Source organism: Anoplopoma fimbria, chromosome 12 (assembly GCF_027596085.1).
Source record: "Anoplopoma fimbria isolate UVic2021 breed Golden Eagle Sablefish chromosome 12, Afim_UVic_2022, whole genome shotgun sequence".
In the NCBI taxonomy this organism is placed as follows: Eukaryota; Metazoa; Chordata; class Actinopteri; order Perciformes; family Anoplopomatidae; genus Anoplopoma; species Anoplopoma fimbria.
The window spans coordinates 26,468,376-26,612,554 of NC_072460.1; the positions used below are offsets into that span (position 1 = coordinate 26,468,376).

The window sequence follows — 144,179 nt, forward strand, 5'->3', positions numbered from 1 at the left end:
ATGATATGATGCAGTACTATAATAAGATAAGATAAGATAAGATAAGATAATATAAGATAAGATAAGATGAGATAAGATGAGATAATATAAGATAAGATAAGATGAGAGATAAGAGATATAAGATGAGATAAGATAAGATAAGATGAGATGAGATAAGATGAGATGAGATAAGATGAGATAAGATAATATTAATAAATTATTATATAAATAAATAAATAATACTACTAATCTGTAGCATACAAAGCATCTAAAACTGACAAACTGTGACATTAAAATGATCTTAAATATAAAAACAATAATAATAATATATAATATTATCTTAACTGCACTTTTACTTTGAAAACCTTAAGTACATTCAGCTGATTATACTTCTATATTTAACTATTTAAATTCAATACAAACAGAGAATATTTATAAATATATTTAAATGAATATTGAAGAAGAAAACCTTCAGTTGAACTCACCCAGTCCTGCAGAAAATTAAATGTTTGCTTTATTTTATTCGGAGGATTATTTTTCTGTTTGGCCCTCCGACATCCGGTTGTGTTTACGTCGTCTCCATGGTAACGGCCTGACGTGATGACGTAGCAGCACGTAGCCGTCAAAACGATTTACAAACACTAGAAAACACCGTTTAACGTATATTAACCAACCAAAAAATGATTAAGCAAATGACTCAAACTCATTACTATGTGATTTAATTATCAGCTTTAATGATAGCATTACGTCACCGGGGATATTAATCAAATAAACATTGTTGAACGTTTCTCAACGGTGTGTTGTTGAACGCAGCTTGAACACTTGAAAATGGCCAAATATGCTAAAAATAAAAGGGATGTTAATGTTTAAAACGCAGAACAGTCGCTGGGGAACAACCCTCGTGTGCTGCGGGTTGTTTATGATCCTCTCCCGGCTCATTCTGTCTGTTCAGAGGGGCTTTAGCAGCATATCTACATCCACTAACGTTGCAGAACTGACTCCGCTGTGTTCTTGAACGCAGCTCGGGTCGCGTCCCTCGTCAGCGCAGCGGACCGCGCATGCGCAGACTGTTGACTTCCGGGCAGCAGCAGCAGCAGCTCACCTGTCCGCAGAGCTCCAGCGTCTCTTTGCTTCTCTGAGCTTCGTTGGGTTTCTGGACCTCGTGCTCACCTGAGGCTCGCTCCCGGACGAGCTCGTGCCTCTCCATGCGCACTCCCGTGATTGTGACGCTGTTTGTTTTGGTGCTGAGCGATGCGCGGGCACGTGAGTTCAGTGAGGAGGAGATGGATGCAGCCAGGTAACAAGAGCACACCTGAGAGAGAGAGAGAGAATATACTGTGATCTACAGGAACACACCTGTAGAACACACCTGTAGAGAGAGAGAGAGAGAGAGAATACTGTGATCTACAAGAACACACCTGTAGAGACACACCTGTAGAGAGAGAGAGAGAGAGAGAATACTGTGATCTAGGAACACACCTGGAACACACCTGTAGAGAGAATACTGTTACTGCAGGAACACACCTGTAGAGAGAATACTGTGATCTATAGGAACACACCTGTAGAGAGAGAGAGAGAGAATACTGTGATCTATAGGAACAGAGAGAGAATACTGTGATCTACAAGAACACACCTGTAGAGAGAGAGAGAGAATACTGTGATCTATAGGAACACACCTGTAGAGAATACTGTGATCTATAGGAACACACCTGTAGAGAGAATACTGTTACTGCAGGAACACACCTGTAGAGAGAATACTGTGATCTATAGGAACACACCTAGAGAGAGAGAGAGAACACAGAGAGAGACACCTGTAGAGAGAATACTGTGATCTATAGGAACACACCTGTAGAGAGAACACCTGTAGAGAGAGAGAGAGAGAGAGAATACTGTGATCTATAGGAACACACCTGTAGAGAGAATACTGTGATCTACAGGAACACACCTGTAGAACACACCTGTAGAGAGAGAGAGAGAATACTGTGATCTATAGGAACACACCTGTAGAGAGAATACTGTTACTACAGGAACACACCTGTAGAGAGAATACTGTGATCTATAGGAACACACCTGTAGAGAGAGAATACTGTGATCTATAGGAACACACCTGTAGAGAGAGAATACTGTGATCTATAGGAACACACCTGTAGAGAGAATACTGTGATCTACAGGAACACACCTGTAGAGTAGAGAGAATACTGTGATCTATAGGAACACACTGTGATCTATAGGAACACACCTGTAGAGAGAGAGAGAGAACACTGTGATACTGTAGAGAGAGAGAGAGAGAGAGAGAGAGAATACTGTGATCTATAGGAACACACCTGTAGAGAGAGAGAGAGAATACTGTGATCTATAGGAACACACCTGTAGAGAGAATACTGTTACTGCAGGAACACACCTGTAGAGAGAGAGAGAGAGAGAATACTGTGATCTATAGGAACACACCTGCAGAGAGAGAGAATACTGTGATCTATAGGAACACACCTGTAGAGAGAATACTGTGAAATTATAAATTCAAAAAATAAATAATTCAAAAATGTACCAAAAAAAAAAGGTAAACAGTTGTTAGCTAATAGTTAGCTTCAAGTTATCTAAAAGTAAAAGATAAACAGTTTAAATAGTTAGCTAAAAGTTAGCAGAAAGTAAACATTTGAAAGATCTCTTGATGTTTGTCTTGATACTAGTCTAACCTGAGGATCTAAACCTGTCTAAGGCCAGAACTAGTCTTAAACTAAGTTAATGCAATTGCCCCAAAACAACATTAAAAATAAATCTAGATGAAATAATAACTAAGTCTAAATAAAGGTGGAATAAACAGGACTGCAGGTTATTCTGTTGTTACATGTGACTTTACTTGGTATCTCTCTCTGAGACATGAACCTCAATGCAACCTGTTCATTTTTCAGGCAGCGCATCAAATCCATGTTCTACCACGCCTACAACAGTTACCTTGACAACGCCTTCCCCTACGACGAGCTCCGCCCACTCACCTGTGACGGACAGGACACCTGGGGCAGGTAATGTGACACCATCGTGTTTTGGTTACACAAATACCCTAAAACTAGTTCATTTAAAAAATACTGTTGATTTGATCATCACACATGAGTTTAGCTTCATGAATGAAAATACTATTTATTTAATTTAATTTGTTATTAATTTTGTTTACTACATCTCTCATTTTTCATATTCTTAATGGTTTTCCATTTTTTTCTGTCTTTCATTCATATATTTAATCATCTACTGTCTTTTCATTGTCTACCTTTATTCTCTGTTTCCCTTTATTTACATGTGTTCCAATTTATATTTAAATAAAAAACACTTTGAGAGACATTTCTTCTATTAAAAGCGCTCTAATAATAAGGTTTATTATTAATATCATTATGAATCTTTTACCTAAAATCACTTAATTTGTTAGTTTTTATAATTTAATACCTTTTCACTTAAAGCCGAATTAATTATCACAAACATTTCCATATTAGTGTATTGATACACAGAATTAACTCAAAAAGTTATATTCTTTTCTCAACCCCTTTATATATATATATATTTATTTTATGTGTTTTTGTTTTGATTGTGGCTTTTAAACTTACATTTCTCTCGATCGTTTGTTTGTTCTGTCAAGATCTTGTTTTATTTTGCACATGATATTAAATATTTTGTCCAATAAAAAGAGCCAATAATGAAATATTCCGTCTTTGCTCAACAGTTTCTCGCTCACTCTGATTGATGCTCTCGACACTCTGCTGGTAAGATCTGAGGAGGATTTATGTCAAAACATGAAACAAAATAAAGATTTCAGATTTATTTGACAGGATTTTAATACTGTAATCATCTTTGGTTACGTCTGATTCTTAGCAGAAAACAAACGTTTCTTTGAGTTTTATTATGTCAAAGAGTCAGGTGTCATTTTGAAACGTTTCTCTGAAGGTTTTGGGAAACAACACAGAGTTCCAGCGAGTGGCGTCGCTGCTCCAGGACACCGTGGACTTCGACATCGACGTCAACGCCTCCGTGTTCGAAACCAACATCAGAGGTAAAGAAGAAGAAGAAGAATGAAGCTACTGAGTCTGTGAATGTTCTCTTTCTGTTCAGTAGTCAAACTCCTGTGTGTGTGTGTGTGTGTGTGTGTGTGTGTGTTGTGTGTGTGTGTGTGTGTGTGTGTGTGTGTGTGTGTGTGTGTGTGTGTGTGTGTGTGTGTGTGTGTGTGTGTGTGTGTGTAGTGGTGGGCGGTCTGCTGTCGGCTCACCTGTTGTCAGGTCGGGGGGGGATGGAGCTGGAGCCCGGTTGGCCCTGTTCAGGTCCGCTGTTGAGGATGGCCGAGGACGCCGCCAGGAAACTGTTGCCTGGTAACAAAACACACACAGTACACAAATACACACAGAATACACACTAAGTTGCTGTTAACAAACCAAATGCTAATTCTATTCAAATGAAACTTTCATCAAAGCAGATGAAACTCCAGCAGTAAGTCAAGAGAGAAACACTTCTTTAAAAAGTGTTTAAGAATTAGAAATACTTTAAGAAGAAAGTAGGAGTGACGAATGGAAACTCAGAAAAACAAATTGTGTTTACGTGCAGTCTTTTATTGCACCAATAATCGTATTAACAACCAGCTAAATATGAACTGACAGAAAATTTTGTTCCATAAAAAATAAAAAAAATTCTAAAAAAAATAAAATTATTAAAATTATTTTTATAAAATTATGAAATTATATAATTACATTATAAAATTATAAAAATTTTTAAATTTAATAAATAAAAAATATATATTTTTAATTTCTTCTTAAAGATTAAAATTAAATATATTTTTTTATTTTTATTAAATTAAATTTGTAAAAATGTAGTAATTGTGGAATGAACCTGTTGCGTCACCATAAAGAACCATTTCATAGTAATGGAGCCTGTGCTGTAGCTGCTCCACCCGTAACTCGTCGTATGAATGATTCCAGCGTTCCAGACTCCCACCGGGATGCCGTACGGCACGGTGAACCTGCTGAAAGGCGTCAGTCCAACAGAAACGCCCGTCACCTGTACGGCCGGCGTGGGAACCTTCATCCTGGAGTTCGCCACGCTGAGCCGACTGACAGGAGACGAGACGTTTGAGAACGTTGCCCGCCAAGCCCTCAGGGCCCTGTGGAGGACCAGATCTGACATCGGGCTGGTAACTAGTCCACCTGTCTGTCTGCTTTGACTTCAGTAACCATGGAAACATCTAGATATAACTACAGAAACTACATCTTACATATAAAACAGCTTTTTTTAAGCTTTAGTTTACATTTTAATGGTATGGGAAATGCCATTAAAATCCCAAACCGCTGATTAACAGGCTAAAGTGGAGAATGTTAAAGGACAAGAGGACTGTTTTAGGTCACCTGTCTGTTAGGTCACCTGTCTGTCTCTCTGTCCAGGTGGGGAACCACATTGACATCCTGTCTAAGAAGTGGGTCGCTCAGGACGCCGGCATCGGAGCCGGAGTCGACTCCTACTTTGAGTATCTGGTGAAGGGAGCCATCCTGCTGCAGGACGAGGAGCTGCTGGACATGTTCAAGGGTAACTCCTGCCTCAGGGTGCCTTTGAGCAAGGCAGATACATGCTGTATAACACAATGCTGCGATAGTAAATGACTTCAAACTTCTACTTCTCAGAGTACGACCTAGCCATTCAGAACTACACCCGGTTTGACGACTGGTACCTTTGGGTCCAGATGCACAAAGGGACCGTCTCCATGCCGGTCTTCCAGTCTCTGGAGGCCTTCTGGCCCGGCCTGCAGGTACAAAACAGACTCTATCAAACGACACACACACACACACACACACAGTCCTGACTGGAGCCACAGACATACATTCTCCTTTCTGTGTGTCTCAGTCTCTCGTGGGGAACCTGGACAGCGCTGTGAGAACCTTCCAGAACTACTACTCGGTGTGGAGACAGTTTGGAGGTCTGCCGGAGTTTTACAGCATCCCTCAGGGTTACACTGTGGACAAGAGAGAGGGGTACCCACTGAGACCGGGTCAGTCCACAAAGACATGTTACAAAACAAACAAGCAGGCTTTTATTTTGAAAGTCATGAGGCCTTATCTCCAAAACACAAACTCATTGAGTGTTTCTGTTTGTTTTGTGCCAGAGTTGATAGAGAGCGCCATGTACCTGTTCAGGGCGACAGGTGACCACACCTACCTCCAGCTGGGCCTGGACGCTCTGGAGTCCATCGAGAAGATCACCAGGACGCCCTGCGGATACGCCAGCGTAAGACACGGAGAAACAGAGACACAGAGCTTCAGTCTGAAGCTTATTTATCCATAAATATAGCTCATAAAAACACGATGATTCTTATATTCAGGTTTTTATACACGAATGAAAACATAGTTATGAATATTATATATTAATATAACATTTCTGCCTATTTATTTCCCTAAATGTTACACACGGTTACTTTTTATGGCACAATGAGAAGGATTTGTCGGTTACGTCCACGAATTAAAGACAGTCTATGACCTTTATATTGTTTTCTAGGAAAATCTTACTTATTTTGCCTTTATTAATAACTTTAAAAGTCAGTGGATTGGGTTTAATCTACTAGGGCTGCAACATACAATTATTAATATACATTTACTTATTTATTCAAGGAGTTAACTGATCATTTAGTCTATAAAATGTTTTAAAAGTCCTTAAATTTGTTAAAGATATTAAAATTACAATATTTAAAACAGGAAATTTTCACATTGAAGAAGCTGCAACAAGATCATTTAAGCATTAATTGCTTAAATATATCCAATCATGACAAAACTAAAATAAATAAATAAACAAAAATAAAAAAATAAAATAAAATAAAATAAATAAAATAAATAAAATAAATAAATAAAATAAATAAAATAAATAAATAAAATAAATAAAATAAATAAAATAAATAAAATAAATGTATTGTGTTTCCTCGCTGCAGGTGAAAGACCTGCGGGATCACCAGCTGGACAACCGGATGGAGTCCTTCTTCTTGGCCGAGACCATCAAGTACCTCTACCTGCTCTTTGACCCCGCCCACTTCCTGCACGGCGGCGGTGCGGAGGGGGACGGGTCCTGGGAGGAGGGGGCGAGGGGGGCAGTGCGTTTTAGGGGCGGGGGGTTCATCTTCAACACGGAGGCTCACCCTCTGGACCCGGCGGCGCTCTACTGCTGCGGACGCCACGCCCAGGACCGCCAGGAGCTCCGGGACATCCTGCTCAACCTATCGCAGCCCGGCGAGAAGCCCCGCGGCCAATCACAGCCCAGAGAGCCAGAAGGCCCTCCCCTCGGCCAATCAGAGAGCATCGCTCTGAAACCGGGCGAGAAGAAGACGCCCACGCTGGCCTGCCCCGTTCAGCCGTTCAGCGCTCGACTCTCCATCCTGGGACAAGTTTTTACCGATGACACCTGAACGCATCACTCTGCTGCTGACTGGATCATAATCTGGAAAACAAAGACAAATGTTTGAAAGTGAAACAAGAACTCAAACTCGCTGCGTCGACTCTGTTGCTTTAATTTAAACTGAAGGTGAAATATATTTTTATTTATTAGAAATATTGTGGTTGTTTTGTGATTTTTTTTCACATTATCTATTACCGGTTTATCATATAAGATATGATAATTATTATTTTTTTATGCCAGAGTTTTATCAAAGATTACAAAAGACGAACAACAAAAATGAACAGAGGAAAAATATAAACATTTATTTATAATAGAGTCATAATTACTAAGTGTAATAAAACGTATTATCACAACAGTTAAAATATAGAATAGCAATAAGAGTAAAAAATTCAACCAAAATATTAAAAAAACTTAAAATATAGTGGAGAAGAAATCAATTTAAAAACATGATTCTATGGTAAAAATTTAAAAGATCCATATTTAAGTCATGTGATGAGCACCAGAAAAAACCCCAGATGGATTTCAGTTACTGACGAATTAATGTTGATGCTCAAATACTAGATGACAGTTTCTTTATTTTCTTTATCACACATCGAGGTGCAGATCTGTTTCCTAAACGTGTCTGCAGGAGTGTAACTGTTCAGAGCTGCCAGCAGGAGGCGGTATATGAACTCCTGCAGAGACCTCCACAGATCGGTTTAGGGGGACGCAGAGACCATATGCAAGATGAAAACATGTTTATTCATTCATTGCACAAAATAATTTCTTCATGTGTCCTCATACGTCCTCATGTGTCCTCATACATCCTCATGTGTCCTCATGTGTCCTCATGTGTCCTCATGTGTCCTCATACATCCTTATGTGTCCTCTTGAGTCCTCATGCGTCCTCATGTATCTTCCTGTTTCTTCATGTGTCCTAATGTGTCTTCATACATCCTTATGTGTCCTCATGTGTCCTCATGTGTCCTCATACATCCTCATGTGTCCTCATGTGTCCTAATGTGTCCTCATACATCCTCATGTGTCCTCATACGTCCTCGTGTCTTCATGTGTCCTCATGTATCTTCCTGTTTCTTCATGTTTCCTCATGTGTCCTAATGTGTCCTCATACATCCTCATGTGTCCTCATGTGTCTTCATACATCCTCATGTGTCCTCATACATCCTCATGTGTCCTCATGTGTCCTCATACATCCTCATGTGTCCTCATGTGTCTTCATACATCCACATGTGTCCTCATACGTCCTCATGTGTCCTACTGTGTCTTCATACATCCTTATGTGTCCTACTGTTTCCTCATACGTCCTCATGTTTCCTCATGTATCTTCCTGTGTCTTCATGTGTGTCCTCATCTGTCCTCATGTGTCCTCATGTTTCCTCATACGTCCTCATGTGTCCTCATCTGTCCTCATGTGTCCTCATGTTTCCTCATACGTCCTCATGTGTCCTCATCTGTCCTAATGTGTCCTCAGTTTGACTAAAAAAGTCCAGCAACACGTGTCAGATATCAGCTCGTTATATGAAAACAGTCTTTTCAAAATAAACTTTTGTCTTCACAGGAAACAGTTGAGTTGATGCAACACAAACACTTATTTAGGTTTTTGTCTTTTTACTTCCTGGTTCATGATTTCGAGGGTTTATCTAGAAATCACAGCACATTTATTCTTGTCTTTGTTGCTGTGAGAGTCTGAACTTCATGTGACTTTAAAATACTGTCAAAAACAAAACAGAAAATCATCTCAGGATTTCACTTCCTGTATCCTAGGAGACGAGGAACCAGCTCACATCCCACGTTTACTGATTCAGCGTTAATAATGTAAAACATAGTTCTGTTCTCTGACGGGTCTGGACTCAGCTCTGGCTCTGAATCTGTTTGTGGTTTAGCTTCAGCAGAAATCCCCTCCTCCATCATTCAGGGTGGGACTCCCTCCTCGTCTGTCTCCTCCTCTCCTTTCCTTCCTCCTCTCCTCCTCTCTCCTCTCTCTCTGGGTGCATGGGGTTCCCCTCTTTTATTTGACCTCTCCATCACTCCTCCTCCCTCTGTGTCTCCTTCCCTCAACTCTCTTTTGTCTTTTAAATGTTTATGGTCTGTCTCTCCTTTTGTCCTCCCTTCCTCATTCTTTCTCTTTTTGGTTTCTTTTTTTTTACTATTTCCCGTCCTTTTCTTGCTTCCTTCCTTGGCTCCTCCAGGTGTTTTCCTCCTTCCTTCCTTCCTTCCTTCCTTCCTTCCTTCCTTCCTTCCTTCCTTCCTTCCTTCCTTCCTTCCTTCCTTCACTCATGCAGGTCTATTTCCTTTCCTTCCATGCTTCTTCCCTTCTTTCCTTGGCCTTCCTGGTCTATTTCCCGTCCTTTTCTTTCGTTCTCTTTTCCTTCCTTTAGTCTCTTTCCTTGCCCCCCCCCCCCTCAGGGTGTGCCTCAGTATTAGTGACTCCATCATGACTAACTGCTGAGTGTTTCCTTGACTTTTATCCAAACTCTTAAAACATCTTTGATATTTAGTTATTCTGTCTCCACTCGGTTCAACGTGCTGCCTTTACACCATGTTAACCTCACTCTACTACTACTACTACTACTACTACTATACTACTAGTACTACTACTAGTACTACTACTACTACTACTAGTACTACTAGTACTACTACTACTACTAGTACTACTAGTACTACTACTACTAGTACTACTACTACTACTACTAGTACTACTAGTACTACTACTACTACTAGTACTACTACTAGTACTACTACTACTAGTACTACTACTACTACTACTAGTACTACTAGTACTAGTACTACTAGTACTACTACTACTAGTACTACTACTACTAGTACTAGTACTACTACTACTACTACTACTACTAGTACTAGTACTACTAGTACTAGTACTACTACTACTACTACTAGTACTACTAGTACTAGTACTACTACTACTACTACTAGTACTACTACTAGTACTACTACTACTAGTACTAGTACTACTAGTACTACTACTAGTACTACTAGTACTACTAGTACTAGTACTTCATATCTCCCTTATACTGCTGTTTGTTAGGAAACAGTATTAGAGTGAGGTTAAAAAATAACAATTTATTGAGAATTAAGTCTTAATTCTACAGAAAAAAACAACCAGTATTACAAGTAAACATTAGGAAAATGCCCCCTTCCCTCATTCGCTCCCTTCCTCCCTCCCTTCCTCCCTCCCTTCCTTCCTTCCTCCCTCCTTCCATGGCTCCTCCAGGTTTATTTCCTTCCTTCCTTCCTTCCTTCCTTCCTTCCTTCCTTTGCTACTCCAGGTCTATTTCCTTTCCTTTACTCCCTTCTTTCCTTCCTTGTCTCCTCACCACCTTTTAAGACACCTTATAGATCAGACTATGACACCTGCACTCTTCAGCATAAACAAACACACATCTATCGTTCTACTGTTTCACATTCATCCTTCTGTTCTGTCTATTTATTCTATTTTCACTGAGCATTTATTTTTTAAATGTTTTGTTAAAATAAACCCTTTAGTTCTGTCTGTTGCTTTCTCGTCTCTCAGCAGCAACAATAACAGAAGGAGGAACATGTGGTGATGCAATCAGCTCTGTTTCCAGAACAACTAGATTCTCCCTCTGAGTTTCTTAAACTTCTTTTTCCTGAGGCATGTTTTTGTGTTTCAGAAGGAGCCAGGCTAGCTGTTTCCATCTGCTTCCAGTCTTTATGCTAAGCTAGGCTAACGGCGTCCTGCGTTAACGAACAGACGCGAGACTGACATCCATCTGAACATCTCAATAAAAGTATTTAACAAAACGATGAACTGTTCCTTTAAGATGAAACATTGAATTTAGAAACAACATATTTAGTGAAGTAGCTCTTTCTTTTAAATGATGAAATCATGACGTCGTCACAGTCACATCATTTAACACTTTCCTCAGACAGGAGGAGCTTCCGTCTGTGTCTCTTTTAATTTACTGTGGTGTTGGACTTCAGTCCAGAGTCACAGTGGGATGCATCCATGTCTCCTCTCAGATGGTCATTTGAGTGATGTCATCCCAAGGATATTTAAAAAAATATATATAAAAAAAGAAAAGCTCCGAGGAGCTTATGTTATCACATTTAAGACTCCTGGTCTATTTCCAACCTTGGCTTCCTTCCTTCCTTTGCTCTTAAAGCTGCATTCTCTCTCCTGTCCACCAGGGGGCGACTCCTCTGGTTGTATAGAAGTCTATGAGAAAATGACTCTACTTCTCTCTTGATTTATTCCCTCAGTAAACATTGTAAACATGAGTTTATGGTCTCAATCTCTAGTTTCAAGTCTTCTTCAATACAGCATGATGTTCATTTAGTAAATGATGCTCCATTTAGAGTCAAACAGACCATAAAGCAGGGGATGCTTTAGGGCGGGGCTACACACTGATTGACAGGTCCACACCAGAGACGTATACGGCTGATAAACAAATCAGTCGTCTACTTCCTACATAGAGTCTATGGATGTGCCTGGTTAGCCGAGAGGTGAACGCACCAATGCAGGGACAAGGAGTCAGGATGAGGAGTCAGGACGAGGAGTCAGGACGAGGAGTCACGAGGGACAAGACAAGGAGTCAGGACGAGGAGTCAGGACGAGGAGTCAGGATGAGGAGTCAGGACGAGGAGACAAGACAAGGAGTCAGGACGAGGAGTCAGGATGAGGAGTCAGGACGAGGAGACAAGACAAGGAGTCAGGACGAGGACTCAGGACGAGGAGTCAGGACGAGGAGTCAGGATGAGGAGTCAGGACGAGGAGACAAGACAAGGAGTCAGGACGAGGAGTCAGGACGAGGAGTCAGGAACGAGGAGTCGGGAGAAGGAGTCAGGACGAGGAGTCGGGATGAGGAGTCAGGATGAGGAGTCGGGACGAGGAGTCAGGATGAGGAGTCAGGACGAGGAGTCGGGATGAGGAGTCGGGATGAGGAGTCAGGATGAGGAGTCAGGATGAGGAGTCAGGGATGAGGAGTCGGGTCCTGGCGCTGGGCGAGGTTCTTACAGACTGTTGAGGAGTCAGGATGAGGAGTCGGGTTCTGATTCGGTTGTGGGCGAGGTTCTTACAGAAGGTCTGATTCGGTTGTGAAGGTTTTGACATCGTCTCTAAGGAGTGGTCCACTTCCTGTACCTATGACATCATCACTGATCATGTGCAGCAGGTCCAGGAACAGATGATGGTGATAATGGGACTGACACACACACACACACACACACACACACACACACACACACACACACACACACACACACACACACACACACACACACACACACACACACACACACACACACACACACACACACACACACACTTTACGCTGGTCTGCACATGTTGCATAATGTTAGCATTTGGCTTGTGGTCTCCGAACTAATCATACTCTGAAGATGGTCCACACCCTACACACACACACACACACACACACACACACACACACACACACACACACACACACACACACACACACACACACACACACACACACACACTCATCTGTTAGCCATTAGCAGCCAGTCAATGACAACAGACTCACATGGGCTGGGCTCAGTGCTCTCACACACGATCACATACTATTCTGATGATGTATGGATCTGTGTGTGTGTGTGTGTGTGTGTGTGTGTGTGTGTGTGTGTGTGTGTGTGTGTGTGTGTGTGTGTGTGTGTGTGTGTGTGTGTGTGTGTGTGTGCAGCTGTAAGGTATTGAGTATTTACCGCTCAGTTTAACATTCTGTCCCAGTATGTGAAGGGGAATTCCAGTCAGAATCTCCTCCTTTTACTTCTTTATTCTTGTTTCTTTTGTTTTTGTGATTTACTCCTGATGTTTATTCTGAACACTTAAATTAAACCTCTCAAAAAATCATTGACTTTGATCAAACGTTTTCCACCAAACAGACTTTTACTCCAGGTGGGGATTACAATCCCCTCATACTGGTCTCCTCCCAGTCGGCTGGGTCCAGAACAGAATTCTGCAGCGATTCTGTGTTTTTGTAGTTCAACAATAAGTTAAAATCACTGTTTTCCTCCACAAACATCCAATGGGATCAGTCGTATTTTTGATTTTGCAGAAAATAATCTTTGTGTCAAACAAAAGTTTATGATAATTAAAGGTTTTGTTCATCAGATAATCTTCACAAATATTCAGGATGAGTACAGGAGGACTAGTGTTCTAGTGAGGACGTTTAGTTAAGACTCTTTTTTAAAAGCTTCTAGATTCACCAGATGTTTTTTTATTTTGCTTGTTTCAAACAACTCTCAGACTTCTGCCAGGACTTACAGAACTATACGGATCATATCGCAACTGTCATGCATCCTGCATGTTCTTCCTCCAGCATTAACTTGTTTTTCCAGATGGTGTTATGAGGTCAGAGTGCTTCAACACCAACATCTGCATCTCCTCATCATAATCATAAACATATATTGATAAAAAGCTGAGCCGTTTCACTTCCTGTTAATTCTCTGCTCAAAATTATATAATTATTATAATTATATGTCTCTACAAGACTTTGCTATTGTTACGGAAAACAAAAGGGATCAAAGTGTGACAATAAAAAGAGTCATTTTGGGTGTTTTTCACTCCCTCTGTAAAATGTAATCACTGCTTCACAGCTGCTTCTTTTCTGATTTTGCCGTCGCCATCTTGTTTTTTTGCAGGAAGTTTTTCCAATACAATTTACTATACTAATACCCAATTTGTACTAGTACTATCTATGTCCCGAGATGAGTCCCAATGAGCGTTGAAATAATGATCAAATGACAAATGAAATGTCCTTGCGGTATTTTATTTCTTTGCATGAAAGAGCCAGAAGTTTACAGAGTCACCGGGAGCCTGCAAAGTACTGAACTCCCGAGTCAGGCTGCTCACCTGTATATATGGGAGCCGGGGTGGCCAGGCTCAGTTCTGAGTAATGTGTCATGGAGGGGGTATGAAGAACAAAAGGGGTGATCAAAGAAAAGGAAGTAAAACAAAGGAGAGGAAGAAGATCAAAAGGTAGGTATGAGTCTCAGGTAGGGAGGAAGGTCAAAGGTGAAGGGACATAAGGAGCATCTCCACACAGTGTAACTTAACATACAGAGAGACGAGGTTCTCGACCTTTAGAGTACACATCATAGTACATTTCATTCAAAACCTTTACACTATATACTTCCAACATACACTGATATTATCTTCCATTACACCAGTGAACAGGAAGTGACCATATTTGGACTGAGGAGGAGTGACGTAGAGACGCCGTATACGTCTCTGGTGTCGACCTGTCAATCAGTGTGTAGCCCCGCCCTAAAGCATCCCCTGCTTTATGGTCTGTTTGACTCTAAATGGAGCATCATTTACTAAATGAACATCATGCTGTATTGAAGAAGACTTGAAACTAGAGATTGAGACCATAAACTCATGTTTACAATGTTTACTGAGGGAATAAATCAAGAGAGAAGTAGAGTCATTTTCTCATAGACTTCTATACAACCAGAGGAGTCGCCCCCTGGTGGACAGGAGAGAGAATGCAGCTTTAACACAGGAAGCTTTGTTTAACTCGGCAGAACCGGACGTTTCCGCCCGTTTCTATCCACAATTTCACCAAATATGACCCGAGATACCAAAACTCATGATCTCAAGATAAGAAAAATAAAGAAAAATGTTTGAATCATGTCGGGTTAGAACGTGTTAATGATATTTTGTATCTTCACATCATCCTTCTCGTTCTATACTCACCCACAGAGATGTGAGAAACTCAGATTCTTCAGTTGACATCTCGTCTCCTCTCCCTCGAGACCTCCTCCCGTCTCTCTGACCAGACTGAAACATCGGAGTGAACACCAGTGAACTTGTTCTTGGCTCGTCTCCACCTTCCAGCTGGAGCGAACCGCAGGACGAGAGGACGAACTGACACTGGAGGCTACGACTCCACCCTAAAAAAAGACGTGATCAGGACGTGATTCACTGATTCTGTCTCTCGTCTTTCGTTCTTTGATTCTTATCTTCTGTTTCTGTAAAACATCTTTCCATCATTGTGTTCTACGGCTGATAACAGCACGAACAATAGTTTTGTCTGGAACGTGTTGAAAATGAGAAGATGATTCAAAGCTTCCTGATAACTACAACATGTATCTGAAAAGTGACACGAAGAAAATATTGTTTTCAGGAATTTCAATTGTGAAGTGCCAAAAACCAAATTAGTTTCATAGAGTTCATTTGGTGAGTTTTGATTCAGATTTTTCATGGTTTGGTGCATTTTAATCACATTTAAATCATTTACAGTTTTAGTCTCATGAGTCAAGAAGAAGAAGAAGAAGAAGAAGAAGAAGAAGAAGAAGAAGAAGAAGAAGAAGAAGATAAGTTATTCTGATAAAAACATGGACGCCCCGCTGCCTGATATTAATTAAAACCACACTTAATGGTGTTATACGTCAATGCAAAGTGTTTTCACTTGTCTGATGTGTGTTGTGTGTGTGTGTGTGTGTGTGTGTGTGTGTGTGTGTGTGTGTGTGTGTGTGTGTGTGTGTGTGACACACACACACACACACACACACACACACATGTGCCGTGTCTCCCTGCAGACCGACAACATGAGGTTGGGGTTACGGAGCAAACGGTGACCCACAGGATTCAGTTTCATGTGTTCACCGCCTCAGCTTCCTCCAACACACACACACACACACACACACACACACACACACACACACACACACACACACACACACACACACACACACACACACACACACACACACACACACACACACACACACACACTCTCTGAGGAATGTGTTGTACAGTGAAATGTGAGCCTGTGGGTACAGCTGGGTGTGTTATGATGTGATGTACTTGGCGGAGAGAATGAAAACACAGCTTTGAGAGAGCGATCACACTGAGAGTCTCTAATTGCATCTGTGCCACACACACACACACACACACACACACACACACACACACACACACACACACACACACACACACACACACACACACACACACACACACACACAATGTATTTTCTGGCATGTATGTATCTGTACAGTTACACTAACGTCTACATATAGGACACATCTACTGCTACATGAACTGAACATCAGATATACGAGACGCTTCAGATTCCTTCACGTGACGAGGAGTCGATCTTCTTCACCATCGTGCACTGGAGCAGTTTAAATCAGGGATGCACCGATCCGACTATTTCAGTCCCGATAACTGGGCTCTGGATTCCTGATCCAATAACGTTGTTTAATCAATACTCCTCACTGTGAGGAAGAGACTGAGATCAATCTTTAATGTGTAAGGCTTGACTGAAACAATGCTTTAATAACTTATAATAATACATAGATATAAATGTTCTCAACTGTTATTCATTAAAACAATGGTATCGATAGATTTGATTCAGTATCAGACAGTTATTAGTATCGGTGTGTCTGTAGTTTATACTTTGACAGAAGAGGATAAATTAATTAACTACAGTCAACCTCTGGTTCTAAAAAGTGAAGTTAATGCAGAAGAAAAGTTTGCAAAATTCTTGAAATATCACAAAAAAGTTTACAAGCTTGTGGTGTAAAAGTTGGTGTAATGATTTTAAAGCAAAATAAAAACAGATTTATTGAATTAATCATGAATCATGTGACTTAAAATATGACCAGACCTTCATCACATTCACACATGAAACTAACAGAAAACAAGGCGTCGTGTTAAACCTTCTTCTTCTGCAATAATTTGTTTTCTGACTGTTTAACTGGATGAACCAACTCCTAATAATCACATAAACGTGTAGTGGGTGGAAACCAGCTTCACTCGCATTCTGTTTGGCTGAAATTCAAGAAATATTTTGGTCATAAATTGGTTGGAGAGAGAGAGAAATGTGGATGTAATTAAGGGAATGTCTTTGCAGCCACACACTGTGACATCACACAGAACCAGCCAATAGGAACACTGGAGATGCATCAGCTGTTAGGCATCAATCAAGACATTTTAAGAGATTTAGTCTTTCTTAGAAAACTACCTTCGAGTTTGATCAGATGTGTCCGATTTGTTGGCTCGTGTCTCTGACAGATGTGACAGATGTGACAGATGTGACAGATGTGACAGATGTGACTCCTCCCTCTCTGTGATGTGGTTCTCTCTCTTCATTGATCACAGATTTTCATACTTCATACTTCAGCGTTTCTTCTTCTTGCCTTCTGCTCTTTACAGGCTTCAACTAGAGAGCGATTTATTATGGAAATAGTTGTTAGACGAAATAAACATGAGGTCTCACCACACGTCCAAAAGCATGTTTGTGGTTCATTGAAAACAGAAAAACATTCTTCTTCATTGATTTTATGATTTTAAAACATCGTCCTCCAGCAGTGACAAATAAACAGACACCTATGTGTGCAAACATTACAGCAACAGAAGAAATGAGCAGACAAAGTGACGTATTTACTCATCAGGCTCTGATTGGATGAACACCTGGGTCAAATCCAGCTTCCCCATTGGTTCGTTGTGACCAGTGAGACTTTGTGCAGGTGGTACGAAGGAATAATCAGAAAGTCTTTCAGTAAACACACGAAAACATTTACATCGATTTAGTGTGTAGCAAAATGTTAACGCACGACGTGAGTCACAAACTGCATCAGAATCAGCTGATTCAGTGGGAGAGAGAGAGAGAGAGAGAGAGAGAGAGAGAGAGAGAGAGAGAGAGAGAGAGAGGGAGAGAGAGAGAGAGAGAGAGGGAGAGACAGAGAGAGAGAGGAGAGAAAGAGAGAGGGAGAGAGAGAGAGACAGAGAGAGAGAGAGAGAGAGAGACAGAGAAAGAGAGAGGAGAGAGAGAGAGAGAGAGAGAGAGAGAGAGAGAGAGAGAGAGAGACAGAGAGAGAGAGAGAGAGAGAGAGAGAGAGAGAGAGAGACAGAGAGAGAGAGAGAGAGAGAGAGAGAGAGAGAGAGAGAGAGAGAGAGAGAGAGAGAGAGAGAGAGAGAGAGAGAGAGAGAGAGAGAGAGAGAGAGAGAGAGAGAGAGAGGAGAGAGAGAGAGAGAGAGAGAGAGAGAGAGAGAGAGAGAGAGAGGGAGAGAGAGAGAGAGAGAGAGAGAGGGAGAGAGAGAGAGAGAGAGAGAGAGAGAGACAGAGAGAGAGAGGAGGAGAGAGAGAGAGAGAGAGAGAGAGAGAGAGAGAGAGAGAGAGAGAGAGAGAGAGAGAGAGAGGGAGAGAGAGAGAGAGAGAGAGAGAGAGAGAGAGAGAGAGAGAGAGAGAGAGAGAGAGAGAGAGAGAGACAGAGACATGTCTCTCCGTCACTCCTCCTCAGTCCAAATATGGTCACTTCCTGTTCACTGATTGCAAAAAAACAAATGGCGACTGGAGGTCAAGTCTTGAAAACATCCACAAACCAACGGGAGACGTCACCATGACTACGTCTCCTTCTTATGAACAGCTTATGATCCGGTATTATAAGAGATGAGACGTGGACAGACAGACAGACGCACACACACAACCGAACGCATTACCTCCACTCACGCTTACGACTGTCGGAGATCATAATCAATAGTTAATAATTAAAATGAGCTCAGTCTCGACCATTACAACAGCAAAATCCTGCTTCTACATGAAAGCATGAGTCATAGTAATCTAATGATGGATATATAATAGTACAGTCAGGGTTTGAATACTTTAAATACATTTATACTGATTTTAGTGACATATTGTTTTACTGAAGGAACATTTTACTGTATTTTAGTACTTCAGATGCAGTGAAGGGTCTGAATGCTTCCTTCTATAGTGAAACATTTAAACTTTTAGCATTTGCATTCAAAGATGTCGCGTCTTCATTTCTCTTCTGCATGTTGTTGTTTCAGATGAAACTCTGAATCCTTTGAATGTGGAGCCAAGAAATTACAATAGAAATTGAAGTTGAAGACGGGAAATGAAAGAGATAGAGGAGGAGGAGGAGGAGGAGGAGGAGGAGGAGGAGGAGGAGGAGGGGGGTTGCGTACCAGTCGGTGCAGTGTGTGAAATGTGACGGTGTGTGTGTGTGTGTGTGTGTGTGTGTGTGTGTGTGTGTGTGTGTGTGTGTGTGTGTGTGTGTGTGTGGGAGGATCCTCTCGCTCTTAAAGCCGCCTCAGAAACAGAGCGACCATCAGAGCGAGAGGCAGTGAGGAGAGAACACACACTCTGTTACTGACTCCTCAAGTGGCCTATTGTACACACACACACACACACACACACACACACACACACACACACACACACACACACACACACACACACACATACACACACACTCCGGACTGACCACCTCAGGATACATCCCTCAGGACTTTTTTTCCCATAATGCACCAGCGGAGCCTCTCGGAGCTCCAGGGGGTCTCCAATCGAAGGACTTCCCAGGATGGAGCCTTGCGGAGCTCCAGGCCGAGGAAGGGGTCCGGGCGCCGGTGTCTCTGCCCGCCGAGGGGGCCCCTCTCTGGGCATGGCTCCTGCTGGGGGCCCTGGTGGTTCCTGGAGCCTGGAGCTATCTGAGCGAGGAGCAGGAGGAGCTGCTGGTGGAGCTTCACAACTATTACAGAGGACAGGTTTCACCCACCGCCTCCGCCATGCTGCCTCTGGTAAGACAACGGGCATCGGCCTTCATCTCGCCATGTTTGTGCGTTAAACGTCATCACGAATCAACCAGCAGAGAGATATAATGATAATGATGTTAATGTTATCCTTTAAATGTCAGGTGACGGCTTCCTCTCTCAACACAGCTGCACAGATACAGACCGGAGAATCTGTAGAGGCATTTGATTCTCTCTGCAAAATATATTTAATCTTCCACTTTTATTTGGGAAGATTTTTTTTTCTTTTTTCCCTGAATTAAACACTAGTTAATGAGAAATCTGTTTTGGTCTTTTTTAATCAGGTGGCAACCTCCAGTTCTGAATAGTGAAGTCACTGCTTCCTGTGTTAAAGCTGCATTCTCTCTCCTGTCCACCAGGGGGCGACTCCTCTGGTTGTATAGAAGTCTATGAGAAAATGACTCTACTTCTCTCTTGATTTATTCCCTCAGTAAACATTGTAAACATGAGTTTATGGTCTCAATCTCTAGTTTCAAGTCTTCTTCAATACAGCATGATGTTCATTTAGTAAATGATGCTCCATTTAGAGTCACACAGACCATAAAGCAGGGGATGCTTTAGGGCGGGGCTACACACTGATTGACAGGTCGACACCAGAGACGCATGGGGACAGTCGTAAAAAACATGTGTTTATCTTCAAAAATGTTGGTCTTCAAGGGGTCAAAGGTCAAACGTGTTTTGGTCAATAAGAAGTGAAAGATGCAGCTTTATATATATTTCTATGAGATGTGTTTGTGATCTGGAGAAAAGATGCGAAAAAGGTGTTAAAAACAAAGAAGTGTCCAAATAACTGTGTGAGTTCTGAATACAGCTGCTCTGTTTTCTATTACAGGGTTTTATTTTAACCTAAAACATAACTGTGGTTTTCTGTCGAGCCCAAACATTAAGTCAGAGTTCATCAGCAGCTCCAGCAATTTAAGAATTCAGGCAGGCATCCACTCGAATAGAGGCTTTCCCATTTTCATGAATGGTCTGTTAAAGATTTATTCAGATGGGAGATGAGTTACATTTGATTAGCTAAATTGTTTTTGGGAGAATTAAAGCTGCACCTGATCCGGTGGTATTTATCTCTGTAAGATCATTTTATAACGCCCATGCATTTCTTTAAATACTTACAATAAGACAATATTTTTTTGTATTAAAGGTTCTCCGAAATGTTGAATACGAGGGTATTAAATGGATACTATCATATATTTCCAGAATAGAAATCTGAACATTGGACAAAGCCAGGTTCAAGATTCTTGTTTCATCATTTTGTTGGTTTGAGAATAAAACAAATGGAGCTCAGTGGTCTTTGTTTTTCAACAAGATTGTCTTCTGTAAAAATCCTGTGAAACCTTTATTTAAACAGAAAAACTCTTGACATTAAAGAAAGGCAGCAATGACATAGACATAGAAATAGAACAGAAAACTAGTCCCACGAATTACGAAATATATTAAACAAAAAACGTAAAAGTAAAATCATTAAGTTGTCAATAAGAAGCATAATAAAGATCACAACCTGAACCCAGATTGAAGCACAAAGTTCAACCCAGTAATGTTAGCACAAAGGCTAACCCAGTAGCATAAACTATTTTAAAATTAAACAATGTTTTAAAGTCAAAAACATCCGCAGCCAGAAGAGAAAGCAGATTTTCTGCAGCCATGACTTGGAACAGTTTTTGCAGCTTTTAATCTAATAGTTCAGTTTTCAGTGAGACCGTTGAGATGAGCTCAGACGTCACAGACTCGTCTTTATGTCTGAAAACAGAAGCTGCTCTCCAGCCTCACTAATGTGATTTTGCAGCAGCATGAATCAGTCATTGAGCTTTACTAAGATAAGATGATGTGATATCTCCAACTCTGCAACTAACCGCAGAGAAAAAATATGTATTTGGGCAACAAACCCGTAATAATACGTTATATTTATCTTTAAAAACACAACACTGAGATATATCTTAAAATCAGCAGAGTAAAAATCATCAAAAGGTTGAAAAGATTCAAAGAAGTGTCGAGTCAAAGAAGGACGACATCAGTCGCTCTTTGGTTCAAGATATCATGACAACTTCTGTCCAGGAGTTACGTGATTCATGAACACACACAGCGAGCTAAATAACGAGAGCACGGAAGTTAACCCAGTAGCATGAACGCTAAACCAGATTGTAGCACAAAGGCTAACCCTATAGCACAGAGGCTAACAAGGTAGCACAAATAAGATCCTAGTTTATAGCACAACGGCTAACCCAGTATTACAAAGTCTAATTCAGTGGTACAGAAGCTAGCAAAGATTAGCACTGACGCTACCTGAGTGACGTTAGCACAAAGGCTTAATCATGGTTACTTTACATTTGATTTAGTAACAGATGGAGGAAAGTTTAAAGAAACACTGATTGTTTGGTAATTTATCTGGTGTTTAAGTTTAAGTAGCCTGTTAATTCTGCTTTCAAATAACCATTCATGACATTCTATTGCTCCTACATTGTAAAACACAAGTTGTATTTTGATAATAAAAAGTGTCTCTATTATTATTGCGGACTCTAGCTCTGGTAGCATTATTTTATGGTGAGGCCCACCTTCCATAGTACACAGAATATAACAATATACTAATACGCATTTGTTCTTATCTATTCAATTCTGAATATGAAAACTAACCAAGGAGAAATTAAGATGTTTCTACGAACATTTAATGAATATGTAATAAACGGTTTTTAGACGTTGGTGGAGACGTCTCTGCTTGTTCCAAAATGTTCTAATCGTCTCCAGCTGTGAGTTCAGCGTTCCTGCTGTGCAGAACGATCAGAAAGTAGCCTAGAGCGGATTTTAAAGTAGAAAGAAGGTGTGTGTGTCTGAGAGATGAAGTCTGGATCAGACATTGTTGTAGAAAATGAAAAGGAGGAGGTAGATGAAAAAGGAAAGGAGACAAGGAAAGATGAAGCACACAGAAAGAAAACACTAGTTTACTATTTCACTGTATATTCATCTAGTTGTCTTCTTCTGTTTCTCTTTCACCAGAACACAAACATCATGTAATCTCTGAGGCTGTTTGCTGGCGTTGGACTTGAACTTGCTCTGTCTTGTTCAAATTATCTTTGTTTGTATCTGGTTTTCGTGTCCGTTGCTGATGAAACCCTCTTTAGCAACGTATTCATCTTGATTTTTCATTTCTCTAGAGCTGCCTTTCTTGGACACTTGAGTCCTGAATATATAGAAAACCCTTTTTTAAATTTTAATTGACTGTTTATTTTAACGCTCCAGTGAAAAAGAAAGTAGACTAAAGCTCTGTTCGTTGACACACTAGTGGTTCTGTGAGGCTTTAATACATTTTACAGACAACAAATGTTGGTGTAAGAAAGATGGCGAAAGAAAACAGACGATAGACAGACACTGTTAGACAAATCTAAAGGGTTAAACTTTGTACGGTGGCTGGTTAAGGACATGTCTCCCATAAAGGGGGTGCATTCATTTATTTTGATACGTTTAGTTTGTTTTCTATTTGTTCTGGTTTGGTTTCACAGCCCACAAATTAAAGCGGACAGTATAAAAAACAATAAAATATTCTAAAGGGCCCGCATGTCTGTCTCAACAGAGGCCCATGGAGGCAGCCTGCATCTTGGTTCACTTCCTGTAATCAGGTCTGATTTTTCTTTTTCACTGCAATCGAACCACAAAAGGCTTTGCTTGGAAACGATCCAAAACCCGGTTGTTTTGGTTAAAGTTGACTTTGTCAGGCTCAGCTGTAGGCTAACAAGCTAACAGGTCCTAAGTGCCTTCTAATTTGTTATGTGGCTGAACATCTCTGGATAATGTAAGTTATAATAAACAACAAAAATGGTAACAAGGATTAACAGTTATTAACAGTGAAGTCAAAGCTTCATGTGTTAAAGCTGCATTCTCTCTGCTGTCCACCAGGGGGCGACTCCTCTGGTTGTATAGAAGTCTATGAGAAAATGACTCTACTTCTCTCTTGATTTATTCCCTCAGTAAACATTGTAAACATGAGTTTATGGTCTCAATCTCTAGTTTCAAGTCTTCTTCAATACAGCATGATGTTCATTTAGTAAATGATGCTCCATTTAGAGTCAAACAGACCATAAAGCAGGGGATGCTTTGGGGCGGGGCTACACACTGATTGACAGGTCGACACCAGAGACGTATACGGCGTCTCTACCTCACTCCTCCTCAGTCCATATATGGTCACTTCCTGTTCACTGGTTGCAAAAAACAGATGGTGACGGTCATAATCCAAGATGGCGACAATGAAATCTTCAAACTCGAAGCTTCATAACTTCAGTCCACAAACCAATGAGTGACGTCACAATGATTACATCCATTTCTTATATACAGTTAATGTTGACATTTTCTAGCAAACATTTAGGGTATTATCTTGATGATACTTTAATATTTAGCGTGTTTGCTTAATATTACTTCAATATTTAGCATTGAGCATGTTTATGTCATGTTAGTATGTTACATTCAGCATGTTACCGTGATAGCATTATTCAATATTTAGCTTGTTATTATGCTGATGACACCATGTCATCTTTCTACTTTAATGTAACTCTAAGATTTGGTGCATTCGGTCATGATGTGACCAAAAAGTCATTAACTTTCATCGTGAACGTTTGATTAAAGTGTCTCATAGTTGCCCAGATACTGTATTTCTCTCTGGACCAACAGGCTGATAATGTGCCTCCTGAGGTCACTCAGCTCAGGGATTTATCATTAAAGACTAATTTAAAGTTTTCCGTTCGTCATGCTGCTGCTTCTGACTTGAGAACAGTTTGAGGCTCTCATGTGAACCGGAGGTCAGATTAAATCTGTGTTTGAGCTCCATGCAGGTTGTTTTGGTTTGATCGGTGGAGCGGAGAAAAGCTGCTGCAGGTTTAACTCTTTATGGAGGTGTGATGATGACTGATCGGGCTTTCAGGAAGATGGAGATCAGGTTGGTTTGGACCTTAATATCTCTTGAAGCTGTTTTTAAATTGAGTTAATTTGTGTTGATATCACAGTCACAGTTGAGTTGCCTCCCTCTGCTGTCAATACAAGTAAATAAAAGCTGAGTTTCTAAAGGAGGTGGAGATGATAACAGTCTCCTGAGCCTTTGGTTTGTTTTTCATACCTCCCCAAGCAGAGATAAGTATTTCAACATTCAGAAGAAAAAGCTCTTATTTACCCCCATGATGAACAAAAGACTGTTTATAAGAAGTGGACTTAATCATCGTCACCCATTGGTTTGTGGACTGATGATTTCATCTTGTTTTTTATCAACCAGTGAACAGGAAGTGACCATATTAGGACTGAGGAGGAGTGACCTATAGCCTCCGTATACGTCTCTGGTGTCGACCATGTTGAAATGACCTCAATGGAGACTAAACTGCTCATTATGCTGAATGATAAAACACTTAAAGTTGCGTTAACAACTATTTAATGTTGACATTTTCTAGCAAATATTTAGGGAATTATCTTAATGATACTTTAATATTTAGCGTGTTTGATTGATATTATTTAAATTTAAGTACTGGTGATCTTCTGACTTTTCATTGGAAGACATCTTTTTACTTTTGTCAGAACTGTTTTGTCCGGTGCTAATGTTTTTATTCATTATTAGTTAGTCAGATTGAGAAATGAAAACAAACGTCCTCTGGCTGATCGATGTTGCACAAAATAAGCAGAGAGTTTAACCTTCATTAATCGTGTTCCATCAGTAACAGTCTCACCGCACAGGTTAGCAGATCAGGATCCACTCTTTTTACAAGACCACCACTTTTTAAAAAAGCTGCAGAAGTGCTGAGTAAACTGCAGCCTGGGTTCCAGGAACAGATGGATGTTTCCCTTCAGTTGATAACTGGAGTGTTGGAGGAGGGAAATCACGTCTTATGACAGGCGGGGGGGAGTCGACTCAGCGTTGAGCAACAGAGGAGGACGGCTGGGAAAGAGACAAAGATAACACAATGTTTAGAGAGAGAGAGAGAGAGAAATGATAATAATAATACTTTAATTTTATATAGCGCTTTTCTAGATACCCAAAGACGCTTTACATAGGGCGAAGACCAACAAAACAAAACAAAAAAAGAACATTTAAATGAAAAATAGGTAGTGAATGAGTGAGATACCCAGAGGAGTGTGTGTGTGTGTGTGTGTGTGTGTGTGTGTGTGTGTGTGTGTGTGTGTGTGTGTGTGTGTGTGTGTGTGTGTGTGTGTGTGTGTGGACCAGGAGAGGTCTCAGCCTGTCTCCGACGGTATGGAAGCCCCACTGGGACATTTCCACATTCATGTCTTTCTTTCTGTTTGTCAGCTGGAGACAAAGAGGGAGAGAACAAGAGAAGGGAGGAGAGAAGGAGTGAAGGAAGTAGAGAGTGAGGAACAAAGGGAGGAAGAGGAGGGAGGAAGGAAGGAAAGTTAGTAAAGGAAAGAGAAGAGGTGGACGAGAGAGAAAGATGATGTAAAGAGACAAAGATTGAAAAAAGAGACAGAGAGAGGGAGTGGTTGTAAAATTGGGAGAAAGAGAGAACGATGAGATGGACTGAAAGAGGAGGAAGGTCAGTGTTGAACTGGGAGGACAGATTTCTGTTTTTGTTGTAGTCTGTAGAATGTAAGCCCCGCCCTAAAGTGACCTCAGGAGGCACATTATCAGCCTGTTGGTCCAGAGAGAAATACAGTATCTGGGCAACTATGAGACACTTTAATCAAACGTTCACGATGAAAGTTAATGACTTTTGGTCACATCATGACCGAATGCACCAAATCTTAAGAGTTACATTAAAGTAGAAAGATGACATGGTGTCATCAGCATAATAACAAGCTAAATATTGAATAATGCTATCACGGTAACATGCTGAATGTAACATACTAACATGACATAAACATGCTCAATGCTAAATATTGAAGTAATATTAAGCAAACACGCTAAATATTAAAGTATCATCAAGATAATACCCTAAATGTTTGCTAGAAAACATCAACATTAACTGTATATAAGAAATGGATGTAATCATCGTGACGTCACTCATTGGTTTGTGGACTGAAGTTATGAAGCTTCGAGTTTGAAGATTTCATTGTCGCCATCTTGGATTATGACCGTCACCATCTGTTTTTTGCAACCAGTGAACAGGAAGTGACCATATATGGAGTGAGGAGGAGTGACGTAGAGACGCCGTATACGTCTCTGGTGTCGACCTGTCAATCAGTGTGTAGCCCCGCCCTAAAGCATCCCCTGCTTTATGGTCTGTTTGACTCTAAATGGAGCATCATTTACTAAATGAACATCATGCTGTATTGAAGAAGACTTGAAACTAGAGATTGAGACCATAAACTCATGTTTACAATGTTTACTGAGGGAATAAATCAAGAGAGAAGTAGAGTCATTTTCTCATAGACTTCTATACAACCAGAGGAGTCGCCCCCTGGTGGACAGGGAGAGAGAATGCAGCTTTAACACAGGAAGCTTTGACTTCACTCTGCAGAACCGGAGGTTGCCTCCTGGTCTGGTCACTACAGCAGTTGCTATGACAACAGTACACATAAAAATGGCCGACGCTCGGATTATCCTGCTACTCTTATTGTATTTCTATGTAGCCTGGGAGACGTTAGCATTAGCACCGATCACATGTTTAGTGACGTCAGCTGATCAGATACTGTGATCAGTTATCTCAAAAAAAACAAAAAACTCATCAATGACTTTTTCTGTTGAGACATAGAGAAACAAAAATCAGCTGTTCACAGACCGAATGACCTCCAGTACGGCCGACAGTGTGTGTGTGTGTGTGTGTGTGTGTGTGTGTGTGTGCGTGTGTGTGTGTGTGTGTGTGTGTGTGTGTGCATGACCCGAGACTCATAACAGGGACCAGATGTGGAGAGAGCCTGGAGAGAGACAGGAATGTGAAGAAGACCCCTGACTATTGTTTGTGTTGTGTGTCATCACTGGACAAATAAATACACACACACACACACACACACACACACACACACACACACACACACACACACACACACACACACACACACACACACAGGAATATTGTTCATTCTTTCGGTATCTTAGCAACGGTGACTCAATCCACAAAATAGAGAAATCGCCCGAGTTAAAGATGCCAAACTGTTCTGTCTCATCAGAAAATGAAAAATAACTTAAATCTTAAAGATGGTGATTTTTTCTATTGGTATCGTCAACAAAGGCAGCACGTTGGTCCGTCTTTAAATACAGTCCCACTTCCTGTCTGTGGCCCATTGTTTCCTACCGAAGATTTAAATCTTTAAAAACACAAATCTATGTATAAAATGTATTTTTTATTCAACCTCTTTACTTTGCTTTCAGACATCAGTGAAGCTGTTTTCTAAGCTCTCTTCAAAGACACCAGACTCCATTCACAAAAAACATTTAACCTCTCAGAACACAGGAGTTTCTGCTCTCCTGCTGCATTGATCTATGAGTATGTTTGTGTTATTGTGTGACTTTAGTGTTTTAAAGGGTTTGTTCTGATCCACCAAAGTCACACAATAACACAGACTAACTAACAGGTGGAGGCAGCAGTAGACCAGAAACGCTGGTGTTCTTGGAGGTAAAATTATTGTTTTTGTGAATGAAGTCTGGTGTTTTTGAAGAGAGCATCGATAACAACTTCATTTCCCCGTCATAAAGGTAAAGAGGTGAAAAATATATATATATATATATATATAAATAAATAAATGAATGACTTCCTGACATGTGAGCCTGACTTTCGGGTGATGTCGAGGTCAAACACAATGTGTTGTTTATGAATCTGAATGTTTCTTTCCTTTCCTTTTTCCTGCACATCTTTTGCACACTTCCTTGATATGATATCAAATGTCATATCATTTTTCCAACAATATTTTTCCAACTAGAGGCAGTTAATTAACTAAATGTCTCAGAAAACAGCAAACACACATCTGTTCACGGAATCTGCTGAAGTCAGAGCCAAAGATCTGTGGTTGACTTTAAAATATAGAGACATAAAACAACACTATACTATTTGAGCGATGCATTAAAATGTAATAAATCAAAAACAGCTAGACACTAAAATCATCATGCTAATTAAAAGCAGGTTTATGAGGGGAAAATAAAATACAGAGGGGATACAAACTGTTACAAAACATCAATTAAAGAAGAATAAGTTTAATTGAGTTCAGTAACTTCATGTGTGAAAACCTGCTGATTCATCAGATTTCATGTTATGTGTGCAACAATTTACATGAAAGGATGTGTTGTCTCTCTCTCTTTTTGTATGTTTGTGTATCTTGTTTTCACAAAATGAGATGATTCATGACAGTAAACTCTATGGAAAGACTTTCTCTGAGGCTGCTTTAAATTATTCATTCCTGTTCATCCGTTGGAACAGGAAGAACTGAAGTCTGGAAAGACTTATTTTATTTCCACCGAGAGTGTTCCATCTAGTCCCGCTCTACTGTGCTGTGATTGGCTAGAACTCATTGCCTCGAATGTTTAGCCCATTTTGCTAACAGGAGGAGATTTCCTTCCTAGGCTTTCCGCCAGAAAGGGTTTATTTTAACCAAAACCAGGATCTTTTTCTCATCCTAACGGTACATTTTGTACTTTGTAACCAGTGTAGCATGAAATCATGGTGGAATTAGTAAGCTAGCTAGCTAACAAGCCAGCCAGGTGGTAAATGAGTAAAATGAAACAACTTAATGCTTCATCTACTCATCATCCACACACTCTTTTTACAGCTTTGAAATGCACTTTGCTATCGGCAGTGTAGCATGAGAGCATGGTGGAATTAGTAAGCTAGCTAGCTAACCGGCCAGTCGCCAAATAGGTAAAATTACACAATTTAATGCTTCATCAATGCACTCTTGTCACAGCATAGGAAAGCGCCAGTGTAACATGAAAGCATGGTGGAATTAGTAAGCTAGCTGGCTAACATGACAGTCGCTAAATGAGTGAAATTGAACAACTTGCCAGTAACCAATCACAGTATGTGTGAGAGTTCCGTTCTCCTAAACTTCTGTTGGTTCTCTGCAGAGATGGGACCCGAGCCTGAAGGTGATCGCAGAGGGCTACGCTGCTAAATGCATCTGGAACCACAACCCAGACCTGGAGGACACCGGAGAGAACCTGTTTGCCGGTACCGGACCTCCGGACCTCCGAGACGCTCTGGAGAAATGGTTCCTGGGTGAGTTCAGGGTCGGTTTGTAGAACCAAACTCTTCAGTAGCTGGTTACTCCATCTGAAAGACAGAGCAGGTCAAATAACTTCTTCAGCATCAAGAAGACAAAGTCAGCGACTGGTGGAGACCAAAACTAGAGCTACAAGGGTGTGAATGTTGGATACAAACAAAACAAGACGAGTAAATAATGGAATAATAATAATAATAATAATGGATGAATTCCATCTTTACTTTGCAAGTTAATGCATCAGTAAAAATAATCTAACTATATAATAAATATGTGATAAAATAACAATATTTTGATGGAACATTTAGCATAATTAGTGCTTTTACTTCAGTAAAATAATGAATGCAGGACTTTTACTTTTAATATAGTATTTTAGTGTGGTATTAGTACTTTTACTTAAATAAAGGATCTGCATAATTTTAAAGATAATTGTATGTATATTTGTATTGTAATGTAATTGATTCCTGTAGAACATCTGGACTATAACTTCCACAACAACAGCTGTGATGAAGACAAGATGTGTGGACACTACACACAGGTCAGATACAAATACATAGAGGTGCATATTTATACACACATTTGTATCTCTGGACTGGATCTGAACTGTGTGTGTGTGTGTGTGTGTGTGTGTGTGTGTGTGTGTGTGTGTGTGTGTGTGTGTGTGTGTGTGTGTGTGTGTTACAGATGGTGTGGGCAGACACACACAGAGTCGGCTGTGCGATCCATCTCTGTAACAACATGGAGGGTTTAGACTGGGAGAGAGTCTCCTTCCTCGTCTGCAACTACTACCCAGCGTAAGTACTACTACTACGATTACTACTAATACTACTACTACTACAGTACTACTACTACTGATACTACAACTACTACCCAGTGTCAGTACTACTACTACGATTATTACTACCACTACTACTACCACTACAGTACTACTACTTCTGATACTACTACTACAAATACCACAACAGTACTACTACTAAAACTAGCATTACTCATTCTTCTACTACTACTGATACTACAACAACTACTCAGCGTCAGTACTACTTCTCCTGCTACTACTACTACAACTACCAGGAGAGTACTACTGCAAAAACTACTACTTCAACAAATACATTACTACCACTACTGCTACTCCTCCTACTGCTACTACTACAGTACTACTACTACTACTACTACTACTACTACTACTACTACACTACTACTACTACTACTACTACTACTACTACTACTACTACAGTACTACTACAACTACAGTACTACTACTACTACTACTACTACTACTACTACTACTACTACAGTACTACTACTACTACTACTACTACTACTACTACTACTACTACAGTACTACTACTACTACTACTACTACTACTACTACTACTACTACTACTACTACTACTACTACTACTACTACTACTACTACTACTACTACTACTACTACTACTACAACTACAGTACTACTACTACTACTACTACTACTACTACTACTACTACTACTACAGTACTACTACAACTACTACTACTACTACTACTACTACTACTACTACTACAGTACTACTACTACTACTACTACTACTACTACTACTACTACTACTACAACTACTACTACTACTACTACTACTACTACTACTACTACTACAACTACAGTACTACTACAACTACAGTACTACTACAACTACAGTACTACTACTACTACTACTACTACTACTACTGCTATTACTCCTCCTACTACATAATTACTACTACTACCACTACTACCACTACTACTACTACTGCAGAACTACACTATACTACTACTACTAAAGTACTCCATTAATACTGCTACTTCTACTGAGGTACTACCACCACTACTGCCACTGCTTCAACTAATACTGTACTACTAATACTACAGTTAATACCGGTGCATTATTATTAGTACCCCAACAACAATTTTTACCACCACTAGTACAATAGTACTACCATTTATACCATAACGAGTACTGCTGCTACTATAACAGGTATTCCTACTAATATTACTACTTGAACTATTGCTTCTACTTCTACTATTACTTACTACTATAACTACAACTAGAAGTGCTGCTACCACTAGAATTACTACTTGAGCTACTGTTAATAATACTACACAGTACCACTGTTAGTACTGCTGCTGTTGCACTTCTGGAACAAGAGCTCCCTCTTGTGGACAAACAGTGTTTGTGTGTTCATGAAAACCAAACTTAGTATATTTATTTATAGTATATTTATAAAACAAAACAAAACATTTATTTAACTTCTTTGTCTATTTGCGTCTGTAGATTTCTCCTGAATTCACCAAAAGTTACCATTACATGCATATTTAAACATAACATTTCAGAAAACTTGTAATACAAAAAACATTCATCTTAATGTCAGTAATGAACTGGTGAAGTTTCATGTTGATATCTATTAGTTATTTTTTTTACCCTATTCACCTGTAGTGTCTTCAACATGTATGTAATTTAACTAAACATTTCTTTAAAGGACGTTTTCTCTAAATGAGTTTATTCTCAGACTCTGATCCATAAATCTCCACTTCAGTAGCTCTTACATACACCAAACTTTACAGCTTCATTCCTCTCTATATTCTGAAGGTTCCTACAGAGGGGTTTGCTCATATATCATTCATAGACTGATTTATACAACATTTTATTAATAAAAACATGGTGATTTTTGATGGCTGTAGGCAGTATTTTCTGATTTATGGAGTGATATAAATAGATATCTTAAATTCCCCTCTGTAAAAACCTTTGACTCTTATATGACAACAAAATGAAACTAGATTTTGAATCTGGCTTTATCAAATGTTTACATTTATGTTCTGGAAATGTATGAAAATTAGCAGATGTGCAATAACATAATAACTCATTTCCATATTTAAACATAACATTTCAGACAACTTTTGATACAAAAAAGAATTGCCTTCATATAAGTTATCAACTGGGGAAGTTTAATGGTCTATTGCTTTTTTCACCTGTTCACCTGAAGTGTGTCTTTTGATATTATATAATATTTCTATTTTAAAATATGTCTTATATTATTGCACTGTGTTTACTGTTATGCACCAATCAATCACAGAGCCAAATTCCTTGTATGTGTAACTTACTTGGCAATAAACAGATTCTGATTGTGATTGAATGTCCTCAGAGGGAACTACGAGGACCAGAGGCCGTTTGTTGAAGGTGAATGGTGCTCCAGATGTCCAGAGAACCTGCAGAAATGTGAAAACAACCTCTGTGGTACGACACAAACACACAGTTTATACACACTTTAAAAAGGTTCAGTTCTGGTTCTGCAGGTTTCATGTCCAGACAGATGTTCCTTGGCTCCCAGTCTTCTGTTTCCAACAACAACAAAATGCTAAAGGAGGATTTAAGCTGATCAAAAAAGCATCTTCCTCTTCTTATCTTCCAAGATTTTAACGATTTGATTTTTCCTGCTTCTTCATGATGAGAATTTGCTGCTTTTCTTTGTTGTGTTTCACAGTAAACTGAATATCTTTGGGAGTGTTTGAGACCACCGAAAAATATTAATTTAAAAGGTACAGTGAGGAGCTTTTAACTGGTCCTGAACCAGTCTCAGTGTAGTCCTGATCCTCTATAGACCTCCATCAGTAAACAGACCATCAGAGAGAAGATCGTCTGTTTCTATAAAGTTATTCTTAAAGCTCGTCATCGGAGCCACCGGGTCGGATTCTGGAGAAACCAGATGAAATCATGAAGGTTCACCAGAAACTCCTTCAGATCAGACTCCAGCAGAGACCAGTCCACCGTGGACAGACCCAGATCCAGCAGAGACCAGTCCAGCAGAGACCAGTCCACCGTGGACAGACCCAGATCCAGCAGAGACCAGTCCACCGTGGACAGACCCAGATCCAGCAGAGACCAGTCCACCGTGGACAGACCCAGATCCAGCAGAGACCAGGACTGAGCGGGTCAGACTGTCAGACCCTGCTGCAGTAAAATGAGAGGTTTTCTAAAGGGACTCTGCTGCTCAGAAACACTACCACTTTCGTCCACAGGGGGCGCCAGAATCAACACAAACCTAAAGCTCCTCGTAGTAACTTTAAGTACTTCAAAGTTAATCGTTTCAGTCCGTTAATCATCGCAAGACGTTCTGAGAAAGTTCTGAAACTTATTTTCTTCTGTTGTGTGTCTTCTAGTTCCTGACTCGGTGGATGAGGGGGACGAGGAGGACGAGGAGGAGGAGGTTGATGATGAAGACGAGGTGAACGAAGAGGAGGGGACAGATGTTCCTCTACCAGGAACATCTGCTCCCTCCCTCCAGCCTGAAGAAGAGGAAGAAGAGGAGGTAGTTGTTCCGCCTTCTGCGACAACTGAGCTTTATGTCCCGCCTGCCACCACCCCTGCTCCTGCCAGTACTCCCAGTATCACCACCACCACCACCACCACCGCAGCAGCAGCAGCAGCAGAAGAAGACTCAGAGGACCCCGAACCAACAGCTACACCAGACCCGGGAACCCACCCTCCAGAAGTCCCCCCAAATACTCCAGGAGAGGAGGAGACGACTGAAGAAAAGATGGAGGAGAAGAAGGAGGAAGAGAAGAGGAAGGACACTTCAGATGTGATGGAGGGAAAGGAGGAGATAGACGTAACACGAAACATTTACCAGAACACGAAAGGTAGCGTCGCCGGTGCTGATTCAGCGTCTTCACCTTTTCTCCTGTTAGCATGTCTGACTGGGATCCTGACTCTGAGGCTGTGAGGAGGAGGAGGAGGAGGAGGAGGAGGAGGAGGAGGAGACACCTCGTTGACTGCACACCACCTTGTTAACCCGTCCCCGTGGTAACAAACATGTTCCCCGTCTCTCTTCGCTCTGCAGAATTAATGTGGGTCAATTAATAATTCACACAGAAAACAGCTGCCATGTTTCCCAACATCTGCATGTAGTCCGGGCCGAGATCTGGGTCGAATAATGTGGTGCATCACCTGCTTCTACCTGCTTGGAATACAAACAAACAGCTTCTTTACACTGACAGGAACTAAATATGTTGTTTTCACATAAAGGAGACGCATTTACAGGATATATATTAAACCGCTAACAGAGACAAAAGGGGCTTAATGGAGGTAAAACATCTGGTTTTGACTCCTGATTTCAGAAAGCAGCCTCAGAGCTGGAGTCAGGAAGTGGTTAGCCTAGCTTAGCATAAAGACTGGAAGCAGGGGGAAACAGCTAGCGTGGTCTGTGGAAACAGGAGCGCCGTGGGTAGTTAGCATACAGGCTAAGATCACAAAGCTATCTCTCTTTCTATACAGATGTTTTTTTGTGTCTTAAATGGAAACATCTGTATTTTTCTAATCTGGTCCGTCCAATAAAAGAGCTTTGTTTTTGCCGCTGACGGGCTCAGATTGATATTATAAATGTCCCAAAACATTATGAAAAGAACCCTAAAGAGAAATAAAACCTTTTTTCTTCACCACAACCTCGAACCGGCCGTTCGGTATCGTGTCTCCATCAACGAGAAGTCTCGTTCTGAGAGATGATTCGTTTTTGTGAGAGTGAGAGAAATTGGATTATTTTTTAAAAATCTAGCGTACTTTTGCTAGAATATAAAGATAACCAACCCTAGATTCAACGCTCATTCTTGATCCCGCCTACAAAGCTCTGATTGGTCGATTGGTGTTCAGAGCTCTGAAAGCATGCTAGCTGTTTCCCTTTGCCTCCAGTCTTTGTGCTAAGCTAGGCTAATCGTATAGATTTTCTTATCTACAACTATTGGTAAAACCTCAGATAAAAAAATATTCCTTAGTCCTTATTCCATGTTTTTTTTTACCATAGTGGGTTTTAAAGTTTATCTTGATGTCGTTTTGTTGAGCTCATAAAACCACCACTAATAAAACACTGAAACATCTGATAAAACACAAAGCTTTTCAACCACTAATGAGTTTAATTACAGACCAGTTTGACATTGAACTGTGTTCATTCGGTTTTAGAGCTGTAGAGAGACGTTACTCATTATTATGAATAAAAGCTCTCAGATCGCCTCCTCGTGCTTTAAATATACAGTTTCATCTCATGTTAGTGTTTAGTGAATGCAGGAGAAATGATTTGTTTGTTATTTGTTGTTACTGACGACCCTGCTTCTTCTTTTGTTTCTTGTTCATAATATATATATAAATATATCTCCTGTGCATCATTTATTCTCTCAGACTGGAACAACAACTGGACAGAGTCTCTAATACTTCACATCATTTCTGTTCAACCTTTAATAACTTTAGCAACGACTGCTGTAAATGTTTGTAAATAAGATTAATAAAGAAATAAACATGATTTCCTTCTTTTTGACAATTTTAACGTGTGTGTCTCTTTAATCTTTGTTCACGTTTTGATTCGCTGAACTGATTTCCAACAATGAAGGAGTACTAAGATATTTTACTTCAGTAAAAGTACGAATACCTCAGTGTAGAAATACTCTATTACAGTAAAGTCCTGCATTCTGAATTCTACCTATTTTAATTGATTACAGATTAATCAAGAAAGAAATGAACTCAGATCTCTTATTTAAGTAAAAGTACTAATACTACAGTGTATAAATACTCTGTTACTAGTGAAACTCCTTCATTCAAATTGACTTTGAATCATAATATACTTAAAGTACCACAAATAGTATTCAGAATGTCCCATCTGTTTTTATATTTGTATTATAATTATTAATGCAGTAATGTTTTCATCACTTTAAAGGTGGAGCTCATTTATATATATTAGATATTATACATTATACATATTTATATACTGCTGGTAGTTTAATCTGTAATAAAACACAATTTATTAGTTGATTATATTTTGTTTTAATAATCTGAATCTGTAAAGAAACTAAAGCCGTCAGATTAATGTAGTAAAGTAAAAGTATAACGAAAGATATTTGCTCCAATAATCTTAGTAAAGAAGATTTTAAAGACCAGATAAAATAATCTTTTTATCTCGAGATGCCAATTTCTCTGTAAATAAATCATAATAATTATCTTGTCATCTGGAGAAAACAAGCTTTTGTTTCATGATAATTAACCCTTAAACAACATAATAAAATAAATGATTGCAGCCTCTCATCGCTCTCGTCTCCATGTTTTTCTTAGTGAGCTCACATCATTTATGTAACTTTACGTAACTTTACATAACCGTATCGAGGCTGTAGGTGTTGTTGATTTAAATAACGGTGGATCCTCGTTCACTGTGAATAAAGTGAAGATGATGTTGGTGGAAACGATGAAGAAAGAGAAGAATTAAAATAAATACAAGATTAAAGAGAGGGGGAAATAGAAAAAAAGGAGAAAATTCACAATGTGGAGGAGGAAGAGGACGGTTGAAATATTCATTGCTAACTGCTCTCAGGCTATTTCTGGTGCTACAGTACTGCATACAACTCTCTCTGAGTGTGTGTGTGTGTGTGTGTGTGTGTGTGTGTGTGTGTGTGTGTGTGTGTGTGTGTGTGTGTGTGTGTGTGTGTGTGTGTGTGTGTGTGCTGCTCTTCCCTGCAGCCCAACAGCATCTCTGTTCTATTAGAAAGATCTTGTCTGATTGCATTTCCCTCTGGTGCGTCGCTCTTTTGTCTCTTTCTGTCTCCTCTATCAGTTTCTTTATTTCACTTTGTGCAGGCGAGTTAGACGTTGTGTGTGTGTGTGTGTGTGTGTGTGTGTGTGTGTGTGTGTGTGTGTGTGTGTGTGTGTGTGTGTGTGTGTGTGTTTCTGATGGAAGGAGACAGTTTGGCTTTGGAGGGGTTTATCTTCTGTACGGTGGTATTTAGAGAATCCTTAATGATCATATCAGGGTCCATTAAAGTGTATTATATAACGAACTGTTTATCTGTAAATATAAAGCAGATTAAACTCTGATTCTTTCTCTGGTGAACTCTCCTGTGTGTGTCCACGTACAGCGCTTTTCAGTGCAGCATTTCACCTCTAATCCAGTCGAGATGTGAGTGTGTGAATGTGAACGTTTAGTGACTCTGAGCTGTGACATCCGCATCGACTAAATGATGTCTCACCGAGTCACTGAGCTGCAAACTCTCTCTCAAACCGCCACTTTCACAGCTGTCACTAATTAACGTCGGTGACTCGATGGCAGGACAAAATGTCTGAAACATGGTTAAAGTGTCAACATCCCATACGGAGAAATAAAATCCAACAAGGAAGAGACGTCAACTGATGTTAAATGGACAAAATGAGTCAATCCTATGGGTAACATCTGTGAAAAGTGAATCCAAAGCTTCCTGTGTTAAAGCTGCATTCTCTCTCCTGTCCACCAGGGGGCGACTCCTCTGGTTGTATAGAAGTCTATGAGAAAATGACTCTACTTCTCTCTTGATTTATTCCCTCAGTAAACATTGTAAACATGAGTTTATGGTCTCAATCTCTAGTTTCAAGTCTTCTTCAATACAGCATGATGTTCATTTAGTAAATGATGCTCCATTTAGAGTCAAACAGACCATAAAGCAGGGGATGCTTTAGGGCGGGGCTACACACTGATTGACAGGTCGACACCAGAGACGTATACGGCGTCTCTACGTCACTCCTCCTCAGTCCATATATGGTCACTTCCTGTCACGTCTATGTTTTATAAAGTCTACGGTCCACAGAGTGAGACTCCCACTGCAGTGGACACCATGATGACCTCAACAACCACCACCTTCCTCCAGGCAGAGAGGGAGTTTGTACCGAGAGCGTTAGAGGAGAAACAGAAAAGAGAGAGACATAAAGAGAGATGGAGGTGGAGAAAGAGATGGACAGACATTTTGAAGAGAGAGAGAGAGAGAGAGAGAGAGAGATCTGGTTGAGAGAAAGTTTGTAAGACATCAGAGGAAAGTGAGTGAAGTAGAAACAGAGACGATGAATAGTGACGTGACCTCTCGCTGACCCGACATCCAGCCTCCTCTCCTCCTCCTCTTCTCCTCCTCTTCTCCTCCTCGAGCCTCTTGAGTTTATTCAGAATGGAGATTACATTTATTTTTGGGTTTTTATATTTCAAACAAACCAACAATTTAAATGGGTTTAATTTCTGGACATTTTATAGAGTCTGCAGATTAATCAATCATTTAAAACAATCATTAGCTGCAGACCAAGTTTTAATGTCGTCTATTCTGTTTTTAGAGCCTTTTTAACGTCTCACCAGGAGGTTTTCTTATATAACGGTTCGTATGATATCTTATGCAAAAGTTACTCCTCATTTTTAGTGCGTTTTCTTGCAAAGGTCAAGCAGCTCGTGACAATTTCAGCTTGTGATCTTTTCAAAATAAACTTCTTTCCTAACAGGAAACAACTAAGTTAGGTTCAGTTAAATATCTTGGTTTGGGTTAAAATAACTACGGGAGTTACGTCACAAATAAATCAACGTTTGCTTCTCGAACAGCGGCCTCCTGAAGGAAACACCAGTTTTCGTTTGTGCTGGAAAGTAACTAAGTACTGTACTAAAGTACAATGTTGAGGTACTTGTACTTGAGTATTTGCAAATATCATATTTTTACTCCACTACATCTTAGAGGTACATATTGTACTTTATACAACAATACATTGAATTGATGAATTCATTTGCATATTCCGATTGACTAAAGTAAATATAATCAACAAATTAATTATGGTTAAGATTTAAGCTTTGCTTCCATAACATGTTTTCTTTCAGACTAGAGGAAAGAAAAACATTTATTTTGTCTATTCACCAAAAGTTACTATTACATAACGCCTCATTTGCTTATTTAAAACATTGTGACTTTTCTCTGTTTTTTTAATTCTTCGTTCACTTTGGAGACGTGAGAGAAAAACAAAGTTTACTTCATGAACTCAAGGAGACACGTGGAGAGTAACTGATATACAGACGGTCACGTTGTGTCAAGTGTTCCTCTAATCTTTGTGCTCATTGTTTAATAATCAGAGTCCTTTCTGCTGCACATAATAGACAATCAGCCACTCTGAGTATTAATTAGATACAAAGCAAGTTCTAATAAAGAGTACGTGAGGACAAAGTTCAGATGAAGAAGAAATATTAAGATGAAGAAGAAGCATCATCCTTTGGTCCTTATTTCAGTCTTCTTTGTACATGAGGTATAAAAGTACTTTCACTAGTTTTCTGGCACCCGTTATTAAACTTTTATTGTGAATGTTACATCGACATTTACAAAGTCTATCTTATCTTAACTCATTCTGAATGTCACTTCCTAAAGCTCATAATGGAGGTTTGAACCAGGTGACAACCTCTTTGTCTGAAAAGTGAAGTCACTGCTTCCTGTGTTAAAGCTGCATTCTCTCTCCTGTCCACCAGGGGGCGACTCCTCTGGTTGTATAGAAGTCTATGAGAAAATGACTCTACTTCTCTCTTGATTTATTCCCTCAGTAAACATTGTAAACATGAGTTTATGGTCTCAATCTCTAGTTTCAAGTCTTCTTCAATACAGCATGATGTTCATTTAGTAAATGATGCTCCATTTAGAGTCAAACAGACCATAAAGCAGGGGATGCTTTAGGGCGGGGCTACACACTGATTGACAGGTCGACACCAGAGACGTATACGGCGTCTCTACGTCACTCCTCCTCAGTCCATATATGGTCACTTCCTGTTCACTGGTTGCAAAAAAACAAGATGGTTGCCGGTTTTCGAGGCTTCAAAACATCCACAAACCACTGAGAGACGTCACCATGACAACGTCCTCTTCTTATAAACAGTCTCTGGGTCTGAATGTAGATGAACTGGTAATTTATGAGCTTTTCTTTCTGGTTCATCTCCGTCTTCACCAGAACTTTCTGCATCACTGAACCGCCTCTCCGTGATGCTTGAGCTCCCTCTCTTAAGGCACGTACTGTACTCGGGGGTGAATAAAGTTATTGGATTGAATCAAATGAATTTCTTCTTTTGACACTCAAATAAACAGCAGTGAAAATAAGCGTGTTCGGGGATGTGTACATGTACACACAGTACACAGAGTTACTGCCAAACACTGAATATTTAACGCCTCGTTTTCACAATGAAAATCATGAATTGCATAAAAAAAAAGGCAAATCACGTGGTAACACACAAAATATCAACACCAAACACACACACACACACACACACACACACACACACACACACACACACACACACACACACACACACACACACACACGAACGCAGGAGGGGTAACGATGGCGAGTGTGTGAACAAAAAACAGAGACGAGAGGAAAAAGAATGACGGATCAAAGAAGAGAGAGAGAGAGAGAGAGGGAGAGAGAGAGAGACCCCTGAATGGATGCTGAAACTGGCTCTGCTCTCGACCAATCACAGCATCCGCCTCCCCTCCTCCTCGCATCCGGGCTCTGTGATTGGCCGACGGGAGCAGAGCTACAGAGAGACAGAGAGAGACACAGGAGGGTAAGAAAGAAGAAGAAACTGTTAGAAGAGGACGTCTCTGTTCTTCTCACCTCCATCTCTCTCTCTCTCTCTCTTTCAGTTTCTCAGTAGCATCTCTGCCTCTCTCGCCCTCCTCTCTCTCTCTCTCTCTCTCTCTCGCCCATTTTGCTTTCTGATTCCTGTGCAGAGAAAGAGAGAGAGAGTGAGAGAGGTTTAATGCGATGGACCTGCTGCTGCCCACCGACTGCTGTTACTGCTGCTGTTTACACCGCGGCATCATGGGAGCTGTAGTTCACTGGGCGGTGCAGGAGCACAGCTGATCGACCGGGGGGGATTGTGGGTTACCAGAGTTTGGAGGATGTGAGCTGGCGGACGAACGAGGATCATCACACTCTGTTCTATTCTCTCGCTCTCTTCTTTTTTGAGCCTTCCTCTCCTCCTCATCTTCCTCTCTCTTCACCCTTCATCCCTCCATTTTTCATCCCCCCCCCCTATTTCTCTCTCTCCTCCTAACTTGTGCCGGTGAAAAGGAGAAGTCAGAATGGGTTGTCGCCTCACTCGGACAAAGGTGAGTGACCTTCTGCAGGTGTGTTTGAGGGAGAGAGAGAGAGAGAGAGAGAGAGAGTGAGAGAGAGAGAGAGAGAGAGAGAGAGAGAGAGAGTGAGAGAGAGAGAGAGAGAGAGAGAGAGAGAGGGGGAGACAAAGGGGGAGAACAGAGGACAGATAATGAGATGTGATGGTTGCTGAGATGACCTGCTCTCTGTTAGATCACTGTAGACATGCATCACACACACACACACACACACACACACACACACACACACACACACACACACACACACACACACACACACACACACACACACACACACACACACACACACACACACACACACACACACACACACACACACACACACAATAGCCTTCAGTCATCAGAACGTCTCCCTAAAGAAAAGTACATTAACTGAAGTACTTGTACTTTAATTACATGTATTATCATTTGTTACAGATTATATTATTATAGAAGTAGTTAAAATCAGTAATTAGTACTGCTCAATATAAATACTTCAACAATAATAATCAAGTATACAGAAGATAAACACTGACAGCAGCCAATGAGAGTACTTGTACTTTTGGTACTTTAAAGAATCATAGTATTTAGTGTAATATATAAAATCCGTAAGTATTCTTTCTTTATCAAAGCCTCCTACATGTCTGACACACAGTAGAAGTTTCAGTTGGTTGCAATCTGCAGCGTCACCACTAGATGGTGCCAGATACGTCACACGAAACCTTTAAGTACATGTTGTTGCTGATACATTTGTACTTTTACTTCAGTGAAATCTTGAGAGCATGATTTTTACTTGTAGCTGAGTATTTTCATACTTTGGTACTTCTACTTTAACTTCAGTAAGTGGTTTTAGTTTTGTTTTAGAGCTATATGAGGTTTTCACAGTTGGAGGTTTTCACAGTTGGAGGTCAACCATCTTGCGAGGGTTTCACAAATCAAGGGTAATCTTCTAGAGACGGCATGGCTGTATACTTATCGTAAATACTACAATACCAATGAGTCTCAGCTGCAATTTCTACGTATAAAACCAGTATTCAAGATCTTTACTCAACTTTCTAACTATTTCGAAGAACCTTTATAGGTTTTGCATTAGACAGTTGGATCCAGATGGATGTGTTTTGGGATTTTGCAAAGTCGTCCAACAGAAATGTTCTTTTAGTGTTGGTTGTCTCTAAACTCCTATTGGTCCGTCTGAATTTTTGTCAGTCAAGGGTCCAAAAGTTGTAAAAGTATAATCAGTCTCAGTGTAGTCCTGATCCTCTATAGACCTCCATCAGTAACCAGACCATCAGAGAGAAGATCGTCTGTTTCTATAAAGTTATTCTTAAAGCTCGTCATCGGAGCCACCGGGTCGGATTCTGGAGAAACCAGATGAAATCATGAAGGTTCACCAGAAACTCCTTCAGACCAGACTCCAGCAGAGACCAGTCCACCGTGGACAGACCCAGATCCAGCAGAGACCAGTCCACCGTGGACAGACCCAGATCCAGCAGAGACCAGTCCACCGTGGACAGACCCAGATCCAGCAGAGACCAGTCCACCGTGGACAGACCCAAAACCGGCTTCACCGTAACCTTCGACCTGCAGTCGGAGCTCCAGAGAATGAGGAGGAGAGCTCAGCTCCCGGCAGCAGCAGCAGCGTCTCCTCCTCCTCCTCCTCTCTCAACACCGACACCACGCTGCTCCCGTATTGCTCCTCCCCCTGGAGGGAAGGGAGGCGCTGGAGAACTGCTGGAGAAGCCCCATTGCTGGACCTGCTGGAGGGAAGGGAGGCGCTGGAGAACCAGAACCAGGACTGAGTGGGGCAGACTGTCAGACCCTGCTGCAGTAACATGAGAGGTTTTCTAAAGGGAGTCTGGTGAAGGAACACTACCACTTCTGTCCACAGGGATCGCCAGAATCAACACTAAATGAAAGTTCCTAGCAGTAACTTTAAGTGACCCAATAATCAAACAAATTTATTTCAGATTTATTGGTGTTGTGTTGAAATATGAATACAGACAAACACACAGTTCCATTTTTTCACACATGAAAATTGTCTCTTGGACCCGTCTTATCGAACGCAGAGCTTAAAAACTGATATTGATCTTCTTATTTGATTTTACCGACCATATATATTTTTAATGACTTAAAGCAACAACAACCAGAGCATGACTTCCAGCAGTGACTAATCTGCAGCTTCCTCTCAGAAGCAGAGAACAACTTTGTGCTCTGTTGTTCTAATCAAACAGAACAAAAACACATTATGTAGAGTGCTCCGGCCTCGCTTCCACAAATCAGTCCTTCACTGGGACTTTTTCTTGGAAAGCGTTTGTTTGTTTCCTGTTCGTCTTGGTTACTGTTCACTCCTCTCTGCTCGTCAGAGCGCGAAGCCACATCTCAATAATTGATGTCTGTGGATTTTTGTTCCTCACGATGGTCAGCGGCGAGAGCTCGTATCTTAGCACTGGTTTCATTTGGAGCCACTTTTTTCTGGCCGAACGCCGCGATGATCAGAAGGCTGGACTGGCTTCGGTTCGACGCACTCTTTAGACACGCCGAGCTGAACAAATCCTCAACAAAGACAGCAGGACGGACGTCTTCTGGCACACGTTTGTCTCCGAACGCCGGAACACACGATTATCCGGCTACGCATGTCAGAGGAGGTTTTTATCCTGCATGCTTTGATGCTGTGGTGCAAACAAACACCTGATCAGATGACTTCCTGTAGCACACACACACACACACACACACACACACACACACACACACACACACACACACACACACACACACACACACACACACACACACACACACACACACACACACACACACACACACACACATTCAGGACTTGTGACGGACCCACACAGGACAGAGAGATCATAAGTGGATCTGATGGCTGCTGAGGTGACGCCATCTGTGAGATGAAGGAAGACAAGCGTCGCATAAACACACAACACAAGCTCTGAGATACAGTCACTGTACATATCAGTCCACATATATAACACATCGCTTTGTATAGAGACGAGAGAGGAGGATAAACAGACACACACACTTTAACCACTGATTCAATGTGCAAAAGAGTAAAGACACCCGGACAAACTAGCTCGCTAACTATCCATAAAACAAACGACCCACTCGTACCGCTAACTTCTTCAACTGATGAGCCAACAATATGTGCTTCTCATTCAAACAGCAAACAGCAAAAAAAAAGAACAACGGCGGATGTTATTGACTAGAGTCTGAAGAGGAAAAAGTAAAAAACAATATGCTAAACACAGCCCAAAACCCGTCCTACTGCGCTGTGATTGGCTAGTTCTGGCTAATAGCACTCTGCTGTGATTGGCATATTATCTGGTGATAGCAATGTTCTTTCCTACTCTGTAACAAGAGCGTAGACTGTTTATAAAAGATGACAAAGAGTCTTTTGTTGTGGTTATAAAATTTCACTCATTTAGCAGCTGGCTAATTAGCTAGCTAGCTTGCTTGTTCCACCATGCTTTCATGCAACACTGGTTACAGAAAATAAGTCAAATAAATAAATAAACTTTCAGGCGCAAAGCCCAAAAGGAAAACTTCTCCTGTGAGCAAAGTTAGCTGAACAGATACCAGCCAATCACAGCAAAGGAGGGCGGGGCTAGGCAGAACACTCTGGGGTAAGAAAAATAAGTTGAACCTTGCAGAAGATTTGAATTGACCTTTAGTCCGTCTCTCAATATGTCCTACTTCCTGTCTGTGGCTCGCAGTTCCTAAATTCTTTAAAAACCCCTCAAATGAAGTTTCATTATCCTACTTTGAATGTCAGCAAACTAAAGAGAGACCTAAAGGGTTTTGTCTCTGAGAGGCTCAACGAGGATCTTCCATCACGGCAGCTGAAGCTGAATGTAAATGTTTGAGCTGGAGCATCACGCTCGGTTTGTTTGTCTGTGATGTGAGGCCAGAACAATGAGGCAGCAGAGCAGGATGATGTTTTATGTGATTAAATAGAGACAGTTTGACATAAAGGCTGGTAGTGCAGTTACATTAAAACTTTACATCCTCATAGAGCTGCTTAAAAACTTGGATTGACTAAAATAGTGGCAACATATTTTCAGGTTGTGATGAATTATTCTGCTTTTCTGTGAACCAATGAATCATTGTGCCCATCATGCATGAGACGTAAAGACTCCAAAGTTATTATAAACCTGAACAGAATGCAGCATGTACTCGTTTAAATAATACCCCAAAAGTAAAGAAAACCAATTCTCATAATCAGACCTTTATGCCAAAAGTCATGCATCACAGTCTGTAACAATGACAACTTAAATAATAAGACTAATTAAATAGTCACATTATCGTTCTGAGACAATGAAAGCAAAGTTAGAAGCATCAGAATCAGGCAACCATTCCCATTTTTAATCATCTGTGCAGAATCAGAACATTTCAGCGTGAAAGACTGACACTCTGTTTGTAGATAAATGTGACTCACTCTCCACTTCACTCAAATCACTCTCTCACAATCTATTTTCTCCTGAATGCTGAATGCTGCTGAATGTAGCAGCCTCTGTAGTCACGGATAGAATACGAGTTCAAATAAAGGTCTTTGGCTTGTAGATAATCTAACATCGGACTCAGGTGTTTGTCTAATAAGCAAATATGTCCAAACCGTTTTTCTTTAAACTCAGGTACAAGCTTAATTTAAAAAGGTTTTATTAAAGTTACTACAAAGGAACTTTAATTATGTGTTGGTTTTGGCGGTCCCTGTGGACAGAAGTGGTATTGTTTCTGAGTCCCTTCAGAAAACCTCTCATTTTACTGCAGCAGGGTCTGACAGTCCTTCATGTTTCGTTCATGTTTAAAAGCATGTATTTGATTGGCCATCGCAGCGCCTTGCTGGTTGCAGCAAAAGTGGAGCCAGGTTTAACTTTTCACTGGGTTGGGGTTAAACACAGCCTGTGGTACACGGTACACACCATCCGTCATTCCCAGGCTTCCTGTTCATCCTCTTTGTAAGCAGCGGTGCGATGCATTTGGTAGCGCAGACATTTCAAAAGACATCACGTTGGTCACGTTGGTCACTCTTTATTTGCATAAAGTTGATGTCTAGTCTACTTTATGCAAATCAGCTGCAGTCCAGAGCGACTCGACGCCTCTGAAAACTCCAGAAAAACTGATCATTCAGCAACTTCATAGTTTTCCTCTCACTTCAAATATTTTCAATAACACTTTTTCTGTGAACTACTTCTGTAACATAAGAGAACGTTTCCAGAAGAGTGGAAATGTTTTCGGTTGGAAATCTAGAAAGCGACACGACCCATCGTTAGGTGTGTGTACAGGTGGTAGAGGGTCGTGTAGCGTAAAACTGTAACCACGATGTTTCACCTAACCCTGACCATAACCAAACCTCAACCACAGTTTAATTACCAATAACCCCAAACTTCCCCTAAACCTGAACACACCAACAATCACAGATAGTCTCATGTAACATCTGAACAACTTGATTTCACAGAAATACGTGAAATGACCTTGACCTGCTAACAGTGCAGGGCGCAGTAAACAGCGCAGTAGCCGACTTTCAATCCGGCGTCCGGTGTTCATGTCCCAAAGTGTTGTGAAGTTACGTTTGTGACTTTTTTGTCCTCAACCTAAGTGTTTTTTTTGCCTAAATACAAAATACTCCGTATTTTTAAACCATGATGTATTTCCTCGACTTAACCATAAATTGTTTCCGTGGTGACGACACTTGAATTTACGTTCCATCACCACGTAATGCGCTTTTAAAAGGTCGTGGTCATTTTCACGTATTTCTGAGAACATGTTGATCTCAAACACGACGTCCAATTTTAACATTCTTGTCCTTCATCGCAGTCAGCTGACGTGATGAGTTTGACACTATTTATGAATGTTGAGAAAAAAGTATTTCTTGTAGGTGTGAGCTTTAATATTTACTTTACATTATTCATTGTACATTATTAACTAAAACTCTTTTGTTTGATTTGATTGGAGTTGTTTTTATTATCTAAATCGCAGTGACTGAAAATGAAATATTCTGATTCGGTTTTGTGAAGCCGCTGCAGCCGACACTTTCATTTGAATTCTGCACGCTGAATGTGATTTTGTGCTGAGAACACAGAGGAGTGTCTCATTTTGCAGAGTTTTGCACTTTGAGTGAAAATTGAGTCAAAAGCTTTCGTGAAAAAAAAAAACTGTGAGAGAACGAGAGAGAGAGAGAGAGAGAGAGAGAGAGAGAGAGAGAGATATCAGTCTGAGTTAATGTCAAAGTGCAGCGGAGCGCAACACACATCTCCAGGGTTCATCACTCTCACTCTCTGATTTTTATGTCTGTGTGTGTGTGTGTGTGTGTTTTTGTGTGTGTGTGTGTGTGTGTGTTTTTGTGTGTGTGCGTGTAAGTGCACGTATGACTTTGTGTGAAGCAGGTTTCCACATACATGAACTGGTGTGTTTATATACACGTGCACATCTCTCTGTATGTGTGAGTGTTTTCTGTGTATATATCTGTTTGGCGGCCTCGGGTTGTGTGTGTGTGTGTTTGCATGTCTGTGTGTGTGTGTGTGTTAGTGCACGTATGACTTTGTGTTAAGCAGGTTTCCACGTGTATGAACTGGCGTGTTTATGTACACGTGCATCTTTCTGTATCTTTGTGTGTTAATGTCTGTTAGCGGTCTCGGTTTTTGTGTGTGTGTGTGTGTGTGTGTGTGTGTGTGTGTGTGTGTGTGTGTGTGTGTGTGTTTGTGTGTGTGAGTGTAAGTGCATGTATGACTTTGAGTAAAGCAGGTTTTCCACATGTATGAACTGGTGTGTTTGTATTCACGTGCACATCTCTCTGTATCTTTGTGTGTGTTTTCTGTGTTTGTGTAATGTCTATTGTGTGTGTGTGTGTGTGTGTGTGTGTGTGTGTGTGTGTGTGTGTGCCCCGGGCCGTGCACTCAGAGTGTACAGACTCCGGTGCTGGTCCCGGGGTTTACAGTGGTCCGCTCTGGGTCCTGACCTACATCGTGCTGTGAGGACCGAGTGTCTTTAGCGGCGCTGCGTCTTCACTTCCACACGTGACGTTAGGACACAGAGCGGCGCTATCATGGCTCCGTGGTCACTTCCACTCAGCGGCCGTGATGACAGAGCGTCCTTCAGGCCCAGAGCTGTCCTTTTCTGTCTCCAGATGACAGAATGGTGACACACTCACATTTTTACACTTGGGAACCTCTCTGGTTTTTTTTTATCGCTGAGCTCTTTAATATAAACGTAGCTCAGAGTTTTAGAGATGGTCCACAAAGAGCCATGCAGTTATTAAAAAATGAGATTTTATCGTTATATTTAATCATCAGGGGAAAAACGTCACCAGTTGATGCTTACAATGAGACAATACATTTTTTTGTATTACAAGTTTAGTAAAAAGGTATCTTTAAATATACAAATTAACAGTAATCTGAATTTTGAATGAAGCCAGGTTCAAAATGATTGTTTCATTTTGTTGACATATAAGAGTGAAAGTTTTTTTGTATCATCCCATAAAAAAAACCCCAGTTTTCTCCATGTTTTTAATAATAAAATGTTAAATGAACAAACCCCTCTGTAAAAATCTTCAGAATATAGAGAGGAATGAAACTGGAGAAAAACCTAATTTAGAGAAAACAGCCTTTACAGTTATGTTTTTTTTAATTACATATCTATTTGTAAATCAGAATATTCTGCCATAAAAAAATCTATTTTCTCCATGTTTTTAGTAATAAATGTATAAATCAGGCTATGAATGATATATGAACAAACCCTTGTTGCAAACCTGTTGCTTTATTAAAACAGTTTTTCAGTCAAAAGTTTAATTTAAATTGCTTGTCACCCTTGACTTCTTCGAGCAATTTAATTTAATTTAATTGTTTTATTTTATATAACATACAAATTCTCTTATAGTAACACAAATTATAAATTGGCACAAAATGAACATTTTCAAGTACAAACACGTCAAACATGTACTTCAGTACATAACTTCTGTAAAAGTATTTATTTTTATTTTCAATGATGGTGTCTTGACCAAAATTATGTTTAAAGTTTAAAGTTTCACACTGTAAAAATTTGATTTGGTTGGACCTATTCGACTGAGCAATCTATAGTAAGTTAGTGAGTAAGTAAAGTAAATCCTATTTTAAAACGCTGCACATGAGTCATGGAGGGTCAAAGGTTCTGAAGGATTTCCACAAATTAACATCTTCATCCAGAACGAGAGGAAATAATCCCTGATTTTAGCTGCTGTTTAACTGTTTAACAGAAACCTGCAGAGTGTTCCTTCCTGATCTCCAACTTATACTAAATGGCTCCATCTTTTTATCTTTTTATATAAAGAGAGTGTGAATCATATGCCACGTTATATAACACAATTGTAGTCAGGCATCCCAAAAGAAGTTAGAAACCAAAGCACTGACTGACCTTCTATTGGAGGCTAAACACCCACTTTTCCACTCTGCATGGTTTCCGCCTTTATCCTTCATCAATACTGCAGATAATACTTGAATGTTAGGATAATATCTAAGTATCTCACATCTTTGAACCAACCTGCTACTGACCTTTTCTTAAAAGCTAAATCTTTGAGAATACATAAAATGAAATCCTCATCTACATAGATAGATAGGTATCTTTATTTTCGTGTCATGCACTAAACGTTCCCAACCCTCATGGGTTTACAAGACACCAACAATACAGCTGCAGTGGACCCACATCTACAAATGGAGCCAAATTGCAGAAGTATTTAAAAATAAACTACTACTGTGCTGCATGTGTATACGTGTATATTGAATGTGTTTTCAATGTTATAGTGTTGATATGTAGTGTTCCCTCAGCAGGCCAAGACTCATGAACCTTCTCACCACCGACAGCGGGAGGAGGTGCACTATGTGGACGAGTACGGCCAGCCAATCGCTATGCAGGTGGAGGCGAGAAGAGGGCGTGGTCACCGGAGGCGGCGGTCTCATTGTGCGGTGGACTGCAACGTCCCGACAGAGAGACACTGGGAGGCCCTGAGAGCCATGGGACTGATGGAGGGAGAGGGAGGCCAGGGAGACGGCTACAGTGCCGGGTGGGTGTACTGTACTGGAGGCTCCATGAGGGTGGGTGGGTTAAGAGTTTTAGGTTCATTGTGGACTAAGACTGCAAGATGGGATTTTTACGTGAGGTATCATGTGTCTTTGAGTAAATACATTCAAATAAAGAAAGCAATATGCCACTTCTAAAAATAATTGTATGAGACTAAGATATCATATTAATTGGAGACCTAAAAACGGGGTTTAGGACTGGAGTAAACAGCTAAGGACTGTGGTAGTGGGTTTTGGGTAAATGCTTGCAACATGGGTAACTGTTTGGTTTGAGTAAAATATATGCACTTGGTAAGGCATTAAATGGGTTAACATTTGGGAGAGGCACAACAGAGTGAAAATGTGGTTAAATTGGACTGAAAGGTTGAGAGCAGAATAATAGATTGGGAATGAATTTGATTCTAGGACTGGGGCATATTTCTTTAGAAATGAGTTATATGATCAGAATTAGAGAGAGTAGTTGGGACAGGGTAAGAATTGTGAACTGGTTAAAGGTCCGTAACTGGCGGAAATGGAAGGAGTAGGCAAATAGGTAGTAGTTTGGACATAAAGTGAAACTTTGGGAATGGGATAATGGGTGATCACTGTGAGTAAGACGTTTGGATGATGTAAACAAATGGTATCAGTGTAAGTAGATAAGGTAGACAGAGTGAAAATTATTGATAGGTTCTAAACAAGGTAAAGTTTTAGAGAGGGGAAAAATATTGGTATCAGGAAATTAATCTTAATATGTGGTAAAAAAAGACAAAAAAAACAAACACTGGGACTGGGTCGATATTTGGAAATTAGGTCAAATTTGGGGACGAGGTTTAAAGACTTCTATCTTGGTTAATACCCAGAAATTAGGTGAATAATTGGTAATTTGATGAACAAAGGTTTGGACTGGAAAAAAACGTAAATTGTTGGGAGTGGAGAACAACATTGGAAATTGTGTAAAACTTTGGGACAGTGTTCCAAGTTTGGGATTAGGGTAAAAGATTGTAGTTGGGGTAATTGGTTACCAGTTGGGTCAAAAGTTGGACAAGGGAACAATTTTGGAAATGGGAGGAAAGTTTGGAACTAGAGTAAAAGTTCTGGAGTGGTTAAAGAATTTAGGACCAGTTTGTAAAATGTAAAAACAGAGAAGATCTTTGGGAAGAATTTTGGAATGGGTGAAAAAGGCTAGGACTACCGTAAAGGTTTGGGAATGGTCTCAAATAAAGGGACAACATTTTTGTACTTGAGGGTTCAGTTTGCAAGGTCAGCATGACTGAGTCTCTTGGCGCTCTCATAAATATTCACGAGAGGAAGGTTGTTCTGCTGAGACAGCTGTCAATGCAACACTGCATGCTATTATTATACATGTGGATGAAGACTTATGAATATTCATAGATGAATTTACATATCATGGAACGTGCCATTTCCATTAATGCACATGTGAACAATAAATAGACCTACAGACTCTCTTCCTTTTAAATTCTCTTTGACGTCACTTACTTGTAAAACATGACATGACCTGATCGCTTCCTCTTCACAGGCCTTACTACGGTCACATGACCATGTCACCTGACCTGTACTCCACCAATAGCCACATGATGATGTCGCCCGATGTCTATCCACCCAATGGCTACCTGTCCAGATCATCCAATGACCAGCATCCGGGTAACAACTACCTGCCCAGCGTCTCCTACAGCTTAGATCACCTGGACAGACTGGACTACCAGGTGATTTATTCTATTCTATTCTGAATTTATGTTTGTGGGTGACTATTATAATTATTCTTATATCGATCTTTCTATTCCAGGGTCCAGAAATGTTGCCCTACCAGCCCAACTCAGAGAGCTGTCTGATTGGCTGCTACAACACAGAAGAGATGGAGTCAAAGAATTTCCCCGGACAGGTAGCTCATTTTATACATTTACATTACTATTGTTTCAGTAATTCCTTTTTTTTTTCTTTCTCTCTTATGCAGCCTTTCTAACAATGTTGTTATTTACATTGTTTTAAAAATCTTATCCTGATAAATAAAGCATGAATTTGTGCAACTTTTGTACTTTATGACTTCAATTAGAATTCTCTCTTACTTCCTCTTCAGTCCGACTATCGGCCTCCTTGGCGGTCCGATCGTTTCCTTGGATACCTCCCCCTCAGTGAGCTCGACAGCGGGTTGGGATGTGGCCCTGACAGCCCACACCACCGGATGGCGCTCTCTGAGGCCGAGACGGACGCCATGTCTTCGCTGCCAGGTCACACCCCTTCCTCCCAAGGCTCCTCCTCTTCCTCCGAGTCCCTGATCTCCTCCGAACCCAGCGACTCCGGGTTCCACAGCGTCAGCACCGGGGAGCACAGACGACTGCACAAGATTCACGGCAGCCACGCCCACCGACAGACTCACCATCTCCGCTCGGGCCACTCCCCCCGAGAGCAGAGAGGACGCTGGGATTTGGAATCCATCCCCGAGACGACTCAGATGACTCACTCTGGGGCACCACAGGCGTCCCGGTGCACTGTGGGTAACAGCACGACCACGACGGTTCACTTCCACCGAGCCGAGAGGAGTCCCACCTTACCTCGCCACTGCTCGCCGCCTTCCCCTTCCATGGGTTAGTAAACCTCTTCAAATCATTCTCTTTAACTATCAAACTAATGCCATATTCTAAAAATTCTGAAGACAAAAAATCAGATAGATGTGATTATTTATCCAAGACAATCCAGTAAATGGATCTGGACATTAGTGGTTAGAATTTTAGGAGTCTTTGAGCAAAAGAAATGTGTGAATATTTTGTGTCCATACATGACGAATATATGAGTTTCAGGGATACACTTCATAGGTCACAGCTAGCGATCACACTGGATCCAAAAAGTGAGATGCAGCTACGATCTCAACCACACTGAGGTGTTTCTTTTGCAGCCAGAGATGTCTTGCTGTTACTAGGCAAACATTTTAGCAACAGCGACATTCAAGCAATCAAAAACAACTAAACTTACCTGAAGTGCATCACTTATGTTTCCTTAAGCAGTCTGTTGTTTGAAATATCTCCATCTGGTCAGCAACGAGAGCAACTTGACTTTACTCTTTTCTTGTGGATGTCTGAGTTCTGCAGGCTTGTACTTAGAGATTATTTGATTAGACCATACAGAAAAAGCTAAGGAGAGGTAGTTTGAGGTAGTGATGTAGGAGCTCCCCTCAAAAACGTGAGGTGATTAGATATATTACAAGCTTAGTAATCAACACATCTTACCAAACCATGCTGATGCACTCATGGTGACAATGTAACTTCAGGATATGAAGGAACATGGTCATTATTAAGCTGTGTTAACACCAAACAACCAAGCAACCCCGCCTCTCTCTGGAGTGATGCAAAGAAACCCAGATGATCCCGCGGTCAAACCAGAGCGAGTAAAGCAATGCTGAAAATTTGCTCAGCATTTGGTTTGATCACAGCTTTATACTTCAACAAGCACCAATGAGAGGTTGGAAGAAAAATTTAGGTGAGTTGACAAACTGAACGCCATGATATGGTGATATGGAATTCATCTTTAGGATGAACATAGTATTTTTTGGAGTGAGAACATAACAACAAATCCCCTTAACCTTGGGCTGTTGTGTGAATTATCAATGACTTCGTGGTCTTGTTTAACACCAAGGAGCTACAGCTCCCTAGTTGAGACACTCCCGGTTTGTGAGGAAACTGTTAGGGCCAAAGGTGGTCCAACATGACATGGTTTTTCAGTGTTTTCAGTGTGTTTCAGGGAGTTCTTGCTATCATGGCTAAATGGAGGTTTATGTAGAGAGATGTCATCTAACACTTGATTACTTATTTCTGTTATGCAGGTTGTCATACCGAGCCCTGCCAGCGGAGGGCGCTGTGGTTGGAGCAGCAGCAGGGAGGAGGCAGGATGATGGAGGCTCCAGGGCGGAGTCGAACATTTACAGATCTGAGTGAAGGGCATCGTCCCCGCAGGGCCAGTCACCCCAACATGGCCGACCCAAACACTCTCCAGGACAGCCAACCAGGAAAAGCCAGCAACACGCTGGGGCCGAGGAGCAGGGCCAGTTATCCCAGTAACTGTCAACCCACCAGTCACCTCAGCATAGACAGAACCAGTCTGACCAACCACCAGAATGCACTGAGAAACAGCCAGGTAGTCAGCCGGAGCAGAGAGGAGGACGCCCTCTCTAAGAGTCCCGGATCTGGTTCCAGTGGAGCGTCGGACTGGCGTGGCTTTCAGACTCTGGGGAATCGCCCCCGCATCCCTAAAGGTTCCTCGGTTCCTTGTTACAGCACACTGGGAGCCCCGCAACACAACCCCCACTCTCCACCATCGCCACGCTCCAGACTGTCCAATCAGAAGTCGGTCAGGAACCAGCTGCTCAGAGCCCGAGCTTACCGATTGGCCAGGGAACGCAGCGAGGTCACGACGGATGAGGAGGTGCGAGGAGGAGGGGAGCGAGACGGTGAGGAGGACGGGGAGGACGGCCCGTGGGCGGGGCGGTACTGGAACCGGGCCGAGAGGAGGCGACACATGGCGTTGTCGCGGCAACACAGGGAGAGAAGAGGAGGAGGTGGAGGGGAGGAGCTGGCCGGAGGACTTCAGGGGTCGATGTCGTCTCAGACGGTTCTGGAGCTGAGCCACATGAAGCAGAACCGACTGAGGAACAGCAAGCTGCTCGACGATTGGACAACTGTGGAGGAGCTGCTGACTCACGGGACACGAGTGGAGAGCGACAGTCAGCTTTGTCCCAGCCCTCTGCTATCGGTTACTACTGTCTGAGTGGGACAAAACCTCTGACACACAGTCCTACCGTTGGTTACTAATGATTGGTCCAACACAGATTCATAAAAGGTTGGCTCAGTGAGAAGTATAAACATCCACGATTAATGTGAAATGGAATCTATCAATTACATACAAATACACATCATTTTGAGCCGTGTACATCGTTGAACACACTCAATCAACAAGGTCACTTAACAACACAACTCAATAACAACTGTAGTGACTCTTGGATCTCGTCAAAGGAAGCGTTTGCACAAAGAGATGGTTGCAGCATTTCACAGTGTTGACGGTTTTCTTGCCACAGAAGTTAGTGTCACAAAACAAGGCTTATTTGCTCAGAGGTTTAGGAGTTCGCTAGCACACTTGCTTGCTAGTTAGCTGTAATTACTAAATGTAATCAGGCAGACTTATTGAGATCTAGATCTCTTTTACAAGAGAGTCCAGCTGTGTGTTCCAGTACACATATTTCCATATTATTTAGAGTGCCAGAAAAATATATCGTATGTCCCAATGGAGAGGGGAAGTCCCTCCCCTTCCAGTGACCCCTATTGGATCTTATTTTTAGAAAAACGATATGTAGAGTAGTCAACGGTGAAAAACAAATAACTTTTTGATCCCGTTTGAATTTTGCCATGAATTTCACGTGTTTGTCACTTTGAAAGATAAGTTTGCACGTCGAGAAAGTCTATCGTAAAACTGTTGAAGACTGTAAATTCGTAATCAAAAAAGACGACACGCCCAAATATACGCTAGTGACGTCTCTCTCTGAAGCTACGATGTCTGTGTGTTTCGTACGAGAATGTTCTCACACCAACAACGGCTCTGTCTTGTTCCTACTCTTCCCCGCTGATAATGTAAGATAACGTTACATTTTAGCATTGATGTTGTTGCTAGCTAGCTAGCTAGAAAGATAACGGCCGTGTTGGTGACGTAGTGCGAGACCACAGATATAGCTCACTGGACGGTTTCACACTAAATAATACTACGACAACCTGCGACTTTCTTGACTTTCTTGCAAAATGATCTGTTGAATTGAAAAACATCATATGTGTAAATTCATAGCACAATTCAAACAAGTTAAAAAGAGCTTTGTCTCTCGCCGCTGACTACTGTACATATTCTTTTCTGAAATAAAATCCATCGGGGAAAAATCAGAAAGGCAGTTACTTCAACTCTCTATACATAGTACGTAAAATGCGGTATGCCAAAAATACCATGATGTCCTACTACATCTGGTCACATTTAGCAGTATGCGAGCTAGCATGCTTTTCTAGCTATTCTGACACACAATCCTCAGCAGATATATGAGCAAGAAAGTCAAAGTTCAAGGTGCAGTGTTATTGGGAAGTAGTATCTCCCAATCCAAAGCTGTCTGCATACAACAGCACGCACTTTGTAAAGCCGAGTACAGAAACCCCCAGAAATAAGACAACCAAAAGCATCCAAGAAACAACAAACCATTTATGAGCTTGTTTACTAGAAACAGCTGCTGACATTCATTTACGTATATATATGGGCAGGTTGGTGAGAGCCTGAGGGAATCAACCTTGTAGTCAATTTGCAGCTTGAGAACCAAAACTTTGAGCTAAAAGACGTTAAAATGTCCATAGAGATGCAGAGTTGGTGTTAATCTTCATTGGGTTTGACAATACTAGTGTTTAGTGTCCTCTTCAAATTGCAATGTTAAAATAAAAATATAATAATGGACATTAGTTAATGATGAAATTAATGTAAAAATGCAATTAAATTGGACACTCACGCTCCCAATCTAAGGGAATCTGGATCACAATCATGTTATTTATTGTTTCATAGGAAGTTTGGACAAATGGTTCAAGAATTATAAGAACAACGTGGCGAAAACTACAACTGGGGCTGAGGCAGAAAAATCACCAACAAGTCAACGACAGAAAGGGTTGAAATCAGCAGAAATGTGGGGCGATCTTACCAACTCTGGAGTTTAAACCAACAGTATGACAAAAACCTTCAATCTGATCGCTTGCAAAGGAAAATCTGCAGGTTTGTACAAGTAACAGTTCACTAAAGATCTGCATGAGCTTCACACTGCAGCCGTTAACAGACTCACTGGAAGTGCTGGTCAGACTCTTCACACACCAGACTGCCAATGACTGGTCTGAAATATCACACGATTGGTCGCATTGCCTTGTGGGAAAAAGTGTCTCCATCTCCCTTTTTCTGGTTTTACTGCCTTTGTTTCCGTCTCTGTGCCATGAAATGTCAAGGTCGACTCTCTGAAATGACAAAACTGTTGGTAGGCCGTTGTCGCTGAAAAGCTTGTCATGCCGGCACCTTTTTGATCAAACGGCCTCTAAATCCTCTAAGACGCAGTTTCACCACGATGTTGTCCTTTAGTCAGCACTTTCACCGGTTTCTCCTGGGTGGTTTACAATTTCAATCTCACACAGATTTTGAGAGTAAATAAATAGAGAGGGCTCCATGCAGTTATTTCGAAAGACTTCTATTTGGTTCCAAGCATTGTGCTAGATTAAGTGATTATAACTGCCTGAAGAGGATTTTCTAAACCTGTTTAGCATGTTATGAATCAGAAATCACTATAAACTATCTTCAAAGGAATAATTTAACAATCGTTTGAGAATATTCTATTTTCTGTACATTAAATAGACCGTTTACAGCCAACATCATGATGACGTCACAGTGGTAGCTGGAAGCAAAACAAAGTAAAGAATAAACTATTAGACAGATGAAGAGAAAGGTTGCTCATAGGCTAAACTATTAGAGAGATGAAGAGATGGCCCTCTGTTGGGCTTATTTGTTTAACCACTGTAGCAAGAAAGCATGGTAAATTAAAAAAGCTTTGTAGCGGACAGCTTGCTACTTAGCTAGCTTGCTAATTCCGCCACAAAATTGAATGCAATGCTGGTTACAGAAAATGAGCGCAGCAGCTGGCTGGTGGCTACTTGGTTTAAAAGATTAGCTAACTGGCCAGCTTTGGAGATGGACAAGATAGCGAACTAGTAAGCCATCCTCTCCTCCCGGCAAAGTAGTCAGCATAGGGGTCAGCTAATATGGTCCTGTTGGTTAATGTTCACTTTCTCATGTAACTCTCATGGTCCCGGATTTTGAACCGCTGTACAGTTTGAGAAAAAAGTCAACAAAACTTGCTAGCCAGCGTTCAGAGAATAATTCTGCTTCCACCTCGGCTTCTCCATTAAAAATATGTCATCATGTTTACTCAAAGAAAAGGGGTCTGTATGAAGCTCCACCCAAGAGATGGTTAGCTTAGCATAACGGCTGGAAACAGCTAGCCTGGCTAAAGCAGATCAAATTCGTCCATCAGGTAATCCAAGTAAAACTTTTTACACATTTTGATTAACTAACAAGATAAATCGTGTTGATTATTGAGCTTTAAAAGGAGCTGGTGGGCCGATATTATTTACCTTTTTTTATTTACCCTGTTTACAAGCATCATGCTAAGCTAAACTAGGCTAACCACCTGCTGGCGGCAGCTTCTTATTTCAAGCTTGGAAGACAGTTTCCATTATAATCTTTCAGCGTACTGTAATTTAAATTGTATAAGAAAAAAGATAAGACAAAATGTTGAACTATTCCTTTAAGATATTTATAGACATTTGGGAATACTGAGTACACGGAACGTGAAAGACACTCAGCACATATCACTTGATTTAGTATTTAGTTTCTTATTTCCAAACTATCACATCAGATTATTTTAAATCACCTGAGAGCTCCGTCGTTACTGTTAGTGGGATTACAGCGGTGACAAATGTCAATATCTCTGTCACATACATGCTATAAACCAATATGGGGGGGGGCGGATTAATCTGTGAATCGCTAATCAGGGTTAAATGTTATGATGTAATATTGTGTTAAACTATGAAACTGTTCAATGCAATTTTGTTAAATATAAAGAAAATGTCCATTTATTTTCATATTCTGTCGAGGTTCAGAGGAAAAGTAAATCCTGAACACGGTTTTCATGTCACGAAGTTGGACTCGTCAAATGAATATATTTAAGGGTTTCTTTTTCTAAAGCGTGTGTGTGTGTGTGTGTGTGTGTGTGTGTGGTCATGCCAGAGAGACAACATGAAGTTTGATACTAACTTGTTAGGAGTGTTTAGCCAAAGATGTTGTGTAACTTTGGTTTGTGGACAATCTAGAAGAACTATCACTGTATGACGTAAAGTTATATTTTATAACCATATTAGTTTTTTATATACTTTATCCTTTATTTTGCCTTCAGTAGATAACTTCTGCTTTTCACTCAACATCCTGCTATGCTAATGTGCGTAGACGTTTGTGTACAATCAACTGTTAGCATAAGCAAGCTTTACTATTGCAGTCTAAACCTAAAGCATGCTAACTCCCGATTAGCATTTCAATGATTGCCTACAGTGTCATAAGTGCTAAAGTCTTTGTGCTGTATTTTTTCACAGAATGGGCTTTTATTTTGACAAACATACCCGACAGGAAGAGATGCTCTAAAATCATTTATAATCCTGATTTGTTGAATTAAACAAGTGGAAGTTGGAAGTGGTAGTTCTGCTGATTACAGTGTATGTTTATTGAATTGACTAAGCTACTTCTAACTGTGGATCCGAGGTCGAATCAAAGTCATTAAAAAGGGAAATAATTCTATGTTCTGATCCATAAACATTTCTTGAGGCGTTACCAAGTGTTTTTGTTTATTTTTACATGAAGAATTTAGGGATATGTTGTCTTTATCATTCTGTTTGAGAGTCCGAAGAAAAGATGGATATCAGTCTCATGACTGTGTGTACAGAGCTGGTTAGCCTAGCTTAGCATAAAGACTGGAAACGGGTGGAAACAGCTAGCCTGGCTCTGTCAAACGCACAATAATACACCAACACATCTAAAGCTCACTGATTAACCTCTTTAGACATTATGGTTAGTAGATATTACGGCCTGAGAAACAGACTTTGAGCTTCACGACGGCTCTTCAACAACCTCTTAAATTTATAGAATATAAACAAACACATTTGAATACTAAAAACAAATGCTTTTAAATGAAATCATGATTTCTCATCTTCTCAGCCCTGAAATGTAGAAAACACAGAGAGAGTCTGCAGCCTGTGAGGACGAGACGCTCTGCTGAGTTCAAACATTCAGAGTCAGAGGACAGCTGGGTCTGAAAGCCTCCACTAATGCAGCCTTTTGGGGGTTTCAAAGCATGATGGGAAAACAGACTCACATGATGCCTCCATGTTCAGGGTCTCAGTCCCACGACGAGACCCACAACGAGACAAGGTCAGCTGAGACGCTCCGGTTTCACAAAGAGATGAGGATGAGAGGAAAGTCAAATATTCAGTTTGTTTAATAATGGGACGCGGCCTTGATGTTTCAGAGTCCTGGTGTTGTTAAATATAAGCTTTTTTATCGTTTTTTTTCAATTTGTGCATAAAAAAACTGAGTGGAAATTGTCTTTAAAGAGACTTAAATGAAGTGAAGCGTGAAGAGCTGAAGACATGACGTGTGAGGAGCTGTAGCCGTCCTCACATTAACACCTGAAGCTAACACTAATGTCATGTTGCCATCAGGTTCTCATGCATGGTTCTCCACATGGTTCTCCATCGTTTGACATTTAACTGGGGCTCTTTTTAATCACCTCTTCTTTCTTCTTCTGCAGTGCTTTAATGGCACCGACGGCAGAATTAGCTCCACCAGCTCCTCATACATATACATATATATATATATATATATATATATATATATATATATATAATGGTAATATTCACATGAACAGAACTGGGCGGAAACAAACATTCAGTCATGTTTTATTTTGAGTATTTTCTATTAATTTGTATGAACGTTATAAACACTATTTGGTTGGAAGCGTACCTGCTGGTTACTGGGACATCTGAATCAACATTTATTATGATCAACAACTGTGTTTTTCCTGCTATGACAAATGAAAATGGAGAACTGTATGGAGTTTGGTTAGACAGTAGATTAGAAGTGAAAGCTTTAGAGGCTTTAATCTGCATTTTAAAACCAGAATTATTCGTTTCTTTAAATCCTGAACCACCTGTTGAGTTTTTGTTCTTCGTACAATCGTTGACTGACAGCTGCTCTGAGTTTGGACACTTTCCCTCCGTCAGCCATGTTGGCTCTTCAGTCCTGCTCCGTGACCGTTGCTATGGCAACTGGTGTCTCTGCGTCAGCTGATCTCTCTCAGCTCTTGGCCTTGTCACCATGGTGATGTTTTGTGGAGGATGATGGGACTTATTTACAGCTAACACTTGTCGGCTGTGAGGAGGAAAGCAGCGGCGGCAGCACCTGGACTGGATCGGACCTCCGATCTGTGTCAGACGCCACGTTGACTTTAATCAGTGGAGAACAATAGAAGAAGGTGTATTCTGTAATCTACTGTCTGCTGTGATTAAAGCCTGCTGTTGTTTCTCGACATCTGACCTGAGGAATCTGACAGCCGACTGCGTCATCGCTCCAACACGAGCTGCAGCAGAGCGACCTCTGCTGGTGAGACCGACGAGTTACAGTAAAGAAGACTGCAGCTGTGAGGGAGGAACAAGATCAGGACACAAATCAGGAGAGAACGAAACCAGGACACAAATCAGGAGAGAATGAAATCAGGACACAAATCAGGAGAGAATAAGATCAGGACACAAATCAGGAGAGAATAAGATCAGGACACAAATCAGGAGAGAATAAGATCAGGACACAAATCAGGAGAGAATAAATCAGGACACAAATCAGGAGAGAATAAGATCAGGACACAAATCAGGAGAGAATAAGATCAGGACACAAATCAGGAGAGAACGAAATCAGGACACAAATCAGGAGAGAATAAGATCAGGACACAAATCAGGAGAGAATAAGATCAGGACACAAATCAGGAGAGAACGAAACCAGGACACAAATCAGGAGAAAATAAGAATCAGGACACAAACCTGGAAAAAATAAATAAGGATACAAATCGGGAAAATACAACCAAGAAAGAAAAAATCCAGAGACAAATCAAAAAAAAAAAAAAAAAATCAGGACAAAAATCCCAAATATTTAAAATCAGGAAAATAATATCAGGAAATAAACCTGGAAAATTAAAGTTCGGAAAAATATAATCAGGAAAATCTAAATCAGGAAAATTAAATAAGGGAAACAAACCATGAAAAATCAAATCAGGTTACAAATCAGGAACATTTTTATCTGGAAAAAAAAAGTCACCGATCAAATCACACAAAAAATAAAATCAGGAATAAATGAATGAAAACAAAATCAGGAAACAAATCAAATGGAAACACATTGCAGCAGGGCGACCTCTGCTGGTGTCACCGTGGAACTACAACGAAGAAAACTGCAGCTGTGACAGAGAAATATATTTAGAACACAAATCAGGAAAAAAAAAAATCAAGAAACAAACCAGTAAAAAGAAATCTGGAAAAATATGATCCGGAAACAAATCAGGAAAAAATAAAATCATTCAAATGGAAACACATTGCTTTCATTGTGGCAGGCTGACCTCTGCTGGTGGATTCTTGGAATTACAATAAAGAAGACTTCAGGACCTGAAGGAGAGGTTCTGTACACTGAACGCCCAGCGACAAGCAGAGATAGTTCAACGTTCAACGTTATCATAAAACAGTCACTCAGATGCTACTTTAATATTTCAACTACGTCTGAATTAAGTCACAGAAATAAAATGTGCCAAAACTAATGATGTAATAACCCAACCAGTAATGTAGTAATTTCCTAAGAATTTAATAAAACCCAGTAAAGTAATAAAATGCCCTAATTGATATTAAAATAATACTCCTATTGATAATGTTACACCTTTCATTTTTTTTAAAAACATTTTTAATTGATGGAATAATGCAAAACCTGGGTTTTATCTGGAAAATTTAAAATGTGCAATTCTACAAACTGTATCATGCTGTTAGTGTCATGGTTGCTGAAAACACTCTACACTGATTTTGTGTTTGAAAATGTAATTTAAAATTTAAAATGTACAACAGATAAAAAGTTATCAGGCAAAGATGCATTAAACTAAACGTCTGCATTCAAAAAGGATTTCAATCTAATTTGAAATGAAGAAAAAAATAACTAATACTTAAAATACTAAAAAGTAGAATTGTATCAGAGGAGTTCTCAGTTTGGGGAACATAATAATCCTGTTTGTCAAAGTTAAAACTGAAGGTCAAACATGAAGGAATAATGAAGGAGAAATCTGAAATTTGTAATAAAATTTATTCCATAAAATATGCTTGAAAATATACTTGTATGTCGCTCCATGAAGCCGTTCTGCTAAAATCCACATTGTAAAAAGTTTTCCACTGAGAGGAAGAGAAAATCTGTTTAAATTCTGTTTAGTTTAAAATGGAAACGCAGCCGAAAACACATAAAACAGCTTTAAAAAAAAAGTAATAAAGAAAAAAGTAAAAGAGTCTTTAATCTGAACAGGTGCATGTAAAAGGTTTGTTTCATTTAAGATCCATTTAGAGAAACTTTGCATCTTCACAGTGAAATGAACTGCCTTTTATAAAACACTGAAAAACTATGAACATTTCTAAAGCGACCATGTAAACCTTTAGTCAGAGTGAAAACATATAAAACACAAACAAAAATAAAAGCACACTTAAAGAAAAACTCATTAGATTCATTTAACCACTAAAATATTTGTAGTTTCCTAAACTGTGTCTAAACTACAGATATATTATTTTATGGAAATATTGGGCTTAATGCGAGAATCTCTAGTTCTAAAAGATTATGATGGAACATGTGCATCATATTGTTGAAGTCGCTGATATCTGAACCAAAAACAGGAAACCACAAATGTTAATAAAACAGTTTCCCAGAGTCAGCAGCCTTTATATAATATTATATAAATCTGATTCAAGTTATCTGTCGGATTCTTTGCTTTATAAGTTTCCCTGTGAGTGAAGTCATTAATGTGCTTCGTCCCTTATTAATGCGTATGTAAATCTATTTTAATCCCTTATCCAGTCATCCACTCCAGGTCACCAAATCCACATAAAAACACATTTATCACTGAAAAGCAGCCAAATATGAACTGATCGGGAGCTGATTTAATGCCTCTTTAACTGCTAAATATTTCATACTGGCAACAGGTGAAGCTTTCGTTTAAACTCTACACTTTCACTTTGTGAAAAACATCCAAGATGCTGATCCAGGATTTTATAAAAAGTGCAATGAAATTTTTCTTTAAATCTCAATATATAAGTAATATATCCAGTAAATAGTCCTGGTTGTGTTCAGAAAACATGAGAGAATAGTTTTATAAAGAAAAGTGCTAAAGAGTGAAAATCCTCCAAATGTAGTTTGAGTCTTTCTTTACTTTCTGACAATCTGCAGTGACGATTGTCTCACTACTGAAATCGATTATTGATGATTGATCATCAGCCGATGTGATCGTCTCCAGGACTGAAAGTCACGTTCACATTGTTTACACATTATTCCACTGATCCACAGGTGAATATCGAAACACACCAACAAAGGCAGAGAAGAAGAGTGTAAGAGAGTAAACACTGATGTAAACATGTGTTTTCTCTTTCCTCTGATTCTAATAGAGAGCTGCAGGGATTTTACTATTTGACTCTAAAAGGAGCATCATTTACTAAATGAACATCATGCTGTATTGAAGAAGACTTGAAACTAGAGATTGAGACCATAAACTCATGTTTACAATGTTTACTGAGGGAATAAATCAAGAGAGAAGTAGAGTCATTTTCTCATAGACTTCTATACAACCAGAGGAGTCGCCCCCTGGTGGACAGGAGAGAGAATGCAGCTTTAACACAGGAAGCTTTGACTTCACTTGTCAGAACAGGAGGTTTTAAACGCGCTGGTTTGCCCTAAGCCTCAAACTAAGACGTTCCTCTATGGTCGCAGTTTTAAACGTCGTTAATGTTGTGAGTTCATTAGAACTACTTGGTTGTATTGAGATAAGTTACATATTCTGTGTTTGTTTGACCTGTCCTCCTCCCCACGTGGACGTTATCTCTCTTTATTCTACGTCAGTTGCTCTGAGCGTCTAATAATGACGTGGATGTGTTTACACTGAAGTTACTAGAAAGCCCCGGTGTTTCTCATAGAGACGTTAAACCGTGACTCTCTTTGTCGGAAACAGACGACGAGGGCTGTGACGAAGCGTACGTATATGAGGACCATGAAATGAAACATCGTGGTCACCACCACCAGCATCCAATATATTTGACTCATTCCTGCAGCTCTCTGTATTATGGTGATGTTATTATAATATTTATTATAGCCTTCTGTTTTTGTTTGTATTTATAAGTTTCTTCAGCTTTAAGGGCCAAGACACATTGTGAATACCTTTTCTTTACTTGGATATTGTTTTTGAAAGGAAAATTCTTAGAAAGGATGTCCTCCCTTTATGAATTTCCATAGCCCATCACACCACAGACTGTTAAAAAGTAATTAAATACATAAAATAAGGTTCCAGGTTGTTGTTTTTAGGATTTTAAAGTATTTTGCAATAAGAAGTTTTAATAAAACCGTTTACCTCCTGATCTGAAGCATCAGTGCGTCACTGAACTAGTGTAAGGCTTTGAAAGTATGATTGAATAAAAAATGGTTAAAATAAAGTGGAAATATTTGGGGAAAGAAGTTGTAATCAATATCAAGATAATCAGTCAAAATATTAGGACTTTTTCCGCAAAATTATTTTCAAAAGCTTAATTTTATGCCCTTCCTGGTTATTTTATGACTTTTCTCAAAATGATGACTTCTTTCTAATAACATAGAAATCATTTTTACAAAATAATGAGACTTCATTTAAATATTACTTAATAGATCTAACTTTTTCTTGTCATAGTATAACTTTTTGCTCACAATTTTGACTTATTTACGGAAGACCTGAGAGGCAAGTGAAAAAAAATCTCTGTTTAATGTAAGAGTTTATAATAATGGAAAACATTTTTAAAAACAAAAGTGTTAATGACCTGTGGACAGAAAAAACAAAGTTTTGGATGAATTTTTGTTGTTATTGTAATACACATTTTGGCCACAAGAGGCTGAAGTGCACCTCTACCTCATGTTCTAAATTGAACTATTAGCGTTCATGTTTTCTTCCCTTAAGATCATTAAGTAGTGGTGCACAGCAGCCTCTTGTGGCCAAAAACAGTATTACAACAACAAACGCTTAGAAAAATGAGAAAAACAAAAATCATCTGAAAAAACCTGGTCAAAACAAAGACAAAAACATTTTAGGTCAGATTTAGAAAATGAATCACCTCCTCTCAGGGCTTCCATACTTGTTTATCATAACGTAGCAAAAAAACCCATATATATTATTTTCTGATGACCTAAAATTTCATCTTTTTTCCCCCAAATATTTCAACTTTATTGTCTAAATCTCATATTATTTCACAGTGGCCACAGCACTCATGTTGTAGCGTAGTGATTGTACTCTGCAGTGTGTGTGTGTGTGTGTGTTCTATCCCTCCCCCTCGCTCTCCTGCAGTTCGTGTTTGACCAGGAACTCTTTGATGGTTGGCAGGTTGTCCACTAGCCCCGCCCCCTGCTCCTCCAGCTGCTGCAGAAGCTCCTCCCACTGTCGCTTGTCCCTTCCCGTCTGCCACGACAGCCGAACCACCGCCCGTAGCAATGGCAACAGGAGGGGGTGTGGCCTCTCGACGTGCTGCGGCAATGCTTCCTGCTTTTCAGTCAGTGGGTGGGGCTTATCTTGGAGTGGGAGGGGCCTGTCCTCGCCGTCAGGGGTCAGGACACGGAGGGCGTCGTCACAGTGATCACGGGCCTCCTCCAGCTGGTCCACTTCCTGGAAACAGCTCGACAGACCTACCAAGGTGAAGAACCAATGGGAGGAGGTCGGGGGCGGAGCCTGAGTCTGATTGTCATAGTAACTCATCCAGCCCAGTTTGTGTTGTAGTCTCTTGGCGTTGAGCAGCGGACCCAAGGCCTCCTGGTAACGTCCCACCCTCAACGAAACAACACAAACTCAACTCTGAGTCCACTATCGAGACAAAAGTCTTCATGATGCTCAAATAAAACTATAAAACATGCTTCTTTTATTCTGTCATAATATTCAGGAAATACTTTTTATGCTGAAATAACAAGTCAAAGTGTCAACTATTAACTTTCATTTCAAATCAATGTCAAACTAAGGAGGCGTTCAGGCTCTCTGCTCATGCGGGACATCAGAGCGCAAAAACAAGTTCCATTTTTAAGTTTTCATGTTCACCTCATAACCATAGAATGTACATTTTGAAGGACGACGCAGTTCCACTTATTCCCACCGAACAGAAGAGAAGCCAAAACATCACGATACGCTCGCTGCCATCTTGCTATTAGGATATTGTTTTTTTCCGCAACCAGTAAACAGGTAGTGACCATATATGGACTGAGGAGGAGTGACGTAGAGACGCCGTATACGTCTCTGGTGTCGGCCTGTCAATCAGTGTGTAGCCCCGCCCTAAAGCATCCCCTGCTTTATGGTCTGTTTGACTCTAAAAGGAGCATCATTTACTAAATGAACATCATGCTGTATTGAAGAAGACTTGAAACTAGAGATTGAGACCATAAACTCATGTTTACAATGTTTACTGAGGGAATAAATCAAGAGAGAAGTAGAGTCATTTTCTCATAGACTTCTATACAACCAGAGGAGTCGCCCCCTGGTGGACAGGAGAGAGAATGCAGCTTTAACACATGAAGCTTTGACTTCACTTGTCAGAACAGGAGGTTTTAAACGCGCTGGTTTGCCCTAAGCCTCAAACTAAGACGTTCCTCTATGGTCGCAGTTTTAAACGTCGTTAATGTTGTGAGTTCATTAGAACTACTTGGTTATATTGAGATAAGTTACATATTCTGTGTTTGTTTGACCTGTCCTCCTCCCCACGTGGACGTTATCTCTCTTTATTCTACGTCAGTTGCTTTGAGCGTCTAATAATGACGTGGATGTGTTTACACTGAAGTTACTAGAAAGCCCCGGTGTTTCTCATAGAGACGTTAAACCGTGACTCTCTTTGTCGGAAACAGACGACGAGGGCTGTGACGAAGCGTACGTATATGAGGACCATGAAATGAAACATCGCGGTCACCACCACCAGCATCCAACATATTTGACTCATTCCTGCAGCTCTCTGTATTATGGTGATGTTATTATAATATTTATTATAGCCTTCTGTTTTTGTTTGTATTTATAAGTTTCTTCAAACAGCTTTAAGGGCCAAGATGCTTTGTGAATACCTTTTCTTTACTTGGATATTGTTTTTGAAGGGAAAATTCTTAGAAAGGATGGCGTTTCTGAAGCGTCCGGTCGTTGTGTCAGTTACCTGATGAGCAGCTGTCCGGTCTGCAGGTCGCTCAGGCAGAAGAACTGCCGGACACACAGCGCCCCCCGCAGGGCCGACAGGGAACACAGGTGAGACAGGTACTGCTCGAACGCTCGGCTCCGCTTGGCGATCGTCTCCGCCGTGAAGTTCCTGCGCAGCTTCTTTCCTGCACAAACAGGAAGATAAAGTTTCTCAACCACGACTTTCCATTGATGATGTCACTGCAACATGCGTGAGATAAATGACCCGACTTCTACTCACGCGGGAAGCAGACGCGCTCCATCTGGTCTCCATGGTTACGACGCAGCGTGGCGTGGAGCCGCTGGAAGTCGGAGTATCGGCGGGTGATGATGGCCGGAGTCTTGTCGCTGCCGCCGGACTGGATCACGTGGATGGTGTACAGCTGGAGGCAGACGGACGATGAGATGACTTTCTGAGTATTCAGGAAGTGTCTGGTCTCTAAAGAATTTCTATTTGAGTTCATGAGTCTTTGGCATCGTATGAAGTTCCATACTTTCATGCTTTTGGTCAGAATTGTTTGCATAATAATTAAGTGGGAATAAAATGGGCAAAACATTTTTTTCCAGGAATGTCGCCACAGACATCCAGTTCGTAACACTGCACATATATAAATATTGTCATACTTTCTTCAATAGGCCAGAGGCTCAATCATTATTGTGTTACCTCCCTCAAGGGTTCAAGGATCATTTATTGTCGTTATGTAACTCAGGGATGCACAAAAAAATTCAGTTCAGAATTCAGAATTTAATGTTTTTCACATGATCTGTTAAGAGTAAACAATGTATTTGGGGCGAGATTTAAAATTAGTCATATATGAGAAATATTACAATTTTAGGCATTGTTTCAGATGCTTTTTCTGACGGAAGTTTTCTTGAAGAAAGATTAAAATCTGAGGATAATTAAGTTTTTTACAGCTTCTGTTGCGATAAACGGTGTAGATTTGGTGATTGTTTGAAGAAACCTGCTTTTTAATAGTGCCGGCGAGTTTTGTGGTTAAAATTGTGTCTCTTTGAACTCACCACGTATTTAGAGGAGGCGTCCTGGACCACGCTGGCGTCCGTCACCTCGAACAGCAAGTCATCCGTCATCTTTCTCCCGGTCGAGGTGAGACTTCCTCCACCAAGTCCACGCAGCGTCCTCCAGCTCTCCTGAAGCTGCCGGGTCAGCAGGAGGGACGGGGAGGGGCCCACCGGGGACACGTCCACAGGACTGGTGTCTACACAGGTGAGACGAGGGTCAGGTGACCAGGTAGCATTTAGTGCCGTTATGTACTGCGACTCTAAAGTACTACACACATGACTTTCTGGTGAATTTCAGAGCAGGAAGCCTTATGTGGAAATCTATGGGTGTCAAATCCGAACCTACTCATAAATCCCACCTGGAACACTCGTACGAGGGAAACCTCACCTGTATAAAGTTGATGAAGTTTCATGTGTTTAAATGAGCAGAATAGCAGCTCACCTGTGCTGCTCAGCCCCTCCTCCATCGACTCTCCCAGGAAGTCGGAGTCACTGTCCAGCCCCGACCCATCGCCTTCGCCTCCGTCCTCGACTCCTTCACCTCCTCCTCCTCCGCCGTCGAAGCATAGCGTCCCCCCGAGTCGGTCTGTCACACACTCCTCCTCCTCCTCTAGCTCTGCCTCCCAGCGGTTCTCTTTAAACACCTCCTCTTCCTGTCCACCTGCGGCTTCCTGCTCGGGTCCCGCCCCCTGACCATCTTTAAACAACGAGCGCTTCAAACGGTCGAGCAGCCGGGACGCCATGATGCTGCTGGGCCACTGCAGGGTGGGGGGGCTGAAGAGCCAACGGGGAGCAAATTTAAACTTGAACACTCATAATTATCTCACAGTTAGGACTTAAATTTAACTCTTATTAGGATTTTTTGTTTTTGTGAACACAGATGTACAACTTGTCCCAGATACAGATTATTTTTGTGTTCAATGTTCGCTGTTTCGATACATCTAAAGGTTTTTTTAAGTCTCTTGAAAGCTGTGAGGCAAACCGAAGAGCTCCAGCAAACTGTCATTGAGGAAAGAGTTCGGACAATATCTTTAACAGCATCTCTGAAACTGTAACCACAAATCCCAACCTGTGGACACTCCCAAGCAAGGAGGAATCTTTTTTTTTTTTTTTTTTTAAAGCGAGGGGTTTGTAGTGAGGGGTTTGTAGGGACGGGTTTCTAGCGAGGGGTTGCTAGTTATGGGTTTCTTGTTACAGGTTTCTTGTTACAGGTTTCTAGCGACGGGTTTCTAGCGACGGGTTTCTAGTTACGGGTTTCGACGGGTTTTCGGGTTTTCTTTATGGGTTTCTAGCGACGGGTTTCTAGCGACGGGTTTCTCTTTATGGGTTTCTAGCGACGGGTTTCTAGAGGCGGGTTTTTAGCAATGGGTATCTAGTTACGGGTTTCTAGTTACGGGTTTCTAGCAAAGGGTTTCTAGTTTCTAGCGGGTTTTATGGGTTTCTAGCGACGGGTTTCTAGCGACGGGTTTCTAGTTTTCGACGGGTTTCTAGCAAAGGGTTTTCTAGTTACAGGTTTGCAGGGAAGGGTTGCTAGCGAGGGGTTTCTAGGGACGGGTTTGTAAGGAAGGGTTTCTAGCAAAGGGGTTAGTAGGGCGAGGGGTTTCTAGTTACGGGTTTCTGGTGAAGGGTTTCTCTTTATGGGTTTCTAGACGGGTTTCTAGCGACGGGTTTCTAGTTACGGGTTTCTGGTGATGGGGTTTCTCTTTATGGGTTTCTCTAGCAACGGGTTTCTAGCGAAGGGTTTCTAATTATGGGTTTCTAGTTACGGGTTTCTAGCAAAGGGTTTCTCTTTATGGGTTTCTAGTAAAGGGTTTCTAGTTACGGGTTTCTAGTGACGGGTTTCTAGAAATGGGTTTCTAGTTATGGGTTTCTCTTTACGGGTTTCTAGGGATGGAAGAACCTTTTGCGCTTCTAGCTGTGGGCTTCTAGCGGTGTGTTTTTTGCAACCTTTTTGCGGCACGCTTCTTGCCGATTGCTAGTCGATCTTCTCTGGCAAACGCGTCTCGATATGATTGCTGCCTAAAACATTTTTGGCATCCAACTTCATAGCAAATCATTCTTTCATCCATCATTACCATCATTTTTAAATCCCTTAACACGACACATTATATACGACACATATTTATCATGTTTTCACCTCCTGGTGTCCGGCTGCAGCACTTTGAGCTCCACGTTACTCTCTTTACTCTTGGCTTTAAATGAAAAACCCACAAAGGGAGCAGAGCAGGAAGCTTTATCTAGGAATCTATGGGTGTCATATCACATTTTCCAGACGATTTGCTGTCGCAGGCCGATGACGACGAATCTTTCAACGATTTGTATGACTGTTTTGTTAATAAAGTTTTGGAACAAATGAGGACCAAAGACGGTACAGTCAAAAATGATAACATAGGGTAAATTCATAGCGGCATACTTTATTTTCCTTTTTTACCTTTCCACAACTAGACTGAATGTTGACAGTAAAGGTCTCTTTAGAAACTACTCGTGCTCCAAAAACAAACCTGGCAGAGACGCCGGTTGGCTCCAGTTACAGAGCTGAAGGCCTCTCTGAATGGAAATCATGTCACACATTAATAATGCAGCTGCTCGCTAAGTCAGCCTGCAGCCAGGAAAAAACACACGGCAAGGCTTCAACGGATTTAACAACACAGCAGGTGTCACAGATTGGAAAGACAAACACCTGGAGGTTTTCTACTTCTCAACCTGTTCAGACACAACATTTAAATCAACACAAAGAACTGAGTGAACAAATCTGGACACACAGGAGGGTTACGTGGAGTTACGACCTTCTACCATCCTGATCCTGTTAAACGAGCCTTCAACGGGCTGGAGCAAACACGTGTTTTACGAGTTGAATGGTTTGGATGTTTTTGATCTGTCAGTCTTGTCATGCATCTGCTGTTGGCTTATTAATAAACAGTTTGCACCTTTTATCAAACCTCTGTTCAATAACATTTAAAGTGCAGCTACATGTTGCATCAGCATGGGAGCTCGTCACCTGTCAAATCACAATTTCTTTCTTTCTCCACATTCAACAGATGATTCATTTTCCATCCACTGATTCTTTAAATATCGTTATGCATAACAAATTAACCGGTGACATTTAGAAATATATATTTATTCCAGCGCCATTTGCACTACCTCTCCAAATGTCATTGCTGTTGACAGTTTATTGATATCAGCAGGTGGCAGTTAAATGCTTTGTTTGTGTTTGTTGTTGTTTTTTAAGCTGTGTGTCTATTTCTGTAGAGAGAGAAAACGAACTAAATGATTTCTGTCCACTTGGATGGTCAAAAACAAAACGAAACTAAAAAAAACAAAAAAAACAAGGAGGAAGAGAGGAAGTGGAAACCAGCAGGTTAACACCCACGTGATCACAGAGGACGATAGAGGGCGGTACTGACTCCACAGATAATAATAACAATAATAATAATAATAATAACAATAATAATGAAAATAATAATAATAATAATAACAATAATAATAATGATTGTAATAATAACAACAATAAAAAATAATAACAATAACAATAATAATTATAATAATAATACTAACAACAACAACAATAATAATAATGAAAATAATAATAATAATAACGATAATAATAATGATTGTAATAATAATAATAGCAACAAAATGAATGCTTTGTTTGTGTTTGTTGTTGTTTTTAAGCTGTGTGTCTATTTCTGTAGAACTACATAGATTTCTGTCCACTTGGATGGTCAAAAAAAAACGAAACTAAAAAAAAAAAAAAACAACAACAAGGAGGAAGAGAGGAAGTGGAAACCAGCAGGTTAACACCCACGTGATCACAGAGACACGTGTTCCTGCAGGTGAGGTTGACCGTCAGCGAAGCTCAGGCGCCGCGGTGACGTCACAGTGACTCACAGACGTCAGTGCATGTCGGCGGGTGACGTCACGTCTGGAGCTCCGCCGGGGTCCCCACACACACACACACACACACACACACACACACACACACACACACACACACACACACACACACACACACACACACACTCACCTCCTGAAGCTGTCCGCCGGCTGCTGGAGGAGGAGGAGGAAGAGGAGGAAGAGGAAGAGGAGGAAGAGGAGGAGCAGGAGCAGGTCACCATGTAAGGTCATGCAGTTACCCCCAGAGGACGATAGAGGGCGGTACTGACTCCACAGATAATAATAATAATAATAATAATAATAATAATAATAATAATAATAATAATGAAAAAATAATAATAATAATAATAATGATAATAATGATTGTAATAATAACAACAATAAAAATAATAACAATAAAAATAATAATTATAATAATAATACTAACAACAACAACAATAATAATAATGAAAATAATAATAATAATAACGATAATAATAATGATTGTAATAATAATAATAGCAACAATAATAATAATGATTGTAATAATAATAATAATAGCAACAATAATAATAATAATAATAATAATAATAACAATAATAATAATAATAATAATAATAATAATAACAATAATAAAAAATAATAATAACAATAACAACAAAAACAATAATAATAATTATAATTATGATAATAATTAAAATAATGATAACAATAATAATAGTAATAATAACACTAAAAATAATAATAATAATAATGATTGTAATAATAATAACAATAATAAAAAATAATAACAATATAAATAATAATAATAGTAATAATAACAATAATAATAATAATAACAATAAATATAATCATAACAATAATAATGATAATAATAATAACAATAATAATAGGAATAACAACACTAAAAATAATAATAACAATAATAATGATTGTAATAATAATAACAATAATAAAAAAATAACAATAACAATAAAAACAATAATAACAATAGAAATAATAATAACAATAATAGTATTAATAACAATAATAATAATAATAACAATAACAATAATAATAACAATAATAATAATAATAACAACAAAAATAATATTAATAATTATAATTATGATAATAATTAAAATAATAATAACAATAATAACAATAATAATAGTAATAATAACAACAAAAATAATAACAATAATAATAATAACAATAATAATAATAGTAATACTACTACTAATAATAATAATACTAATAATAATAACAATAATAACAATAATAATAATGTTATTATTATTAACACTAATAATTGTAATAATAATAACAATAATAATAGTAATAATAATGATGGTAATAATAGCATTATTATTATTAATAATTATAACAATGATAATGATAATAATATTACTGTTAATATTAATATTACTGTTAATATAATTATAGTTGATAATAATTATAATAATAATAACTTTATTTATATAGCAACTTTTAAAGTATTAGTATGGTGGATGACGTCTAGTTTATTGAGAAGATATTTGGAGGTTGACCTGTAGATTACATCACCATAGTCTGAGATGAAGTGGAAATCAAAATAAGTTTTAGAGTTTGGGAAAATCTACTTATCGAATACATATCAATGGAAAAATGATCTGGCTCCAATAAAAAACAAACCGCTGACTGTGAAATAATCTGGAATCCATTCGTCAATACCCTTGATTCATAAACTCCACACTGATGTCATTTATGATTTCTATTTGAATGTCCACCATCCACAATAAACATACATACCGACAATCATAAACCATGATGGCGCCAATCATAAACCATGATGGCGACGGCCATAAACCATGATGGCGACAATCATAAACCATGATGGCGAGGGCCATAAACCATGATGGCGACGGCCTGTTTGGTGCCTCAGCACAGTCAGAGACTTCCTGTCAGCGACTCGCCTCACTCTTACCCTGGGCCACTCTGAGAAAGGAGAGTCCAGCCCCTCTCTAGGAGTTTGGTTCAAGAAACAGGATCCTCCTTTTAGACCTCGTAGACCTCCTTTTACTCTAGAAACAAACTTCTGCAGTCTTGTTCTTGATGAACAGAGCAACAACAAGCAGAGAACAGAGAAATGTTGCTCAGTTCATTTCAGTTGAGATGGAAAGTCAGTTTAGTAATAAAGACTTCACTCAGCATGCTGTTTGAGAACATAATAATGTTTCCAGGGAAATAAAAACAGTAAAGCTGCATTGAAGCTCTTCTTGAGGCTTGTTGTTGACCCGACACTTTATGTCTGTTAGAGTCTTTAGACTCTGTTTTGACCTGAAGTTCATCAAGAACTGTGGAGAAACAATAAGCTGATTAAATGTTTTATTTAAGCAAAAGAAGTATTATCACAATGAAAAAACAACATTACAAATAAAAGTCCTGCATTCAGAATTACAGATGTAAAATTCACAAATAAATTCTTCATTATCAAAAGTAAAAGTACTCATTATGCAAAGTAGACTTTTATAGAGCGTTATAATGTGATAAACAGCAGGTTATTGGATCATTATCACTGATTAACATGTAAGAAGCATTTTAACGTTGTAGCAGGTTTAGATTTTATGAAACAATGCATCATATTTTATAAGCACATCACACATTTTATATTTAAAATCTTAATGGACCAAGTTACTACAACCTTAGAAAGAAACGTGTTAACTAGAACCTAGAACCCTTCCAGAGGGTTCTACCTGGAACAAAGCATAAAGAGCATTACCCAGAACCATATGTGAAAGTTTCCAACTAAAGGTTCCACAGAGAACCCTCATATGGTGTAACGGTTTCACACAAAACCTTCTCTGGAGGTTCTTTGGAGAAGATTCTAAGGGTGCAAACAAGATCACACCCCCGGTTCCTGTGAAGAACCCTTTTGTATCCCTATGGTTGTGCATAGAACTCACTATGGGTTCTTCATGAGGTTCAGAAAGAACCAGGGCTGAGGTGGTGGGCAGGGGGTGGGTTGGGCTTTACTTTTTAACAACTGGGCTTTCAAAAATCCTTTAAGAAGGAAAAGGTTCTTCAGAGGCAAATGGTTCTGGGGAGAGCCTCAGCTCTTAATGAAGAACCTGTTTGGAACCCTTATTTCTAAGAGTGTAGAAACTATAGCTGACAGATCAATGCAGTGGAGTAGAAGTCTAAAGTACCATGAAATGGAAATATGTTACTTCACAGCACAGGGTCTTTACTTAAGTACTTTGGTACTTTCTACCATTGATGGAGAGGAAGAGGAAGAAGAAAAAGGAGGAGGATTAAGGAACCCTCTGACCAGAGCGGATTGAAACAACATTAAAGCTCGTCTTTTTTTGGACACACCTCCTTCTTCTGTGTCTTCTTCTCTTCCTTGTGGAAGACTTTTCCATCCGACTGCTTCTTCCAGCTCAGTTTGATGTCGTCATTCAGCCCCTGGTCCTTCAGCCTCTGTTTGAGCTGAGATACAAAAACATTTAGTTCCCTGAATGTCGCTGACAGAGAAAAGCTCTTCACTAAACGCTGTTGTTCATTTACATCCTGAATCCTTTCTCACACTGTCCTCATGTGGAAGCTCTGGTTTAGAAGAACTCTGGTTTCCACTATAACAGCTTTGTTGTTTGCATCTACCTTCAATAATGACGTTTACATGTTAGCACTGCACATAGCACATTCACATTGTTCTCAGTAGTCCACTGAATCACATATATCACCTGGTTGTTCTGGTTTTAAGGTTAGAAAGATGTACCTTCTTCAAGATGTCCTCCATCACCACAGGGTCATTCAGATCCAGAGAGGAGCTTTTTTCTCCAACCTCACTTTTATCACTTGCTTTGAGACAGGCTCTTAAAAAACAAACAAACTTCATCAGTCACAACATTTCTGGCTGATAATTATCGTCTTCATTAACATTTGTAACACTTTGAATGGTAAAAGAGAAAAGTATGGGGTTGAATTTTCCATCAGCTCAATCTTTAAATTTGGCTGGTGCAAGAAAACCATAACTTAGTTTAGCTTAGCATGGTCTTAGCATTAGTTAGCATAGTTGCATCAATTGCCCCATGATTGATGTTTTGGGGTATATTTTAATGTATCTGCACATGAAGCAAACCTAAATCCACATTTAAAGACTCAGTGGATGATAGCTTACCACTGTAACAAATGAACGCTCTCTTTACGTTACAGTTCCAGTCCTCCCATTGTCCGTTGGCACTAAAATCTGCTGCCACACAATTCTCCGCTTGATCATTGGGCTCTAGAGGATTCCAGTTCCTAAATGAGGAGTCACTTCCGTCAGACCACTTCCATTCATCTCTGAAAAGACCGATCCAGACTATATCTCCTGAGGGAAGCAGATTCTGTACTTTTTGGTTCTCGGCCATGTTTCTCACACTGGCCAGGTCGGTGTGGTGTTCTCTGCAGTAGCTTTGGGCTTCAGTCCACGTCACCAGGTTGTTAATGAGGACAAATGTCACATTCAGCCCTGAAAATAGACCACAGGGAAGCGTTGTGTAGAGGCACCATAACAGACAACATAGATGCATAACAGTTTTATTCTTGCTGAATGAATCTCAGCATGAAGGTGAAGTCAACACTGAGCTGTGTGAATATGAACATGCAGACGTTCATTGAGTCCCACATTCATGAAGGCATATCATAGCTATTTTACCTCCAACAGACATTATACAAACCGTCTTCATGAGCCTGCTCCCACAGTGACATGAAGGCACTATAAGACCTACATTAGTATACGAGACCATCAGAGAGGAGATTGTCTCTTTCTATAAAGTGAGGACCGCTTAAGTCAACACAAAAAGAAAGTTTCTCGTAGGAGCTTTAATATTCTCACCTCTGACATCGAAGCAGACCGGCTTGAAGCGACTCTCACAACCGCCGTCGTTCCATTCCCCATCTGGATACATCCTTGTGCAGCGTTCTTTACTGTTTTTGTTGTTCGGTTCTCCAGACCTCCATCGTCTGAACTCCTTCTCCCCGGGTTTGTAGAAACTTGTGTTTGACAGTGACCACCTCCAGCTGTCCACGTCATCGTACAGTCCTATCCAGGCTCGCTGAAAGCAATATTTCATAGTGATAGAGAGAAATAGACTTATAGATATTTTTAGTCTCCATACTGTCGTCTGATTTGCAGGCTGATTAGCAAAACCTTTCAAGGACAGGTTCACAATTTTTTCAAGTCTGTCTTAAAACAATATTCAGGTGGTTATATGAACATTGAAACAGGTTTTACTTTCTGTAATCACTCCTGCTGTTCATAATGGACAAAGCATCTCGTAACTTAGCAACTGAGCAGACGGCTAGAAGCTAACGGTGCTATCAGCGCTAACAGTGCAAACAATGGCAACATTACTCAACTGTATCTTTACATTCATGACATTTGTTTGATGAGATATCAATGCTGTAAATATGAAGAGAATGAAACTATGTTGAATTAAATCATGTTTTGTTTGTAAAAATCTTAATCTGGAAAGTAACTGTCAAATAAATGTCCATCTGAAATGTGGTATGAAATATCATCTATTTAAATATTCAAGTAAAGTACAAGTAATTGATTTAAGTACAGGTCATCTGTTTACTTTCCATCACTGTGTGAATGTAAAACCTTCAAACCACCTGTCACTGACATAATAAAACTCACATGGCTGTATTCTGAGTAGACCATTTTGCTTAAATCAGCGATTCTGTTCAGAGTCATCACGTCCTCCATGTCGTGTATAGTGGCCAGGTCGATGTATTTCTCTCTGCAGTGACGCTGTGCTTCAGTCATGTTCTTCAGGTCATAAACGAAATGGTAGCCACGTTCAGCAGGTGATGAGACGGCACACAGCCCTGGATTGACAAACAGCATATTGATCACATTTAATAATAATAACTTAACTCACTAATGCAAATTATCATTTTATGTTAACTTAAAAAAGACACAAAAAAAGGAAAAGTGAGGGAAATGTCAAATTCAAATGAGAAATAATTAAACAATATTATAATGTTAAAGATAGGAAAATAATAAAAACATATAAAAGTCTTGCCTGACACGACGACGATGCTCAGAAGAAGTTTGTCCATCCTCATCTCTTCCCCGATCCTCTCTGTCAGTTCATGACTGAAGAGGTGAAGTTAATGCAAAGTTCTGGGAACAATAATTTGCCTATCGGGCTTATATATCATAAAGATATAATAAAAGCAGACTGACTTTGGATGTTTGGAAGAAACTAAAACTAAAACAACAACAAACGAATACAATACAACATGTCAACCAGTCGACATATCACAAACATATGACTAGTACTTGTCCATCTTGGGAGTTTGAGCAGGATTCTGAAAGCATCATTAAAAGCCACCTGAAGCTTTTTCATTTTTGCCTTACTGTAACTGCACCACAAATGTGCTGTATAAAGTGTAGTACAGTAGGCTTTAAAGGGAGCTATTGTCATCCATATATATATATATATATATATATATATTTATATATATTTATTCTTGTTCTATATAAATATACTATGTATAGTTCTCACTATTTACAGAACTTGTAAATAGTCCCATGGATTCTTTTTAAAGAAGTTTTTTAAATGATATTCTTTGTTTGTGAATGAAACCACGCAATGTTAAATTATCATTGTCTTTGTTATGTCTATACTATGTATATATATATATATATATATATATATGTATATATATATATCTATAGCTGTTGGCTCACTGTTGCCACCTGCTGGTAAATGTGTGTTCTTCAGCAATAACAACTCAACTTCTTCTGTGATATCTTTAAGGATCCTGAGTTCAAAGTCATCAGGCTTCATACAATGTTTAATTTCAACATGAAAACTTTACTGAATATTAAAAACACACAAACAAAAATCATCTTACAATTTCCTGACATATACTGACAATATTTACATACGTTTCTGTACAAGTGGAACAGACCTGAGGTGGAAGAGAAAAGTATGACGTCTTAAACCAGTTTACTGATTCACCTGATAAAAAGTCAAACAGTCACATAATGTGTTATTAAAATTCAATGTACAGTATTTGCATTTATTAAGAAAGTGTAAAAACTCTGAATGGCACTTTGGATAAAAACCTAAAAAAGGTTTTACTGTGAATGTTTGAGTATAAATCAGATGCTTGTTATACATGTAGTCACTACGATGAGGGTTTATACATTTTCTTTGCTGCTATATTTAATAATTTCTTGACAACGGCATCATCTAAAGATGTCAAACATGTTTTCTTGGTGACCAGATATTCTTTCCTCCCTCTCAGCGTCTCTGAAGAAACAGAGCAGACATGGCAAATAAAAACAGGATGTGATCAGTGTTCGTTATCACCGGATAATGGTTTGATATCTGAGAGAACAAGTTAATGAATTAGGATTAGAAATAAACATGAGACGCCAAAAAGCTTCAGTTATCTTGTTATAATAAAGAGATAATGAAGGCGTGAAAAACAGAAGGTTATGTGTCATATTATATGTTGGTTTGCTTTGGTCACATGTCATCATAATCCAGGTGAAGTGAATCTGATAGAAAGTCTGTGTTGACAGAAACCAGATCCCCCATTTGAAAAAAAAAAAAAAAAAAAAAAAGGCCGACAAAGACTGAAGCAGTCGATCACAGAGCGGACAGGAAGGACTGGACGATCGCTGAGACACCGATGAGGATCAGGAGGGGCGTGGCCTGTAGGAGAAGGGCGGAGCTTTTTAGCCTCACCTCCACAGGTAAGTGGTTGCTCATCTGCTGCGCCTGCAGGAGACAGAAGCAACAGAGCACAGGGTCAAATTAACAGGCCCGTCTCCATCCACCTGTTTCTACAGGATGTGCAGTTTGCAGAACAATTGGAGGCAAAGATGACATTTTATAATAAAAACTGGTTGCATTAATAAAAAGAGTTAATTTCTGCCCAATCAGACGTTATTTGATGAGCAGTTTGAAGTCACGCCGTCTGATTAATCACCTGAACGATCAAGGATCTGTCTCTCAGACCATCAGTTGGATTTCTGGCAGGGCAAAAGTTTTTGGCGGCTCTCTTGAGTTAAAAACTTCGAGGTCCGATTTAGGAATTTCGGATTCTCCAGAATTCTTTGGAATTCCTTTATTCCCCTTTAATTTCGGTTCCTACAAGAACAGACCAAAGTTACGCTGCCTTTATCTCTTTTAGTCAACACTGTAGAAGAAGCAGTCGCCTTGTTGAATAAACTTTTGTCACTGGAAAAAAAACGACCAAAGGTTCTATCAGTTGATTGATCCGGTCAGCGTAGAGGTTGCAGGTTCTGTTCGTGCAGGAAGGCAGGTTACAACGTGTAGAGTTCACACAACGTACAAGTTGAATGAAAACTACATTTGCTGCCCACATCCCTGATTTTTTAAGCAATTGAAAAAGTGTTGAGCTCATTGATGACTGTTTCACACAGCTGGAAAAACATCCAACCAATCACAGCGTTGCAGGCGGAGTTCAAAGCTTTAGACACCGGGGGTGTTGTTTTTTTCTGCACTTTTTGGAATTACAATATGTTTTTTCAAACTGTTGTTTTTGTCGTCTTTAGTTCTGCAGGTATTTGTACACAAACCAAAGTATTAAACACATTAACATGTTGACCTGATGATGGCGCTAGATGAATAAACAGTGATTATGATTTATCCCCAGGGGACCATGAATGATGAACCGCATTTCATTATAATCCATCCAATAGTTGAGACATTTCTTTCAGACAGACAGACAGACAGACAGACGGACAGACGGACAGACAGACAGACCTTGCTCTTGGTTAGTTTGAAGTCTTTGACATAGTTGAAGGCTTTGGCAGAGAGCGGCATGATGGCGCTCAGAAAGGGTTTCCCATGAACCACGATCCTGAAACACACAAACACATACACACAGAATATAAAACACATAACAAAATATGATAAAAACATAATAAATAAAAAACATTCACAAATATGCATCAATATAGAAGATTTACTTGGTTTCCTCTTTCTTTTCTCTCCCATCACATCTCAGGCTGCTTTACAAGTATTTCTATCTTTATTCCTCTCACCTCCTTTAGTCTGTCTACACACACACACACACACACACACACACACACACACACACACACACACACACACACACACACACACACACACACACACACACACACACACACACACACACACACACACACACACACACACACACACACACACACACACACACACACACACCTACCTGTCAAAAGCACAGTTGGTGTCGGTGGAGACGGTGGTGTCCACTTTGTCTCTGATCAGCCAGGAAAATTCCTTGTTGTTGAACATTCTGATGTTTTTCCTGTCGGCTCGGGTCACGTAGGCACAGCTGGCGTGGAAATCTCCCAGAAACATCACATTCTACACACACACACACACACACACACACACACACACACACACACACACACACACACACACGCACACGCACACAAAAAAAATTGTCATGCTAAGAACAGAATTATCATGATAGCAAAACTTTCCTGAAACACTACCAATTTGGCTATAGCCTAGTGAAACTACGTCTCACCATGAAATCTTTCAAATATAACAGTGACCTGTCTATTGCAGATAAGGACAGCCAAAAACAGAGATGGCTATGGTCAAAACCAAGCTACGGCAATGTCCAAAACCTAAGATAGCAATATCTAAAAATCAAGATGGCATTGGCCAAAAATCAAGAAGGAAACATCCAATAACCAAGATGGAAATTTCGAACAAGCAAGACTGAGACGGCCAAAAAACAAAATTGGTAAAGTCCAAAAGACAGAAGTGGCTCCAGCTAAAAACCTAGATTGCAATGGCAAAAAAACAAGATAAGGACAGCCAAAAACAAAGATATGGCAATGCCCAAAAACAAAGATGCTGATGGCAAAAAACGAAGATAGCAACGGCCAAAAATATGAAGGTGAAGGCCAAAAAATTAAATTAGTGACAGCCCAAAACAGAGACAGCGATGTTGAAAAACCAAGATGGCGATGGAAATAAAACCCATATGGCAAGAGAGAAAACCAAAAAGGCAACAGCCAACAACTGAGATGGCAATGGCAAAAAAGCAAGAAGGCAACGGCCAAAAATCAAGATGACGACACGCATAAACCCAGATGATGATGGCCAAAAACTAACGGTGATAGCTAAAAACCAAGATGGCGATGGCAAAAAAACCCAGATTAGCATAAGCGAAAAACTGGGATTGCGACTGACAAAAACTGAGATACCGATGGGCAAAAAACCAAGATGGCGCCAACCAAAAACCTAGATGGCGACTGCAAAACTGACACGTCGATGGACAAAAACCAAGATGGTGCAACGATCTCAAACCAAGAATTGGTGTTACTTAAGTACAGAACTAATGGGCCAAATAAGTCAACGTTAACTTTTATTTTCCAAATGGACATGAACAGCTAAAACGTTCCTTCATATTCGGCCTGACATGCTTGATTTCAAATCCCATTTCCTCACCTTGTTGTTCCATTTCTTGCTGACTTCCTCAAAAACGTCGTAGAGCCGGTCGATCTCCTGGACGGCTTGACTGGGATTAGAGTGCAGAGGAACCAGAATAAACGTCTTGATTGCTGCAGGACAGGACAAAATAAGAAAAGGGAAGGAAAAACAAGGACAGGAAAGGAGAGAAAGAGGAAGGACGGAAGGAAGGGTAAAAGTCAGTCATGAATACCACTGTTGAAAAGTTTTTGATCACCTGTTATATTAAGGTTGTTTTTCTTTCCTTCAATAATAACTATTCTAGCAGATAGAAAAAAAAATAACACGTTTTATTTACATGTGAAACAGTTTTTGTGCCCAAAAGAAGAAGAATGAAATTATTCAAACTTCCTTAAAACGTTACATGACAGGTGAGGAATCCTGTTGACCTTGATGTTAAATTAGTTTAATTATTGAACTCTAAATATTTTTATGTCTGTTAATTCCAGCTTGTTCTAGGCTGCTTTTATTGTGAAACACCTGACACTGAAACAGGAAGCTGTTCCTGTTTAAATCCAAGCTTCCAGTTTAATTTACCAATGACTGCTGATTTCTTCTCTTCTTATTCAACTGTTGCTCAGAGGATCTTTGTCTCTTTCAGTTGTCAGTCTGGTTGAACCATTGAACATTGTTTGTTCTCCATTTACTACGCAACATCTATTAGTAGAGAGACTGTCTACACAGGGGCGGATCTACTGGGGTGGCATGGGGTGGCAACTGCCACCCTAAAAAAGCCTTGCCACCCCAGCTGCCACCCCAGTTGGCAGCGCAAATATATTTTTTTTTTTTTTTTTTTTGCTTTTACAAGACATTTCAAAAGCGAGGTTTCAAAAGTCCGACTGCAAGTGAATGCAACCAGGAAATATTGCCCCATCCCACTCTGATGGAGTTTGTTCAATTTATGGACCCATACCAGGATGTTTTTTATGAGTTGTTCAGGTTGTGTAAAATAGCAGTAGTTTTACCAGTGAGCAGTGCATCTTGTGAACGAAGCTTTTCAACTCTTAGGATCATAAAGAGTTACTTGCGGTCTACTATGACAGAGAAGAGATTGTCAAGCTTGGCTGTACTCAGCATTGAATCCAAACGCACTAAAGCTATTGATCTAAATAAGTTTGTGAGGCGTTTTGCTGAACAACATGGTAATCGCCGCATTCAGCTCCTGTAGGCATGCCAACGTCATGTTCTTTTGAACTGTGGCACTTTCTTTCTGTTGTTTTCCAGTTCCACTGATTGTACTGATGTATTTAGGTACTGTTTGTGACCAAACATGGGAAAATGCCACATTTATATTAATGGTTGAATCTATATTGTATGTAAATTATTGGAATCAGTGAATAAAGTGATATTTGCACTCAAGTTGGACTGATTATTGACATCTGATAGGAATATCTCATGGACAAATACCAAAGGCTTATTGTTAACTAAAGTACATATTGCAGCTCTCTTTGCATATATTTTTAGCCCCATGCCCCCTGCTGGTGTAATAGTGCAGGTGTTTGTTGTAAGGCAGGTTGATTTTGTAATTATTCAGTAATAATTTATAAAATTTTGTCTGAAACCTTTTATGTTTAAATGTAAGGCTTTACTCATCCCACAATAAATTAAGTATAATGTTATTGAGTCAAAATATCTAAATGTGGGGGCTTTCCAAGTAAATATTGATTGATATGGCTTTAATTAAATCGGCATACTGTATATACTTCTTCCACAGGGTGCCACCCCTCAAAATCTCCTGCCCCCCTCTTGCCACCCCATGAATATCTTTCTAGATCCGCCCCTGTGTCTACAAGCTAAAAGCATTAAAGATCATTCAGACATAAAGACTCGTCCTCACACATCTGACTGGACACATCAAGCTTGGTGTCAGAAGGTTACTAACTCTAGTGAACATCATACATTGGATTGCGTGAGATATATATGAGGCGTTTTTTGTCCTGCGTGTTCTTCCTGTGCACGAGTCCTCCTACTGTCAATGAGCGTCTTTTGCTGAAAAATGAAATGCGTTTGGTGCCGACTGACCAGTTTTCTTGCTTTGGAACTGAACGGCAAACGGCTCTCTGACGAAGGACTGTTTCTTCTGGTACTGATGCTGCCCCGTCACATTCACATTCCCCACCCTGTTTGGAGGGAAGAAGAAGAAGTCTTATCTACCAGATTTACCAGCAGCAGAGGAAGAAGACAGCAGACGGAATGGTACTTCATGGTTCATTCACAGATGAGCCTAAGATAAATTAATATCTATTTTCGTTTTATCTGACTCAGATTTTTCTCCGACGCACTGGGCGGATTTTTATATGATGTATTTTCTTTGTCGTTTTTTTAAGTCATCCAACAGGCTGGGATAATATCCAGGTGTGTACAGGTGTGTTTCTCCTCCAGGACTAGCACTGTGTCTTACCTGTAGATGAAAACGTACTGCTGCATGTCGTCGGGAGAGTTTCCCAGACTCTTACTGGACACTGACTGGTATCTGTACTTGTCATACCTCAACACAACACATAGACAAAGAAAAACTGTTGATTCACAAGTTTTGAAAAAATGCTTGTTCACTTCAAAATCCTTTCCAGGCTTTTTATTTTTAAAGTTCAATGATTTACACCCACAAAATAAAACTAAAACTAAAATGAATCATGAAGAAATAAAACTTTAAAATTATTTTTTCCACAGAGATCACCCCAAAGACAGGTAATATTGTGTTAAAGTGAGGACACCAAAGTACAAAAACAATTACAATTTTGGTTATAGCAGCCACCTTAAATCTGACCAAACACAAATCCCGATTCAAGATTTAATTTTCAACGCGGCACCATCAACCCATGATAACTTAGAGTTAGAAAACAACACTGGAGTTAAAGTCGCCTAGCTGGACAGCCCCGTGGTGGAAAGTAACTAAATTAGTATTTTGGTACTTTTTACTGCACTAAATTTATCTGACAGCTGGTAGTAAATTTGAAGGTAAATAATTTTACATTAAAATTGATAAGATCCCGAAATTTTAACCAGTGGTTCCTGACATTTTTGGACTTTGACCTCTTACAAAAAGTGCCTGTAATAATCAGTAACACGTTATTGGGTCTGGTTTGGAAACACTAATATTCAGATGTTAGATGTTCCACCAAAGAAAGAAATTCTCCCATAATCTTCTCACATGGTTTCATTTTGGTAATAACTAATAATATGATATTTCATAAACATTAGACAAAAGTCCAAGGTTGTTATTCTTCTCTGCCATTAATCATCTCAGGACCCCTCAGATTTATCTGGTGACACTTTGGAGGGTCTGACCCCTAGGTTTGGACCAACTGGACAAACCTTGCTGACTGTATTTAAAGTAGTCCTGGCTCCACCTGGAGCAGCTGCAACAGTAACAGTATTAACCATCTAATATATCACATAGAATCAGATATCAGTCAGAGTAGATATTTTACTGTACAATGAGTACATTGTTTTATCTGAGTACTTCTTCCACCACTGGGAAAGCCCCCAATTAGCTCCAATATTAGCATTTGCATGTTCTCCTTTAAAATGACAAGACATTTCCCAACTGATCCACACATGCACAACAACCTCTGTATATGTAGGCATCATGCTTTTTATCCCTTCTGGATTAATGGCTATAACCCTCAGAATGGTCGCAAGACGCGCACTTGCAAATCCCACGTTTCCATTAGCGTAGCCAACAAGCTAAAATCTATGAGCAGACCAGAACCAGACACCAGAGAAAGTAAATTAGAAATGAATTATGTATCAACAAATCATACAGACAAAATTAGATTGTTTAATGTTAGACATCACCAGAAAGACATCACCAGAAAGAAAGCAGCTTCCTAAGGAGCAAAGCAAACCTTGTTCCAGTCATGTAATTGGGGTTAAATTGGGTCATTTCTAAGGTGGAGCCATAAATGGGGTACATTTAACACCATAATTAAATCTTCATTTGATTTTTTTTCCCCAAAAATATAAATGTTGATATTAGGAGTATGGTATATAGTGGAATCAGTACTTGGCAGACAAATAGAAACAAACGGAAGTATGGGTGTTAAATCTAACTCTAGTAGAGGATTACTTCCATTGATATACTCCAGTAAAAGTACATAAGTGTAGTCATGTAGGAGTGACAGTGACTTATCCTCAATATGCACAGTATCTCTAACATTTTATAATACACTTTTTTTTCAAAACTGCTCTCCACAAATATCAAACAAATGTAGGACACTTTCTAATCTCCCCACCATACCTACAGTAAACTGTAAGAAAAGTCTGTTCAATAATTGTCTTTTTGATCCTCTGCCAGTCCAGGTTTACATCTTATCACTCTCACCAAAATGCATTAACCGTAAATTTGTAAGGTCTGATCTAATTTGTTGCTAGATTATATTAATTGAGTACAGCATCTGCATTTCCTGGATGTGGTGTCCATCAAGGCTTTGTTCTTGGTCCGCTACTTCTCTATATGTACATGCAGCAAGAAACCGCTTCCAGAAATGCAGTGTTTTGCAGACGACACTCAAATCTATGTTTTTATTCCCAGTTTTGGAATATGTACGTCTGAAGGAAAAAGGAACAAAATGTTGTTTGTTCTGCATGAAGACACAAAGTGCCTTGCTCTAGAATATAACTTGTTAACCTCTCTGAGATGTTACAGATAACCTTATTAGTGCAATGTATATTCTACTGATATTTCTTGAATAGTCAAATAAATGAACTGAAATGTGTGTTTAGTACATACAATGTTTTATATAATACTTGTTGGCTCAATAAGGCACAATGAGATGCATTATTCTATAAGAAAATCCCAAATCAACCCTCTCATAATAAGGTGTTACACTTTATTTTAGTTAGTCTTCTCAGTTGACTCGTCCAGTCTTGTCTGTTGAAACAGATGTCTGCTAAAGTTTTGCAGAATAACTGTAACAGTGACAACCCAAAATAAAGTGTTACCGATAGAGTGCTGCAGAAATGAGTCTTAAAACCCGGAAATGAGTCAGAATCTTTGCACTTCTGGTGTCCTAGTCTCGAAGTCAAGTTTTTTTTTTTAATCAGTCTTTAGTTGGACGCCTGAAATAAGGTCTGTCATTAACAACGCTTAAGTGATTTAAAAATGTTGTACTACGATTTAAAATACATAAGTAAATACCCCACAACGTTTACGTGTCTTAAAACTAAGCGGCTGCTAAGTGGCTTAATGAGACTACAGAGGTTGTCAGGGACATTATACGTCATAATGCCAAACACGGAAACTCATCAACTCACTAAACCGCCTTCACAGCCTCGCTGTGTTTATACTTGCGCTCTTGAAAACCACATCTTTTCCTAAACATAATTTCACAATCTTAACCTGGTTTAAAACTGCAACCATAGAGGAGCATCATAGTTTGACGCATAGGGTTACCCATAGCGTTAAAGAAATGACGAAGCGTCCCTATGTGATGAGTTGGAAATGAGAACGGCTTAGTGTTAAAATTGAAGTCATGTGGCCATTTCTAGTTTGTCTATATTCAAACGTTAGATTTTTACATCTGGAGATTATATTAACGCTTCAAAAATCATAAAAGCTGTGTTCATTTGTGAATATTATCTCGCTGAACAAAAAGTTTATTTCGGCAATAACGTATTGGAATACGTCATCCCTGCAGCACTCTATTATTACAGGCATCAGGGTTAGTAAAGAGGGTAAATAAAGGTGACTGAGATGATTAATAATGATTAGATGATGTTATACATGCTCATAAAATCCACTGTACCTGTCAGTGTCCCTGTTGGAGGCAGACAGCAGACAAACAATGATCACCTTATTGTATTAATATACATTACATTACATTAGTATTACTGTCTGAGTACCTTTTTAAATCCTTCAGTTTAGTAGGTGACGTTTTGTCAGCATTCAAACAGTCAAACATGAGAGAGAATTGACATTTGATGCTGTATGCAAAGTCCCATTTAATGCTTTCGCAAATAAGTTTTTTTTTTAAAACAAATATTTACTACTTTCATCTGTCTTCTGAACCCTGCAATGAACCCGGCCGTACTTCAGTTCAAAACATCATTGAAAATACTCCTATAGTATTTTCTGGCTCACTAAATTTGTCAAATGTGCAATATCAGAAAATATACTGATAGAAACATTATGTAAGTTATGTTCTTTTTAAAAGTCTGCTAATTACTGACACTACTGACCTGGTTGGTAAAACTGTCTTATTAATGAGGCAACCCTAAAAAAGGTTTATTAGGTGGAAGTCATTACATTCCTAAATGGTTCATAAATTAATCATTTTGATTATGAACTATCAACCAAGAACAGCTGGTTTAAAGGACTTCATTTATGTAAAACAAACTCAATAAACAGGTTCTATCACGGTCTAATAAAAGATGAATCATAGGTTGTTACTAGTGGCTGTACAGCTCCAGAACTCCAGAACTTGAGACCTAGAGACCTCCAGACTAACAAGCCTCCAGACTACAGACCTCTGGACCTACAATCTTCCAGACTTCCAGACCTGAAGACCTACAGACTACAAACCTACAGACTAAATACCTAGAGACCTATGGACCAACAGACTACTGACCAACAGACCTCCCGATTTATAGCCTTCCAGACTAAAGACCTCCGGACCTACAAACCGTCAGATTTACAGACCTGAAGACCTACAGACTTTCAGACCTCCAGACTACAGAACTACAGACTCATATACTGTACCTACAGACCTTTATACTTACAGAACTCCAGACGTTCAGACTACAGAACTACAGACTCATATACGTACCTACAGACCTTTATACTTACAGAACTAGACGTTCAGACTACAGAACTACAGAACTACCACAGACCTTTATACTTACAGAACTCCAGACGTTCAGACTACAGAACTACAGACTCATATACCGTACCTACAGACCTTTATACTTACAGAACTCCAGACGTTCAGACTACAGACTTGTATACCTATAGACCTTTACACTTACAAAACTCCTGACTACAGACCTCCATATTAACAGATTTAAGACCTAAGGGTTGACAGACTACAAACCTACAGATTAAAATATTAACAGATGAACAGATTTAGAGACCTACATTACCAGAGAAAAGCATCAGTTAGTGAGTGAGATCTACTTATTTTAGTTATTTTCTCTGTACCTGTTGAGAGCAGCCAGCAGAGTAGTGATGGCTTCAGAATCCACCACATCCTGCAGGAGACAGATATCACAGCGAGACACAATCTGCAGACAGACAGACAGACAGACAGACAGACAGACAGACAGACAGACAGACAGACAGACAGACAAATGCATTGGACCACTGGTTTTTATTTTGAGTTAGTTAGATTTTTATTGGGAAAGTGTCTTTGTATGTAAGGCAGTAAAAATAAAAACAAATCTGATCCTAAAAAAGCTGAAATATACAATATTTATTTACCTTCTGTAAGCTGAAATATTGTCATCACAGCGGCAGAAAATATGTGTGAGTGTGTGTGTGTGTGTGTGTGTGTGTGTGTGTGTGTGTGTGTGTGTCCTACCCGTGTCACAGTGTGTAGCAATCTGTAGTCCGATGCTTTCGCAGAGTTAAATTTCTCCACATTGTAGGCACAGATCTTGAATTCTGAGGCTGTTTCTATATCGACCAACAGGGTGAAGAAGGAGACGAGGAGAAGAGGAAGACGAGGAGAGAACGACCCCATGGTTGGACTGAGGAGAAAACAAAAGACACACAGTGACAGTGGTGAGGTTTATCTAGTACAGAGTAACACAATAAAGTTATTAAATTTAAGGCTTTTTTAGGGAGTATTTCCGGATCCGAAGTGTGGCTCTACGGACAAACAGATGGGGTCGTACACGATGCAGATTGTAAAGCCCTGGAGGCAAAGTTGTGATTTTGGTCTGTATAAATACAAGTGACAGTGAGGAACTTTTAACTGGTTGTGTAACGGTCTTAGTTTAGTCCTGATCCTCTATAGACCTCCATCAGTAAACGAGACCATCAGAGAGAAGATCGTTTGTTTCCATATAGTTATTCTTAAAGCTATATATAATTCTTAAAGTCAACCCCGGACAGACCCAGATCCAGCAGAGACCAGTCCACCGTGGACAGACCCAGATCCAGCAGAGACCAGTCCACCAGACCCAGATCCAGCAGAGACCAGTCCCGTGGACAGACCCAGATCCAGCAGAGACCAGTCCACCGTGGACAGACCCAGATCCAGCAGAGACCAGTCCACCGTGGACAGACCCAGATCCAGCAGACAGACCAGTCCACCAGTGGTCCACCGTGGACAGACCCAGATCCAGCAGAGACCAGTCCACCATGGACAGATCCAGCAGAGACCAGTCCACCGTGGACAGACCCAGATCCAGGGCGTATTGCTGGGCCCTCTAGAGGGAAGGGAGGCATTGAAGAACCAGAACCAGGACTGAGCGGGGCAGACTGTCAGACCCTGCTGCAGTACAATTAGACGTTTTCCAAAGGGAGTCTGGTGGTTATCACTAGATATCAGATAAACTTTGAATCACTCAGAAACATCTTGTAGCACCTCAACATATTTTTAGAGCTGCAACGGTCAGTCAATTAGTATTCTTTAGATAATTGGTTGATTGTTAAAGTAATTTGTCAGAAAATGCTGTTTTCAGCCTCATGGAGATTTCTTGCTTTTTTTTCTCTGTTTTATATCATAATAAAGTGAATATTTGGGGGTTTTAGACAAAACAAGACATTTAAGACATCGGATTGGACTTTGAATGGACATGTTTTAATAATAATGATTAAATGATTAATATAGAAAAATAATCATTCATCAATGACATTTCTCTCCACATAAATGTCAGTTTATGAGGATTTGTTATGACAAAGTGAACACTGTCCTCTGGTCTGTCAGAAACACTACCACTTTTGTCCACAGGGACCGCCAAAATCAACACAAAATAAAACTTCTTTGTAGTAACTTTAAAAGGTTTGTGCTGGACGGGAGTTTGAGTACTTTAGCTACATTTTACTGATTTGAGAAATACACCAGTGTCCAAAAACCCCATTGGAACACCTTCATTATTTTAGATGTATGTATTTAGGTAGAAACACATATTTAACATATTTTGCCACGCTTTTTATCAGTATGTGACATGAATAAAAGGTCTAAAAAGTGCTGATAAGGGAGAACTTGTTCTGGTAGAAGCCCACTGTTTAATGTCCCTGTACTTTGTGTAATTTCTGTTATTGATGGCTGTAATGTTGTTTGACGTCTTCAGGTTTTGAACAGCTTTTTTAATGACAGATTTAAAAACTTCCCTGTATTTACGACTGAATGTTTAAAGGAGTCACTCATAGGATATAGAACTAGAGAATGTAGAGAAACCTGTTTGTCATGTGAGCGATTTCTGATACCGCTGCCGGAGATTAAAATGGTTTTATTTGGCTCACACTGAACGATGTGCAGTGAATCTGTAAAAAAGATTAACATTTAAAGCAGTAGCAGAAGTATTCACATATTCTATGTTACTAAAAGTAGTAATACCACAGTGCAGCAATACTACTTGTATTTTGTGTAAAATTATGACATTAGCATAAAAAAAACGTTATTTAATCATGCAGAATACTACATTTTTGTATTATAAATATTATGTTTTCATCACTAAAATGTGTTAAAGTGTAGCTCTGTTTAATGACTTTATATCTATCTGTTGAATTTCCCTCTGTGATCAATAAAGTCTTATCTCAGCTGATTATACACCTTAGGCTATTTGTTGAATATATTTTATATTATTGAACCTTGTTTTTACTGATCACTTTTAGTCACAAGAGTTATTTTTTAACTTTGTCTGCTTTCTAAAAAAATGTTGACGGTTTGTTCTCATTTCACTTTTTGTAAATTTGACTTCCCGTTTTCTTTCTTCTCTATTTCATTAGTTTTTCTTGGCAAAGCATCTTCAAGCAAACACAAGTAAGACACAGAGACGCTCTTACAACATTAGTACTTATGTTTCTATTATTATGATTGTGTAAACACGAGGGAGACAACGGTGGAAATAAGACTCATAGGATTATGTCAACTGGTAAGAGGCCCCGGGGTCGACCCAGAACACGCTGGAGAGATTACACATCTCGTCTGGCCTGGGAACGCCTCGGGGTTCCCAGGAGGAGCTGGAAAGTGTTGCTGGGGAGAAGGAGGTCTGGAGGAGCCTCCTTAGCCTGCTGCCCCCGCCACCCGGCCCCGGATAAGAGGAAGGAATGGATGGATGGATGGATGGAGGATTATGTCAATAAACTCAAATAAACAAAATATGCAGATTGTTGATGCACTTATTATACGTCTAAATACTCAGTTGACCTGTTCTTTTTCCTGGTGTAGTCATTTGATCTGCAGCTATGTAAAGGCTCATCAAAATGAATAAACTGCATGTCGTCCTTTACACACTTTGGGATTCAAACAAGGACCCTTAAGGGATTTTAACGTGTCCCTTTCAGGACCCTGAAGTCCTCTACTGGAACACATTTCAATGCATATTCCCTCAGCCACTTTTTTGTGAAGTGAAACCAAACATATCAGAACACGGTGAGGAAAGCGCCTCACAAACAGGAAGTGTTGAGTGGCTTGAAAACTACCATCGACTGATTAAATGTAGAAAATAAAAAAGAGGCTCTCAACCATAGCAGAAAAAAGGCTGTGACTGTGGGTGAACTTTGACAGCGTTTCTCTCACGTGGTTTACTGGTTTGACTGGTTTGACTGGTCTGATGAAGGAGGAGTGTGAACATGCTCAGACCTGCAGGGGAGAGAGAGACCGTACGAGCTGAACAAACCAAATCATATCAAATAAAAAAGATTATTATATCAAATGTTGTTACAAAACCACCAAGTCACAAAGTCTAAAACCCCCAAATATTCACTTTATTATGTTATAAAACAGAGAAAAAAGCAGGAAATCTCCATATATGAGAAGCTGAAAACAGCATTTTCTGACAAATTACTTTAACAATCAACCAATTGTAAAAATAAATAGCATTTTTTTCTTCTGTTGATCAACTAAACGATTGTGCAACTAATCGTTGCAGCTCTACAAAAATCTGATCTGGGTCTGTCCACGGTGGACTGGTCTCTGCTGGATCTGGGTCTGGGTGGACTGGTCCTGGATCTGGGTCTGTGGACTGGTCTCTGCTGGATCTGGGTCTGTCCACGGTGGACTGGTCTCTCTGGATCTGGGTCTGTCCACGGTGGACTGGTCTCTCTGGATCTGGGTCTGTCCACGGTGGACTGGTCTCTGCTGGAGTCTGGTCTGAAGGAGTTTCTGGTGAACCTTCATGATCTCATCTGGTTTCTCCAGAATCCGACCCGGTGGCTCCGATGACGAGCTTTAAGAATAACTTTATAGAAACAGACGATCTTCTCTCTGATGGTCTGGTTACTGATGGAGGTCTATAGAGGATCAGGACTAAACTGAGACTGATTCAGGACCAGGTAAACCAGGTTGGTTAACAGGCACTCAGACCCTCTGTTGTTTCATCAGTCCAGCAGTGAGTCAGTGGTGTCTGCTTCAGGCCTCTCAGCCCTGGAGGTGGACGGACCAGTCGAGTGGCTTCTGCTCAAACACGCCCGCAAGTCTCTCTCTCACTCACTCACTCTCTCTCTCGCTCACTCGTTTACTACGTCGCCTACCATCAACTACAAGAGAGAGGCTTTATTTGACAGGAAGTCTGCATGAGCTGTGAACACATTTTTACAGATATAGCTGCCCAGTAGTAATAAGAATAATAATATAAATTTGTCAAATTCAACTTGAAAGTCATGTTGGAGGTTGTGAAACTGTTTTATTACACTTTTTAGATCATAAAATGTGACCTTTGTATATGTGTTACCAGTAAATTTTACAATAACTGCACATAGTGTCCAAACAGCGAATGACAGAAACGGCTTTAAACGTTGGCGACTGTCTCTGGCTATGAAGGAAGAAGGTTTTTTTTTTTTTAGGGGGTTAAAGATCTGACCTGTGAGTAGCTTTGTCATTTGACCTCACAAATACAGCTGCACTATTCAGAGGAGGTATATGTGTTCTTTACGTCATCAAAACATGAGGAGAATCTGGATCAAATCAATGACACACTGTTCTTCCCATTTCTAGCATCAGTGATTTTTAATATTGCACTTCCATTGGGTTGTCGGACTAAACTAGAATTACCACCTGGTCACTTCATCATTTTATCCTGTTAGTCGTTTGCGTAAAAGGAACATAATGAACCATATGAATTATTGAGCTATGGCCAAAAACATGCTTTGTGAGGTCACAGTTACCTTTCACCTCCAAAACCTGGTGGACGTGTGAGTGAAATCTGAAAAAAAAAATCCCTTCCAGATGTTCCTGAGATTTCACGTTCATGGGAACGGACGACCAGCGCAGAGGCCAAGAATCACCTGAGAGGATATGTTTGTACTTTTAAACGTAGCTTTCCATTTTAAATCACTTATCTCATAATACCGATCACAAAATATAAAAATCAGATGAATTTGTCTAACTCTATTGTGAGTGGGAGGACTTTAATCTTGAAAACAGAAACAGCAACAAAAACAACAACAGAGACCATCTCTGATTAATCTTTCCTTCAAAGTGCAGCTCGCTTTAAAAAACACTTGTTGACGTGTAGCTCACATGTACTTTAGAGCAGGAGTATAATGAGGCTGCCCAGAATGCATTTCTTTTTCATTCTAACATTAAAGTCCGGCTAAAGTAAAATATGTTCATGGCTCCACGATGGACTGGAGCCATACAACAACGCCTCCAATAACACTATAAAACTATTAAACACTAACTTAACAAAACCTGCAGTCTGCTAGGTAGCAGTGGTGTACTAGCCATCTCACATAACGGCCAGTGGAATGTCAAAACGACTGACTGAATATGTGAAGAAGACGTAGTCATGGTGACGTCACACATTGGTTTGTGGACTGATGTTATGAAGCCTAGAGTTATGCAATATGATTCAATCCATCTTGGATTACAGGCGTCGCCATCTCAGCTTTTTTTTGTAACCAGTGATCGGAAGTGACCATATATGGACTGAGGAGGCGTGACGTAGAGACGCCGTATACGTCTCTGGTGTCGACCTGTCAATCAGTGTGTAGCCCCGCCTTAAAGCATCCCCTGCTTTATGGTCTGTTTGACTCTAAATGGAGCATCATTTACTAAATGAACATCATGCTGTATTGAAGAAGACTTGAAACTAGAGATTGAGACCATAAACTCATGTTTACAATGTTTACTGAGGGAATAAATCAAGAGAGAAGTAGAGTCATTTTCTCATAGACTTCTATACAACCAGAGGAGTCGCCCCCTGGTGGACAGGAGAGAGAATGCAGCTCTAAGACGAAGATGAAGCTTTGACTTCACTTTTTAGTAAGAGAGTTGATGCGCAATTCTCACTATTCTGACATTTTATGGACCAAACGGTTAATCATTTAACAGCAGAGGCAATCTGTAGATTAATGCATAATGGAATCGATTGTCAGTTGCAACTCTACATAACTTTATTTTTTATAATAGTTTGAAAAAATACCAGACATGTCAGGCTGGCGTGTACAAAATAACATACAAGACATCTAGAAATAGTGACGTTTTGGAACCAGCTGATGAAGAATGTATAAGATAAGATAAGATAAGATAATCCTTTATTAGTCCCACAGCGGGGTGAATATCTAAATGTAAATGAAAGAAGAGTTTACAGGAGAATAAAGCTGTGGATCCAACACTACAAGCACTCACACACTAAGACAGAACATAGGAGGTGTACAGCACAAACACACACACCTTAATGTGGGTCACACACTGACACACACACCCTCAGCTTCAAACCAGACCTTTCAGACTAGTAACCAGTCCCTCACACACTTCCAACACACACAGAGCAGACCCAGCTGATCTTACTGGTCCAGTCCCAGTAAAAGAGTGCTGGTGCTGCTGGTTTTCTTACCTGTCCAGGTGAGCAGAGGGTCGACCGTGTGTCTCTGCTGCTGAAAACTTTTCCTGCTGCTTCTGCTTCAGGGTGGAGGCTCTTCACCCTGCTGCTGTCACTGACACCTGACTGGGTTTGCCAGGTTGGCCACACCCTCCAGTGCTGCTGCATTCAGGGCCCCGTGGGAAAAACGGGATGTTTACACTTCATAGCACAGGTCACAGTGGCTTTTATTTCACGATTTGGAATTTCTTGTTTTACTGAAATTGTGAAGAATAGCAAGTAGGAAGCAGGATTCATTGCAAAAGAAAATCATATCACTTAATGCTGCTATCAGGATGACACCTGATTGCTCAAAAATGTTCCCACATCCAGTGAACTCAGAAAAAAAAAAGTTCTATTTGGTCAAATTAGCTGATTGCAGATTAAGAAATGAACAACCAAAATGCCACTAAGCCTATTTGTATTATGACCAAATTCATTTAAATATTTCTGATAAAGTTAGGGTTGTATTTTACAGTAAATTGCTTGATTTCTTAATTAACTGTATGAAGATTTAAATAAGATAAAAAAATAACAAAAAGATTGTTAAAGTTACAATCTCAAATTTCTCAGTTATTTTCTTTTCGGCGCACCAAATTTGCCGGGAATGTTGGCCACAGTTTTCTGCCGATGCTGGGCCTTTTATCAGTGGGCCGAACGCTCACTCACAGTTGTGTTACCTTAATTCGTCCATATATGTGACTTATATCTTATCTTAAGGAACTTATAGTTCCATATTACCCAACTAGAGAGCTGCGCTCAATCAATGCAGGGTTACTTGTGGTTCCTAGAGTATATAAAAGTAGGATGGGAGCCAGAGCCTTCAGTTATCAGGCTCCTCTTCTGTGGAACCAGGTTCCAGTTTCAGTCCGGGGGGCAGACACACTCACCACTTTCAAGAGCAGGCTTAAGACCTTCCTTTTTGATAGCGCTTATAGTTAGGGCTGGTTCAGGTTCGCCTTGGTCCAGCCCCTAGATATGCTGCTATAGGCCTAGACAGCCGGGGGACTACCTAGGATACGCTGAGCTCCTCTCTCCTCTTCTCTCCCTCCTTCTTTATGTATTAATCTCCTATTTATGCACATTACTGATTTTGCTTCTTCCCCGGAGTTCTTGTGCTTTCTCGCCTCGCAGGTTCCCAGGAATCGGGGTTATATTTGGACTGTCATCGTGCCACCTACTGAGGCCCTGCTGACACCCACTACTACTACCACTATCATTATTAGTCACATTACTATTATTATTGCCTGTACTATTACGCTTATTGACTTGCTTGTACCCTGGAGTCTTTGTGCTTTCTCGCTTCGCAGGCTTCTATAAATCGTGGCTGTACCTGGACCGTGGATGTGCATCCTGCTACGGCCCTGCTGACACCGACTGCTACCACCATTATTATTATTACTAGTCACATTACTATTACTATTACCTGTACCATTAAGCATTTTAGCTTTAGTCCCACCCTGAAGCCCTTTTGCTTTCTCGTTCTGCAGGTTTCCATGAATCGTTGTGGTACCTGGACCGTAGTCGTGCCTCCTGCTGTGAGCCGACTGACACCCACTGCTACTTCCATTATTATTATTAGTCACATTACTATCCCTATTTTCATGGCTATAATTCTACTGTAATAGTTGCTGCTGTTATTATAAGTAGTCTTATTATATGAATCATTTATGTCATATACATTGAATGTGTTGTATCTAAGAACTGTTATGCTGCTCATTCTGTACACATGACATCTATTGCATTCTGTCCATCCTGGGAGAAGGATCCCTCCTCTGTCGTTCTCCCATAGGTTTCTTCCTTTTTTCTCCCTGTTAAAGGGGTTTTTAGGGGAGTTTTTCCTGTGCCGATGTGAGGGAAGGACAGAGGATGTCGCATGTGCACAGATTGTAAAGCCCTCTGAGGCAAATTTGTAATTTGTGATTCTGGGCTATACAAAATAAACTGAATTGAATTGAATTGAATTAACAGACATTTATTTACTGAAGATCAACGATATTATTACTCAAGTTAACACCGTCCGCCCCCTGTTCATGCCAGCTTACAGAAACCTTTACAGATTGTAAACAATGATGGGGTACGTAAGTGTTCACACACAGTTTTTGCAACAGAAGAACGGCGGAGAGCAACAGCTTGTCGAGCCATGTCGGAACTTTAACCACCGAAGATGGAGAACGCAACCTAAACAAAGTGACTTTCCAGATCTGTGTGCTGGCAGTGAGTTGGTAGGAAACATGTCCAGATAAAAACATGTATTTGGTGGGTAAACTAGAGTTTAACGTTTCACCAGTGCGGAGATGTACGTGAACTCACAAACCAACAGACAACGGACAAACAGACAGACAGACAGACAGACAGACAGACAGACAGACAGACAGACAGACAGACAGACAGACAAATTGTTTCCTGAACTTTGCATTAGCTTCACTCTCCTTCTATTATAATTGCTTTGTTATCATTATTGCTGTTATTCATTGGTTACCAGGTTTATATAATTGCTTTGTTTATCAGTTAGGATTATTGCTGGTTACTGGTTCATTGGTTCAGGTTTATAGTTAGGACTGGTTCAGGTTTATAGTTAGGACTGGTTCACTGGTTAGGTTTAAGGTTAGTACTCGTGCCTCCTTCCATGGACCTGCTGACACCCACTGCCTTCATTATTATTATGAGTCACATTATTATTACTATAACCGATACGATTAATTAAATGAATCATTTATGTCATATGCATTGAATATTTTGTAACTCAGTGTTATGTTGTTCATTCTGTACACATCTATTGCATTTCTGTCCATCCTGGGAGAAGGATCCCTCCTCTGTCGCTCTCCTGAAGGTTTCGTTCTTTTTTTCTCCTTGTTAAAGGTTTTTTTGGGGAGTTTTTCTTGTGAACATGTGAAGAAAATCCTAATAAAATTGAATTGTTTAATATATCATTATTTTTGTTATTAATATTATAGTTATTAATATTTGTATTACTACTATTTTATAATGACTATTATTCTCATTATTACTATTATTAATAACTTTTTGAATAATAATAATAATAATAACTAGTATTTCGTATACGATTATCTATATAGTTATAATTATTATTATTATTTTAACCTTTTACCTATTATAATTGCTTTGTTATCATTATTGCTGTTATTCATTGTGTATGAACCAATCAAACCAAACATCCAAGGTCAGTCTGTTTTCATTAGATCTTATGATGTAATCCCTATAGGCAAATTATTGTTCCCTGAACTTTGCATTAGCTTCACCTCTTCAGTCATCAACTGACAGAGAGGATCGGGGAAGAGATGAGGATGGACAAACTTCTTCTGAGCATCGTTGTTGTATCAGGCAAGACTTTTACAAAAAGGAGATCCAAGAGGAACAAAGGGTAAACATTTAACTATTATGTACAACATGTAAATAAAAATGCAGAAGTATATACATGAACACAAAAACACAAAAAACAATGACAATGAAATGTAGATACAAGTGCAATGATGCAATCTGCAAGCTGCTAGAATAAATATGTGAAGGTTGTGACAGGATATTTTAACATGAGGAAGGTTAGATGTATGTATATAATTTAGAATTAAAAAATTGAATTTAAAGTTACCTTTCTAGATAATACTATCACTGGCAGGATGGAAAACTAAATATAAACAGTAAATATATATAAACTGATGAAACTGATGTTTCTGTAGTAGACCTGAGCTGACTAGATACTGTAGTACTTGTACATGTACTTGTATCTGTGTTAGGCGTGTGTGCGTGTGATTGGGCAATAATAGTTAGAGAAACCTATTCAAATGAACATTTAAATTTCTCCATTTTCTAGTTTCACTCCTGTGTCTTTGAATTTGCCTCTGGCCAATTTGCATGAAGTCAAATGACAATGAATTACTCTACAGGTTGTGTTTTTAAACTCTTATCAAAACACGATCAAGATGCACTACAGTTATGTTATTACTAATGCAAAGTGAATACAAATTTGATTTCATGTTCATAACATCCAGACATGGCTGGGCACAGACCTACACAAACCTTTCTATTTTTTAGTCAAGCTAGTTCTGATGGATAAAAAAAATGGATGTAGTTAAGAAGAAGATGGTTTCTCAATCCAACACTAAGAGCTACAACGTTTTAGTTTTCATAAATATTTAGTTTGACCCCCCAATCCCAGACCCGATCGATTAGCAACCAGCGGTGCTCAGATGTGCTGCTCTCCCAACCCAGAAAACCTTATCATCGAATGGAGTCCTTGTCAACCCTCAAGGGCGTTCTCATGGCTCCTCATGGCTCCTCATGGCTCATGGCTCTGTCATGGATCGTTCTCATGGATCGTTCTCATGGATCGTTCTCATGGATCGTTCTCATGGATCGTTCTCATGGATCGTTCTCATGGCATCAAGTCCTCTCGTAGCCTCGTTCTCACAGCGGTGTCCTCTCCACCACACGATGACATCCACCAAGTCCTGGACGAGCTGTCGACGGGCCCAAGACCTCAAACTTTAACAACGCCAGCCTGAGGACAGTCCTGCTGGTTCGAGATATGCTCATCAACAGACCAATGGGTCTGGTTCAGGTTTATAGTTAGTGCTGGTTCAGGTTTATAGTTAGGACTGGTTCAGGTTTATAGTTAGGACTGGTTCAGGTTTATAGTTAGGACTGGTTCAGGTTTATAGTTAGGCTGGTTCAGGTTTATAGTTAGGACTGGTTCAGGTTTATAGTTAGGGTTTATAGTTAGGACTGGTTCAGGTTTATAGTTAGGACTGGTTCAGGTTTATAGTTAGGACTGGTTCAGGTTTATAGTTAGGACTGGTTCAGGTTTATAGTTAGGACTGGTTCAGGTTTATAGTTAGTTAGTACTCGTGCCTCCTTCCATGGACCTGCTGACACCCACTGCCTTCATTATTATTATGAGTCACATTATTATTTATAACCGATACGATAATGCTTTACATGTCATTATTATTCCATTTCATCCACTGCTGCTGTTATTGTTAGTAGTCGTAATTTTGTCCATCATTATTAACTCTTATAAATGAATCATTTATGTCATATGCATTGAATATTTTGTAACTCAGTGTTATGTTGTTCATTCTGTACACATCTATTGCATTTCTGTCCATCCTGGGAGAAGGATCCCTCCTCTGTCGCTCTCCTGAAGGTTTCGTTCTTTTTTTCTCTTTGTTTAAGGGTTTTTGGGGAGTTTTTCTTGTGAACATGTGAAGAAAATCCTAATAAAATTGAATTGTTTAATATATCATTATTTTTGTTATTAATATTATAGTTATTAATATTTGTATTACTACTATTTTATCATTACTATTATTCTCATTATTACTATTATTAATATAATAACTTTTTGAATAATAATAATAATAATAATAATAACTAGTATGTCTTATTCTATTATCTATATAGTTATAATTATTAGTATTATTTTAACTTTCATCATTATAATTGCTATATTATCATTATTACTGTTATTCATTGTGTATGAACCAATCAAACCAAACATCCAAGGTCAGTCTGATTTCATTAGATCTTATGATGTAATCCCGATAGGCAAATTATTGTTTCCTGAACTTTGCATTAGCTTCACCTCTTCAGTCATCAACTGACAGAGAGGATCGGGGAAGAGATGAGGATGGACAAACTTCTTCTGAGCATCGTCGTCGTGTCAGGCAAGACTTTTATATGTTTTTATTATTTTCCTATCTTTAACATTATAATATTGTTTAATTATTTCTCATTTGAATTTGACATTTCCCTTACTTTTCCTTTTTTTGTGTCTTTTTTAACTTAACATAAAATGATAATTTGCATTAGTGAGTTAAGTTATTATTATTAAATGTGATCAATATGCTGTTTGTCAATCCAGGGCTGTGTGCCGTCTCATCACCTGCTGAACGTGGCTACCATTTCGTTTATGACCTGAAGAACATGACTGAAGCACAGCGTCACTGCAGAGAGAAATACATCGACCTGGCCACTATACACGACATGGAGGACGTGATGACTCTGAACAGAATCGCTGATTTAAGCAAAATGGTCTACTCAGAATACAGCCATGTGAGTTTTATTATGTCAGTGACAGGTGGTTTGAAGGTTTTACATTCACACAGTGATGGAAAGTAAACAGATGACCTGTACTTTAATCAATTACTTGTACTTTACTTGAATATTTAAATAGATGATATTTCATACCACATTTCAGATGGACATTTATTTGACAGTTACTTTCCAGATTAAGATTTTTACAAACAAAACATGATTTAATTCAACATAGTTTCATTCTCTTGATATTTAAAGCATTGATATCTCATCAAACAAATATCATGAATGTAAAGATACAGTTGAGTAATGTTGCCATTGTTTGCACTGTTAGCGCTGATAGCACCGTTAGCTTTTAGCCGTCTGCTCAGTTGCTAAGTTACGAGATGCTTTGTCCATTATGAACAGCAGGAGTGATTACAGAAAGTAAAACCTGTTTCAATGTTCATATAACCACCTGAATATTGTTTTAAGACAGACTTGAAAAAATTGTGAACCTGTCCTTGAAAGGTTTTGCTAATCAGCCTGCAAATCAGACGACAGTATGGAGACTAAAAATATCTATAAGTCTATTTCTCTCTATCACTATGAAATATTGCTTTCAGCGAGCCTGGATAGGACTGTACGATGACGTGGACAGCTGGAGGTGGTCACTGTCAAACACAAGTTTCTACAAACCCGGGGAGAAGGAGTTCAGACGATGGGGGTCTGGAGAACCGAACAACTACAACAGTAAAGAACGCTGCACAAAGATGAGCTCAGGTGGGGAATGGAACGACGACAGTTGTGAGAGTCGCTTTAAGTCGGTCTGCTTCGATGTCAGAGGTGAGAATATTAAAGCTCCTACGAGAAACTTTCTTTTTGTGTTGACTTAAGCGGTCCTCACTTTATAGAAACAGACAATCTCCTCTCTGATGGTCTCGTATACTAATGTAGGTCTTATAGTGCCTTCATGTCACTGTGGGAGCAGGCTCATGAAGACGGTTTGTATAATGTCTGTTGGAGGTAAAATAGCTATGATATGCCTTCATGAATGTGGGACTCAATGAACGTCTGCATGTTCATATTCACACAGCTCAGTGTTGACTTCACCTTCATGCTGAGATTCATTCAGCAAGAATAAAACTGTTATGCATCTATGTTGTCTGTTATGGTGCCTCTACACAACGCTTCCCTGTGGTCTATTTTCAGGGCTGAATGTGACATTTGTCCTCATTAACAACCTGGTGACGTGGACTGAAGCCCAAAGCTACTGCAGAGAACACCACACCGACCTGGCCAGTGTGAGAAACATGGCCGAGAACCAAAAAGTACAGAATCTGGTTCCCTCAGGATACGTCTGGATCGGCCTTTCCAGAGATGAATGGAAGTGGTCTGACGGAAGTGACTCCTCATTTAGGAACTGGAATCCTCTAGAGCCCAATGGTCAAGCGGATAATTGTGTGGGAGCAGATTTTAGTGCCAACGGACAATGGGAGGACTGGAACTGTAACGCAAAGAGAGCGTTCATTTGTTACAGTGGTAAGCTATCATCCACTGAGTCTTTAAATGTGGATTTAGGTTTGCTTTATTTGCAGATACATTAAAATATACCCCAAAACATCAATCATGGGGCAATTGATGCAACTATGCTAACTAACACTAAGACCATGCTAAGCTAAACTAAGTTATGGTTTTCTTGCACAAGCCAAATTTAAAGATTGAGCTGATGGAAAATTCAAAACCATACTTTTCTCTTTTAGCATTCAAAGTGTTACAAATGTTAATGAAGACGATAATTATCAGCCAGAAATGTTGTGACTGATGAAGTTTGTTTGTTTTTTAAGAGCCTGTCTCAAAGCAAGTGATAAAAGTGAGGTTGGAGAAAAAAAGCTCCTCTCTGGATCTGAATGACCCTGTGGTGATGGAGGACATCTTGAAGAAGGTACATCTTTCTAACCTTAAAACCAGAACAACCAGGTGATATATGTGATTCAGTGGACTACTGAGAACAATGTGAATGTGCTATGTGCAGTGCTAACATGTAAACGTCATTATTGAAGGTAGATGCAAACAACAAAGCTGTTATAGTGGAAACCAGAGTTCTTCTAAACCAGAGTTCCACATGAGGACAGTGTGAGAAAGGATTCAGGATGTAAATGAACAACAGCGTTTAGTGAAGAGCTTTTCTCTGTCAGCGACATTCAGGGAACTAAATGTTTTTGTATCTCAGCTCAAACAGAGGCTGAAGGACCAGGGGCTGAATGACGACATCAAACTGAGCTGGAAGAAGCAGTCGGATGGAAAAGTCTTCCACAAGGAAGAGAAGAAGACACAGAAGAAGGTGATGTGTCCAAAAAAAGATGAGCTTTAATGTTGTTTCAATCCGCTCTGGTCAGAGGGTTCCTTAATCCTCCTCCTTTTTCTTCTTCCTCTTCCTCTCCATCAATGGTAGAAAGTACCAAAGTACTTAAGTAAAGACCCTGTGCTGTGAAGTAACGTATTTCCATTTCATGGTACTTTAGACTTCTACTCCACTGCATTGATCTGTCAGCTATAGTTTCTACACTCTTAGAAATAAGGGTTCCAAACAGGTTCTTCATTAAGAGCTGAGGCTCTCCCCAGAACCATTTGCCTCTGAAGAACCTGTTCCTTCTTAAAGGATTTTTGAAAGCCCAGTTGTTAAAAAGTAAAGCCCAACCCACCCCCTGCCCACCACCTCAGCCCTGGTTCTTTCTGAACCTCATGAAGAACCCATAGTGAGTTCTATGCACAACCATAGGGATACAAAAGGGTTCTTCACAGGAACCGGGGTGTGATCTTGTTTGCACCCTTAGAATCTTCTCCAAAGAACCTCCAGAGAAGGTTTTGTGTGAAACCGTTACACCATATGAGGGTTCTCTGTGGAACCTTTAGTTGGAAACTTTCACATATGGTTCTGGGTAATGCTCTTTATGCTTTGGTCTAGGTAGAACCCTCTGGAAGGGTTCTAGGTTCTAGTTAACACATTTCTTTCCAAGATTGTAGTAACTTGGTCCATTAAGATTTTAAATATAAAATGTGTGATGTGCTTATAAAATATGATGCATTGTTTCATAAAATCTAAACCTGCTACAACGTTAAAATGCTTCTTACATGTTAATCAGTAATAATGATCCAATAACCTGCTGTTTATCACATTATAACTCTCTATAAAAGTCTACTTTGCATAATGAGTACTTTTAATTTTGTTTATGAAGAACATTTTTTTATGAATTTTACATCTGTAATTCTGAATGCAGGACTTTTATTTGTAATGTTGTTTTTTCATTGTGATAATACTTCTTTTGCTTAAATAAAACATTTAATCAGCTTATTGTTTCTCCACAGTTCTTGATGAACTTCAGGTCAAAACAGAGTCTAAAGACTCTAACAGACATAAAGTGTCGGGTCAACAACAAGCCTCAAGAAGAGCTTCAATGCAGCTTTACTGTTTTTATTTCCCTGGAAACATTATTATGTTCTCAAACAGCATGCTGAGTGAAGTCTTTATTACTAAACTGACTTTCCATCTCAACTGAAATGAACTGAGCAACATTTCTCTGTTCTCTGCTTGTTGTTGCTCTGTTCATCAAGAAAAGACTGCAGAAGTTTGTTTCTAGAGTAAAAGGAGGTCTACCAAAGAGTAAAGTACATCCTAACAAAGCTGCAAACATGACTGAAGAGTCTTTATCAATTTCCACCCTAAATATGTTGAATTATATAAAATACATTAACTGTAGAATTAAGATAATACTATCACTGGCAGGATGGAAAACTAAATATAAACAGTAAATATATATAAACTGATGAAACTCTTTCTGTAGTAGACCTGAGCTGACTAGATACTGTAGTACTTTACATGTACTTGTATCTGTGTTAGGTGTGTGTGCGTGTGATTGGGCAATAAGGAAACCTATTCAAATGAACATTTAAATTTCTCCATTTTCTATTTTCACTCCTGTGTCTTTGAATTTGCCTCTGGCCAATTTGCATGAAGCCCTCTCTATTTTTTCCAATCCAGCTAGTCCTTCTTTTATCTGCCATGTGTGAAGTTTTCAAATCTGAAATCTGAATCTACAGTGCACAAATGTTTCTACTACTGATAACATTTACTGTTAATAATATAGTGCCTTGGATAACAGGCCTATAATATTATTCAGGGTATTATCCGCCCCGAACTCCGTGTCAGACCAAGAACCTGCTGCCGTGGATCAAGACCCGGAGAGCACGGGAAACCGTGAACCGCTTTCCAGTTCACTTTGCAACAGCAGTGTGTGAAATTGAGAGACTTTGCCAGTCCATTTGGTGGACATCCGAGGACAACTGAGAACCACCGTTCCTTCACTCCATCAACCGGCGAGTCTTTGCTTCACAACGGAATCAACAACCTGCTGGAGAGTCGTGAATCGACAGCAGAATCAACCGGCTGAACCCAGTGTTGCCTGTTTTATTTGAAACTAATTAATTCCATCATTTGTATTCTTGTTTAATTCTAAATCTTGTAATCAATTTATTTAATGGTATTAGAAATAAATGACCCATTTATCGCCAAGTCATTGTCTGTCATATTATTTCATAGTGGGAACTATAGATCAATGAACTCGGTATTTACACCTGAGATATTGACTGAATAATTTGCTGCCAGATTATTTAATTCTTTTTTGTTATTTTCCTCCGTAAGGAGGTGGTGCCCCAAAGTTTTACGAGTGCAATATTTCATTTTTAAGGTAGTATAAACATATATACGCTACAGTTAGCATATTAAATCCTTAATATTTCTGTGTGTTTTGAGCAAGTGGTGTCAGGGGGGCTTTGGAACTGCCAGTCGGCAGTGCCGAAAGCTGAGTTCATCTCAGGCTACGCATCCTTGCTCTCCCTTTCTTGCTCTAACTGAGACCTGGATCACACCAGAAAACACTTCCACACCCGCAGCTCCTTCAGATGTGAACTCTTTCTCTCACACTCCCAGAGCTGCGAGGCGAGGTGGTAGAACTGGTCTGCTAATTTCCCCAAAATGGAAATACTTCAGTTCTCCCCGTCATCTTTCGAATTTCATTCTGTTAATGTCACTTATCCAGTCAAGCTCACCATTGCTGTTGTGTATCGCCCACCAGGCCCCCTTGGTGAGTTCCTGGAGGAGCTTGACACACTAGTCTCATCCTGCTCGGCGACTTCAACATCCAGAGTGATAAGTTAGAACCTCTGCTTTCCTTCCTCTCCTCCTTTGACCTTTACCACTCCTCTTCTCCTCCTACCCACAAAGCCGGCAACCAGCTGGATCTTATCTTCACTAGACACTGTTCTACTGCTAACCTCTCTGTCACTCCCCTCCAGCTCTCTGACCACTACTTCATGTCCTACTCCCTCTCCCTCTCCTCTCCCCCTTACTTCCTCCATCTACTAAAAGGCAAACTCCCGGAGGACCTTCTTAACTTCCTATCTCTTCTTTACACTTTTTCCTCCCTCTATCTACTGCTAAAGCGGCTTTCTTCCACTCTAAAATCCTAACCTCTGCTTCCAACCCTAAAAAACTCTTCGAAACCCCCACCCCCTCCTCCTACTTCCTCCCTTCTCCCTGATGATTTCGCCAACTTCTTTGACAAGAAGGTAAACGATATCAGATCCTCCTTCTCTCAGCCCCCTCCCTGTCCACGCTCTCCCTCTCTACCCTCTCCAGCTCTTCCCCCTCAGCTCTTCCTCCCCTCTCCACACCCCATCTTACCCTATCTTGCTCCCCTCTCCCCTAACGAGGTCCTCGACCTTGTTACATCTAACCGCCCCACCACGTGCTCCCTTGACCCGATCCCCTCCCCTCTTCTTCAGTCTATTGCCACTGAACTCCTTCCTTTCCTCACCCACCTCATCAACACATCTCTCGTCTCAGTATGCTTTCCCTCGGCTTCCAAGACTGCCAGAGTCACCCCCTTCTGAAGAAACCATCACTTGACCCCTCTGATGTCAAGAACTTCAGACCGGTTTCTCTTCTACCCTTTCTATCCAAAACACTTGAACGCGCTGTCTTTAACCAACTGTCTTCCTACCTCCACCAGAACAACCTCTTGGACCCCCAACCAGTCCGGGTTCAAGGTGGGTCACTCGTCAGAGACGGCCCTCCTTGCGGTGACAGAGTCGCTTCACGCCGCGAGATCGAACTCTCTCTCCTCTATTCTGATTCTCCTGGACCGGTCAGCGGCGTTTGACACGGTGAACCACCAGATCCTCCTCTCCACCCTCGAGGGGATGGGCCGCAGAGTCAGAATCCTTGAAGGCTGAGGCAAGGCGGAGAGGCAGAACCCCTCTGGAGGGGGCGAACAGGAGGACAACCAAGGCGGAGAGGCAGAACCCCTCTGGAGGGGGCGAACAGGAGGACAACCAAGGCGGAGAGGCAGAACCCCTCTGGAGGGGGCGAACTGGAGGACGACCAGGCCGACAGGGCCTCTCTGGGGGTCGGCCACGAAGACGACCAGGCCAACGGAGCCTACCTGGGGGTCGGCCATGAAGACGACCAGGCCGAAGGGGCCTCCCTTGGGGTCGGCCATGGGGACGACCAGGCCTCTCTGGAGGTCGGGCGAGGGTCTGTCGAGGCGGGCGGATCCCCTCTGGAGGTCGGGCGAGGGTCTCTCGAGGTGGGCGGATCCTCTCTGGAGGTCGGGCGAGGGTCTCTCGAGGCAGGCGGATCCTCTCTGGAGGTCAGGCGAGGGTCTCTCGAGGCGGGCGGCTCCTCTCTGGAGGTCGGGCGAGAGGCTCTGGAGACTGGGGCTCTGGAGACTGGGGCTCTCGAGGCAAGGGCTCTCGAGGCAAGGGCTCTCGAGATTGGGGATCTGGCGGCAAGGTCTCTCGGACCTGGGCCTCTGGCGGCAAGGCGGGTACAGGAGCAGGGGGACGCTGCGACCCAGCGGGAACAGGAGCAGGGGACGCTGTGACCCAGCGGAAGCAGGTGGACGCTGCAGCCCAGCCGGGACTGGAGTCGGCCGGAGCACCGACGGGACGGGCGGTGCAGGAGTCGGCCGTGGCGCAGACGGGACGGGCGGTGCAGGAGTCGGCCGTGGCGGCGATGGGACGGGCGGTGAAGGAGTCGGACAGAGCGCCGATGGGTCAGGAGGTGCAGGAGTCGGTCGGAGCGCCGACGGGTCAGGAGGTGCAGGTGTCGGCCAGAGCAGCGACGAGTCAAGAGTCGCAGGAGTAGGCAGGGGCGCCGATGGGTCAGGAGTCGGCAGGAACGCCGATGGAACAGGAAACGGCGGGCGCCGATGAGTCAGGAGCCGGCAGGAACGCCGACGGAAATGTCTTCTGACCTTAAGAGTAATAAGTGTCCTTTACCCGCGTACATGTTGAGAATTATTGATGTAAAACTGCTCTGAAAATGCCTACTGGTCCCATGAAGTCAGCCGGTTTGGTAGTTTAGTCTAAAGATGTTAAAAAGTGTGGTTGGTGCAGTAATCACTCTCAGACACAAGGTGGCAGCATCACTATTCAAACCCAACCAGCAGAGAGAAGCTGCTTTAGATTCAAACAAAACACAGTCCCTGTGTAGTATTATTTACACGCTGCCTTCCCATAATGCAATGCACGACAAAAGCAGAGGACCAAAATTTTAAATAAAAATGTACGGAGTTCACATCTCAAAACAACACAAAATTCCTATAAACTCCTTCTTTTATCTGCCATGTGTGAAGTTTTCAAATCTGAAATCTGAATCTACAGTGCACAAATGTTTCTACTACTGATAACATTTACTGTTAATAATATAGTGCCGTGGATAACAGGCCTATAATATTATTCAGGGTATTATCTGGCCCCGAACTCCGTGTCAGACCAAGAACCTGCTGCCGTGCATCAAGACCCGGAGAGCACGGGAAACCGTGAACCGCTTTCCAGTTCACTTTGCAACAGCAGTGTGTGAAATTGAGAGACTTTGCCAGTCCATTTGGTGGACATCCGAGGACAACTGAGAACCACCGTTCCTTCACTCCATCAACCGGCGAGTCTTTGCTTCACAACGGAATCAACAACCTGCTGGAGAGTCGTGAATCGACAGCAGAATCAACCGGCTGAACCCAGTGTTGCCTGTTTTATTTGAAACTAATTAATTCCATCATTTGTATTCTTGTTTAATTCTAAATCTTGTTATCAATTTATTTAATGGTATTAGAAATAAATGACCCATTTATCGCCAAGTCATTGTCTGTCATATTATTTCATAGTGGGAACTATAGATCAATGAACTCGGTACTTACACCTGAGATATTGACTGAATAATTTGCTGCCAGATTATTTAATTCTTTTTTGTTATTTTCCTCCGTAAGGAGGTGGTGCCCCAAAGTTTTACGAGTGCAATATTTCATTTTTAAGGTAGTATAAACATATATACGCTACAGTTAGCATATTCAATCCTTAATATTTCTGTGTGTTTTGAGCAAGTGGTGTCAGGGGGCTTTGGAACTGCCAGTCGGCAGTGCCGAAAGCTGAGTTCATCTCAGGCTACGCATCCTTGCTCTCCCTTTCTTGCTCCAACTGAGACCTGGATCACACCAGAAAACACTTCCACACCCGCAGCTCCTTCAGATGTGAACTCTTTCTCTCACACTCCCAGAGCTGCGAGGCGAGGTGGTAGAACTGGTCTGCTAATTTCCCCAAAATGGAAATACTTCAGTTCTCCCCGTCATCTTTCGAATTTCATTCTGTTAATGTCACTTATCCAGTCAAGCTCACCATTGCTGTTGTGTATCGCCCACCAGGCCCCCTTGGTGAGTTCCTGGAGGAGCTTGACACACTAGTCTCATCCTGCTCGGCGACTTCAACATCCAGAGTGATAAGTTAGAACCTCTGCTTTCCTTCCTCTCCTCCTTTGACCTTTACCACTCCTCTTCTCCTCCTACCCACAAAGCCGGCAACCAGCTGGATCTTATCTTCACTAGACACTGTTCTACTGCTAACCTCTCTGTCACTCCCCTCCAGCTCTCTGACCACTACTTCATGTCCTACTCCCTCTCCCTCTCCTCTCCCCCTTACTTCCTCCATCTACTAAAAGGCAAACTCCCGGAGGACCTTCTTAACTTCCTATCTCTTCTTTACACTTTTTCCTCCCTCTATCTACTGCTAAAGCGGCTTTCTTCCGCTCTAAAATCCTAACCTCTGCTTCCAACCCTAAAAAACTCTTCGAAACCCCCACCCCCTCCTCCTACTTCCTCCCTTCTCCCTGATGATTTCGCCAACTTCTTTGACAAGAAGGTAAACGATATCAGATCCTCCTTCTCTCAGCCCCCCCTCCCTGTCCACGCTCTCCCTCTCTACCCTCTCCAGCTCTTCCCCTCAGCTCTTCCTCCCCTCTCCACACCCCATCTTACCCTATCTTGCTCCCCTCTCCCCTAACGAGGTCCTCGACCTTGTTACATCTAACCGCCCCACCACGTGCTCCCTTGACCCGATCCCCTCCCCTCTTCTTCAGTCTATTGCCACTGAACTCCTTCCTTTCCTCACCCACCTCATCAACACATCTCTCGTCTCAGTATGCTTTCCCTCGGCTTCCAAGACTGCCAGAGTCACCCCCTTCTGAAGAAACCATCACTTGACCCCTCTGATGTCAAGAACTTCAGACCGGTTTCTCTTCTACCCTTTCTATCCAAAACACTTGAACGCGCTGTCTTTAACCAACTGTCTTCCTACCTCCACCAGAACAACCTCTTGGACCCCCAACCAGTCCGGGTTCAAGGTGGGTCACTCGTCAGAGACGGCCCTCCTTGCGGTGACAGAGTCGCTTCACGCCGCGAGATCGAACTCTCTCTCCTCTATTCTGATTCTCCTGGACCGGTCAGCGGCGTTTGACACGGTGAACCACCAGATCCTCCTCTCCACCCTCGAGGGGATGGGCCGCAGAGTCAGAATCCTTGAAGGCTGAGGCAAGGCGGAGAGGCAGAACCCCTCTGGAGGGGGCGAACAGGAGGACAACCAAGGCGGAGAGGCAGAACCCCTCTGGAGGGGGCGAACAGGAGGACAACCAAGGCGGAGAGGCAGAACCCCTCTGGAGGGGGCGAACTGGAGGACGACCAGGCCGACAGGGCCTCTCTGGGGGTCGGCCACGAAGACGACCAGGCCAACGGAGCCTACCTGGGGGTCGGCCATGAAGACGACCAGGCCGAAGGGGCCTCCCTTGGGGTCGGCCATGGGGACGACCAGGCCTCTCTGGAGGTCGGGCGAGGGTCTGTCGAGGCGGGCGGATCCCCTCTGGAGGTCGGGCGAGGGTCTCTCGAGGTGGGCGGATCCTCTCTGGAGGTCGGGCGAGGGTCTCTCGAGGCAGGCGGATCCTCTCTGGAGGTCAGGCGAGGGTCTCTCGAGGCGGGCGGCTCCTCTCTGGAGGTCGGGCGAGAGGCTCTGGAGACTGGGGCTCTGGAGACTGGGGCTCTCGAGGCAAGGGCTCTCGAGGCAAGGGCTCTCGAGATTGGGGATCTGGCGGCAAGGTCTCTCGGACCTGGGCCTCTGGCGGCAAGGCGGGTACAGGAGCAGGGGACGCTGCGACCCAGCGGGAACAGGAGCAGGGGGACGCTGTGACCCAGCGGAAGCAGGTGGACGCTGCAGCCCAGCCGGGACTGGAGTCGGCCGGAGCACCGACGGGACGGGCGGTGCAGGAGTCGGCCGTGGCGCAGACGGGACGGGCGGTGCAGGAGTCGGCCGTGGCGGCGATGGGACGGGCGGTGAAGGAGTCGGACAGAGCGCCGATGGGTCAGGAGGTGCAGGAGTCGGTCGGAGCGCCGACGGGTCAGGAGGTGCAGGTGTCGGCCAGAGCAGCGACGAGTCAAGAGTCGCAGGAGTAGGCAGGGGCGCCGATGGGTCAGGAGTCGGCAGGAACGCCGATGGAACAGGAAACGGCGGGGCGCCGATGAGTCAGGAGCCGGCAGGAACGCCGACGGAAATGTCTTCTGACCTTAAGAGTAATAAGTGTCCTTTACCCGCGTACATGTTGAGAATTATTGATGTAAAACTGCTCTGAAAATGCCTACTGGTCCCATGAAGTCAGCCGGTTTGGTAGTTTAGTCTAAAGATGTTAAAAAGTGTGGTTGGTGCAGTAATCACTCTCAGACACAAGGTGGCAGCATCACTATTCAAACCCAACCAGCAGAGAGAAGCTGCTTTAGATTCAAACAAAACACAGTCCCTGTGTAGTATTATTTACACGCTGCCTTCCCATAATGCAATGCACGACAAAAGCAGAGGACCAAAATTTTAAATAAAAATGTACGGAGTTCACATCTCATAAACCACAAAATTCCTATGAACTCCTTCTTTTATCTGCCATGTGTGAAGTTTTCAAATCTGAAATCTGAATCTACAGTGCACAAATGTTTCTACTACTGATAACATTTACTGTTAATAATATAGTGCCGTGGATAACAGGCCTATAATATTATTCAGGGTATTATCTGGCCCCGAACTCCGTGTCAGACCAAGAACCTGCTGCCGTGGATCAAGACCCGGAGAGCATGGGAAACCGTGAACCGCTTTCCAGTTCACTTTGCAACAGCAGTGTGTGAAATTGAGAGACTTTGCCAGTCCATTTGGTGGACATCCGAGGACAACTGAGAACCACCGTTTCTTCACTCCATCAACCGGCGAGTCTTTGCTTCACAACGGAATCAACAACCTGCTGGAGAGTCGTGAATCGACAGCAGAATCAACCGGCTGAACCCAGTGTTGCCTGTTTTATTTGAAACTAATTAATTCCATCATTTGTATTCTTGTTTAATTCTAAATCTTGTTATCAATTTATTTAATGGTATTAGAAATAAATGACCCATTTATCGCCAAGTCATTGTCTGTCATATTATTTCATAGTGGGAACTATAGATCAATGAACTCGGTATTTACACCTGAGATATTGACTGAATAATTTGCTGCCAGATTATTTAATTCTTTTTTGTTATTTTCCTCCGTAAGGAGGTGGTGCCCCAAAGTTTTACGAGTGCAATATTTCATTTTTAAGGTAGTATAAACATATATACGCTACAGTTAGCATATTCAATCCTTAATATTTCTGTGTGTTTTGAGCAAGTGGTGTCAGGGGGCTTTGGAACTGCCAGTCGGCAGTGCCGAAAGCTGAGTTCATCTCAGGCTACGCATCCTTGCTCTCCCTTTCTTGCTCCAACTGAGACCTGGATCACACCAGAAAACACTTCCACACCCGCAGCTCCTTCAGATGTGAACTCTTTCTCTCACACTCCCAGAGCTGCGAGGCGAGGTGGTAGAACTGGTCTGCTAATTTCCCCAAAATGGAAATACTTCAGTTCTCCCCGTCATCTTTCGAATTTCATTCTGTTAATGTCACTTATCCAGTCAAGCTCACCATTGCTGTTGTGTATCGCCCACCAGGCCCCCTTGGTGAGTTCCTGGAGGAGCTTGACACACTAGTCTCATCCTGCTCGGCGACTTCAACATCCAGACTGATAAGTTAGAACCTCTGCTTTCCTTCCTCTCCTCCTTTGACCTTTACCACTGCTCTTCTCCTCCTACCCACAAGGCCGGCAACCAGCTGGATCTTATCTTCACTAGACACTGTTCTACTGCTAACCTCTCTGTCACTCCCCTCCAGCTCTCTGACCACTACTTCATGTCCTACTCCCTCTCCCTCTCCTCTCCCCCTTACTTTCTCCACCTACTAAAAGGCAAACTCCCGGAGGACCTTCTTAACTTCCTATCTCTTCTTTACACTTTTTCCTCCCTCTATCTACTGCTAAAGCGGCTTTCTTCCGCTCTAAAATCCTAACCTCTGCTTCCAACCCTAAAAAACTCTTCGAAACCCCCACCCCCTCCTCCTACTTCCTCCCTTCTCCCTAATGATTTCGCCAACTTCTTTGACAAGAAGGTAAAACGATATCAGATCCTCCTTCTCTCAGCCCCCCTCCCTGTCCACGCTCTCCCTCTCTACCCTCTCCAGCTCTTCCCCCTCAGCTCTTCCCCCCTCTCCACACCCCATCTTACCCTATCTTGCTCCCCTCTCCCCTAACGAGGTCCTCGACCTTGTTACATCTAACCGCCCCACCACGTGCTCCCTTGACCCGATCCCCTCCCCTCTTCTTCAGTCTATTGCCACTGAACTCCTTCCTTTCCTCACCCACCTCATCAACACATCTCTCGTCTCAGGATGCTTTCCCTCGGCTTCCAAGACTGCCAGAGTCACCCCCTTCTGAAAAAACCATCACTTGACCCCTCTGATGTCAAGAACTTCAGACCGGTTTCTCTTCTACCCTTTCTATCCAAAACACTTGAACGCGCTGTCTTTAACCAACTGTCTTCCTACCTCCACCAGAACAACCTCTTGGACCCCCACCAGTCCGGGTTGAAGGTGGGTCACTCGTCAGAGACGGCCCTCCTTGCGGTGACAGAGTCGCTTCACGCCGCGAGAGTGAACTCTCTCTCCTCTGTCCTGATTCTCCTGGACCTGTCAGCGGCGTTTGACACGGTGAACCACCAGATCCTCCTCTCCACCCTCGAGGGGATGGGCGTCTCAGAGAACACTCTCCCTGTTTGCATCCTACCTGACAGGTCGATGGACTCTGCAAGCTGCTAGAATAAATATGTGAAGGTTGTGACAGGATATTTTAACATGAGGAAGGTTAGATGTATGTATATAATTTAGAATAAAAGAAATTGAAGTTAAAGTTACCTTTCTAGATAATACTATCACTGGCAGGATGGAAAACTAAATATAAACAGTAAATATATATAAACTGATGAAACTCTTTCTGTAGTAGACCTGAGCTGACTAGATACTGTAGTACTTTACATGTACTTGTATCTGTGTTAGGTGCGTGTGATTGGCCAACTATAGATACAGAAACCTGTGTCTTTGAATTTGCCTCTGGCCAGTTTGCATGAAGTCTGACAATGAGTTACTGTACGGGTTGTGTCGGTTCAACAGTTCACATTCAAATAAACTGACAGCAAACAAAGTTATACACACTTCTTCTGCACATGCAAGTGTTTTGCATATTCTTTCCAATAATAGTTTTCGTGCATTGATATTTCCTAGTAGCAAGAAAACTCTTATCAGAACACGATCAAAATGAAGTGAATACAAATATGATTTTATGTTCATAACATTCAGACATGGCTGGGCACAGAGCTACACGAACCTTTCTACTTTTTTTCAGTCCAGCTAGTTCTGATGGATAAACTCCCAATTTTCCCTGCGTTTTCCCACAAAAGTCCAGTAATAAGTGTCAATTTCCGCTTGTTAAATGACAACAGTCTTTTCTAAAAAGAACTCAGGAAAGGTTCTCGGTTTGGGTTAAATAACTACAGAAGTGCCATTACTGCTGTACTAAAGTTTCGTGACAAATAAATAAACGTTGACTTCTCTTTTCACACGGGGACAAACAGAATCTCCCGGCTGAAAGATCACTGTCTGTTGGAACCATCCACCTCAACTCCCTGCATCGTTTTCTTTTTATCTTTATACGTCCTCGTTTATGATTTTCTGGATAACATACAAAACACTGCACAAAGTAGGAAACTAACGTCTTCTAATGTGATCAACAGTTGGTGTCGGATAACGATCTGAATGATTATAATTTAGATTCATCGGTTAAACAACGCATCACTTTCAAAGTACTTCTCCTAGTATTCAAGGCCATAAACTGTACCGGTCCAAACCTACCTCCTGGAGCCTCCTCACCCCTCAATCCACATCCCAGACACTTAGGTCAGGAAACTCCAACATCCTTGCGGTTCCCCGGACAAAGCTGGCCACCATGGGAGATCGTGCCGTCTCTTCACTGGGGCCACGCCTGTGGAATAAGCTCCCGGAGAAGATCAGGGCCTTAGACTCCCTCACCGCTTTTAAATCAGATCTTAAAACTCACCTGTTCCTCTCTGCCTTCCCCTAAGGTCTTGATAATTTAGATTGCTTGTGTTTGGGTGGTTGTTCAGTTTTAATAGATATTCTTAGATTTCATTATGATTAAATTAATTCATTTATTTAAATTCTTATTTCATTTTTTTGTTTGTTTTTAGCGCTTTATTATTATATTTGATTATTGTGATTGTTTTACCCTGTGCAGCACCTTGAGATTTCTTTGTATTTTAAAGTGTGCTATATAAATAAAATCCATTATTATTATTATAATTACTTTTTGAATAATAATAATAATAATAACTAGTATTTCTTATATTATTATCTATATAGTTATAATTATTATTATTAATTTAACTTTTACCATTATATTTGCTTTCATTATCATTATTACTGTTATTCATTGTGTATGAACCAATCAAACCAAACATCCAAGGTCAGTCTGTTTTCATTAGATCTTATGATGTAATCCCGATAGGCAAATTATTGTTTCCTGAACTTTGCATTAGCTTCACCTCTTCAGTCATCAACTGACAGAGAGGATCGGGGAAGAGATGAGGATGGACAAACTTCTTCTGAGCATCGTTGTCGTGTCAGGCAAGACTTTTATATGTTTTTATTATTTTCCTATCTTTAACATTATAATATTGTTTAATTATTTCTCATTTGAATTTGACATTTCCCTTACTTTTCCTTTTTTGTGTCTTTTTAAGTTAACATAAAATGATAATTTGCATTAGTGAGTTAAGTTATTATTATTAAATGTGATCAATATGCTGTTTGTCAATCCAGGGCTGTGTGCCGTCTCATCACCTGCTGAACGTGGCTACCATTTCGTTTATGACCTGAAGAACATGACTGAAGCACAGCGTCACTGCAGAGAGAAATACATCGACCTGGCCACTATACACGACATGGAGGACGTGATGACTCTGAACAGAATCGCTGATTTAAGCAAAATGGTCTACTCAGAATACAGCCATGTGAGTTTTATTATGTCAGTGACAGGTGGTTTGAAGGTTTTACATTCACACAGTGATGGAAAGTAAACAGATGACCTGTACTTAAATCAATTACTTGTACTTTACTTGAATATTTAAATAGATGATATTTCATACCACATTTCAGATGGACATTTATTTGACAGTTACTTTCCAGATTAAGATTTTTACAAACAAAACATGATTTAATTCAACATAGTTTCATTCTCTTCATATTTAAAGCATTGATATCTCATCAAACAAATATCATGAATGTAAAGATACAGTTGAGTAATGTTGCCATTGTTTGCACTGTTAGCGCTGATAGCACCGTTAGCTTCTAGCCGTCTGCTCAGTTGTTAAGTTACGAGATGCTTTGTCCATTATGAACAGCAGGAGTGATTACAGAAAGTAAAACCTGTTTCAATGTTCATATAACCACCTGAATATTGTTTTAAGACAGACTTGAAAAAATTGTGAACCTGTCCTTGAAAAGTTTTGCTAATCAGCCTGCAAATCAGACGACAGTATGGAGACTAAAAATATCTATAAGTCTATTTCTCTCTATCACTATGAAATATTGCTTTCAGCGAGCCTGGATAGGACTGTACGATGACGTGGACAGCTGGAGGTGGTCACTGTCAAACACAAGTTTCTACAAACCCGGGGAGACGGAGTTCAGACAATGGGGGTCTGGAGAACCGGACAACTACAACGGTAAAGAACGCTGCACAATGATATTTACAAATGGGAAATGGAACGACGGCAGTTGCGAGGATCGCTTCAAGCCGGTCTGCTTCGATGTCAGAGGTGAGAATATTAAAGCTCCTACGAGAAACTTTCTTTTTGTGTTGACTTAAGCGGTCCTCACTTTATAGAAAGAGACAATCTCCTCTCTGATGGTCTCGTATACTAATGTAGGTCTTATAGTGCCTTCATGTCACTGTGGGAGCAGGCTCATGAAGACGGTTTGTATAATGTCTGTTGGAGGTAAAATAGCTATGATATGCCTTCATGAATGTGGGACTCAATGAACGTCTGCATGTTCATATTCACACAGCTCAGTGTTGACTTCACCTTCATGCTGAGATTCATTCAGCAAGAATAAAACTGTTATGCATCTATGTTGTCTGTTATGGTGCCTCTACACAACGCTTCCCTGTGGTCTATTTTCAGGGCTGAGTGTGACATTTGTCCTCATTAACAACCCGATGAACTGGACTGAAGCCCAAAGCTACTGCAGAGAACACCACACCGACCTGGCCAGTGTGAGAAACATGGCCGAGAACCAGAAAGTACAGAATCTGATTCCCTCAGGAGACGTTTGGATCGGCCTTTTCAGGGATGGATGGAAGTGGTCTGACGGAAGTGACTCCTCATTTAGGAACTGGAAAAATCTTGTGCGCAAAGGTCGAGCTGACAATTGTGTGGCAGCAGATTTGAGTGCCAACGGACAATGGGAGGACTGGAACTGTAACGTAAAGAGAGCGTTCATTTGTTACAGTGGTAAGCTATCATCCACTGAGTCTTTAAATGTGGATTTAGGTTTGCTTCATGTGCAGATACAGTAATTAAAATCAAAAACAAAAACATCAAACTAAGAACAAAATAAAAAACAATAATATGAAGTTATGGATAGAAAACACATTGAATATGCAGATCAACAGCAGATGATGGAGAGTGCTAGCCTCATTGATGCAAGAATGCTAATGCTAAGACCATGCTAAGCTAAGCTAAGGTTTTCTTGCACAAGCCAAATTTAAAGATTGAGCTGATGGAAAATTCAAAACCATACTTTTCTCTTTTACCATTCAAAGTGTTACAAATGTTAATGAAGACGATAATTATCAGCCAGAAATGTTGTGACTGATGAAGTTTGTTTGTTTTTTAAGAGCCTGTCTCAAAGCAAGTGATAAAAGTGAGGTTGGAGAAAAAAAGCTCCTCTCTGGATCTGAATGACCCTGTGGTGATGGAGGACATCTTGAAGAAGGTACATCTTTCTAACCTTAAAACCAGAACAACCAGGTGATATATGTGATTCAGTGGACTACTGAGAACAATGTGAATGTGCTATGTGCAGTGCTAACATGTAAACGTCATTATTGAAGGTAGATGCAAACAACAAAGCTGTTATAGTGGAAACCAGAGTTCTTCTAAACCAGAGTTCCACATGAGGACAGTGTGAGAAAGGATTCAGGATGTAAATGAACAACAGCGTTTAGTGAAGAGCTTTTCTCTGTCAGCGACATTCAGGGAACTAAATGTTTTTGTATCTCAGCTCAAACAGAGGCTGAAGGACCAGGGGCTGAATGACGACATCAAACTGAGCTGGAAGAAGCAGTCGGATGGAAAAGTCTTCCACAAGGAAGAGAAGAAGACACAGAAGAAGGTGATGTGTCCAAAAAGATGAGCTTTAATGTTGTTTCAATCCGCTCTGGTCAGAGGGTTCCTTAATCCTCCTCCTTTTTCTTCTTCCTCTTCCTCTCCATCAATGGTAGAAAGTACCAAAGTACTTAAGTAAAGACCCTGTGCTGTGAAGTAACGTATTTCCATTTCATGGTACTTTAGACTTCTACTCCACTGCATTGATCTGTCAGCTATAGTTTCTACACTCTTAGAAATAAGGGTTCCAAACAGGTTCTTCATTAAGAGCTGAGGCTCTCCCCAGAACCATTTGCCTCTGAAGAACCTGTTCCTTCTTAAAGGATTTTTGAAAGCCCAGTTGTTAAAAAGTAAAGCCCAACCCACCCCCTGCCCACCACCTCAGCCCTGGTTCTTTCTGAACCTCATGAAGAACCCATAGTGAGTTCTATGCACAACCATAGGGATACAAAAGGGTTCTTCACAGGAACCGGGGGTGTGATCTTGTTTGCACCCTTAGAATCTTCTCCAAAGAACCTCCAGAGAAGGTTTTGTGTGAAACCGTTACACCATATGAGGGTTCTCTGTGGAACCTTTAGTTGGAAACTTTCACATATGGTTCTGGGTAATGCTCTTTATGCTTTGGTCTAGGTAGAACCCTCTGGAAGGGTTCTAGGTTCTAGTTAACACATTTCTTTCCAAGATTGTAGTAACTTGGTCCATTAAGATTTTAAATATAAAATGTGTGATGTGCTTATAAAATATGATGCATTGTTTCATAAAATCTAAACCTGCTACAACGTTAAAATGCTTCTTACATGTTAATCAGTAATAATGATCCAATAACCTGCTGTTTATCACATTATAACTCTCTATAAAAGTCTACTTTGCATAATGAGTACTTTTAATTTTGTTTATGAAGAACATTTTTTTCTGAATTTTACATCTGTAATTCTGAATGCAGGACTTTTATTTGTAATGTTGTTTTTTCATTGTGATAATACTTCTTTTGCTTAAATAAAACATTTAATCCACTTATTGTTTCTCCACAGTTCTTGATGAACTTCAGGTCAAAACAGAGTCTAAAGACTCTAACAGACATAAAGTGTCGGGTCAACAACAAGCCTCAAGAAGAGCTTCAATGCAGCTTTACTGTTTTTATTTCCCTGGAAACATTATTATGTTCTCAAACAGCATGCTGAGTGAAGTCTTTATTACTAAACTGACTTTCCATCTCAACTGAAATGAACTGAGCAACATTTCTCTGTTCTCTGCTTGTTGTTGCTCTGTTCATCAAGAAAAAGACTGCAGAAGTTTGTTTCTAGAGTAAAAGGAGGTCTACCAAAGAGTAAAGTACATCCTAACAAAGCTGCAAACATGACCGAAGAGTCTTTATCAATTTCCACCCTAAATATGTTCAAGTATATAAAATACATTAACTGTAGAATTAAGATAATACTATCACTGGCAGGATGGAAAACTAAATATAAACAGTAAATATATATAAACTGATGAAACTCTTTCTGTAGTAGACCTGAGCTGACTAGATACTGTAGTACTTTACATGTACTTGTATCTGTGTTAGGTGTGTGTGCGTGTGATTGGCCAACTATAGATACAGAAACCTGTGTCTTTGAATTTGCCTCTGGCCAGTTTGCATGAAGTCTGACAATGAGTTACTGTACGGGTTGTGTTTTTAACATAAGGAGCCGGTTCAACAGTTCACATTCAAATAAACTGACAGCAAACAAAGTTATACACACTTCTTCTGCACATGCAAGTGTTTTGCATATTCTTTCCAATAATAGTTTTCGTGCATTGATATTTCCTAGTAGCAAGAAAACTCTTATCAGAACACGATCAAAATGAAGTGAATACAAATATGATTTTATGTTCATAACATTCAGACATGGCTGGGCACAGAGCTACACGAACCTTTCTATTTTTTCCAGTCCAGCTAGTTCTGATGGATAAACTCTCGGTTTGGGTTAAATAACTACAGAAGTGCCATTACTGAAGTACTCAAATAAACGTTGACTTCTCTTTTCACACGGGGACAAACGGCGTCTCCTGGCTGAAAGATCACGTCTGTTGGAACCATCCACCTCAACTCTCACCCTGCGTCGTTTTTTGTGGTCGTTATTCTCCCTCGTTTATGATTTTGTGGATAACATACAAAATAACTCTGTGTGATATTCACGTATTATTGCACATTACTGTTCTTTACTATAGCTATGAATGCTTGTTGAGACCAGCCTGATTACTGTATGGACATTCCCAAATCAGAAGCCCTGGGTTAACAGAAAAGTCTTTGCCAAAGTCAAAGCACCACCGGGTTGATTTGGATAAAAACAGGAAATCCAGGTCTTCACTCCGGAGTGTGTTGGAGGCCTGATAGTTAGACTCCACTTTGTCCCTGTATTATATAACTACCAGGGCTCCAACACTGGAAACTGGAAATGTGGTCTGGAGAAAGAACATTCAGTGTTTAACGGGAAACTGAACCCTCAGTTGCTCTCAGGGTTAGTGCAGACCAGCTGGTGGATGTTCATTTTCCACCTCTCACTGCTCGGGTCAGTAGTCCCCACATGTTTAAAATAAGTCTAACACTGTTTCTCTCCCTAAAAAGACCAAAGCGTTGGGCCTGAAGGACCAAGCTTCTGTGACCCTTCATGTAAACTGATGACTGAAGAAAAAGGGGAGGGTCAGGTTCATAGACTGTAGTAGACTAATCCCCAAGACCTCACCCGTTGGTTTGTGGACTACAGTTTTGAAGCCTCGGGTTCAGCATTTTGGCCGTGGCCACCTTGGATTTTGGCAGACTCCAACTTGGGTTTTGACCTTTACCAGCATGGTTTTTGGCCGTCGCCATCTTGATTCATGGCCACTCTCTTGGTTTTTGGAAGTTCCAATTTGTTTATGGTCATTACCATCTGGGATCATGGTCATCGCCATCTTGTTTGTTTGCTGTTGGCATGTTGGTTTTTGGCCGTCACCATGTTGGTTTTTGGCCACTATCTTGGTTCTTGGTAGTTGCCATCTGGGATCATGGTCATCGCCATCTTTTTTTTTTCCCTCTCCGCTCACTTCTCCCTTTTAAACACTGTGGTAACGTGAGCCGCCAGGCATAATACCATAGTAACGCTGCTCTCCTCACTCAGAGGCCATCCATACCATAATAACACTACTTCAGGAGCGACAGAAGTCAGATGGCGGCTGGCGGTACCACAGTTTTTAACTTTGTAGCTCATCTTAACACAGTTTCACAAGTGTGTAGAGAACTACTGTGGCCTTCAGGTGACGTCAAACGTGAAAGTCTCTCTCTAGAGTCAGTGTTTGGTTTGACCGCTCTGGGCCACCGTAGAAACATGGTGATGCATCATGGTGGACTTTGCTTCCTGCTCCATATTTAGACATGAAGGGCTCATTCTAAGGCCATGAAAACGATTACTTTCAGGTAGTTATACACCAATGAAAACATAGTTGTGAATATTATATTACATTTCTAATAAAAAGATCCCGCTCAATCCAACACACTGGCCCTTTAATTGACAGACATGAGTGGTGTCAATCTAACCGTAGGCAGGAAAGCAATTAAGCCAGCTAAGTTGTTTTCATACAGCGTTCATAGCTAACCCCATGAAAAATGAACGCACTGCAATTTGTGAATATGACGCATGTTAAGAGAAGAAATTGAAAAGTGTTGCTAGACTTCCGTAGGACTTTTCCAAAAATATCATATAGTATAAACGGATGTATGAGGATATGTTGAATAAGCATATTTCACTGTCAAACTGTTCCTTGAACTGCAATTTTACACACTTCAGTATTTCCATTTTATGACACTAAGATGATGATCTCCTTCTTCTGAAATGGACACTGCTGCTTCAGAGGAGAACCGTAAAGAAGCTGCTGTGATCTTCCTCCACTGTACTTGTGGACATGCCTCAGAGTGTGTGTGTGTGTGTGTGTGTGTGTGTGTGTGTGTGTGTGTGTGTGTGTGTGTGTGTGTGTGTGTGTGTGTGTGTGTGTGTGCGTCCTCCGCTGCCCTCCACGTTAGCAGATACTTTACAGCAGCGTTGGTTCATCACTTCTGTGCTGTTTGCTAATGCAGATCCACCTCTGATCTGAGATCAGTGTGTGGGCTGCAGAGCTGCAGAGCTGTGTGGGAGAGCAGAGCGAGATCACACTCCACATCCAAAACATCCAGGAGATGTGCAGAGGATTTACAGATTAGTTCATCGTATTGTTCTCTGATTTACAACAAATAAATCTGTCCTGTTTCAGGGAATAAACGGTCAGATCAGGTTCAACTTACAATAAATCAACTGGTTTCTAAACACTTTTTATCTCTTGTATTGTAAACTGCTATGAACTAAAGGAGGAATTGAAATGAACAGATCCTTTTTCAAATATCATTTTTTTTAGATTTTTCTTCTCAGTGTGGAAACGTTTCTGTAAACACTCTGCTGAAACACGAGCTGCTGATTTTAGAGCAGCTCTGTTGAGCCGTGCTGCTCTCTGCTGGAGATCATGTTAAACTGCGTGTTAAATAAAAGCCAGGTAGGTTTTCATGTAGCTCTCAGAGATGAAACAAATATTGATGATTTAAACACTGAACGTCTTACTTGACTTTCACTTTTTTTCTTTTAAAGTAGCCGTTCTTGATGATCTAGGCCAAAAGACCAGACCTCCATATCGAAAGCAACAATTTTTAGACAGTACAATTAAATGATAATATTTCACTTCTTCATGCTTTCCCTTTAAAAAAACTGATAAACTTATATATTTATTTCTGCCTTAAAATCTTGTGAATTGTCTTCTGACCTTAAGAGTAATAAGTGTCCTTTACCCGCCTATATGTTGAGAATTATTGATGTAAAACTGCTCTGAAAATGGCTGCTGGTCCCATGAAGTCAGCCGGTTTGGTAGTTTAGTCTAAAGATGTTAAAAAGTGTGGTTGGTGCAGTAATCACTCTCAGACACAAGGTGGCAGCATCACTATTCAAACCCAACCAGCAGAGAGAAGCTGCTTTAGATTCAAACAAAAGACAGTCCCTGTGTAGTATTATTTACATGCTGCCTTCCCATAATGCAATGCACGACAAAAGCAGAGGACCAAAATTTTAAATAAAAATGTACGGAGTTCACATCTCATAAACCACAAAATGTCTATGAACTCCTTATTTTATCTGCCATGTGTGAAGTTTTCAAATCTGAAATCTGAATCTACAGTGCACAAATGTTTCTACTACTGATAACATTTACTGTTAATAATATAGTGCCTTGGATAACAGGCCTATAATATTATTCAGGGTATTATCTGGCCCCGAACTCCGCGTCAGACCAAGAACCTGCTGCCGTGGATCAAGACCCGGAGAGCACGGGAAACCGTGAACCGCTTTCCAGTTCACTTTGCAACAGCAGTGTGTGAAATTGAGAGACTTTGCCAGTCCATTTGGTGGACATCCGAGGACAACTGAGAACCACCGTTCCTTCACTCCATCAACCGGCGAGTCTTTGCTTCACAACGGAATCAACAACCTGCTGGAGAGTCGTGAATCGACAGCAGAATCAACCGGCTGAACCCAGTGTTGCCTGTTTTATTTGAAACTAATTAATTCCATCATTTGTATTCTTGTTTAATTCTAAATCTTGTTATCAATTTATTTAATGGTATTAGAAATAAATTACCCATTTATCGCCAAGTCATTGTCTGTCATATTATTTCAAAGTGGGAACTATAGATCAATGAACTCGGTACTTACACCTGAGATATTGACTGAATAATTTGCTGCCAGATTATTTAATTCTTTTTTGTTATTTTCCTCCGTAAGGAGGTGGTGCCCCAAAGTTTTACGAGTGCAATATTTCATTTTTAAGGTAGTATAAACATACGCTACAGTTAGCATATTCAATCCTTAATATTTCTGTGTACATTTAATGTGACATGCTGAACACACATGGGTCATCCTCTTTGTTTACCACTTCCGCTTGTTACCCCGTGTTTGACGTCACAACGCTATCAATTGTGGGTAATTCCCTTATGCAAAGTCTGCAGAAATTCGGACTTCGGAAAGTGTTCATAAAGGGCTCAAAATGTCTCGACATCAAGCACTCAAGTTAGATTACATCACCTGTTTTCTGATTGATTTTTAATTTCTTTTTCATTTATAATGTGGCAGTAATTAGTGTCATGAACAAAGAACATTCATATTATCAGTAAAGTAAACTGAGTTTGCCATCAAAATGCACTTTACACTGCTGGTCATTTTAAGGCTTATTGTTGCTGTGTTTTTTTTATTAAAGATCATTTTTGTGCAATTTCACCTTTACTGAACAGTTAACAGTGAAGAGGCAGACAGGAAACAGCAGAAAAGAGAGGAGGGTGTGACATGAAATCATCTTTTTTTCTTTTCGCCATCTTTTCCGTTACAAGGGTTGAAGCGGATAAACTAGTTGGCTATCTGATATAATTGATTTCCTCACCTTTACAATGACCCGGACATGCTCGCGAGCCATTGGTTCCCGACCCGACCCACGGGTGACCCGTGACCCGTGAAATTTATCTTCAAAACTAATTTCTGTTTACTTTAAAATGACACAGTATTATTAAGAAATATCATAAGTATTTTTATTTTTTTTTTTTCAACTCAAAATTGTCTGGGAGCCATATGCCGTCACCGGAAGAGCCATATATGGCTGCGAGCCATAGGTTCCTGACCGCTGCCCTACAGGGTTAAAAAAAACAAAAAAACAGCCAAGTCGGCTTAGCGTGAGTGTTGCTGGTAGATGTCAGCAGCAGGTAGACACCGAGCATCCATCTGTTAAATCCACCGCCTCTCTGAGCTCAGTGAAGGTTTCTGAGAGGACAAACTGTGTTCAACACGATGAGGAACATCAGAGATTTATTTATGAGTTTCACAGAAGCATCCATGAGGAGTGTACAGGAAGAATATGTACAGAGTATTTGTTTTGGTGTAAGTGTAAGATTTTTTATACAGCGCGCTTTTTTTGGATGGGATACTTGTGTATTAAAACCATAGACATGAGACATGTCAATCAGTGTGTAGCCCCGCCCTAAAGCATCCCCTGCTTTATGGTCTGTTTGACTCTAAATGGAGCATCATTTACTAAATGAACATCATGCTGTATTGAAGAAGACTTGAAACTAGAGATTGAGACCATAAACTCATGTTTACAATGTTTACTGAGGGAATAAATCAAGAGAGAAGTAGAGTCATTTTCTCATAGACTTCTATACAACCAGAGGAGTCGCCCCCTGATGGACACTAGAGAGAATGCAAGTTCAAGACAGAAGAGCAGAACCAGAGGTTGTCAAAACATCCATGAATTTTTTTTTGTGTGCCATTCGTTCAGGATTCACGAGAGTGTGTTCCAGTTAAACTTGTGTTTATGTCGGCTAGGGTTTATAGTTAGGGCTGGTTCAGGTTTATAGTTAGGGCTGGTTCAGGTTTATAGTTAGGGCTGGTTCAGGTTTATAGTTAGAGCTGGCTCAGGTTTATAGTTAGGGCTGGTTCAGGTTTATAGTTAGGACTGGTTCAGGTTTATAGTTAGGACTGGTTCAGGTTTATAGTTAGAGCTTTTTCAGGTTTATAGTTAGGGCTGGTTCAGGTTTATAGTTAGGGCTGGCTCAGCCAGGGGGAGTGGCTTACACTCCTGGAAGTCAATGAGCAATCAGTAGGTAGCTGTCCTGAACAACTGCGTCTGGCAAACGAAGGCTAGGGCGAACACAGACAACAGGGCGACTTTTTCAAGCCAGACTTCGTCAAGCAATGACCTCTCCAGCGTGTACTTGCGGGTCAGTAATCTGTTTGTATTGACTACCATGTGGTTGCATCCTTTTTCTGTCCGTTCCTCTGTCCGGTGGTCACGTAGACAGTGGGTCACTCGCAGGTGCCGTGACCTCACTAATCTCATCTATCCCACTCTCTCAGCTCATGGCGAGGAAGTGGTGTCGGGGGGGCTTTGGAACTGCCAGTCGGCAGTGCCGAAAGCTGAGTTCATCTCAGGCTACGCATCCTTGCTCTCCCTTTCTTGCTCTCACTGAGACCTGGATCACAGCAGAAAACACGTCCACACCCGCAGCTCAGTCACACTCCCAGAGCTGCGAGGCGAGGTGGTGGCACTGGTCTGCTAATTTCCCCAAAATGGAAATACTCTCTTGTCTCTGTTCCACAGTTCTCCCCGTCATCTTTCGAATTTCATGCTGTTACTGTCACTTATCCAGTCAAGCTCACCATTGCTGTTGTGTACCGCCCACCAGGCCCCCTTGGTGAGTTCCTGGAGGAGCTTGACACACTAGTCTCATCCTGCTCGGCGACTTCAACATCCAGAGTGATAAGTTAGAACCTCTGCTTTCCTTCCTCTCCTCCTTTGACCTTTACCACTCCTCTTCTCCTCCTACCCACAAAGCCGGCAACCAGCTGGATCTTATCTTCACTAGACACTGTTCTACTGCTAACCTCTCTGTCACTCCCCTCCAGCTCTCTGACCACTACTTCATGTCCTACTTCCTCTCCCTCTACTCTCCCCCCTTACTTCCTCCACCTACTAAAAGGCAAACTCCCGGAGGACCTTCTTAACTTCCTATCTCTTCTTTACACTTTTTCCTCCCTCTATCTACTGCTAAAGCGGCTTTCTTCCGCTCTAAAATCCTAACCTCTGCTTCCAACCCTAAAAAACTCTTCGAAACCCCCACCCCCTCCTCCTACTTCCTCCCTTCTCCCTAATGATTTCGCCAACTTCTTTGACAAGAAGGTAAACGATATCAGATCCTCCTTCTCTCAGCCCCCCCTCCCTGTCCACGCTCTCCCTCTCTACCCTCTCCAGCTCTTCCCCCTCAGCTCTTCCTCCCCTCTCCACACCCCATCTTACCCTATCTTGCTCCCCTCTCCCCTAACGAGGTCCTCGACCTTGTTACATCTAACCGCCCCACCACGTGCTCCCTTGACCCGATCCCCTCCCCTCTTCTTCAGTCTATTGCCACTGAACTCCTTCCTTTCCTCACCCACCTCATCAACACATCTCTCGTCTCAGGATGCTTTCCCTCGGCTTTCAAGACTGCCAGAGTCAGAATCCTTGAAGGCTGAGGCAAGGCGGAGAGGCAGAACCCCTCTGGAGGGGGTGAACAGGAGGACAACCAAGGCGGACAGGCAGAACCCCTCTGGAGGGGGCGAACAGGAGGACAACCAAGGCGGAGAGGCAGAACCCCTCTGGAGGGGGCGAACTGGAGGACGACCAGGCCGACAGGGCCTCTCTGGGGGTCGGCCATGGGGACGACCAGGCCGACGGAGCCTACCTGGGGGTCGGCCATGAAGACGACCAGGCCGAAGGGGCCTCGGCCTTGGGGTCGGCCATGGGGACGACCAGGCCTCTCTGGAGGTCGGGCGGGGGGGCGCCTGGAGGTCAGGCGTCGAGGCGGGCGGAGGAGTCAGCCTGAACTGGGGCCGACTGGTCAGGAGGGTCGGCAGGAGCGCCGATGAGTCAGGAGGGCCGGCAGGAGGTCTCTCGGACCGCCGACGGAACAGGAAACGGCATGAGCGCCGATGGGTCAAGAGTCAGCCGGGACGCCGAAGGCTGTGGCCCAGGAAACGGCGGGGGCGCAGTCGTCAGGAGTCAGCCTGAACGCCGACTGGTCAGGACGGAACAGGGACCCAGGAATCGGCAGGGGCATCAACGGGCGTCAGGAGTCGGCCGTGGCGCAGACGGGACGGGCGGTGCAGGAGTCGGACAGAGCGCCGATGGGTCAGGAGGTGCAGGAGTCGGTCGGAGCGGCGACGGGTCAGGAGGTGCAGGTGTCGGCCGGAGCAGCGACGAGTCAAGAGTCGCAGGAGTAGGCAAGGGCGCCGATGGGTCAGGAGTCGGCAGGAATGCAAACTGGACAGGAGTGCCGACGGAACAGGAGTCGGCAGCAACGCCGATGGAACAGGAAACGGCGGGGGCGCCGATGCGTCAGGAGTCAGCCTGAACGCCGACTGGTCAGGAGTCGGCAGGAGCGCCGATGAGTCAGGAGCCGGCAGGAACGCCGACGGAACAGGAAACGGCATGAGCGCCGATGGGTCAGGAGTCAGCCGGGACGCCGACGGAACAGGAATCGGCAGGGGCATCAACGCGTCAGGAGTCGGCAGGGGCATCAACGCGTCAGGAGTCGGCCGGAACGCTGACAGGACAGGAGTCGGCCGGAACGCTGACAGGACAGGAGTTGGCCGGAACTGCTGAACCAGGAGTCGGCCGGGAGCTGCTGAACCAGGAGTCGGCCGGGACGCCGACGGGTCAGGAGTCGGCAGGAACGCCGACGGCGGCCAGAAAGCCGGCGAGACAGGCGCAGTCTGGATAGCCGGCGTGTTGCTGGTAGATGTCAGTAGCAGGTAGACACCGAGCATCCATCTGTTAAATCCACCACCACTCTGAGCTCAGTGATTTCTCAGTTTCTGAGAGGACAAACTGTGTTCAACACGATGAGGAACATCAGAGATTTATTTATGAGTTTCACAGAAGCATCCATGAGGAGTGTACAGGAAGAATATGTACAGAGTATTTGTTTTGGTGTAAGTGCAAGATTTTTTATACAGCGCGCTTTTTTTGGATGGGATACTTGTGTATTAAAACCATAGACTGGTTTATGAACATAGACTGTTCATAACGAGACATGTCAATCAGTGTGTAGCCCCGCCCCTAAAGCATCTCCTGTTTATGGTCTGTTTGACTCTAAATGGAGCATCATTTACTAAATGAACATCATGCTGTATTGAAGAAGACTTGAAACTAGAGATTGAGACCATGAACTCATGTTTACAATGTTTACTGAGGGAATAAATCAAGAGAGAAGTAGAGTAATTTTCTCTGGTGAGTTCCTGGAGGAGCTTGACACACTAGTCTCATCCTGCTCGGCGACTTCAACATCCAGAGTGATAAGTTAGAACCTCTGCTTTCCTTCCTCTCCTCCTTTGACCTTTACCACTGCTCTTCTCCTCCTACCCACAAGGCCGGCAACCAGCTGGATCTTATCTTCACTAGACACTGTTCTACTGCTAACCTCTCTGTCACTCCCCTCCAGCTCTCTGACCACTATTTCATGTCCTACTCCCTCTCCCTCTCCTCTCCCCCTTACTTCCTCCACCTACTAAAAGGCAAACTCCCGGAGGACCTTCTTAACTTCCTATCTCTTCTTTACACTTTTTCCTCCCTCTATCTACTGCTAAAGCGGCTTTCTTCCGCTCTAAAATCCTAACCTCTGCTTCCAACCCTAAAAAACTCTTCGAAACCCCCACCCCCTCCTCCTACTTCCTCCCTTCTCCCTGATGATTTCGCCAATTTTTTTGACAAGAAGGTAAAATATATCAGATCCTCCTTCTCTCAGCCCCCCCTCCCTGTCCACGCTCTCCCTCTCTACCCTCTCCAGCTCTTCCCCCTCAGCTCTCCCTCCCCTCTCCACACCCCATCTTACCCTATCTTGCTCCCCTCTCCCCTAACGAGGTCCTCGACCTTGTTACATCTAACCGCCCCACCACGCGCTCCCTTGACCCGATCCCCTCCCCTCTTCTTCAGTCACCCACCTCATCAACACATCTCTCGTCTCAGGATGCTTTCCCTCGGCTTTCAAGACTGCCAGAGTCACCCCCCTTCTGAAGAAACCATCACTTGACCCCTCTGATGTCAAGAACTTCAGACCGGTTTCTCTTCTACCCTTTCTATCCAAAACACTTGAACGCGCTGTCTTTAACCAACTGTCTTCCTACCTCCACCAGAACAACCTCTTGGACCCCCACCAGTCCGGGTTGAAGGTGGGTCACTCGTCAGAGACGGCCCTCCTTGCGGTGACAGAGTCGCTTCACGCCGCGAGAGCGAACTCTCTCTCCTCTGTCCTGATTCTCCTGGACCTGTCAGCGGTGTTTGACACGGTGAACCACCAGATCCTCCTCTCCACCCTCGAGGGGATGGGCATCTCAGAGAACACTCTCCCTGTTTGCATCCTACCTGACAGGTCAATCCTACCAGGTGACATGGAGGGGGGCCGTGTCAGAACCACGCATGCTGACAACGGGGTTCCACAAGGTTCAGTTCTGGGCCCCCTTCTCTTCTCGCTCTACACAACATCTCTGGGTTCTGTTATTCGCTCGCATGACTTCTCTTACCATTGTTATACCGATGACACCCAGCTGGTCTTGTCATTTCCCCCCGGTGACACCCAAGTGGAGCCACGCATTGCTGCGTGCTTGGCTGACATCTCGAAGTGGATGGCGACACACCACCTGAAGCTCAACCTGGACAAAACCGAGCTACTGTTCCTCCCGGGGAAGGGTTGCCCGCACCGAGACCTGTCCATCACCATTGATGATGCCGTGGTGACGCCAACTCGGACTGTGAGGAATCTGGGTGTGACACTGGACGACCAACTGTCGTTCTCAGCAAACATTGCATCGGTCACACGCTCCTGCAGATTCCTCCTCTACAACATCAGGAGGATTCTCCCCTTCCTCGCTGAGGAGACGGCGCAGGTGCTCATCCAGGCTCTGGTCATCTCCCGCCTGGACTACTGCAACTCACTACTTGCTGGAGCCCCGGCGTCGGCCATCAGACCTCTGGAGCTTGTCCAGAAAGCTGCAGCTTCTCTGGTGTTCAATCGCCCCAAGTTCTCCCACACAACTTCTCTTCTCCGTTCTCTACACTGGCTCCCTGTAAGAGCTCGCATCCAGTTTAAGACTCTGGTGCTAGCCTACAGGGCAGTGAAAGGAACAGCTCCTTCCTATCTCCAGGCCTTGGTCAAGCCCTACACCCCCGCCCGACCACTTCGCTCTGCGGCCTCGGGGCGATTGGTTGCCCCGTCGCTCAGAGGTCCCTGTGGCCGATCCACCCGGTCACAGCTTCTTTCTGTCCTGGCCCCTCAGTGGTGGAATGAACTCCCCACTGACGTCAGGACAGCAGAGTCACTGCCCATCTTTCGGCGCAGGCTGAAAACTCACCTCTTCAAGAAGTACTACCCTGAGCCTTCCTCTTAGCACTTATTGTATTCGTATTAGTTTGTTGCACTTCTTGTATTCGTATTAGTTTGTTTCTGTACTTTTGCTCTGGTTTATGCTCTTAGATGCTTGTTTAAGAAAGGAGATGCACTTATGACTTCTGGTGACTAGTAGTTCTCTTGAATACCTATGTTGAATACACTTATTGTAAGTAGCTTTGGATAAAAGCGTCTGCTAAATGACTGTAATGTAATGTAATAGTTATTATTAATTAGTAATGGCTGGTTCAGGTTTATAGTTAGGGCTTGTTCAGGTTTATGGTTAGTACTCGTGCCTCCTGCCATGGACCTGCTGACACCCACTGCCTTCATTATTATTATGAGTCACATTATTATTACTATAACCGATACGATTAATGCTTTACATGTCATTATTATTCCATTTCATCCACTGCTGCTGTTATTGTTAGTTTTTCGTAATTTTGTCCATGATTATTTTGCTTACGACTCTTATTAAATTAATCATTTATGTCATATGCATTGAATATTTTGTAACTCAGTGTTATGTTGTTCATTCTGTACACATCTATTGCATTTCTGTCCATCCTGGGAGAAGGATCCCTCCTCTGTTGCTCTCCCGAAGGTTTCTTTCTTTTTTTTCTCCTTGTTAAAGGTTTTTTTGGGGAGTTTTTCCTGTGAACATGTGAAGAAAATCCTCATTGAATTGAATTGTTTAATATATCATTATTTTTGTTATTAATATTATAGTTATTAATATTTGTATTACTACTATTTTATAATGACTATTATTCTCATTATTACTATTATTAATAACTTTTTGAATAATAATAATAATAATAACTAGTATTTCGTATACGATTATCTATATAGTTATAATTATTATTATTATTTTAACCTTTTACCTATTATAATTGCTTTGTTATCATTATTGCTGTTATTCATTGTGTATGAACCAATCAAACCAAACATCCAAGGTCAGTCTGATTTTATTAGATCTTACGATGTAATCCCTATAGGCAAATAATTGTTTCCTGAACTTTGCATTAGCTTCACCTCTCCAGTCATCAACTGACAGAGAGGATCGGGGAAGAGATGAGGATGGACAAACTTCTTCTGAGCATCGTTGTTGTATCAGGCAAGACTTTTACAAAAAGGAGATCCAAGAGGAACAAAGGGTAAACATTTAACTATTATGTACAACATGTAAATAAAAATGCAGAAGTATATACATGAACACAAAAACACAAAAAACAATGACAATGAAATGTAGATACAAGTGCAATGATGCAATCTGCAAGCTGCTAGAATAAATATGTGAAGGTTGTGACAGGATATTTTAACATGAGGAAGGTTAGATGTATGTATATAATTTAGAATTAAGAAATTGAATTTAAAGTTACCTTTCTAGATAATACTATCACTGGCAGGATGGAAAACTAAATATAAACAGTAAATATATATAAACTGATGAAACTGATGTTTCTGTAGTAGACCTGAGCTGACTATATACTGTAGTACTTGTACATGTACTTGTATCTGTGTTAGGTGTGTGTGCGTGTGATTGGGCAATAATAGTTAGAGAAACCTATTCAAATGAACATTTAAATTTCTCCATTTTCTAGTTTCACTCCTGTGTCTTTGAATTTGCCTCTGGCCAATTTGCATGAAGTCAAATGACAATGAATTACTCTACGGGTTGTGTTTTTAAACTCTTATCAAAACACGATCAAGATGCACTACAGTTATGTTATTACTAATGCAAAGTGAATACAAATTTGATTTCATGTTCATAACATCCAGACATGGCTGGGCACAGACCTACACAAACCTTTCTATTTTTTAGTCAAGCTAGTTCTGATGGATAAAAAAAATGGATGTAGTTAAGAAGAAGATGGTTTCTCAATCCAACACTAAGAGCTACAACGTTTTAGTTTTCATAAATATTTAGTTTGACCCCCCAATCCCAGACCCGATCGATTAGCAACCAGCGGTGCTCAGATGTGCTGCTCTCCCAACCCAGAAAACCTTATCATCGAATGGAGTCCTTGTCAACCCTCAAGGGCGTTCTCATGGCTCCTCATGGCTCCTCATGTCTCGTTCTCATGGATCGTTCTCATGGATCGTTCTCATGGCTCGTTCTCGTAGCTCGTTCTCACAGCGGTGTCCTCTCCACCACACGATGACATCCACCAAGTCCTGGACGAGCTGTCGACGGGCCCAAGACCTCAAACTTTAACAACGCCAGCCTGAGGACAGTCCTGCCGAGATATGCTCATCAACAGACCAATGGGTCTGGTTCAGGTTTATAGTTAGTGCTGGTTCAGGTTTATAGTTAGGACTGGTTCAGGTTTATAGTTAGTGCTGGTTCAGGTTTATAGTTAGGACTGGTTCAGGTTTATAGTTAGTGCTGGTTAGTTTATAGTTGACTGGTTCAGGTTTATAGTTAGGACTGGTTCAGGTTTATAGTTAGGACTGGTTCAGGTTTATAGTTAGGACTGGTTCAGGTTTATAGTTAGGACTGGTTCAGGTTTATAGTTAGGACTGGTTCAGGTTTATAGGTTTTAGTTAGGACTGGTTCAGGTTTATAGTTAGGACTGGTTCAGGTTTATAGTTAGGACTGGTTCAGGTTTATAGTTAGGACTGGTTCAGGTTTATAGTTAGTACTTGTGCCTCCTTCCATGGACCTGCTGACACCCACTGCCTTCATTATTATTATGAGTCACATTATTATTACTATAACCGATACGATTAATTAAATGAATCATTTATGTCATATGCATTGAATATTTTGTAACTCAGTGTTATGTTGTTCATTCTGTACACATCTATTGCATTTCTGTCCATCCTGGGAGAAGGATCCCTCCTCTGTCGCTCTCCTGAAGGTTTCGTTCTTTTTTTCTCTTTGTTTAAGGGTTTTTGGGGGAAGAAAATCCTAATAAAATTGAATTGTTTAATATATCATTATTTTTGTTATTAATATTATAGTTATTAATATTTGTATTACTACTATTTTATCATTACTATTATTCTCATTATTACTATTATTAATATAATAACTTTTTGAATAATAATAATGATAATAATAACTAGTATGTCTTCTATTATCTATATAGTTATAATTATTAGTATTATTTTAACTTTCATCATTATAATTGCTATATTATCATTATTACTGTTATTCATTGTGTATGAACCAATCAAACCAAATATCCAAGGTCAGTCTGTTTTCATTAGATCTTATGATGTAATCCCTATAGGCAAATTATTGTTTCCTGAACTTTGCATTAGCTTCACCTCTTCAGTCATCAACTGACAGAGAGGATCGGGAAGAGATGAGGATGGACAAACTTCTTCTGAGCATCGTTGTTGTATCAGGCAAGACTTTTATATGTTTTTATTATTTTCCTATCTTTAACATTATAATATTGTTTAATTATTTCTCATTTGAATTTGACATTTCCCTTACTTTTCCTTTTTTTGTGTCTTTTTTAACTTAACATAAAATGATAATTTGCATTAGTGAGTTAAGTTATTATTATTAAATGTGATCAATATGCTGTTTGTCAATCCAGGGCTGTGTGCCGTCTCATCACCTGCTGAACGTGGCTACCATTTCGTTTATGACCTGAAGAACATGACTGAAGCACAGCGTCACTGCAGAGAGAAATACATCGACCTGGCCACTATACACGACATGGAGGACGTGATGACTCTGAACAGAATCGCTGATTTAAGCAAAATGGTCTACTCAGAATACAGCCATGTGAGTTTTATTATGTCAGTGACAGGTGGTTTGAAGGTTTTACATTCACACAGTGATGGAAAGTAAACAGATGACCTGTACTTCAATCAATTACTTGTACTTTACTTGAATATTTAAATAGATGATATTTCATACCACATTTCAGATGGACATTTATTTGACAGTTACTTTCCAGATTAAGATTTTTACAAACAAAACATGATTTAATTCAACATAGTTTCATTCTCTTGATATTTAAAGCATTGATATCTCATAAAACAAATATCATGAATGTAAAGATACAGTTGAGTAATGTTGCCATTGTTTGCACTGTTAGCGCTGATAGCACCGTTAGCTTTTAGCCGTCTGCTCAGTTGCTAAGTTACGAGATGCTTTGTCCATTATGAACAGCAGGAGTGATTACAGAAAGTAAAACCTGTTTCAATGTTCATATAACCACCTGAATATTGTTTTAAGACAGACTTGAAAAAATTGTGAACCTGTCCTTGAAAGGTTTTGCTAATCAGCCTGCAAATCAGACGACAGTATGGAGACTAAAAATATCTATAAGTCTATTTCTCTCTATCACTATGAAATATTGCTTTCAGCGAGCCTGGATAGGACTGTACGATGACGTGGACAGCTGGAGGTGGTCACTGTCAAACACAAGTTTCTACAAACCCGGGGAGAAGGAGTTCAGACGATGGAGGTCTGGAGAACCGAACAACTACAACAGTAAAGAACGCTGCACAAAGATGAGCTCAGGTGGGGAATGGAACGACGACAGTTGTAAGAATCGCTTTAAGTCGGTCTGCTTCGATGTCAGAGGTGAGAATATTAAAGCTCCTACGAGAAACTTTCTTTTTGTGTTGACTTAAGCGGTCCTCACTTTATAGAAACAGACAATCTCCTCTCTGACGGTCTCGTATACTAATGTAGGTCTTATAGTGCCTTCATGTCACTGTGGGAGCAGGCTCATGAAGACGGTTTGTATAATGTCTGTTGGAGGTAAAATAGCTATGATATGCCTTCATGAATGTGGGACTCAATGAACGTCTGCATGTTCATATTCACACAGCTCAGTGTTGACTTCACCTTCATGCTGAGATTCATTCAGCAAGAATAAAACTGTTATGCATCTATGTTGTCTGTTATGGTGCCTCTACACAACGCTTCCCTGTGGTCTATTTTCAGGGCTGAGTGTGACATTTGTCCTCATTAACAACCTGGTGACGTGGACTGAAGCCCAAAGCTACTGCAGAGAACACCACACCGACCTGGCCAGTGTGAGAAACATGGCCGAGAACCAAAAAGTACAGAATCTGGTTCCCTCAGGAGACGTTTGGATCGGCCTTTCCAGAGATGAATGGAAGTGGTCTGACGGAAGTGACTCCTCATTTAGGAACTGGAATCCTCTAGAGCCCAATGGTCAAGCGGATAATTGTGTGGGAGCAGATTTTAGTGCCAACGGACAATGGGAGGACTGGAACTGTAACGTAAAGAGAGCGTTCATTTGTTACAGTGGTAAGCTATCATCCACTGAGTCTTTAAATGTGGATTTAGGTTTGCTTCATGTGCAGATACATTAAAATATACCCCAAAACATCAATCATGGGGCAATTGATGCAACTATGCTAACTAACACTAAGACCATGCTAAGCTAAACTAAGTTATGGTTTTCTTGCACAAGCCAAATTTAAAGATTGAGCTGATGGAAAATTCAAAACCATACTTTTCTCTTTTAGCATTCAAAGTGTTACAAATGTTAATGAAGACGATAATTATCAGCCAGAAATGTTGTGACTGATGAAGTTTGTTTGTTTTTTAAGAGCCTGTCTCAAAGCAAGTGATAAAAGTGAGGTTGGAGAAAAAAAGCTCCTCTCTGGATCTGAATGACCCTGTGGTGATGGAGGACATCTTGAAGAAGGTACATCTTTCTAACCTTAAAACCAGAACAACCAGGTGATATATGTGATTCAGTGGACTACTGAGAACAATGTGAATGTGCTATGTGCAGTGCTAACATGTAAACGTCATTATTGAAGGTAGATGCAAACAACAAAGCTGTTATAGTGGAAACCAGAGTTCTTCTAAACCAGAGCTTCCACATGAGGACAGTGTGAGAAAGGATTCAGGATGTAAATGAACAACAGCGTTTAGTGAAGAGCTTTTCTCTGTCAGCGACATTCAGGGAACTAAATGTTTTTGTATCTCAGCTCAAACAGAGGCTGAAGGACCAGGGGCTGAATGACGACATCAAACTGAGCTGGAAGAAGCAGTCGGATGAAGAAGTCTTCCACAAGGAAGAGAAGAAGACACAGAAGAAGGTGATGTGTCCAAAAAAAGATGAGCTTTAATGTTGTTTCAATCCGCTCTGGTCAGAGGGTTCCTTAATCCTCCTCCTTTTTCTTCTTCCTCTTCCTCTCCATCAATGGTAGAAAGTACCAAAGTACTTAAGTAAAGACCCTGTGCTGTGAAGTAACGTATTTCCATTTCATGGTACTTTAGACTTCTACTCCACTGCATTGATCTGTCAGCTATAGTTTCTACACTCTTAGAAATAAGGGTTCCAAACAGGTTCTTCATTAAGAGCTGAGGCTCTCCCCAGAACCATTTGCCTCTGAAGAACCTGTTCCTTCTTAAAGGATTTTTGAAAGCCCAGTTGTTAAAAAGTAAAGCCCAACCCACCCCCTGCCCACCACCTCAGCCCTGGTTCTTTCTGAACCTCATGAAGAACCCATAGTGAGTTCTATGCACAACCATAGGGATACAAAAGGGTTCTTCACAGGAACCGGGGGTGTGATCTTGTTTGCACCCTTAGAATCTTCTCCAAAGAACCTCCAGAGAAGGTTTTGTGTGAAACCGTTACACCATATGAGGGTTCTCTGTGGAACCTTTAGTTGGAAACTTTCACATATGGTTCTGGGTAATGCTCTTTATGCTTTGGTCTAGGTAGAACCCTCTGGAAGGGTTCTAGGTTCTAGTTAACACATTTCTTTCCAAGATTGTAGTAACTTGGTCCATTAAGATTTTAAATATAAAATGTGTGATGTGCTTATAAAATATGATGCATTGTTTCATAAAATCTAAACCTGCTACAACGTTAAAATGCTTCTTACATGTTAATCAGTGATAAAGATCCAATAACCTGCTGTTTATCACATTATAACTCTCTATAAAAGTCTACTTTGCATAATGAGTACTTTTAATTTTGTTTATGAAGAACATTTTTTTATGAATTTTACATCTGTAATTCTGAATGCAGGACTTTTATTTGTAATGTTGTTCTTTCATTGTGATAATACTTCTTTTGCTTAAATAAAACATTTAATCAGCTTATTGTTTCTCCACAGTTCTTGATGAACTTCAGGTCAAAACAGAGTCTAAAGACTCTAACAGACATAAAGTGTCGGGTCAACAACAAGCCTCAAGAAGAGCTTCAATGCAGCTTTACTGTTTTTATTTCCCTGGAAACATTATTATGTTCTCAAACAGCATGCTGAGTGAAGTCTTTATTACTAAACTGACTTTCCATCTCAACTGAAATGAACTGAGCAACATTTCTGTTCTCTGCTTGTTGTTGCTCTGTTCATCAAGAACAAGACTGCAGAAGTTTGTTTCTAGAGTAAAAGGAGGTCTACCAAAGAGTAAAGTACATCCTAACAAAGCTGCAAACATGACTGAAGAGTCTTTATCAATTTCCACCCTAAATATGTTGAATTATATAAAATACATTAACTGTATAATTAAGATAATACTATCACTGGCAGGATGGAAAACTAAATATAAACAGTAAATATATATAAACTGATGAAACTCTTTCTGTAGTAGACCTGAGCTGACTAGATACTGTAGTACTTTACATGTACTTGTATCTGTGTTAGGTGTGTGTGCGTGTGATTGGGCAATAAGGAAACCTATTCAAATGAACATTTAAATTTCTCCATTTTCTATTTTCACTCCTGTGTCTTTGAATTTGCCTCTGGCCAATTTGCATGAAGCCCTCTCTATTTTTTCCAATCCAGCTAGTCCTTCTTTTATCTGCCATGTGTGAAGTTTTCAAATCTGAAATCTGAATCTACAGTGCACAAATGTTTCTACTACTGATAACATTTACTGTTAATAATATAGTGCCTTGGATAACAGGCCTATAATATTATTCAGGGTATTATCCGGCCCCGAACTCCGTGTCAGACCAAGAACCTGCTGCCGTGGATCAAGACCCGGAGAGCACGGGAAACCGTGAACCGCTTTCCAGTTCACTTTGCAACAGCAGTGTGTGAAATTGAGAGACTTTGCCAGTCCATTTGGTGGACATCCGAGGACAACTGAGAACCACCGTTCCTTCACTCCATCAACCGGCGAGTCTTTGCTTCACAACGGAATCAACAACCTGCTGGAGAGTCGTGAATCGACAGCAGAATCAACCGGCTGAACCCAGTGTTGCCTGTTTTATTTGAAACTAATTAATTCCATCATTTGTATTCTTGTTTAATTCTAAATCTTGTTATCAATTTATTTAATGGTATTAGAAATAAATGACCCATTTATCGCCAAGTCATTGTCTGTCATATTATTTCAAATTGGGAACTATAGATCAATGAACTCGGTACTTACACCTGAGATATTGACTGAATAATTTGCTGCCAGACTATTTAATTCTTTTTTGTTATTTTCCTCCGTAAGGAGGTGGTGCCCCA

The 144,179-nt window shown here is 40.9% G+C and overlaps 4 protein-coding genes across 4 annotated transcripts; 2 read left to right on the forward strand and 2 right to left on the reverse strand.

Moving 5' to 3' along the window:
- Positions 1-1,037: 1,037 nt before the first annotated feature.
- edem2 (ER degradation enhancer, mannosidase alpha-like 2) lies at positions 1,038-7,507 on the forward strand. Its single transcript, XM_054609632.1, has 11 exons — positions 1,038-1,276; positions 2,889-2,999; positions 3,689-3,728; positions 3,910-4,015; positions 4,203-4,328; positions 4,932-5,143; positions 5,391-5,532; positions 5,628-5,752; positions 5,848-5,992; positions 6,107-6,228; positions 6,923-7,507. Exons 1-11 carry the CDS (start codon positions 1,185-1,187, stop codon positions 7,391-7,393), a joined length of 1,692 nt encoding a protein of 563 aa, XP_054465607.1. The 5' UTR covers positions 1,038-1,184; the 3' UTR covers positions 7,394-7,507.
- Positions 7,508-19,481: 11,974 nt separating this feature from the next.
- On the forward strand, positions 19,482-36,366 carry LOC129100150 (peptidase inhibitor 16-like). Its single transcript, XM_054609702.1, is given in 7 exon segments — positions 19,482-19,766; positions 19,769-19,933; positions 29,925-30,075; positions 30,547-30,614; positions 30,761-30,870; positions 33,233-33,324; positions 34,248-36,366. Coding segments are annotated over 7 exon segments (1,257 nt in total). The 5' UTR covers positions 19,482-19,658; the 3' UTR covers positions 34,811-36,366.
- A 30,127-nt stretch (positions 36,367-66,493) lies between these two features.
- On the reverse strand, positions 66,494-74,234 carry snx21 (sorting nexin family member 21). The gene is made up of 6 exons (XM_054609789.1): positions 74,185-74,234; positions 70,603-70,934; positions 70,161-70,357; positions 69,382-69,523; positions 69,121-69,286; positions 66,494-67,764 (listed from the first exon to the last, which is right to left on the reverse strand). Exons 2-6 carry the CDS (start codon positions 70,901-70,903, stop codon positions 67,263-67,265), a joined length of 1,308 nt encoding a protein of 435 aa, XP_054465764.1. The 5' UTR covers positions 70,904-70,934; positions 74,185-74,234; the 3' UTR covers positions 66,494-67,262.
- A 7,380-nt stretch (positions 74,235-81,614) lies between these two features.
- Positions 81,615-98,619, reverse strand: LOC129100268 (deoxyribonuclease-1-like). The gene is made up of 9 exons (XM_054609861.1): positions 98,471-98,619; positions 92,041-92,209; positions 91,662-91,744; positions 86,925-87,011; positions 86,546-86,643; positions 84,503-84,615; positions 83,244-83,401; positions 82,793-82,889; positions 81,615-81,781 (listed from the first exon to the last, which is right to left on the reverse strand). Exons 2-9 carry the CDS (start codon positions 92,200-92,202, stop codon positions 81,650-81,652), a joined length of 930 nt encoding a protein of 309 aa, XP_054465836.1. The 5' UTR covers positions 92,203-92,209; positions 98,471-98,619; the 3' UTR covers positions 81,615-81,649.
- Positions 98,620-144,179: the final 45,560 nt, after the last annotated feature.

Bases quoted from the DNA above. Each gene is read 5' to 3' on its own strand.
- snx21 (XM_054609789.1), bottom strand. From the start codon at position 70,903: ATGGCGTCCCGGCTGCTCGACCGTTTGAAGCGCTCGTTGTTTAAAGAT. The intron at 70,358-70,602 runs GTGAGCTGCTAT...TCACCTGTGTAG, and splicing joins GGAGGGGCTGAGCAGCACAG to ACACCAGTCCTGTGGACGTG. The intron at 69,287-69,381 runs GTGAGTAGAAGT...CTGTTTGTGCAG, and splicing joins GGAGCGCGTCTGCTTCCCGC to GAAAGAAGCTGCGCAGGAAC.
- LOC129100268 (XM_054609861.1), bottom strand. From the start codon at position 92,202: ATGGGGTCGTTCTCTCCTCGTCTTCCTCTTCTCCTCGTCTCCTTCTTC. The intron at 91,745-92,040 runs GTAGGACACACA...GTCTGTCTGCAG, and splicing joins TGCTACACACTGTGACACGG to ATTGTGTCTCGCTGTGATAT. The intron at 81,782-82,792 runs GTCTGTCTGTCT...TGTCTCCTGCAG, and splicing joins TCAAACTAACCAAGAGCAAG to GCGCAGCAGATGAGCAACCA.
- edem2 (XM_054609632.1), top strand. From the start codon at position 1,185: ATGCGCACTCCCGTGATTGTGACGCTGTTTGTTTTGGTGCTGAGCGAT. The intron at 1,277-2,888 runs GTAACAAGAGCA...TTCATTTTTCAG, and splicing joins GAGGAGATGGATGCAGCCAG to GCAGCGCATCAAATCCATGT. The intron at 6,229-6,922 runs GTAAGACACGGA...TCCTCGCTGCAG, and splicing joins CGCCCTGCGGATACGCCAGC to GTGAAAGACCTGCGGGATCA.